Here is a 144,179-nt window from a genome sequence, read left to right on the forward strand (position 1 = left end):
TCTGACAAATCCCTCTTAGGTCTTAGAGGCGATTTTTAGGCCACACTGCTTCAGGACTGAGCGTAAGCCCACTACTATAGAATGGGAGATTCCCATACTGCCGCTGTCCAGGCCTGACCGGGCCTGAAATTGGTTGCTGTCCAGGCGCCGTCCAGGCCTGACTGCGACTAAGAACCAGTCAACAGTTCCAGTGGTGGAAACAAAACGAAACCAAAAGGAAAAGTGTAATCGCCATGCAAACAATCAAAAGGGCTTCTAACTCTGGAGAAATTTCAAGATTGTACGTATCTTGTAGAGCGTTTTGTCCCACAGTTCTGATTCTGCCCCGTGAATGAGGGATCTTCCTTGCGCTGGTGTGATGACAGTTCCCGGGTTTTGGCACCACTTATTGCGTCCAGCTCGACCAGCAAGAAAGATGCAACAAACCAGAATCTTCCTCAGCAAGAGCTTTATTGCTTGCTTCTCAGGAAGATCCCGATCCGGGAAAATGGCACTGCTTTTATAACCAGCAGTGTGACGTTTCAGCACCTGATATGGCATGACAGCTCCTGATTCATTGCTTGCCCATCACCCCACTATTACACCCCGAGAATGGGAGTGACTAGGAGTGAATTCACTCTCGCACCTGCGTACAAGGCTTGTTTACTAGTTAGGCACTGTGGAGGCCCGCACCATCTTATAATGGTGATTGCTCACGGCACACATGGCTCTTCTCAGAGATTACTGGCGGCACGCACGTAATTGCTTTCAGCACGTACCGGCTCTCCACAATTCACCACGATATCTGCAGTCCCTTCTATGAATAGTCTGTTGTAACCTGGAGAATTCTGGTCATCCACTCTGATACCACTACTGTTGTAGCAACTTGAACTTCTCTTAAACCAGTCAGTCCCTTTCTATAGAGATGATTCATCCCTGAAGCATCTACATGGGAGAGAGAATGTGGAGCATAGAAATCAGAGAGAGGCAGAAGTAATCTAGACTTCAAGTTGAGAAAAGAAAAAGTGGTCCTGGGGAAAATACAGTGATTTCTGGGTAGAGAATATGGAGCATCCCAGTAAAGGTAGTTCTGAACTGGCTTGTTTATCTTGAAGGCAGACTTGGGCATTGTATAAAGCTCTCTTGTAAGATCTCATACACAAAATTTTGCTCAATGTCTGACTCAGAAGTAATATTTCAGCAGTATCTAGGATTCATGCTGGAAAAAACTGGAGAAAAGAAATCAGGATTTTTGTGGGCCAAGGTCCATGACATAAGGCTTCAGATATCTAAATTGGCAAAGCTCATGCAGCCAAGAGAAACCTTTACACAGACACCTAGAGTCTTGTGGCAATGAGCCAGGATCAAATTCACCATAACTATCCATATTTTAGCATTCCTTGTGCTATGATAATAAAGGACACAGCCTGAGTTCATATAAATCATTAGGTCTGCTTTTATTGGGTTCTAACTTCCTGGGGCCGGGCTCTAAAGCAGGACAAATCTTTCCTCTGATCAGCAGAAGATATAACATGACCTAGTCATGTCGGGCATGCATGCAGAGCTTAGAGAATGAGAACCCTGAAGGGGCATAGAACCTCAAGAGATCAAGAAATAAATTGACTTCTGTTTGGCATTTGCCTGTCAGAGAGAGAAGCACTTAAGGCAGGGTCATCTCTGCCTTTCATTGTTTCAGGACTCAACACTCTGCAACTTTGTTTCAATACCTTCTTTCTGTTAACCATTAGCTTGCCTTTAGCCTCCTAGACTCAGTGTTGCTGAGTGTGAAACAGAGTATACTCCTGACAGCCTCAGGAGCATGTAGATGTGTAAGTCACAAACAAGTACCAATTCAAATGTGTTGTGTCTGGCCAGCGGCTCACATGTCTGGGTTCTAATCTGGAAAGGAATCTTGGAAACCTGGAAGAGAACAGGGAGCAAGGCAGAGAAGAGAAAGATGTAGCTAAGGCAAAATTCTGAACAAAGCTCAATTTTACTATTTCTGAAACTCATTTATGAAGCAGGGGTAGGGACCTGATTCCCGCCAAATCATCTTGGAGTAAAGTTACAGGTGAACACGTGATGGGTCCAGAAATGCTAGTTAGAAAGCAGCAGCAGTGGGAGTGGCAGGGTTATAGAGCTGCAAGCTCTGCTGAGATGCTCTCTAATACTGAAACCTGAGCAGATCAGCTGAAAATGAAAGGAAGCTTGTTCAGGTATAAGACTAAAAATAAGGGTTCTGGGCATGGAGGAACAACACTTGTGAAATATCAATCTGATATATAAGGAAAAACAGAAATAGACTAGCAACAACCAGTCCCAGAGAATAGAGGGAGATAGCTTACGAGGTTAGTCAAGCACCATTTGCTCTTTGGAATGCCTAACTGCTCATCCATCCAATTTTGCTTTTAACCATCTCCTTTCTAATCTACCAGCCAGATAATATGCAAAGCCTGAGGGACCTTCTAACATTCAGTCCTAAAAGGGAGGTCACCATCAAATCTCCACCTCAGTGTTCAGGAAACACTGTAATAAAAGACAGAAACAGTGTAGGATCATAAAAACTATCTTGATTGTAACTACTAGAATTTAGTCCTAGCTACACACTTTTATTAAAAAAACTGACATCAATGAAATTTATATTTTACAGTTGTTTCTACAACAGAACAAACGATCTACATTTGGGGTTGGTCTTCCTATTTCACATAATCAAATCAGGAAAAAAAATTCCTCACAGGTGCCCCAAATTCCCAGAGTTTTAGTGAATTCCTAATATTATCAGGGTTACAACCAAGACTAGCCTTCATAAGTATACCTCTTGTCAATAAGACATACAATCATATCTCCTTATATTATATTAATTTCCAAAGGAAAGCAATAGTTATGCCTAGCACAGTATCCTATATCCAATATACAACTGCAAATAAAGTATATGAATTTCCAGGGCAGAATCATGCTTAACATGAGATAAAATTCCATATACAACTACAATCATATTTAATCTTTTAGAACAGATTACAATTTCTTAATTGTAACACCATATAAAATCAAATTCAAAGCATTGTTTACTTTCAAAGTACACTGACATGATAATACATTCTCATTCAAAATAAGAGGAAAAGAAACATAAACAGAAAATATTGGGAAAATCAAGATCAAATCTAGCTAGACAAACCCCAAATCCTAAATTTATGTACATTGTGGCTTAAAAAGCTCTTCCTATCTAGTTTCATGACTACAATATATTTCTCTGTCTTGGGCTGGTTCCATTCTTTGTGTGTAGCTTTCTATGAGAGATATCGCACAGCTGTGGACCTTCTTACATCCTGATTGCTATATCACAATATAGGCTTCCTTTTCATACCTTCACAAAAAGCCTCTCTAGACATCTATTCAGGGACTTCGCTGCAACCTGGATGCCCTCAGTGGCTTTCCATAACCATGTAGGAAGACTCCATGGCTCTTTTCCTTCTGTATCCTTCATTAATCTGATGAAAGAACTACATGGTGGATGTTGCCAAGTTCTTTTGCCTGCTTTAGATAGAACCTGCCTGCTTCCTTGAATATTTTTTCATAAATTTGATATGTTGTTTTTCTGCTATAAACAGATCAATCCTTGGGACATTTCTTTGCACAAGTTGCAGGATTAGCTTGGTGGATACTCACCTCGAGGAAACAATTCCCTTTATTACATTACTCCTTATATATTTCAACACTAGCTATGGCTCCCACAAAAAAATTTTCTGGTGCTCTTTTTTTCTCCAAACTTAAATTCTAGCTCATCCCTTAAAGAATGAGTACAATCAGGAAAACAAAAGTCAAGAAGCATTAGCGATGTGGGAATAAAGTACAGCTGTTCTGCTGGTGGGTGCTTAAGTTGGTACATCCAGGATAAAATCAGTGTGGAATTTGCTAAAAATATCTAAAAATAGAACTAACTGGTGACTCACCTATATCACACTTGAGTGTAGAAAAGATAGCATGGTTATCTATTGATACTTGCTCAGTCATTTTTGTTGATTTTGTTTTCAAAAAAGGAGATGCAATCAGCTGTAACTAAATTTGCTAGAGAGTATATGGAATTTGAAAATACTATATAGTAAATGCGTTAAGTCAGGCCTATAAAGAGAAATGCTACGTGTCTGTAATCACATTTGGTCTAGCTTCAACTATTAGATTTTATGTTTAACTTGGAGTATCTGTGGAGATAAGGAACCCCAAAGTGGCACATGGCATGGAAGAAAGGATGAAGCCTTTAGGGAAGGAGGGAATGACAGAACACATGCAACATAGTAGGAGGAGGAAACATTAGAGATTACAAGTTTAGGTAAGCATGAGTATAGGATTATGTCTGTTATTCCCATACGGAATGCCACATTGTAGGAATTTTATTTAAAATATTACATTTAAGTGGCATTACTCTTGGTTACAGTCCAAAACTTGATACTACAACACTTTCTGAAGAAACCACATACTCGAGTAATAGAACATGAATAAATAAAGTTATAAACAATCTTGAAATTTAATTCTTAGGGCTTGCTGTTATATAGTGGCAGAATGTTCTGTTTATGCTACTAGCAGAAAAATTAATCAAGAATATTACACATCTGTGATCCCTGACAACAAGATTAGTGACTCATTTGAAATATACTGTGTACATATATATATCATCTAGGTTTAAAGTAATATATTCCTGTTGTCTATTTTTCTGTGTTTACTTCTAGATCATAGGAACTATTTTACCGTTACCTAGAACTGATTTTTAGAACGAGGACAGAATACTTTGTCTTAATAATTTCATGCCTACCTAAACATAAATACACAATATTGTTTAAAAAATAATAATTATGAATATTTTCTACCTGCATTGGGTAGTGCCATAATAAGTTCATATTTCAAACTACTGATTAATAATATGAAACAAAAAAATGTTAAATTTTAGGATAGATAGTTATAATACTTCAGAAAGTTGTCAACAAATTACACAGGGAAGGAGAAATAGAATACATCGATATCTCCACGTATGGTTATTGAGATTTTGGCCAGGTATAGTAGCCTGGGTTGGCATTTGAGTTCTCTTACTGTCTGTATAACATCTGTTCAGGCTCTTCTGGCTTACCTAGTCTCTGGTGAAAAGTCTGGTGTAATTCTGATAGGCCTGCCTTTATATGTTACTTGACCATTCTCCCTTACTGCTTATAATGTTCTATCTTTTTTTAGTGAATGTGTTTTTCTGATTATTATGTGTTGGGAGGAATTTCTTTTCTGGTCAAGTCTATTTGGAGTTCTGTAGGCTTTTTTTATGTTCATGGGCATCTCTTTCTTTAGGTTTGAAAAGTTTTCTTCTATAATTATTTTGAAGATATTTGCTGCCCCTTTAAGTTGAAAATCTTCATTCTCATCAACTCCTATTATCTGTAGGTTTGGTCTTCTCATTGTGTCCTGTATTTCCTGGATGTTTTGAGTTAGGATCCTTTTGCATTTTGCATTTTCTTTGATTGTTGTGCTGATGTTCTCTATGGAATCTTCTACACCTGACATTCTCTCTTCCATCACTTGTATTCTGTTACTGATGCTTGCATCTATGGTTCCAGATATCTTTCCTAGGGTTTCTATCTCCAGCGTTGCCTCACTTTGGGTTTTCTTTATTGTGTCTACTTCCATTTTTAGGTCTAGTATGGTTTTGTTCATTTCCATCACCTGTTTGGATGTGTTTTCCTGTTTTTCTTTAAGGAATTCTACCTGTTTGGTTGTGTTTTCCTGTTTTTCTTTAAGGACTTGTAACACTTTAGCAGTGTTCTCCTGTATTTCTTTAAGTGAATTATTAAAGTCCTTCTTGATGTCTTCTACCATCTTCATGAGATATGCTTTTAAATCCGGGTCTAGCTTTTCGGTTTTGTTGGGGTGCACATGACTAGGTGGAGTGGGAGTGCTGTGTTCTTGATTTCTGTAAGTACAATTCTTACATTTGCCTTTGGCCATCTGGTAATCTCTGGAGCTAGTTGTTATAGTTTTCTCTGGTTAGAGCTTGTTCCTCAGGTGATTGTGTTAGCCTCTATCAGCAGACCTGGTAGACTACATCTCTCCTCTGAGTTTCAGTTGTCAGAGCACTCTCTGCAGGCAAGCTCTCCTCTCACGGGAAAGGTGCACAGATATATGGCCTAAAGACCTCCCTCCTGGCCGATGCAGAAGGCCCAAAACAGGACCTGTCCTGAAGCTGAGTTGCTTTGGCCTGTCCCAGAAGGTGTTAGCTTCTGTATTCTACACTCTCACACGTCCAGAATACACTCTGTGGAGTCCTGGAACCAAGATGTCTGCAGCTGATGCTCAGGCAAAGCACTCCTGCACTGGGCAGACCCCTTTCCTCTGGCTGGGAAAGTGGCCAGATGTCTGAAGCCTGTGCAGAATACTCTCGGCTGGATCCCGGAACCAAGATATCTGCTGCCGATGCTCACTCAAAGCAGTCCCGCACTGGTCAGACCCCTTTCCTCTGGCCTGGACATTTGCCAGTTGTCTGGGCCCGAAAAGTGGGCTTTCTTAGAAGCTCTGTGGCTCCCACCTCTCCCAGAAGCTTTTGGCTTCTGTATTCCGTACTCTCACCTGTGCAGAATACACCCGGTGGGGTCCTAGAACCAAGATGTCTGTTGCTGATGCTCAGGCAAAGCACTTCTGCACCAGGCAGAACCCCTTTACTCTGGTTCGGAAAGTGGCCGGATGTCTGGGGCCTTTGCAGAATACACTTGGCAGGGACCTGGACCAGTCTTGTGCTTCTTCAGAAAATTGACATAGTACTACCAGAAGATCCAGCAACACTTCTCCTGGGCAAATACTCAGAAGATGTTCCGATGTGTAATAAGGATTCATTCTCTATGATGTTCATACCAGCCTTATTTATTTATTTTGTTAATATTTTTTATTATTACGTATTTTCCTCAATTACATTTAGAATGTACATTTAGAAAGTCCCCCATACCGTACCCCCCACTTCCCTAACCACGCATTTCCATTTTTTGTCTCTGGCATTCCCCTGTACTGTGGCATATAAAGTTTGCATATCCAACGGGCCTCTCTTTCCAGTGATGGCCTACTAGGCCATCTTTTGATACATATGCAGTCAAGAATTCCGGGGTACTGGTTAGTTCATAATGTTATTGGACCTACAACGTTGCAGATCTCTTTAGCTCCTTGGATACTTTCTCTAGCTCTTCCATTGAGAATCCTGTGCTCCATCCAATAGCTGACTTTGAGCATCTACTTAAGTATTTGCTATGCCCCAGCCTTGTCTCACAAGAGACAGCTATATCTGGGTCTTTTCAGCAAAATCTTGCTAGTTTATGCAACGGTTTCATCGTTTGGAGGCTAATTATGGGATGGATCTCTGGACATGGCAGTCTCTAGATGGTCCATCCTTTTGTCTCAGCTCCAAACTTTGTCTCTGTAACAGTCTGGCGGTTCCTCAGAAAATTGGACATGGTACTGCTAGAGGATCCCACAATACCTCTCCTGGGCATATATCCAGAAGATGTCCCAACCAGGAAGAAGGAAACCTGCTCCACTATGTTCATAACAGCCTTATTTATAATAGCCAGAGGCTGGAAAGAACTCAGATGCCCCTCAACATTGGAATGGATACAAAAAATGTGGTACATTTACACAGTGGAGTACTACTTAGCTATTAAAAAATGAATTTATGAAATTCCTAGGCAAATGGATGGATGTGGAGGGCATCATCCTGAGTGAGGTAACACAATCACAAAAGAACTCAAATGATATTTACACACTGATAAGTGGATATTAGCCCGGAAACTTAGCATACCCGAGATATAAGATACAATTTGCAAAACACATGAAACTGAAGAATGAAGACCAAATTGTGGACACTTTGCCCCTTCTTAGAATTGGAAGCAGTCACCAGCATTATTTATAATAGCCATTTGCTCGAAAGAACTCAGATGTTGCTCAACAGAAGAATATATGATACAGAATGGATACAGAAATTCTGGTACATTTAAACAATGGAGTACTATTCAGCAGTTAAAAACAATGAACTTATGAATTTCTTAGGCAAAAGCATGTATCTGGAGGATATCATCCTGAGTATGGTAATCCAATCACAAAAGAACACATATGATATGTACTAACTTATAAATCAATATTAGCCCCCAAACAGACTACTCAAGATACAATTTCCAAAACGCATGAAACTCGAGATGAAGGAAGACCAAAGTGTGGATACTTCATTGGTTCTTATAATGGGAACAAAATACCCATGGAAGGAGTTACAGAGACATTTTGGAGGTGAGAAAAAAGAAACGACCATCCAGAGACTGCTCCACCTGGTGATTCATCCCATAGACAACCACCAAACCCAGACAATATTGCATATGCCAGCAAAATTTTTTGACAGGACACTGGAATAGCTATCTCCTGTGAGGCTATGCCAGTTCCTGGCAAATACAGAATTGGATACTCACAGTCATCTATTGGATGGTACACAAGGCCCTTAATGTGGAATCTAGAGAAAGTACCCAAGGAGCTAAAGGGTCTGCAACCTTAAAGGAGGATCAACAATATGGACTAACCAGTAACCCCCTGAACTATGTATCTAGTTGCATATGTGGCAGAGGATGGCCTAGTCAGCCATCAAAGAGAGGAGAGTCACTTGGTCTTGTGAAGATTATATACCCAAGTACAGGGGAATGCCAGGGCCAGGAAGCAGGAGTGGGTGAGTTGGCAAGCAGGGTAGGGGAAGGTATAGGAAACGTTCAGGATAGCATTTGAAATGTAAATGAAGAAAAATATCTAATAAAAAATGAGTTAAAAATATTAGCAAAACCTTATATTAGCACGTTAACAGCACATCTTAAAGATCTCAAACACAAAGAAGAAATGACACCCAAAAGATGTGGTGGCAGGAAATAGTAAAACTCAGGGTGGAAAAAAAATAGAAAGAAAAATACAAATAAATTTTTGAAACAAATATTGGTTCTTTGACAAGATCACTAAGATAAACAAACTATTATTCAAGTTAACTAAAATAAAAAAGATAATATCCAAATTAGCAAAATCAGATATTAAATGGGGGGACAGAACAACAGACACCTGATAGGTCAGAATGTTTCGCAAAGTGCTTCTTCCTCCTAGAAGCACACTTGCTCAACCATATTAATTGCTGCTGTATTCATAATTATCTGCAACTGGAAACAACCTACATGTCCATAAACTGAAGAATGTATAACATATATGTTATATTTATACAATGGAACATTACTCAGCTGTTATGAAATGGATGGAAACAGAAAAAAATAAAAAAAAAAACAAAACTAAAAACAAAAACATAACCTGAATAACGTATCCCAGTCCCAGGAAGATAAATATGCTATGTATTGATTTATATGTTGATATTAACTGGGCTGGATAGTTTTTTGTCAACTTGTCACAAAGTAAAGTCCCCTGAGAGTAGGGAATCTCAATTGAGAAAATGTCTCCATAAGATTGGTCTGTGCAGGCAGGACTGCAGGGCAGTTTCTTTATTAATGATTGATGGGTAGGATTTCTGCCAATTGTTGATACTGCCATCCATGTGCTTGTGGTTCTGAGTTCTCTATGAGAAAGCATGAAACCATGGGGAACTAACCACTAAGCAGAATGCTGCAGACACTCTGGGCCCCTTTGTCTGCGTGGAACGGATCTCTAGTCACAGGTGGGCAAAGCGTTGGATGAAATGATAGACAGATACACAGAGGAGAGGTTGTGTAGAATCTGAATGTAATGTGTCAAATTGAGCATCAAACTTTTTATACAGAAGAGAATAGGAAAGTTGGGTGACACACAAGCAAGGTACAAAGAGGTTACTGGATTCTTACAGAAAACGGAGGAATACAAACTCAGAAGTTCTCACAGGAAACACCTGGGATAAAATTCACTGTTAACAACTGGGATCAAAAAGAGCTCCACCAAATATCCACATAATCTTAGAAGTCAGGGTCAAGGGCTTCGTGCCCTTGCTATAGTTCCTATTTTAGTCTATTGTATAGACCACCTTCCCCCTAGGCAATTGTAAATACGTGTGTATGGGTGGAACTCAGCTATCTATAGTTCTAAGTATGTACTCTGCTTCCTCCTTAGGTCTCAAACTTCCTTCTTCCTAGATGATGATAAATTCTTGTGTAGGGCAGTGACTTAGCTTTTATTCAAAGTGGTAGTATAATACCAGAGGCAATTCTGAATGCCACTGAATAGACAACATTCTTACTGAATTCTAAGCCCATGGTCAGCTCAAGGACTTTCTAGGATATTGGAACACTGGCAAAAGCTTAGCTATATCAGAATTCAATCTTAAAAAGAACTTATAATAAGATAACACTAAAAGAGAGCATGTGGATCCATACACCAGACTAACGCGGGAATAGGGGATGAGTATATGGGTTAATGAGAAGGCCAAAACTCCAGAAGGTGAGCTTCCGTGAAACTCTTTGCCTCATGAGTGCTTCCAGGCCTCTCGGCCTGTCAAGCTGACTCGACTGGTGTGCGTGGCAGCAGTACCCATCCATGGTCTCTGTATTAGCTCCTGCCTCTAGGTACCTGGCCCATTTCAGTTCCTGTTCTGTCTGTCTTCAGATGATGAATAGCAATGAAGAAGTGTAAACCAAATAAGTCCTACCCTCCCCAACTTGTGCTTGGGTTATAGTTTTTGGTGACAGCAATACAAAGATTAACACATTCTACATTACATATGTGATGGCCTGTCTACAATCTGTAGATCCAGTGAAGTTAGGTATAGAGGAAGGACTTGGGTGCATACATTGATGCCCATGGTATGGGGATATAGAATGGATTTTATTAGTGGACAAAGGTGGACAAGAAAGAGAAGATCAGGTGGCATAGGGGAGGGAGATGGGGTTGAATAAGGAAATGCAGGAAGAGATATTTGAAAGAGAAGTATTTGATGAATGATGACCGAAAGGTGTAGGAACTGGAGAGGATGGGAGGTAGTGAAAGAACCGTGGGGAGTAAAATTTGGGGGGACTGTAAGCAGGGTCTATTAAATGAGAAGTTAATATTATTTTTAATTTTACTAGAATATTAAGAATGGCAGAGGGGCTCCCAGGAATGTACATTTTACCTCCAAAATACTGGGCTTTCATGGATTCTTGGTAAGGTGAACCACTTAAAAGCTCTTACCACTCTTAAACACTTAAAAGCTGGTACCACTCTGTTACCACTCATGCTGTTGTAGAGTTTCTCTCTACTTGCTGCCCTCAAATCACATCCCTCATAATCTATGGATTGTATGAAAATTTAAGGTGGGTTCCAGCCCCTCACTGGGCAATATCATTGCCACCCACAGTGTTAGTTAGATCTAACTTTCTCAAGGATTGCAGCTGATGAAGATTAATACTTCAACCACGATCTTGGAAAGAATTACTACGAAAAGCATGCCTTTTTTTTTTTCAAAATTCAGGCTGGTGTTCAGATGATTATTATTTCTTTGTACCTATTTCCTCCATCTGATTCCTGATATGATATAAGAAAAACATGGTTAATGTACAGATGTGCACCCTGAGGATTCAAAGTAGAAAGGGATGATAGGTTTTTACATAAAAGTTTAGTTTTGTGATTCTTTTAAGATTTTTGAAGGATTAATTTTTGAGATAGATAAAAACTAATCCTTTATGTATAACAGCAAATTTCAGTCTACCAGTAAGAGAAACTGGCTGAAAAAAATACCTTACTTGCTTACAAGTTGTTAATCTATAACAAGTTTTTTAGTTAGAAATGTGTGTTGGTTCTTGGGGATAATATTGGATATTTATAAACATAATTTATAAATAGCTCATCATAAAAGTATAGTGAGAAGATGCTTTTCCTTATATATTCTCATAATTATTCACTAGAAGAAAATAGAAAGTAACCAGTATAAATTTTATACTAATTGAAAGATTGTGCAGAGATATATAAGCAGTGTGAGGAAAATAAAGTTGGTGCTTTGTTCTATCCACCAAATGTGAGTATATATGGAAAGTGGTTGAAGCTTTGCACAGTCCAACAAATGTGTGTGTGTGTGTGTGTGTGTGTGTGTGTGTGTGTGTGTGTGTGTGTGTGATTGTTTGTGCTTCTTAAAGCTTGCTTCTTCTACCATGTATGTAAATGTGTCTTGCCTGCTTTATATGCCATCTAACCAACATCCCCTCCTTGAATCATTGAACACTCTATCACAGCTACTCTTGGAAAGGCAAACAGACAGCAAACACACAGAACCCTACTGGGCCTAACTTGAACATGTATGAGACCACCCACCTCTTCCAGTGACACCCTTCCTCCAACAAGGAAACACCTAGTCCAACAAGGTTACTCATCCGAATACAGCCTATGGGCCGATGGGAACCAATTACATTAAAACTACCACACCTACCTAGCTACATGCATACATATATTCCTGCATAAGAGATAAACAGAGAAAGAGGGTGAGAGAAATAGAAAGAGAAAGAGTGATTGGTAGATGATAGAGAAATAGTTGCATACATATCTATATAAATACATTCAATCATTACTTCATACATACATACATACATACATACATACATACATACATACATACATACATACATACATACATATATAGATGATGGATAGACAGATAATGATATGTGATATTAATCTAAACACTAAAGACATGGTGCCCTTTAACTCACACACACACACCCTGAGCATTGTTTACAATCCTCAATTAAGACATAAAGGTTGGACATTCGAACTACAAAGACATATAAAAACAAATCCACAAAACTCACAATGTTCATTTGGTGTGCATAGATTTGATTAATATCTAGGATTTTCTTTTTTGTGTATATTATGAGAGATTACACCCTAAAATCTTTCTCAAACTTGTCCATTATTTTAGTTACTACCGTGTACAACCTGATACTTATAATCCACTAGATAGTAACGTTACAGAAGGTATTTATTGTGCTGAAGATATTCAGTCATACCCCTCAGCTCCAAAATATATCTTTTAAAGACACATAGTAAGGAACGATCTTCCAAATGACCTGAAATGAAACTGTCTCCTGGTGGAAAATAACACAGCACAGGAAGAAGTTTACACATAAAATTTATATTCATGTGAATATTGGTCAAAATGATTCCAATTGTAAAGTTGAATTACATAGTGGTATGTCTTTGAAACAATAGGAAAAAATGATGTGCATACATTGTGTTTTCCAAAAAGAGTAGGAAATGTAAAACATTTAAGCAGTGGCATGTTGGTTTCTAATGCCAGGAGATGACTAACATAGCAACAGACTAATAATGTATCCTCTTCAAAAGTTAAAAGAAAACAGCAACAACAAGAAGAGAACAACAATCACAAGGAACCATGTCATCCGTGGCATCTTTAGGAGGATGTGCAGCACTCTGAACATGGTTCCAAGGACTTTAGTAGATGTCTATTGCGTTGTCAGCCTGACAAGTTTGTGTTCAACCATCCATGTCTGTATACTAAGGTTGGGAACAATCCATCGGTGATGAGTGACCTAAAGATGATGAGTTCTACTCCCCACTCTCCTTGCTGCTCTGGAGACTTCAAACCTGAGGGGAGGAATGTTATATTGATGAGTATGAGAATGCTCAAATCCTTTTTGTCTACATTGTGTAAATGTGGCATCTCTTTAAGTGAAGTGTAAGACCTGCTTGGCCAGAAGGTACAACCAGAGGCCTGTTGAATAAAGATGCTACTATAGAGACCCCATGTAATGAGAAAGGTCTTTCTGAAGTACCCTTGGACAGAGGTGGAATTTAAGATCCAATTATTCAAAAATGGCATGTAGGCACTACTGTAGGCCTTATTGTCACACCGAGAACATCCCCAACACTAATCAGAGATGTATGGCTAGTGGTCAGAGGTGAGTGGGTAATGGACATTGGGAAGAAATGAGACCCTATGAGCCATGAAAAATAGATAGGACCCCAATGGTCAGAGGGGAAATACACGAGGGCATCTTTGTGAGAATTTGGAAATCTAAAACCCCTTTGTACAGGTAAACTAGTATGTTGGTTGGGTAGAGTTTAAATTTGCATGTTCTTTCCTTGACATGAGCTCAAAGACTCAGCCTACCTCATGCAGTGGAGCCCATTCCAGGTACTTCCTTACAGCTAGCAACTCCTCATCAGAGACTAGAGCATCTGTCCACTGTAGTAAATGTGGTGCCGGATCAGGAAGCAGTCTGAGCACTCACCAAAAACCTGGCTGACAATTCCACACTAGTTCTTCTTCTCAGGCATATGTTCTTCTCCTGGGTCTAGGTATGAATCGTGAGGAATACATCATTTTAGTTTCTGCATTGAGGAAATGAGGTTTTGTTCTGGGCTGTACTTCTTAATGTTCGGCTCAGGTAATTTAAGCTTGGGTGGTCTGGAGGTCCATTTGGGAGTTAAAATTAGAGGAGGGGGTGACTAAGTGTCTCCATCAGAGGAGAACATTGCAAGGTCATTATTGGTCAGAAAGGCATATTTGATGACCACTTGGGGAAAATGAGATCTGAGGCCCCTGGTAACTCAGAGTCAGTAGATTGAAATCTTTTTGGTCAAAGCAGAAGGATCTGAAGCCCAATTAAATAGACTTAGTAAGTTTACTCCCACAGGGGCATATTTAGAATGTCTGAGAACCCTTTGGATATTGGTGGACGGTAGCTCTCTATTAGAACAGGGAGGGCTGGTATATCTTTTGGTGAAAAGTGGAATATTTCAGGTATAGTCTAAAAGCAAATTCAGTAAAAAGACAGTAATTGGAATACTTTGGGCAAGGAGAGACATATGCAGTATCCCTATGTGCAGGAGAAGAATTGTTTCTGCCCGTCTCAGGATTGGTGATAGATCTAAGATTCTCTAAAATAGGAGGATGGTGATAGGAGCTTCATAGGATTGTATAGAATAATTTTGTCCTGTTATTCCTATGTCTGAAGCACTATTGATCAGAAATTGAACACTGATTGATACCTTGAGAATTCTAGGACATTCCAGGTACTTACTCCTTCATCAGCTCCAAACATGAAATCACAATCAAGAATACACATCATCTGAATGTCAGTGGTAGGCATGACAACAATCTTAGAAGTCTTTTAAGAGGGTGTAATGTAGTATTTTCTGGTTTAGTGTCTTCCTTAAATATATGTCCATCCACACATTCCTCTGCATGGAGGCCAGGATGTCTCTCTCTAAGGTAACAAAACAAAGATAGTAAACTGATTTACCCTTACCTTGATACTCTTCTGTTTGGGATTTCAGTCCAGAGTGTTCAGAAATCTCTTAGGTCAGAACAGTGTTTCCCAGACCACGGAAATTAGAAGTTATACGTAGGACATACACTGGGAAGATGGAGAATCTGGGGGATTTCCTCAAACACACTGTGCTCCACAGAGGTTGGAGCACTCTCTGTTGTGAATGTCTAAATATTCCTAAAGTAAGATAGGGGAGGAGCTTGGGCAGTTTTGCACAGAAGTAGGATGGTTGTGCCCTTCATCAAAGAGGTAATGTGGCAAACTTCATGAGAATAAGGAAGTTGAAGCATTCTGGTCATAAGCAGCATTTCTGTGACACTTTGCAAGTGTGAAATTCTAAACCTACTTGTAAGAAGTGTAAAATCTCTGGCTATTTTCAATAAATAAGAAATACCATTTCACATTGGTGAAAATGCAAATACCTTCTGGAGAAGAGGGAGTCCCAGTATTGCTTGATCTGCTTACAAATCTTTTTTGTAGAATTTAGGATATCCACATATTTTATGTAGTGTGTGGAAAGCAGGCAGCAATTGTTTCAGTATTCCAACAGGTTGGATGGTTATCTTTGGTCTATGAAACTTTTAGTCAGATGACATAAGAGCAAGGCCACTTTTCTTGAATGAAGGAATGTCTCCGAATATTTGTAACAGGAAGAAGTTTGGAAGTAATCTTAGACAGTTGTAATATAGCAGGCACACATAGTCAATAAGACAAGATCTATTTACACTTTACAAGAGAGGGTAGGTATGTGTCCACCACTGAAAAAAAAAGGAAATATTTCAGTCCAATATGGGCATTCGAGAAGGCTTTGTTGCCCAATAGACACAGGGAGAAGAGGAAATATTTATGACTAGATGTGGTGTGTCTGAGGCTCCCATAGGGAGAGGGAGAGGCACTGAAGCCCTGGTATGACTGGATGACATTTATAGACCTCTTCGACAGAGGATGTGAATTTGAGAACCACTGGAACAAAAAGAGTCATTCTGGTGCCCCTTTCAAATGAGGAGTTCGATGTGAGACACAGTTAAATGGAAATTTTTGCCCTCCATCAGATAGAGAATTGTTTGGAATTCTTTCTGATCAGAGAGGGTAATTATTGAAGACCTTTTGGACTGGAAGTGAAGTTTGGGGCCTGGGGCAGGTAGAGATGATCTCAGGCCTGTCAGGCTTACAAGACAGATATTGGACCCTCATGTATACAGAGGGTACATTTGATATATAATGGACACAAATTAGTGGTCTAAGTATTGATGTAGAAGATTAAAGCAGAATTAGAGTCTGCTTAATGTCCCCAACCTCTTTAGGGTTAAGGAAGTGACCTAGCCTACCTTAAGCAGGAGAGGTAGGACTGCTTCACAACTTAGAAGATTCCCATCTTCACATACACCTTGGTAAGCCTGGCAGCAATACAAGTATTATGCACCAGGCATGACTGTAAGTCTCTAAGCACTCTTGAAGCTTATATGGGTGTTTTCATGACGGATGGTACGAAGGATAGATGACCTAAGTTTCAGGCTCTGTTAATGCAGGGCAGAATTAAGTGAAGTATAATTTCCTAGAGACCATCCTTGGAGGGAAATGATCTAAAGCTCATGATTGGAGTGTTATATTTGAGGCTCATATGTATGTAAGGATGCTCTTAGGATACCTGGATTTTGGTACCCTTGGGAAAAATGAAAATTCTGAGATTCCAATAGTAAACTCCAGTCATAATTATAACTGACCTTGGGCAGAAATGGAAGGTTTTGGGTATTGTTGGTAACAGCAGTAGGTCATGAAGGCCACCTATCCCAAGTGAAATTCTGATGACCCTTCATCCAAAGGTGATGGTATGAGATACCTTGAAAACAGGTTGAGTAGCATGTGTTCATACCTACAACTTCTATGACCTTCCGGACCCATTTTGCTTAAAAAGAAAGAACCTGGGGCTGGAGAGATGATTCAGTGGTTAAGAACACTGACGGCTCTCCCAGGGCTCCTGAGTTCACAAACATCTGTAATGGTATCCAGTGCCGTCTTCTAATGTGCAGGCACACATGCATAGAGAACACTGTATATATAATAAATAACTAAATACTTAAAAAAGAAAGGAACAAATGAATGAAGGAAGGATGGAAGGAAGGAAGGAAAGAAGGAAAGAAGAGAAAGAAATTTAGGAGGGAAGAAAGAAGGAAGGAAGAAAGAAAGAATGAAAGAAAGAAAGAAAGAAAGAGAGAAAGAAAGAAAGAAAGAGAAAGAAAGGAGAGGAAGAGAATGAAGGAGGGAGAGAGAGAGAAAGAGAGAGAGATAGAAAGAAAGAGACAGAAAGCAAGAGAGAGAAAAAAAAAGATTGAAAGAAGGAAGGAAAGAGAAAGAAAGAAAGAAAGAAAGAAAGAAAGAAAGAAAGAAAGAAAGAAAGAAAGAAAGAAAGAAAGAAAGAAAGAAAGAAAGAAAGAAAGAAAGAAAGAAAGAAAGGAAGGAAGAAGGAAGGAAAGAGGGAGGGAAGAAAGTAAGAAAGAAAGAAAGTAAGAAAGAGAGAGAGAACGAAAGAAAAAGAAAGGAAGGAAGGAAGGGAGAAAGAGAGAGAGAGAGAGAGAGAGAGAGAGAGAGAGAGAGAGAGAGAGAGAGAGAGAGAGAGAGAGAGAGAGAGAGAGAGAGAGAGAGAGAGAAAGTAAGTTAGTTAGTTTCAGGCCATGATTAACCAAGTAGCAGGGTCAAGTCACCACATTGTGCAAAAGGGAAAAATCTAGTTTATCTTGGGTAGAGGGAGAACAGAATGGTAGTGCATAGTTTGCTTCCATCTAGTCTCCCCACCTTCCATTATCCATATATTGTATATACTGTTGGGAAGAATACAAGGAACAATCAGCACACTCTTCCAACAGGGAGAGTGGCTGTCTGACCTGAGGTTGTATTTGTCTGTACCTATCTATAAGTGAGAGACAGGAACACACCATTTCTGACATCTAACTCTAGGAAGATCACATGCATATTAGTTTTCTTTCTATGTTCTGCCCTCTGCCCTACACTCAGAAACATGTGAGAGCCCACTGTGAAGTTGCAATTGTGTTTGCCTTGCAATCATTCTAATAGAGAGTGGCACTGAGGTAATATGAGTTTAAGTCAAGTTTAAGGTGCCCTTGGAAAGAATACTCTTGGGCATCCCAAGAGGCTATATCTGAAACTCCTATGACTACAGGTATAATAAATGAAACCCTCTTGGCCATAGGATCCAAACCTGAGGTCTCTGTCATCATTGCTCCATGACACATACACCCTTGGCAAGCAATTAGATGTCTATGTTCCTTGAGGTTGAAGGAGGTAATTATAGCCCCCTTTTGTACTACAATGAACTGCATGTGAGTGGACATCATTCTACCTTTTTCAGTGGGAATGGCATAAAGCTTACTTAGTCTGGGGCATCTTTTTTTAATTAGATATTTTCTTTAATTACATTTCAAATATTATCTACTTTCCTAGATTGCCTTCTGAAAATCTCCTATGCCTTCTCCCTCCCCCCGCTCCCCAACCTACCTACTCCTGCTTCCTGGCCCTGGCATTTGCCTATAATGGGGAATAGAGCCTTCACAGGACCAAGGCCCTCTCTTCCCATTGATGACCTCCTAGGCCATCCTATGCTACACTTGTGGTTAGAGCCACAAGTTCCACCATGTGTTTTCTTTGATTGGTGGCATAGTTCCAAGGAGCTCTGGGGGAGGGGTACTAGTTAGTTCATATTGATGTTCCTTCTATGGGGCTTCAGTCCCTTTCATGTCCCTGGGTATTTCTCTGGCTCCTTCATTGAGGACCTTATGCTCTGTCCAATGGATGACTGTGAGCATCCACTTTTGTATTTGGCAGGCAGTGGTTTGGGACATCTTTTGTCACAAGAGATATGACTGAGTCCCACTTTCAACGAAACTGAAAGTTTGAGGGTATTTCTACTAAATGAGTACTTTAGACAATCTTGGGCAAACAGAGAAGGTCTGCAGAAGGCTTAGTCATAGGAGGAATGTCTGACATTCTCTTCAGTGAAAAACAAAACAAAACAAAGAACTGAGGTAACTTGGGAAGAGAGGAAGTACTGGGCACTTAGGAGTAAGAAAAATAATGAGACCTGGTTGGTACAATGGTATGCATTAGAAAAACCTTGGAGAGGGGGTAAGTGCCATGCAACATCCTGTTATGTATGAATGTCCCTTTTAACTTGATTAGTAAAGGAAGTCCCTCCACTGCTCTTCAGCTTCCAAATCTTCCTTAGTTGGTAAAAGTTTCACATCCTGTGTTTAGTCTGAGGGAGTTCAGAGAACATTCCAAGCCTTTTCAAGCAGCCTGGATGTCTGTCCCTGGCTAGGTTGCCGCCTTCAGTTTGTCTTAATATGTACATATATAGGCAACAACAATTCAATTGGATTGCAAAGCATAACATAGGATCCATTCAATAATTCTCTCTCTATATATATATGAATGACCTGGGACCACAAACCAGAGAAAAACAATATATTTCCCCTGTCATCCTTATAAAAGGGAAAGGCTTGAATCTTACTTAATTAGAGAATATACATTTGATATAGTTCAAAGTCATAAGTGAATGCTTGAGGATACAAGGCATCATGCACTACTATTCAAAAGAGCATATCTAATAGCATTTTAGGAATAAAGAATAGTGGGACCTTCCTTTGGTCAAACACAGTGGTTAATGCCCCCTTCCCTTGCAGAAATGGACAAGATCCAAGGCCATATTTTGGGGGAAGGAAAAGACTGAGCCTCACTCAGCCTCACCCAGGTTAGTTCTCTTGGCTACTTCAAAAAACAAGGAGTGTGAGAGGAATCCTGGGAACATAGGAGTTATGAGAACCTCTTCTCAGAATGGTAAGTTCCAAGACCACCTTCAACAGAGAAAAAATCGTGAATGTCTTAGTTCCTAAAGTAGAGGTCCCCAGTCATATTTTGCAGGTCAGAAATATCCAGTTCACCCATGGTCAACAGGGTAAGTTTCTAGGCTTCACTGGGTACTGGAGGAATGTTCAGACTCTGCCTCACTAGCTTCCAAGTATTTCCCCCATATGCATACCCTGTGTAACATCTTTGAGAGTCCAGTCAGTGGTCACAACAATCTCCCAGCATAAGTAGTTATGCAAGCATTGATGTTTCCTCGAGGCTGTGTTCAGCTGCACACATCTGTGAATAAGAGATAGGAATGGTGCATTTTGATGACCATTTTTGAAGCACAGGATACGAGAGCCAATTTCAGATTTCTATTTTCTGTCCTATGATCTAAAAGGATAGAAAATGTGAGGTGTCATTGGTCGTGTATGTATTGTATGGATATGTTAAAAGCAAACTTAGTTAATAGGGGTATTTGCGAGGCACAGCCAGAAGAGAATCTCTGGTGGTTCAATAATTGCACAGATGGACCTGAAGTGTCCTAGTACAGAGAGTAGATGTATGAAACACCCCTTTGACACAGGAGCTAGTTCTGAGAGCCCTTTCAATAGTCTTTGATTTCCCAGGACCCCCTTTGTAGAAACTGAAGTTCTAAAATCCACTTGGTGAATTGAAGTAGACAATAGGCCCAGATTCCTACTGGGAAGACAGGGAATGTTAGATTCTCTTTTATGTAGAATGAGTGGTATAAGTCTCTTATGGTCTGACATCCCTTTAAGGAAAAATGATTCAAAGCTACTTGGTAGGATTAGGAATATTCCTTATAAGGCATGATACATGTTTTAGGCGACATTTGACCAATAGGTTCTAAGGCAATGTTAGCCCTAGGAGAGTTCTGACATTCTATTCAGTGTAGTGAGAAAAAAATGAGTTACCATGGGGAAATGTGGGCCCCATGTAAAAGAGGAAATCTCGAAGGCCCTACTGAAAGAGGAGGGCAGACTCCTCTTGAGGCAGAATGTGAAACTGCCATATACACCTCTGTCAAAAGTAATGGTCTCTGGTACATTATAGAGTGGAGAATGTTTCCAGGCATGATCATAAGTTTCCAATTCTTATTCAGAGTTTGTATTTTCATAGTTTGTGTTCATTCAGAAGAGACATGGCAGCAACATATTTTTTTTTCTTCCAAAGGCTTTCAATGACTGTTGCTGGCTAGTATACTTCTTCGACTTTGTTCATCTATCCAGGTCTAGGCAGAATTAATGAAGTTATTACATTTCTATTGACTTGCCTAAAGGCAGATGGCACAGGTACTTTGCTCTGATTTGTAACTTGGACTATGGGACCTCAAACCAGAATGGTCTAGGGTACATTGTTTACAGAAGGAGTCACTTTTGGAAATATGGCTGACCAGCTAGGTATAAAACTACTTTGAAGTATACATTCACATATATACTTCATATATTTGAATGACATTTTTGAGAAAGAGAACGTGTTGGGTGGATAAGGAAGAGAAGGAAGGTCACAGAATCCCTCAGACAAAAGTTTACCTTGGGAATTGGAAGATGTCAAAAATAACTTATCAAGTGCAAATGTCCTCATAGTCCAGAATACCCATGTGTTCTGAGACTTTGAGTTTTGCTTGCCAACAATCAGAGCAGTTTTCTTTCAAATTGTTTGGTAAACTCTAGCTCTATGTTCTCCATAAGCTGTACAGCAGCATCCCAGGCATAGGCACCAAAATGGAATTGATCCATTTCAAGTGACAGGCTTAAAATTAAAAATTAGATTAGCATTCATATAATTACTGTCATGTCCCAGGACATCATTTCAGAGTGTTTGGCATCCCTTCTTTTATTTGAGCATGCCTGGCCATCCAGGTCTGAAGGGAAACTTTAGGACCTCCTAGAGGAATAGACCTCATGGTTCTATGGATAAAAGTGGATTTTCTGAGGTAAGCATAGTCAAGAGAAGTTGATTTAAAGTTTCCTTGAGGAAAAAAAATAAAAAAGAACATTGGCTTGAGTTTTTCATGTCAGTGGCTTTTCTGTAGGCTCCATAAGCAGCAGAATTTGTATTAATCCCCGGTCAAATTTAAGGGTGAGTCTATATTTCCCTAATTCAAAGATAAAATCAAAGATTCTTCCTTGACAGGGTATCTATGTCAAAGATTCTTCATTGAAACCTTTTTGAATCTAGAGTTTACCTTGAACTGAAGGAAAAGTCTCAGAAACATTAGGAAAAACATCTAAGGTTCAGTCCATAATATCAGCAAGCTCTGTGGGATTCCTCAACCTAAATGTATGTCCAAGCCTGCTTTGGACAAACTGGTATGATCTGAGGCTCCCTTTGCTTCAGTGGGAATATGTGATGCCTCCTTAAGTAAAGGTAGAAGGAATGAGTAGCCCTGGGGAGAAAGGAGTTGCTGATATCCTTGTAACAGGAGAGATGATCAGAGTATAAAATTCCCCATAATATTTTGAGCAAAAATTAAATTGCTTACCTTAGCTCATGAGGTCCTAGCATTGCCACAACTTCTGACAGTTCTTCACAGCCTGGGGTATCCATATCCTTAGCTGAATTAGCAAGGCACCAAATATAGATACCATGATTCATGAAAAGCTTCGGATTGTATCCTCAGCATGATTGCCTCCTAAGAATTATGTTCAACCAACCAGAACTGAGTTATAATGATGATTTCACACAATGTCATGTGACTATACTCAAGAAAGTGGCATAAGGTTCCAGAATTTGCCTCCTCCTCTTGATTTCTGTGAACTTTGAGCAGAGGGAGCAATTCTCCTTGGTCAGAGGTAAAATATCCCATGGGTTCCTGAACGGAAGGGATTTTTATGATTGCCCATTGCATCAAAGGTGTACATTTTATGACCTTGATCATCACAGGAAGGAAAATACTATAGGTTTGGAAAGTAGAAAGTCCCTCAACCCTGTTGGACAGTAGGGGAGTTGCCCTGTTCACCTTCTGTAGAGGAGTTTGTTCCAGGCACTCCAGGCCTCCACATCTTCAGAGAACTCTAAAAAATTCTTATCTCTTAGGACTCCATGAAGATTTGACAGCAATCTGAGGTTTCTTCTGACAAGTTGGCTCAAAGTCCCTGGATTTGTTGTCTATTAAACTTACAACAAAGCACACAGGTGTGGGTGTAGTGTACAGTTACCTTTCTGATGACCAGCTTAAAGAGAGCCTTGAATCCAGGCTGAGGTTTTTATACATTGGCCATGGGACTTGACTCTGGAGTTCTGTGAGGTTTGTTTTGTTTGTTTGTTTGTTTTTGGTGGTCAAAAGTGTATTCCCTAAACAATAAGTTCTGAGGGAGAAGCTCTTAGTTGAGTGGTAGACCTGATTCCACCATGAACAAAGACTGAAACTCTTGTGTATTCTTGGTACCAAAGATTCAGCCTGAAGCACACTAGAGCTGAGCCTGAATATTTGAGATAAACTTCTCACTCACAAGGTCAGTTCTATACCTTGCTTCATCAGAGAGGCATGTCTCAGACCCTTCCAGTGCAGAAGGAGGAAGAATAAAGAGTTTTACTCAAGGTCAGCTGACCCCTTTGGCACACACATAATGTCAGGGGATACTATGATTAGAGGAAGCAAGGTTTAGGTGCTCTTCAAAAGATAAACCAACTGGGTGTCAGCCCCCTTGAAGTTATGGGATACTTTACATCTGAGGGGGCCTGACGTGATGGAGTTGATATTTATGCTGGAGGTATAAATTATCCTGGGTCTAGAAGGGTACATCTGAGTCCCCATTGTAACTTCATCAATGCTATTGCATGCTGATAGTAAAAGAGCCAACTCTGTGGCTTTCTTAAAATGTTGTTGGGGTCTGTTGATAAGTCCTTTGCTTATCATGTCATATGTATCAGGGCATCTTCAGTTATTGAGGACCTATGTGACACCTTTGTTCTGAAGTGGTAATTCTGAGGGAAATTAACGAAATTCTGAGGTTTCTGGTTCTCATATGATAATGCTGCCTTCAATACTGGGGAGTTTCTAACATATTTGATTTCGGGGGTTACATCTGAATCCCCCTTGAGTTATTGGTGTAAGTTGTGAGTCACATAGGTTCTATTTCATGTATGTGGGTATACTGTCATTGTCTTCAGACACACCATAAGGTGGCATCAGGTCCCATGACAGATGGTTGTGGTACAACAAGTGATTGCTGAGAATTGAACTCAGGACCTGTGGAAGAGAAGTCAGTGCTTTTAACTGCTGAGCCATCTCTCCAGCCCCAGCACATTGGTTCTAGACAGGTAAGATGAAGGTCACTTAGGCTATTGGGGATGATCTGAGGATCCCTGGTTCAGAATGGGCATATCAGAAGTTCCCTTGGTCCATACAGTAGTTTAGAAGATCTGTGGTTCTTAAGCTGTAGGTCTGAACCTTACCAGAGAAGAATGCCTGGAGTGTTTTTGAATTCCTAATTTAGACAAAGTGTACCTGATGACTCCTTGAGCCACTGAGAGTGATTTAAGCTCCACTTCAAGCATGGGGGGACAGTGTGAGTCTTCTTGGTGCTGAAGGGATAATTCTGAGGTTTGTGTGTCAGAAACAGGACTTGGAGGACCCATTGACAGAGTGATAATGTTGATGTATCCACAAACAATCTATAAAGGATGCCATCCTTTAGAGGCAGAAAGGTTCACACCATGTTGGGGAAAGTAGAAATGCCAAAGACTATTGTATCTGTACAAGATCAAGGGTCGATGTGGAGAGGAGAGAAGGCCTGAATATTTCATGATTGAGACTTCCTGGGAAGCTAGAACACACAAATCATGCAGGCCATGCAACAGCTTAATCAATCTCCAGTGTGCTAGGAGACATTTCCCAGCTAGTTCTCCTGATAAATCTGCTGCCTACTTCTAAAAATGGCAAGGCTTTCTCATTTTTGCTGGTCAGCTTAATGTCTATGTCCTGGGTTCATTAACGTGCTGGCTACTCTTAAGCTCTGAGACTTCAGGAACCCGGGTCCTGATCCTTGGACAGGGGTAATTAGGTCAGAGGATCAGAATAAGAAGCACTTGGTGCACCTTAGATCAAGGGAGTGGATTTTTCATGGACTAGATCAGATCTAGTAGGTAGGTCTAGGTCCTCAATGTTCAGGAGAATCACATAATACTCTCCATGAGGTGAAAATTATATAGCACATTCTTCTGGATACAATTGTGAGCTAATCTTAATCAGAAAGGGGATTCTTGTCCTGCTTTTAGTCACAGGGGCATAGATGAGGCTTCAATGTGCATCTGAGGCAGCTAGGAGTGGAAATTGTAAGTTTGATATACAGTTGATGAAAAGAAAAAGTTCTAAATTCATGTTGTTCATAAGGGGCATAGAAAGGGAAAATATGAGGGCAGCTTCTGTATCAAAAAAGAACTGAAAATGCCAGAGTAAGAGAGAGTAGGGCCCAGGCCACCCTCTTGAAATGGACTGCCTTACAGGTTCCGTTTGGCAGGCTGGGGAGCTCTGGTGTGTCCCTGGGCAGAAGGAGGAAGTCAGAAGCAAGGAGTAAGTCGTAAGCCTCCTAGAGCATTTTCGATATCTCTTTTGTCATAAAAAGCACCGGTGAGGCCCAGTTTCTTAGATGGAGCATTTGAGGGGCCACCTATTTCAGCCTGAAGCATTCTGAGCCTTTCTGAAACAGGGATCACAAAGCCAGTGTCCCTTTGGTGAGAACTGGAAAGTCTGAGTCCACATTGGTCTGATTGAGAAGGTCCGACACCTCCTTTAGGGAAGAGGAAAGAACTACAACTCCCCTTTTGCAGTGCGATCCTGTTGAGATTGATTTTCAAATGATGTGTATATTTGTGGCCTCCTAGGTCACAAAGGGGGAACCCAAATTCATATTGTAATGATGGGTCTCTCCAAGAACAGGAGAGAGCAGGTACCACATCCTCTGCTTGAGATATTGTATGTTTGTCATATCTTCGCATAACAGGGAATGTTCCAAAAGGGAATGTGGTACTCCCTTTTGGAGGTATGAATGCCCATAGGATAGGCACAAAAGCTATGGGCTCCCGTTTGGCAATTCTGGAAGTTTTCTCTCCCTCTTGGACATTAGGAATATGTTTTGAGTCATCCTTAGTAGAAAAAGAAAGGCTGATATCCTCTTGGGGTGATGATGAGTGTTGCACACCTCTATGGGGACTGTCTCCATCTGGAGATGACTCAATGCATTCTTGATCTGTAGGGGAAGCTTGCAGGGCTCCTTGGGTAACATAGGCTTTCCTCTGTTTTCTCTTGGTAGAAGTAGCGTGTCTGGGAATCTCATGAGGAAGGTGGGATGCCTGAGGCTGTCTTCATGAGAAAGAGTGGTTCGCATGCACACTTCTGTAAGGATGGAGGATGGCTTATCAACCTCATGCTCTGAATTGGAAGCTTTGGTGTCCCATTGGTCAGAAGGGGCTTTTTCTGATGGGGTTTCAGTAGACTTAGATGGTCTGTGAATGCCTTGGCTTGGTAGGGGACTTCTGAGGCCCACCTCATGAGATGGTGAGCATCTGCAGGCTCCTTTAGCAGAATCAGAAGTGGTGAAGTTTATGTTAGTCATAGTTTTAAGCTTTACACCTCTTTCTTAAATTTGCAAACTCTTACCCAAATTTTGGAAGAATGGCAGTGTTTCCAGCCCGCAAGTTTTGAGCGCACATATTTCAGGCCCTCTTGATCTACAGAGGAAGGGCTTGGTCTTGTTTTCCTCAATTTAGAAGGTGTGGGGCAATCTCCTGGAAGAGGAGAATGACTGAGAACTTTTTTACAAAGAATACTAGATCTGAAACTCAATTGAGATGATTTTAAGGAGGAGATGCTGCTTTGAGGAGTAGAGGTAGGACTGGATTCCTTTTCTGCATACTTGGAAGATGTGAGGCTACTTACGGCAGAAGAGATACATTTTAAGGCAACAAGTTCTGAAAGGCAGTATCTGATATCCCTTTCAGGAATTGGGACATGTTTCAATATCCTTTGGTTAAATTTCAAACGTCTAGGGTTCTTTTTGAGATAAGAGAAATTTCTCCATCCATCTTCACGAGGAGGGGTAGGAATAATGTCCCCTTCTGCACAAAGGGACAGTCCCTGAAACTCTGTTGAAGAGGAAGTATCGACGGTTTCTTGGTGAGATGTCACAGGTTTTAGAGGCCCCTGGGCAGGTTGAGAAAGTTCTAGACTTTCCTGGGGAAATGCTGGTGTTCTCAGGATCCCTTGTTCAGATACTAAAGGGCCCAGAGCACCTTCATTGGGTTTCAAAAGACACAGAGACCCTAACACAGATGCCAAAGCTTCTGGAGTCCCTGGCACAGATTCTGAACTCTTAGAAATGGATTGTGTATATGTCAGAGGTTCTTCTGTCTCTGGGCTAAGTGGTGAAGGAGCTGGTAATTTGGGAGAATCTTGTGTGGTTGACAAAGATTCTATGACCTCTTGGGTGACAGATGGTATTTCTGTACTATTTTGCATACATGCCCATATTTCTAGTGTGTCCTGGGAAGAATCAGAAAGTCCAAGATCTTCAGGATTGGATGGTAAATATCCTAAAGCCTCCTTTTCCAACCAGTGTCCTGGAGGCTCTTGAGGTAACATGGAAGTTTCTGTAAGCCCTTGGGAAGATATTGATGTTTCTAGTACACCTTGGGCAGACATGGAAGGTCTCCAAGACATTAAGACAGAATGTTACTCTTTCAAATCCAATTGGACAGATGGAGAAGGTCCTAGACTCACTATGGTAGATGCTGAAATTTCCAAAGCTCGTGATGAAGCATTGGATATTCCTGGATTGCCATGTGTACAGGTACAAACTTCCAGGTTCCCCTATAAAGACAGCCAAGGGCCTCCAGCTTCTTGAACAGATGACAAATGTCCTGGATTCCCTTGAGCAGATAGGGACAATGTCAAAGGCTCTAGGGCAGATGATATAGATCCTAGTGTTCCTCAATCAGATAAAGAAATTACCATGGGTCCTTTGGAAGAATGCATAGATCCTGAAGGATCTGAAGCAGATGGATCTGTTTGTTGAACCCCTTGTAGAGAATTCAAAGACTCATTTGGTCCCTGGAATGAAGTTAAAGGTCCCTCTGTAGGTTTAGAGAGGTCAAAAGGCTCTTCTGTGGAAAGGGAAGATCCAAAAGGCTTAGGGAAGAAAGTGAGGAACTAAGTTGGGCAGAAAATGCAAGTTCCAGAGGTGAGTCATTGGATATCACATGTCCTGGGGTAGCTGTTGAAAATTTTTGTGTTCCTCATGCAAATGATGAATATCCTAGAGCCCCCATGGGGAGGCAGCAATGTTTCTACAGAGCCTGTGTATTTGCTGAAATCCTCAGAGATCCCTGGTCAGATCTCAAAATCCTTGCTGTATTTTGAGCAGGGTGGTTATATCCCTGACACACTGGTAAAGATGGTGAGTCTGCTACTGTGTAGTGTGTAGATGTGGAGTGAGTTCCTATACCTTGTGTATGTAAAGAAGGACTTGAAAACCTTATGGAAGATGTAGAATGTTGGGTAGACCTTTGTGGACATGTGGACAGATGTATGGTCCCCTTGTGCAGAGACTGGGACTCACACCTCCTTGAGCAGAATCAGAAGATCCTGGAGTCCTTTGTTCTGAGGATGAAAGACCCAGAGGATTATGAGAACATTCATAGCATTGTGATGTATTCATCATTGCCTGGGCTGAGATAGAAAGTTTCAGAGGCCCCGGGGCAGATTGCAAAGGTGCTAGATACCCTTGACCAAATGGGAAAGTCTTTGCACCTCCTTGGTCAGAACAGGAATGTCTACCAGGTGTTGGCGATGATGGTGGCAATGTTCCTAGATTTGCTGAAGTAGACTGGGAAGATGCTACAGCCTGCCTCACTTGTGAAAAAAGGCCTAAAGCACTGTGTGACTCTTCATATTGTGCAAATATCCCTGTGGCATCTGTTGAATTTTCTTGATTTCTTTGTTTGGGGAAAAATGAACTTTGCATGAGCAAAGTTCCCTCTTGTGCCCTGGAAAATTTCTTGTGCTTTTGAAAAGATGACAAAGCTTCTAGAACCTCTGGAGTAGATACAAGATGCTCCTGAACACCCAGTACTGATGGTGTAGGATAAAAGGTTTCTTGAGATTTCTGGCTAGGTAGGAAAGTTCGAGTGTCCCTTGGGAAACCTGGGGATCTTTGTGCAAAATGATGGGCAGTTGGAGAAAATCCTACTTCTGTCTGACAAGAAGTTGGAGGATGCAAAGTATCTTGAGCAAATGAAACACTTTGTGTATTCCCCTGTTTAAAATTGGGCTTTTAGATACCCTTGGGAAAAATAGAAATGTCCGAAAGCCTCTTGGAAAGATGAAGAACCTAGGGTTCCTTGTGAAGATAAACAAATTCCCAGAGACATCTGCTCAGATGACACAGATTCTGGTCGCACCTGAGTATTTTGGGTAGACCCCAGATGTCCTGGAGTGGGAAGCAAAGCTCCCACAGTCTCCTTTGCAGACAGGGACTTTCCTACTGTGGCTTGTGCAGATAAAAAAATCCCCTCAGTGCCCTGAGCAGATGTGGAAGACCCTAGAGTTGTTTCTTTAGATTTAGTCACTTCTAGATGGCATTCTTCAGTTGAACAAGGTCCTAGAGTTCCTTGCTCAGATCTCAAAGATGATGGTGACAACTGTAGTGATGTAGTAAGATCCAGGGGCAGTTCAGCACATCTGAAAGTGTCTGAAGTCCCTTGGGTAGATGGAGAACATTCATTTGTTTCTGAAACTGTTGGGGAAGGAGTTGAATGCAGTAGAGCCCCTTCAGCATATCCAGAATATGGGTCATTGCCTGGGCTGAGCTTGAAAGTGTCAGAGGCCCCTGGGCTGATTGCAAATGTGCTAGGGTCCCAGGACTAGATGGGAATGTTTCTGCACCTCCTTGAGTAAAAGATGAATGTGTACCAGGTTCTCAAGGTGATGGTAGCAAAGGTCCTAGAGTAGACAAAGCATATGTAGAAGATTCAGAATTCTCCCTCACTAGAGGCAAAGGGCCCGAGGTAGTCTCTGTGTGATTACATTGCCCCAAGCCCAATATTCCTGAGGAATCTGCCGAAGGTTCTAGATTCCTTCGGGTGGATGACAAAGAACTTAGCACAGGCAAAGTCCCCTCTGCAGCTGTGGAAAAGTCCTTACACTTTTGAGAGGTTAGCACATATCCTTGAGAGTCTTTACTAGATAGAGGATGCTCCTGAGAACCTAGTACAGATGATGAATGTGTTACATATGCTGGTGAATATGGAATGGATTTTTGAGATTTCTGGCTAGGTAGGAATGGCCCAAATTCCCTTGAGGAAAGTTGGGATCTTTGTCTAGAAGGTTCAGAAAGGGGAGAAAATCTCATACCTTTCTGGCAATAAGTTGGATGTTGCACAGTCTTTGGAGAAAATGGCACAGTTTTTACACTCCCTTGCTTAGTTGTGGACAGTTTTAGAGACCCTTGGTCAGAAAGGGAATTTCCAGAAGCCTCTATGGAAGATGAAGAGCTTAGAGTTCCTGGTAAAGAGGAAGAAATTCCCAGAGGCTTCTGATCAGATGGAAAAGACTCTGAGACCACCCGAGTGATTTGGGTGGACCCTAAAGGTCCTGGAGTGGGAGGCAAAGTTCCCACTGTCTACCTTGCAGACATGGACTTTCCTGTTTTGGCTTGTGCCAATAAGGAATGACCCCTAGTGCCCTGAGCAGATGCATAAAACCCTACAGTTGTTTCCTTAGATTTAGTCCCTTCAGGTATGCAAGGTCCCAGAGATCCTTGCTCAGATCTCAAAGATGATGGTGACACCTGTAATAATGTAGTATGATCCAGGTGCAGTTCAGCACATCTGGAAGTGTCTGAAGTCCCTCAGGTAGAAGGAGAATATTCATTTGTTTCTGAAACTGCTGGGGAAGGAGCTGAATGCAGTAGAGCCCCTTCAGCAGATCCAGAGATATGAGTCATTGCCTGGGCTGAGATGGAATGTGTCAGAGGCCCCTGGGATGATTGCAAATGTGCTAGGTTCCCGGGACTAGATGGGAATGTTTCTGCACCTCCTTGAGTAAAATATGAATGTGTACCAGGTTCTCGAGGTGATGGTGGCAAAGGTCCTAGGGTAGGCAAAGCATATTTAGAAGATTCAGTATTCTCCCTCACTAGAGGCAAAGGACCCGAGGTAGTCTCTGTGTGTTTACATTGTCCCATGAGCAATATCCCTGTGGAATCTACGGAAGGTTCTAGATTCCTTTGTGTGGATGACAAAGAACTTTGCACAGGCAAAATCCCCTCTGCAGCTGTGGAAAAGTCCTTACACTTTTCAGAGGATAGCACATATCCTTGAGAGTCTTTACTAGATAGAGGATGCTCCTGAGATCCTAGTACAGATGGTGAGTGATTCCCATCTGCTGGTGAATATGAAATGGATTTTTGAGATTTCTGGCTAGGTAGTAACGGCCCAATATCCCTTGAGGAAGCTGGGGATCTTTGTCCAGAAGGTTTAGAAAGCGGAGAAAACCTCATACATTTCTGGCAATAAGTTGGATGTTGCACAGTCTTTGGAGAAGACGGCACAGTTTGTACACTCCCTTGCCTAGTTGTGGACAGATTTAAAGACGCTTGGTCAGAAAGGCAATGTCCAGAAGGCTCTATGGAAGAAGAAGAGCCTAGAGTTCCTGGTGAAGAGGAAGAAATTCCCAGAGGCTTCTGATCAGATCCGAGTGATTTGGGTGGACCCTAAAGGTCCTGGAGTGGGAGGCAAAGTTCCCACAGACTGCTTTGCAGACATTGGCTTTCCTACTGTGGCTTGTGCAGATAAGGAATGCCCCCTAGTACCCTGAGCAGATGCAGAAAACCCTACAGTTGTTTCCTTAGATTTAGTTGCTTTAGATGAGAAAGGTCCCACAGTTCCTTGCTCAGATCTCAAAGATGATGGGGACACCTCTAGTGATGTAGTAATATTCAGGTGCAGTCCAGCATATCTGGGAGTGTCTGAAGTCCCTTGGGTAGATGGAGAAAAAAAATACAGCAACTCATTCATCATCTTTACTTTGTGCTTGCAGGCTGGTTGCAATTATCTTGTAAGCATTAAAAATCAGTCTAACATACTGCCTATGTTCCATAGGGTTTCATTGATGTGAGGAGACATCATGACTCAGGCAACTCTTATAAGGAAAATTTAAATGAGGTTGTCTTACAGTTTCAGAGGGTCAGTACATTATTATCTTGGTAGGAAGCATGGCAGCACCCCGGTAGAGGAGGTGCTGGGGAAGGAACTAAGTGGTCTATATCTTAGTCTGAAGGCTACCAGAAGGAAGCTTGTGGCCACAGGTAGCAAGGAAGAGGATTGATTTTTGTCTCTGAGCAGAGATTGAGCACTACACATAAGCAAGCCTACACAATGATACACTTCCTCTAACAAGCCAACACCTTGTAATAATGCCACATACCATGGGCAAAAGATATTCTAATCAACACACTGCGTCATAGGACATAAAGAAAGATACTGCATGATTGCATTCCTCTAGTCACAGGTGCGACATACCTACAAGCTTATATGAACACACACACACACCAATCGGATATGCACATGCATACATATATATTTGTCTATTTATTTACTTACTTACCTACTTACTTACTTACTTACTTACTTACTTACTTTGTTTTAAATTTGTTGGGTAAGAACTTTCTACATACACATAAATGAGTTTTAGCAAATTCATCCCTATCTTCTCCTCCTTGAATTGTTACCCATTTCTCCTGTATCACTTTTATCCTTAATTACATTTTCATTTTTATATAGACGGCTGTGTAGTGCCATGCCCTGAGAAATCGCGTGCATGCCGCAAGCAATCACTGAGAAGAGCCGTGCGTGCCACAAGCATTCGCCATTATAAGATGGTGATGGCCTCCCCTGTGCCTAACTAGTAAACAAGCCTTGTACGCAGGTGCAAGAGTGAACTCACTCCTAGTCACTGTCCATTCTCGGGGCATAATAGTGGGGTGATGGGCAAGCAACGAATCAGGAGCTGTCACGTCACATCAGGTGCTGAAACGTCATGCTGTTGGCTATATAAGCAGCGCCATTTTCCCGGATCATGGTCTTCCTGATAAGTAAGCAATAAATCTTTTGCCACAGAAGATTCCGGTTTGTTGCTTCTTTCTTGCCGGTCGAGTGGGATGCAATAAGTGGCACCGAGGAACCCGGGAACTTTATACCATCACACCAGTGCAAGGAAGATCCCTTGTTCGCGGGGCGGAATCAGAACTGCGGGATGAAAGGCTCTGTAAGGTACATACAGTTTTGAAATTTCTCCAGAGTTAGACACCCTTTTGATTGTTTGCACAGCGATTGCACTTTTCCTTTCAGTTTCGTTTTTCTTCCACTGCTTCCACTGCTGACTGGTTCTTAGTCACGGTCAGGCCTGGATAGCGCCTGGACAGCGACCAGTTTCAGTCACGGTCAGGACTGGACAGTGCCTGGACAGCGTCCATTTTCAGTCACAGTCAGGACTGTACAGCGGCAGTATGAGAATCTCGCATTCTATAATAGTGGCCTTACACTCGGTCCTGAAGCACTGTGGCCTAAAATGTGCCACTAATACCTTAGAGGGATTTGTCAGGGAGATAGACAATGTGGCACCATGGTATGCTTGCTTAGGGTCATTTAGGCCTTTTCATGGGCCTTGATCCCGAGGAAAAGATATAAAAAGAAAAGAATGCCTTGGGAGAGATTAGAAAAGGGATGGAAAGGGAGAGAAGAAGCGAGATCCAGCTGGAGAGGCACATAAGGAAAGGAGCCTCTACCTGCCACTAGATGAGTTTAAGCAGCTAGCTCTTAGTAGCTCAGAATCTGATGAAGGGCTTAGCTCCTCTGAAGAAACGGACTTGGAGGAGGAAGCAGTTCATTATAAGGGAGAAAGGTACCTGCAAGATAAAATGCAAGCTACTCAGTGCAGAAAAAGTCCAACAACGACTGGTGAAAGCCAGCTTGCTGCTCGGCCTCGGGATTGTTGGCTTCAGTGTCCTAGTGAACCTCTGCCTTATGTGCATAGGTAGTTGTCAATTTTTGCCTACACCTCATGTAGGGGTAAACCCTCGAGGCATCAGGCCATTAGAAGTCTGGCAAATGGATGACACTCATATTTCCTCCTTTGGGAGAAATCAGTACTTACATGTTTCCTTTGACACCTGCAATGGTGTAATGTTTGCCACACCTTTAACAGGGGAAAAAACCTCTCATGTTATACAGCACTGCCTAGAAGTGTGGAGTGCTGGGGCAAGGCCACAATTCTTAAAACGGATAATGGGGTAGCATATACTTCTACTAAATTTCAGCAATGTTGTCATCAAATGGATGTCACTCACTTGACTGGCCTTCCTTATAATCCTCAAGGACAAGGCATTGTGGAATGTGCCCACCACACACTCAAGTCTTATCTTATAAAACAAAAAGGGGGAGTTGATGAGACTCTGCCCTCAGTGCCAAGAGTAGCAGTATCTATGTCACTCTTTACACTTAATTTTTTGAATCTTGACGAGCAGGGACGTTCTGCAGCTGAGCGACATAGTTCAGACCCTGATAGACCAAAAGAAATGGTCAAACGGAAGGATGTTTTAACTGGTCTCTGGAAAGGCCCGGATCCTATTTTAATCAGATCCCGGGGAGCTGTTTGTGTTTTTCCACAGAGTGAAGACAACCCATTTTGGCTGCCGGATTGACTCACCCGCAGGATATTCATCAAGAATGGTGCAAAAATGCTGACCTCCTGAGGACTGTTCCTGATCCTGACAATGCTGAACTTGTCTCAGGTTCCTAGTATAATGGGTGAACAGATATGTGCTATACTCTCGACTTTCCCTAAACCAATGTCAGTTCACCATGATACTATAGTTTTCCAAATTTTCCAAATTTCCAAAATTCTTTACTAATAATAAAACAGTGGATTTGCCATATTTACCCTATGATCCAACTCGTTATTATCATTAGGAGAAAATCACTCCTTACTAGAACAGGGTTTTTTATGTTTTCAAATTAATGGACAAGGACATTGTATCAACCTCCCAGCCTGAGCTTTAGGGAGGTTTAATGAGCACCAAGGAGGTTGGGTGACCACAACCCAAGATAATTCTAATGTAGATATAACCTTTACAAATCGGACCTTTTGGCAGGAAGCAATTTGGGTTAATGGTACATTTGTACCACCTAACTTTTCAGACAAAGAATGTCCCCACCAACCAAAAATAGCCCCTCATTGTGTCTTGGAAGATGAAGGTCTGATCCTGCCTTGGTCTGATTGTCGATCCTCCATCACTTGTTGGGCAGATCAGAGTAAAACTTTTTCCTTTTCTTCCAACATGACAGATGACCCAAAGAATGAATTTTTTATGAAAAAGTGATTTTTCATCCAGGACTTTAGAATGCATTCCTTTCACAAGTGGGTGCTTTGGGGAGTCAATGGCAATTGTACAGATTTCAATCCTTTGATTTTTATCCAGGGAGGAGCAGTTGTAAAGGCTTCTTTTACTGGCATCTCAAGATTTGCTCAGCACTGGGGAATACATGATGCCTCCCAGGACTCTTATGGACATACTAATATCAGAGTAGAGATCACTGGGTTCAATAAAACTTTGGTAAACCAGATTATTTATACATCTCCCACAGTCTGTGTTTACCCCCCTTTCTTGTTTATATTCTTTCAAGTGATTCATTTGAAGTCTGTTCCAATGATTCTTGATGGATTTCTCAATGTTGGCATGTAACAATAAACACCCATGCCATGGTGCCACGGATCCCACTTTGGGTCCCTGTTCTGGTGGAAACACCCTCCACCTTGAAAGTAAATGGGAGAAATGCCCTAAAGATACATGAAGTACACACTAGATTAGTTGAAAAGTGGAAAATTAGCTGATAAGAGCAACTGTTGTTTGGGCAGTGTTGCTTTATGTCTTTAATCCTATCACTTGGTTGGCAGAGGCCAAGAATGTCTGAGTCTGAGACCAGCTTGGTATACAGAGTGTGTTCCAAGACAGCCAGGTCTACACAGAGAAACCCTCTCTCAAAAAATAAACAAACAAACAAACAAACAAACAAACAAAAAGCACCTGTTCTATGAAGAGGACCTGGCACAATGCACCCACATAGTGGCTTACAATTTATGCACAGCTACAGTTTTAGAGAATCACTGCTCTCTTTTAGCCTCTGTAGGCTATAGAGGCATAAGTGAGAGAGAGGGCATGAGCAGACTAGCACAGAAGTAAGAGAGGGCATAGCACATAGGTGAGAGAGAGTTCCTGAGCACTCTAGCACATAAGGGAGAAAAAGGGGCTGGGCATCCAAGCACATAAGTGAGGGAGAGAGGGCCTGCACATCCTAGCACACTCTTGTAATCAAGCTCAGTACTAGGAAGGTGGAGGTGGGAGTTTACCAGGGATTGTAGTGAATCTGGATGTTCTCTTCTGATCTATTAGGACAGCATGGACTGTTCTGTTGTGGGTATGTACATACAGAAAAAGTACACACATTTTAATTTTTATGCACATAAATAAATAACAAAAAATATTACAGTTGAAATTAGTAGTGCCATTTCCAGTACTTTCATGTTACACATTTGTTCATGTTTTTTCAAGTCTGCAAATGCTTATCAACCTAGAAACTGGAAATCATTTGTCTTAAAGATGGTAGCTCATTTCCACCTCCTGAGACCTCCCTTCTAATCAATGGTGCCTGGTACTCCATGACAGCATACACAGGGTATATTCAGCCAAAGGGTGAAATCCCTGGATGAGACCTGTTTTCTCCATCTGGCATCACAAAGGGTCCTCAGAGTACTACATGTGGGTCTCTCCTGATAACGTTTTATTTATTTGTTTGTTTGTTTGTTTGATTTTGTTTTGTTTTTTATTTTTGTTATTGTTTTGTTTTTTATTTGTTTTATTTTTGTTTTTTGTTTTTTTTTGGTTTTTGTTTTGCTTTGTTTTTGTTTTGCTTTTTTTTGTTTTTGTCTTTGTTTTGCTTTGTTTTGTTTGTTTGTTTGTTTGTTTGTTTGTTTTTCCCATTGAGCAGACAAGCAAGGAAAGGTGCGGTTGTGAAGGAGTTCACTTCTGAATGACCTGGAAGAGATAACCAGCTCTGATCAGGGTTATTGGACTGTTAAAGGATGTGTGACTGGAGAGAAATCTCAGTCCCAAGAGGCCACTATGTGAGGAAAAACCTCCCGATCTGCCTTTTCCTACGGCTTCTGAGGGTTAAATGAAGGAGGAAGATCATATTTTTTTTTCTCTTTTTTTTCCATTTTTTTTTTAACTAAGAAGACATTATAGTTTTTAAGAGAAGAATGGCTCTTAAGAAAATGATGGTGATTCCAAAGGAAGATTACTTATTACTTTTGGACTTTGATGATGAAGAAGATGACATAAATATTTCGGAGGAGTCTCTTTCTGAAGGTTACTGCATATTCAGTGTTGGGTATTAATTGTGTGTTGTGCAGTTCACTAGACTTTTACCTAGTCACCTGAAACGGAAGAAGTCTTTTCTCAGAGATTTTATATAGTTTATTTGAAATTTTACCTATCTATCTATCTCTATATATTCTTATACCCGAGTTTTAGCAACACATATAACTACTCTTGACATTGTATTCACAATATGTTGATAAAAAATAACTTGTTATGATTTTGCCACCGGAAAATACCTGAACATTGTTCCAATAATATGTTTGCAAAACCTGAATTTATTTCAAGAACATTACAAATAATTTATTTCATTCCTTTTTTATTATTTCTTTTCTTTTTTTTTTCTTTTTTTTTTTTACATTTCAAATGTTATTCCCTTTTCTATTTTCCCCTCCAAAAATCCCAGTCCTCTCCCCTCTATCCCTGCTTTCCAACACACCTACTCCCAATTCCTGGCCCAGGCATTCCCAAAACTTGGTCATAGGAACTTTACAAGAACAAGTGTCTCTCCTCCCATTGATGACATACTAGTCCATCCTCTGCTACATATGCAGCTGTAGGCATAAGTCACAACTTATGTTTACTTTGATTGGAGATTTAATCTCAGGGAACTCTGGGAGTACTTGTTAGTTGTTTTTCCTCATAGAATGTTCCTTGTGTACTTTCTCTAGCTCCATAATTAGGGACCCTGTGCTCAGTCCAATGGATTTCTTTGAGCATCCACTTCTGTATTTGTCAGGAAATGGCAGATCGTCTCAGGAGACAACTATATCAGTCTCCTGTCCCTAAGCTCTTGTTTGGCTCTTCAACAGAATCTGGGTTTGGTGGTTGTTTATGGTATGGATCACAGAATGAAGCAGTGTCTGGATTCCTTCAGTCTTAGTTCCAAACTTTTTCTCTGTAACTCTTTCCATGGATCTTTTGTTACCAATTCTAAGAAGGAACGACATATCCACACTTTGGTCTTCCTTCTTGTTGAGTTTCATGGGTTTTGCAAATTTTACCTTGTTTTTTTCTGAGCTTCAAGGATAACATCCACTTATCAGTGAGTATATATCATGTGCTTTCTTTTGTGATTGAGTTATCTCACTTAGGAACATATCATCCAGATCCATCCATTTGTCTAAGAATTTCATGAATTCATTGATTTTAATAGTAATGTAGTATTTCATTATGTAAATGTACTATATTTTCTGTATTCATTCCTCTGAAGACGGGCATCAGGTTTATTTTCAGCTTCTTGCTATTATAAATAAGGATGCTATGAACATAGTGATGCATGTATCCTTATTACAAGTTGGAATATCTTCTGGATATATGCCAAGGAGGACTATTGCTGGATCTTCAGTAGAACTATTACCACTTTTCTGAGGAAACCCCATCTGCTTTCCAGAGTGGTAGTACCAACTTGCAATTCCACAAGCAATGGAGGAGTGTTCCTACTTCACCACATACCCACCAGCAACTATTGTCATCTGAGTTTTAGATCTTAGCCATTCTGTCTCTGTGAGGTGGAATCTTAGGGTTATTTTGACTTTCTGTTCCCTGATGATTAAGGATTTTGAACATTTATGAGGTGCTTCTCAGCCATTCAGTGTTTCTTAATTTGGAATTCTTTGTTTAGAACCATCCCCATTTTTTAAAATAATGTTATCTGATTTTTCTGGAATCCAGCTTCTTGACTTCTTTGTATATATTGAATATTAGTCCCTTATCTGATTTAGCATTGATAAAGACTTTTTCCCCGTTTTGTTCTAATGATAGTGCCCCTTGCCTTACAGAAGTTTTGCAATTTTTGAGGTCCCATTTGTCTATTTTTAATCTTATAATAACAGCCATTGCTGTTTTGTTCAGGAATATTCCCCATTTAACCTTGTCTTCGAGGCTCTTCCACACTTTCTCCTCTATAAGTTTCAGTGTCTCTGGTTTTATGTGCAGTTCCTTGATCCAATTAGACTTGAGCATTGTACAATGAGATGAGAACAAATCAATTTGCTTTCTTCAATATGCTAACTGCCAGTTGAGCGAGCACCATTTTTTGAAAATGCCATTTTCTTTCCACTGGGTGGTTTTATCTCCTTTGTAAAAGATCAAGTGACCTCATGAGTTTGGGTTCATTTCTCTGTCTTCAGTTCTGTTCCATTTATCTACCTGTCTAACACTATTCCTGTACCATGAAGTTTTTATCATAATTGTTCTGTAGTACAGCTTGAGGTCAGGCATGGTGATTACAAAAGACATTCTTCTATTGTTGAGTATAGTTTTGGATATAGTAGGTTTTTTTTTTTCAAGATGAATTTGCAAATTGCCCTTTCTAACTCAGTGAAGAAATGAGTTGGAGTTTTGATGGTGATTGCAATGCATATCAGATTGCTTTTTGAAAGATAGCCATTTTTACTATATTAATCCTGCCAAATCATTAGCATGGGAGATTTTACCATCTTCAGAGATCTTCTTTGACTTCTTTCTTGAAGAAACTTGAAGTGTTTATCATACATATATTTCACTTTCTCAGAGTCACACCAAGGAATTTTATATTATTTGTGACTACTATGAAGCATGTTTTTCCCTAATTTCTTTCTCATACTATTTGTCTTTTCTGCAGAGAAATTCCACTGTTATGTTCAAATTAATTCTAAATTCAGCTCCTAAGCTGAAAATGTGTCTCAGGATTAGCTTTTCTCTGTTGTAATTTTTGGGCTCATAGATACATGCTATCATATCTTCTGGAAATAGAGAAATTTTGACTTCTTCCTTTCCAATTTGTGTTCATCTGTTTTCGATTTTTGTTTTTTTTTTTTTTTTTTTTAATGTGTGTAATTGCTCTGGCTAGTATTTCAAGTACTCTATTGAATAGGTAGGGAGAAAGTGGGCAGCCTTGTCCAGTCCCAGATTTTAGTGGGACTCCTTCTGGTTTCTGACCATTTAGATTAAAGTTAAATCCTGGGCTTTCTTTTCTTTTCTTTTCTTTTCTTTTCTTTTCTTTTCTTTTCTTTTCTTTTCTTTTCTTTTCTTTTCTTTTCTTTTCTTTTCTTTTCTTCTTCTTCTTCTTCTTCTTCTTCTTCTTCTTCTTCTTCTTCTTCTTCTTCTTCTTCTTCTTCTAATTTTTTTTTTTAGGTGTATGCCTTGAATTCCTGGTCTTTCCTGGACTTATTGTGAATGGGCATTGTATTTATCCAACTATTTGCTATGCATCTAATCGAATAATCATGTGGTTTTTGTAGTTGAGTTTTTTTTTGTTTTTGTTTTTGTTTTCTTTTTTTTTCTATAATGGATTTAATTGATGGTTTTCGATATTAAACTCTCCCTGAATCATAAGAAGGAGGCCAACTAGGTCATGATGGATTATCCTTTTGATGTATTCTCGGACTCGTTTTGAAAGGATTTTATTTAGTATTTTTGCATCGATATTCATAATGGAAATTGGAATAAAGTTTCCTTTCTTCATTAGGTTTTGTATAGTTGTAATCTTGCTTCATAGAACATATTAAATAGTGTTCCTTCTCTTTTAATTTTGCATAATAGTTTGAGGAGTATTGGTATTAGGTCTCCATGAATATCTGATAGAATTCTGAACTAAACCCATCAGACCCTGGGCTTATTTTTGGTTGGGAGACTATTAACGATTGCTTCTAATTCTTTAGGGGTGTTATGACCCACACTACAGTCTTGCCAGAAAGAATTCCCACAGGACACTCGGATCCTTCTGCAGTAAAGCTTTAATGCATCTCGAGAGATAGATGATCAGCTTCAGGACAGGAGACCCAGAGAGCAGAAAACCCCTCCCTTATATAGGCTGTGAAGTACAGTTAGAAGTATGGTTGGAGACGTGCACCACCGGAATTGTCTGCCCACCATCAGCCTGATGACGCCATTGGAGAGACAGGGCTCAGGTAATGGAAAGATACCCCGATGCCTGTGCACACTCACCACGAGCAATAGTGACAATGGTGTTGTGAGCACCATCTTGTAATGGTGGCCGTGAGGACGGCTCCTCACATCTCACCCTTTTCTTTTATGTTAGAAGCAATAGGCCACACAGTATGGTGAGTGGAGATAGAGGTCAAATTCCCACGGTGCAAGCATAGGGGCCTTACACAAAACCTCCTTCCAGGCTCGTCACCCAGAGGGGTCTTGGTCAGCTCCCCTGTCGTTTTTCCTGGAGGGAAGGACACTAGGACACTCAACCTTCTTGAAAGATGACATATCTCCCAGAAAGAAGCTCAAATTACACCACAACGCCATTCCAGTGCAGTGCTTAGCCACAAAACTCACCTGGGTTGTTAAAGCACACCCGCTCCAACCCATGCAGCAAGACTCGCCTCAGGGTTTTGTGGACCTGGATGTCCAGCAACCTTATTGCTTGAGCATCATCAATATTCATATATCGGGGGAAACACCCTGCTCCAAAGCAACAAGTGCCTGGGTTACTACCATCCTGTCCCTCCTTGTTTGGGATTTAAGTTTGCAGATCATCCATAGTAGGAGCAGTACTCCACTGTACACAGCCACTCCAAACAAACCACCCCCACCCATTGCTTGAAGTAGGAGAATGCTGCAGAAATTCAGGTAGAAAATCCTTCCATCAATGAAAGGTCAAGACATGTCGAATCAACTTATAAGATGGTGATCCTCAGCTCCCGGAGTGTCTGTTAAAATTCTATGGTCCAATTCTGTAACAAATAACAAGACAAAGCCTTTTACAGGTTAGCTGCTCTTGTAAAATTCTGAAATTGTAGTAAGGTGATACAGACGCTAGGCAGCTTATGTTTGCAACCCAGCTGAGGCATTTGCCAAAGAATATACACCTGCTCTTGGACCAGATCGATCCGTTGGTTTACCAACATGAGGCCTCTCTGTATCTGGGAGTTGGCCATTGCCTGGCTGTTCAGGGCCAATGTCACTCTTGCCTAAAGGTCATTTTATAGTTTGTGTTGTCTGAACCGTAGCAGACAAGGCCAGGGCCGAAACAGTGACAGAGGTAGCTACTGCTGCTGTTGCTACCAAGCCAACTATAATAGCAGAGATTCCAAAATCTCTCTTTTCTCTAAATAAGCTTAAATTCTAGAGGCTTCCACAGGAACTGGAAAAAATCTAGGCACATGAGTAACCAAAGCAAAGCAATACTTAGTAGCATCCCAACACAGGGTATAGAAACTTTCATTAAGCAAGCAATCTAATTCTAATTGATTATTATTTAAACTTTTATTACTTACAACCCACAGAAAGGGGGTCAAACACAAACCGGGGTGACAGTATAATTCACCCTTTTAAATGATTTATATTTAGTATTAGAGGAGGACCAATCGAAAGACCCCAAACCAGCACTCAAAGTGCCCTACCACTCAAAACCCATTTGGACCTTTTCACTATATCCACCTCCAATCGTTGCCATAGGTGAAAGATCGGTACAGCTCTCATTAACCCCACAAAGTAACCATTGATCAAAAGGGTTAGCATCTGCCCGATCAGAATCCATGAAGTTAAAATCATGTCCAGCAAGGATTTCATTAATCTCTACACTTACATGTGGGGAAAAGGAAAAAAAATCCTTCAACCACCCAAAAGGTTTTTCTGGCCTGGCACCCAGTCCAAGGAAGCATGGAGTCCTCTGAGGATCTTCCTTTACAAAAGGGTGCCGTTCTGGGTTGCTGGGGCAGTGCTTTCCTGGATTTATGACTAGGCCTCCAGCCTTGAATTATCAAGGCATTGGCTATTATTTCAGAGTGGGTTCTCCAAGCAGCTGCTTTCAACCAGGCCACTGATTGATTTTATAAGGATATACACTGGCGTTGGTCTTTCAAGTCAGAGATCATTACAAAGCACAGGCTTCCTTTGAGGTAGAAGTTCTATTTTCCATCAGAACCTGAATTTGTCCATCTAATGGTAAAAAGGCAAGTCCCAGGTCCCTATCAGTAGTAAAGAAATGTGGAAAAACTTGTGCACTGTGCATGACAGGCATGAACAGAATGTTAGACATAATACCCCAACACAATTCCCCTGATATACTAGGAACCATGATCTCCAGTAGAAGGGTCATTATCCATCGTTGTTTCCAGAATTCCCTCTTTTGTCCACATCTTCTGAAGGGGAGATCCTTCAGATGAGGCATTCTGGAACCCAAAGGGGATTGTCTTCTTCCTGTGGAAAGACACAAATAACTCCTTTGGATCTTATTAAAATAGGATGCAGGCCTCTACATTTTCCAGTTAAGACAACTTTCCATTTGATAATTTCTCTAGATCTGTTTGGTTCTGAACAGTGACGATCAGTTGCAGTGTGGCCTTGCTCATTAATATTCAAAAAAATTAAGAGTAAAGAGTACCATGGAGATGTCCACTCTCAGTGTTAAGGGTAAGAGCCTCATCGACTCACCCTTTCTTTTTGATAAGGTAAGTTTTAACAGTGTGGTGGGCACGTTCCACAATGCCTTGTCCCTGTATGGCAAACCAGTTAAATAAGTTACATTCCTCTGTAGACAGAATTGTTGAAAATTTTGAGAGGTGTAGGCCAGTCCATTATCGGTTCTAAGAAATTTGGTTTGTCCCCGAGCTTCAAGGCAATGTTGAATTACATGTGTGGCTTTTTCTTAGTAGAGGGATCAGTTTTACTGCCCTCTTTTCTCTCTCCCCTTCCTTCTGAATCCCTGGGAGGGCCCTTTTTCTTAGACATGTCTTTCTTTTTTCAAGCTCCCATTCTCTCATTCTGTTAGGTTTCTGACATACTGTCCTGAACCTCTTCTAGTATTCCCTGTCCCTCCACATTGGCTCTTTGGCAGGTTTCATCCTCTAGACAGTTTTATATTAGCTTGCAAATGCCTTGGTGCCCAGGCGTAAGTCTCCCTCTTTATGCTTAAGGTCAAGGTCACTTCCTAGCTTACTACATAAGGCTACAGTTAGAGACCCCGAACAAGAATACCAGGGAGAAATGCGATCCACTTCCTTAACAAAGTTCTGCAGCGTACTGGAGGCAACCTGCCTGTAATGCAGTGATCACTGACTTTGAGGAGGCCATGATAGAGTGAGTCCCTGCTCTTGATCTACACCCCATTTATAGTACTCCTTAAGCAAAGCGAAAGTAAACACAGTGCTCTGCTCCCTTATCTACGGAAGGCTTAGAAGATACCTCAGTGTTGCCACTTATCTACGTCGGACTGACAACACCTCATTTTTCAGCACCAGCCTCGATGGACAGAATAAGAAACAGAATGAGGGCCAGGGCAACCAAGACTAGAGCTTCTACTGCCCCTTCCTAGGGTGCATCTAGATTAAGACCGAAATCAATAGGGATAAGAGGGTCACGATGAGACATACCACTCCAAACTTACCTTTTCCCTGCAGTTTTGAATCCACCCCATCTCCAGGGGTTCTCCTCAATGCCAGCGATGTTGATCCTGGGTTTATGGCACCGGATGACCTGCGCTACCATCTCGCCAGCAAGAAAACATGCAGGACACTCAGATCTTTCTGCAGTAAAGCTTTAATACATCTCCAGAGATAGATGAACAGCTTCAAGACAGGAGACCCAGAGAGCAGAAAACCCCTCCCTTATATAGGTTGCAAAGTATGGTTAGAAATACGGTTGGAGACGTGAATCACCGGAATTGTCTGCCCACCATCAGCCTGATGACGCCATTGGAGAGGCAGGGCTCAGGTAATGGAAATATACCCTGACGCCTGAGCGTACTCACCATGAGCAATGGTGACAATGGTGTTGTCAGTGCCATCTTGTATTGGTGACCGTGAGGGCGGCTCCTCACAGTGGTAGAAGTAATTACAGGGTTTCTCTGATCCTGATTTGAATTTGGTACCTGATATCTGTCTAAATAAGTGTCCATTTTATCCAGATTTTCAAGTTTTGTTGAGTACAGCCTTGAATAGTAGGATCTGATGATATTTAAAATTTACTAAATTTCTGGTGTTATTTCTCCCTTTTCATTTCTGATTTTGCTAAATTGGATACTGTTCTTGTGTTCTGTATTTAGTCTGTCTAATGGTTTATCTATCTTGTTGATTTTCTCAAAGAACAAGCTCCCAGTTTGTTTGATTATTTTTGTATTGTTCCTTTGTTTCCACTTGGATGATTTTAGCACTGAGTTTGATTATTTCCTGACTTCAACTCCTTTTGGGTGAATTTGCTTCCTTTTGTTCTATAGTGTTAAGGTGTGATGTCAACCTACTCCTATATCCTCTCTCCGGTTTTTTTAGAGGCATTCAGAGAGAGCTATGAGTGTCCCTCTTAGGGCTATTTTCATTGTGTTCCATAACTTGCAGTATGTTGTAGCTACATTTTCATTAAACTCTGAAAAGTCTTTAATTTAGTTCTATATTTCTTCCTTGACTGTTTTGTCACTGACTAGATTGTTGTACACATTCCACGTGTATGTGGGTTTTCAATTATTTATATTATTGTTGAAGTTAGTCTGTGGTGATCTGATAGGAAGCAGGAAATTATTTCAATAATTTTATATCTGTTGAGGCATGTGGTGTGACTGAGTGTATGGTCAATTTTGGAGAAGGCATCGTGAAGTCTTGAGAAGAAGGGACATTCGTTTGTTTTAGGATAAAATGTTCTATAGATATCAACTAAACGTATTTGCTTCATAAATTCTACAAGTTTCACCGTGTATCTTTTTAGTTTTAGTTTCCAGGATCTGTCCATTAATGAGGGAGGGGTGTTGAAGTCTTCCAATATTATTGTGTGTGGTACAATGTGAGTTTTGAGCTTTACTAAAGTTTCTTTTATGAATGTGGATGTCATTGCATTTGGAGTATAAATGTTTAGATTTGGGAGTCCATCTTGGTAAATATTAACTTTAATGAATATGACGTTTCCCGCCTTGCCTATTTTAATAACTTTTGGTTGAAAGTCAATTTTATTTGATATTAGAATGGCTGCTCCACCTTATTTCTTCGGATCATTTGCTTGGAAAGTTCTTTTCCAGCCTTTTAGTCTGAGGTAATGTTTGACTTTGTCCTTGGTGTTTGTTTTTGGTATGCTGAATATTGCTTACACATCCATTTTTTTATTCTATGCCTTTTTACTGGTGAACTGAGTCCACTGATATTAAGAGATACTAAGAAAAGTCCTTGTTGCTTCCTGTTATTTTTGTTATTAGAGTTGGAATTTTGTTCATGTAGCTATCTTCTTTTAGGTTTCCTTCAACTTTAATTTCTTCTTTTTTCTTGAGTGTAATTTCCCTCTTTATATTGAAATTGTCCCTTTATTATCGTTTGATGTGCTGGATGCATTGGAAGATATTGTGTAAATATTGTTTTGTCACAGAATACCTTGTTTTCCCAAGCTATGTTAAAAGAGTTTTGCTTCATATAGTAGTCTTGGCTGGCATTTCTGCTCTCTTACATTCTGTATGACATCTGCCCTAGATTTTCTCCTTTCATAGTCTCAGGGGAGAAGTTATGTGTAATCCTGATAGATCTTGCTTTATATATTACTTGACAATTTTCCCTTACTGCTTTTAATATTCTTTCTTTGTTTTGTGCATTTGGTGTTTTGACTATTATATGATGGCAGAAATTATTTTTTTTCCGGTCCAAATAATTTGGCGTTCTGTAGTCTCCTTGTTTATTCATGAGCATATCTTTCTTTAAGTTAGGGAATTTTTTTTTCTATAATATTGGTAAAAATATTCAATAGGCCTATAATTTGGAAACCTTACTTCTCATCTATACCTATGCCGGATTTCATGTACGTAATTATGTCATTTCTAAAAGCTGTTTCAAAAATTCACCTGGGCAGTATTTCCTGAGAAATTCAAATCATTAATACTTTATCAACTTTTACTAATATAGCATATTATGTTTCCATTTTTTTGTCTATATAGTACAGAGCCCATCATTTGACAAAGATGAGAATATACCACCTCAGGTAGAAACAGATGAAGATACGGTGTAATATTTTCATTTTTTCCCATTTTGATAGAGTACTTCAACAGTAGTGTTTGTGAAACCTTAACTGGAGAAGTAGATTCAGGAAAAAGAGCAATTCAGGGTCAGATGCTCTTATATGTGTAGTTCAAGACCAGATTGTGGTCCTTTAGACCTTGTGATCACGACAATATAGCAACTAGTACAATACAACAACCTGCATGAGATGTTCCCAGATATACACACAAAGAAAAAGAGAACCATTATAAAAATAAGAGAAGGACCATTTACGAAGAAGAAGGATCTCAGCAATGGTAGTACAGTTATGAAGAAGTGCTGTGAGGTGTAAATGTATGAATTGTTTAAAGTAAATATTAGAAGTTTTTTTTTTGGAATTCTACCATGTATTGTATATGGATATGACATTTGATTCAAACCAAATATTATATATTTATTAAAAATAATTAAAATAATTTTCTGTGTAAAGTTTTGTGTGTGGTAGAAAAAATGTCCTATGGTGAGACTCCAACTTAAAGTGTATCTCGCAGGAAGGTAAATCCCCTAGACGTTCCCCAAGCTTGTTTTCCCTGATCTCTGAAAATACAGCTAAGAAGAAGCTCTTTGTTCTCTAGCCAGCAAAAAGGCTTTTTGTTTCTATACTTTTCAACCAGAGATGCCTGCCTTCCTGTGCCAAGGACAAGGTGATAAAAATTTAGAAAGGACTCACGCCCCACTCCTGCCTTGTAAATTTCAACAAGAACACTAGGAAGAGAGGAACTCCCCTACAAACATTTCCCAACTCCTCCCAACTCTCCTCCCAACTCCTCCCAATTCCTCAGCTAGCTGTTAAAAGCCCCTTACTGTCACAGCTCGGTGTCAAACTCCCCTGCCCTGCTAGGCAGAGTGACTTTGTCCTCAGCCAGCTAATAGTAAAAACTCTTGCAGTTTGCGTCAGTTGTGGTTTTCTCTTGGGTCATTGGGGTGCTGGCCAGCTCATTCCAGGACTTGAGAGGAGGCCCAGCTTCTGAGGTCTTACATTTGGGGGCTTCTCCACCATGATTTGTGGCCTACCCCAATTCTCAGAGACCCTGCTTGGAGGTAGGATTCTATCTTTGTCTGTATCTTTGTCTCTATCTTTTTCTATAACTTTCCTCTATCTTTGTCTCTATCTTTTTGTGCCAGCTCTGTTTGAATTCACTATTCTCCGTTTGCAGTTGTAAATGCTCGTGAGAGCAACGAACTCCCTTTTTCAGATGGAAAAGGGTTACTGACAGACATGTCAGGAGAAACCGGCTGCCACCCTTTGGGACATCCCAGGAGTTCTGAGGGAGTTCCAGGGATACCTGGAGATCTCCTATCAGTGTGCCAAGTGAGAGTGTGCTCACTCGGCTGTCTGTTTCTGTTACTGGGTGCCAAGTGAGTGTGTGATCTCTCGGCCATCTTATTGGGGCCTGGTCTTGGTTATTGTAATCTTTTTGTGTATATATTTTTTTCCCTGTATGTGACTCTGATGATGGGACCGACTATTAACATGCCCCTTGGACTGACCCTTGATCACTCGACTGAAATTAAGACTAACACTCACATTCTCTCTGTGTATGTCTGAAATAGATTTTAGAGAACTTTCTGATCTACAGAATGGCCATCTTTGATGATAGTTGGCCACTAGAGGGCACTCTTTGTTTGGTTCTGTTTTCAGCTCTTAAAGTTGTTTTACAGAGGGGACCAGGGTCTCAGCTAGATTACGTGCCCTACATTCTCATCTAGAAAAATTTAGCACAGGATCCCCCCTCTCCCATCCTGTTTAAAGCCTTGGGTTAAAAAGAATAATCCAGGCTCCCCAGTCCTGGCCCTCTGCCACCCAGAGGTGAAAAAAAAGTTAAAACTGGCACAGGTTGAACTGCAGCCCTCGGTTTCTCCCAAGATCTATCCAGAGTTAGAAGAACCTCAAAAATGGCATAGCACCCCACCCCCATATTCCCTACTAGTCCCCTCCAAGAACTCTCAACAGGGTGCCACTAGATATTTGGGGAGGGACCAGTTGCTAAAGCCCAAGGCCAGCGAGCTCGAAGCCCAGAGTGACCAGATTCAACCATTGCACTGCATTTATGTACTTATGACCCTCTTCCAGCAGGCCCCAGACAACTGCTGACCCTTCAGTAATGGCCCTTTTTCTCCTCTGAACGCTATAACTGGAAGGCAAATCACACCTCCCTTCTTTGAAAACTCCTCTAGCCTCCTAATCTAATGGAATCTCTCATATTCTCTCTTCAGCCTACTTGGGATGACTGTCAGCAGCTACAGATTCTTTCACCACAGAAGAGAAGGAGAGGATTCTGAGAGGAAAGAAAGAGCATGCTGGGGGCCAATTGACTACCCATAAAACTTCTAAATGAAATGGATGCAGCCTTCCCTCTGACATGTCCTGACAGGACTGACCATATGGAGCAATTTACAATTTTCTGCTGGGCTCTGATAATAGGACTGAAAGGAGCTGGCAGGGGCCCCACCAATTTGGCCAAGGTAAGAGAGATCCTACAAGAGAAAAAGGAGCCCCCAGCAGTGTTTTTAGAATACCTCTGAAAGGTATAGAGGTGTTACACTACCTTTGACCCTACTTCGGCGTGCCAGCAGGTGACAGGTGTCATGGCTTCAATTGGGCAGTATCCTTCTGACATTAGAAAAGGGTTACAGCGTCTAGAGAGTCCGAAAATATTATCTTTACAACATCTGTTTAAGGAGTCAGAGAAAGTGTACCATAAGAGAGAGAGAGACAAGCCAGCACCAGGGTATATTGTGCTCTGAGTCTGCAGACATGCTTAACGTCCCCAAAAACCCTCAATAGGATCATAATACCTCTGGTGAATGGAACACAACCTCTGCTCCAATCCAATCTCACAGGATCTGAGACTGCATTAATTAGGGAAGCAGAAAAATTGGCCTGACAATGGTCACAAGTCCCTCTGGTCTGTGCCAGCACCTGGGCAACTTGTTGGACGGAGTCTGAGGACATCCCCAAGGTCCTCACAGAAACATCCACGAGATCTTAAGACCTTTGTGAATGGAAAACCACTTCTGCTCCAATCCTATCATGCAGGACCTGAGACTGCATTCATTAGGGAAGCAGATAAACCGGCCTGACCAGGGTCACAAGTCCCTTCCAATCCATTACAGCACCGGGCACCTTGGGGGCAGAGTCTGTGGACACCCCAAAGGTCCCCACAGGACTCTCCATGGGATCTTAGTACCTCTAGTGAGTGGATTACAACATCTGCCAGGAGAAAGGTTCGAACACCAGATATCTGGGACCCTTCTCTGCAAGAGGAGATCTTGCCTGCAGAGAGTACTCTGAACACTGAAACTCAGGAGAAAACTAGTCTCCGAGGTCTGCTGATAGAGGCTAACATAATCACCTGACCATTGTTATGGCAACTATTAGAAAACAAAGCATTTAATTGGAGGCTTTGTTACATTTTCAGAAGATTGGTCAATCATCACGTGAGGTACCCCATCACTGGAGCAATAGAGAACTATTGATCCTTAGGCAAAAAGAGAGATTAAGCCATTGTATTGGCTTCTTGAAAACTCAAACTCATCCTTGTTGACACACCTATCCTCCAATGAAGCCACACCTTCTCGTATTCCTTCTAATCTTTAAACTCACTGCCACTTCCTGGTAATGAAATATTCATATATATGTGTCTATAGGGGATTTATTATTCAAACCACCACTTTTCCCATGGCTCGATCAGCTATTTTTTTTTAAATATAACCTAAAGGGCTCCCATTTATTAAGGACTACTTATGAGCTTAGCCACAGTGATGGGCCCTCCCACATCAATCATTAGACTAGAAAATAACCCATAGACTTACCTAATGACTAAGTGATTGGAGACAGATGTTCAATTGTTCTCTCTTCTCAGGTAACTGTAGATTGTCAAGATTGGGAAAAAAATAATGTTCCATCACAGTAATGTTTAACTTACTCCATAACCTACACAAACATTACTCAACACCATCTATTGCATTCTGCCCCTGCATAGACACTTTCCATGTATGGCATAAGTGAAGGGTGACTACCTCCATCAGCAAGGATACTCAATAATATGTGCCATGAACTGAATATTTCCTATAGCCTCACAACCCCCACATTCTACTGTGTGTTACACTTATTGGGGGACTTGCTAATCTGTCCAATATCCTGCCACCAAAGCTATGACAAAAAAAAATCCTCATCAGGAAATCCAATGAATTTTACCTGATTTCTTTCTCCTGAGGCAAATGAGAGTTATCCCTTAATGCTTATATTAGTGTCTGATTCATCTGTAATAAACCCACTACTATTAACAGCTACATCACAGGAGGTATGACAAATACCATCTCCCATGAGTTGGCCAAGCCTTTTCAGCAGCTTTTTTGAAGTATCCTTTCTATACTAAAAAATCCATTGATTCCTTTATTTTTAAGTGTGTAATTTAATGATTTTAACACATTTTCACCTCCGTTCCATTTTCCCATCATTTTCTGCTACTTCATATGATATTGCAATCTATTAAAATATAGTAGTGAATACAGTGAAAGGACCAGTGTATGAAGCAGCAAATTTCTTTATTTCTCAGACAACAGATACACTGCCAGAATCTTCCAGGTACAACTGCTTGGTAACTTTGTGTCTAATGTTAGCATGATTCTTCCAGAAAAAAGCTTAAAGAATTAAACCATGGTTACTCTGCACCAGACAAGTCAGTATCACTAGTGAAAAACATTCATGTAAATCATTTTCATTACTGTTACAATGTGCCTTAGCAGCAAGGAAAACAGGTCCATGGTCACAAGAGTATGAAAGAGGCATCAAGGAGCACAGTTGTCCAACTTATTAGCAGCCAGTAAGCATCAACACAGGAAGCGACCAAAGACAATAAATACCTTCCAAGACATGTTCCCAATGACCATGTTCCTTTACAAGTGCCTCACCCCTTCCATGCACACCCATCAATCAATTAACTCATTGATTAAAGCCCTCAGGGTCCAATCACTTTTCAGATTGTGTATATTGTTCTACCTTTGAACATTGTACTTCGGAACAAAATCTTCATCAAAGACCCACGACTGACATTGCAAACCCATTTCACCACAGAATTCTTTATGTTACAAAATGTGATGGAATGTATCTGTCTCTTTAAGGGTATCTCTGTCTAGAAGTTACAAAAGCAGAACGTCCAGGCCAACAGAATCATCAACTCCATGAGCTTTTTTTTTTTTTTAATATGAGATCAAGAAGAAGGAAAATGCAATGCAAGTTAAGGGTCTTGATCCCCTATCCATCCAGCTTAATGCCATAGGGTGGACCCAGAAGTTTAGGTCAAAAGTGTAAATTTCACCTATACTACAAACAACTGTGATGATTTCTAGCCATCTCCAGTTTCAGTGTGGTATTTAGTCCCACCATCTACATCAAGGCATATTGCCTAATGTGAAATAATGCCAGCCGTTTATTGCAAAAACCACTATGTGTTGACTTGGATGTAAAAGGAGACATCTATAATATAGACAGACTTGTACACACACACATACTCACAGAAAGAGGCAAGAAGTAGAGGAGCTGAGTCTTAGGATCATGTGAATCATGAAGGATTTGTTTTACATTACCAACAAGAAGGATCCAGCTCTCTATGCTTATCAGCTCCTGGATGACTACAAGGAAGGTAACCTCTACATGATTCCAGACACTCCTCCGGCTGAGGAGAGATCAGGAGATGACAGTGATGTGTTGATAGGTAACTGGATGCAGTACACCAGAAAAGATGGTTCCAAAAAGTTCGGAAAGGTTGTTTACCAATTTCTAGCCAATCCTTCCATGTACTTTATCAAGTTTCATGGTGACATCCATATCTATGTCTATACTATGGTGCCAAAGATTCTTGAAGTTGAAAAATCATAAAGTACAGAAACGTAAACATATAGGACTTGAAGAAAAAAAAGTTTTTTTTTTACTGTGTTAGCTACATAAGGGTCTTTGACAATCCCAGTATCTTTGCCAATAAAATGTGTTTTGTTCTAAAAATGTAAATGTGTGACATGACATGCTGTAAGTGAACAATTTGCTGGAAGAGATGGCCTACAGTGGAAGGAACATCAAATGAAGATGAAAGTTTCATTTCAGGCGGTGAACAGTACATACACCTAAAATCATACATGCTAAAAGGAACAGCTTCTCTGGTCTGCATGCAGAATAAGGAATTGGAGATGGAACTTGGAGGAGCAGGGATGGCAGAAAAAGATGGATGTTTAGGAAGTAGGGGAGAAGGACAGGACATAGTTAGAACCTCTGATGTGAAGACTGAAGGAGAAACAAAAATTTGGGTAAAGTGGGAGATTTAAAAGAAATGTGGCCTTGTTGCACAAGGTGAAACCCAGAAAACTGATTGAAATAGACTCAGAAATCAGAGAAAATCAGGTTTTCTTTGAATAATGACACTTAAAGAAACCTGTCTCACATTTTAAGATTTATTATCTTTACTTATGTGGGTGGGGATATGGCATGTGCTTTTGAGTACAGGTGAACACAGAGACATGCGTTGTCAGGTCCTCTGGAGCTGCCATTAAAGGTGATTATTTGCCATTGGATATGAAATCAAGAAACCAAATCCATTTTTCTTGTGGTGCAAAAGTGCTTGTTACCATTGATTCATCTCTCTAATCCCACAAAGATATCTTTTTTAAGAAATCCAAAATTCACATGCATAAAACAGACCAGATTCAAGATAAGAAAGTTCTATTTGATGGTGACCATTAAAAGTAATAAGGGACACACAAGGAGTAGAGGACACTGAGAGACAAATGAATTCTAAGTTGGAGTTCTCAAAAAGTTAAGCTGGAGACACAGGAAGAAGAGAAATTTTAAGGAAATAGTCAAACTTGGGCCATATCCACATTGGCTTCTTTGTTTTCTTAACAAATAGCCAGCCTGTCATTACAGATGGGTGTGTTTGTGTGTGTGTGTGTGGGGGGGGTGTGTGTTTGTGAGTGTGCGTGTGTGTCCATTTTTACACAGGCAAACTAGACTAGTGAATGTTTATATTTATGAGACTCCCTAAATCATCACAGAAACCTTCATTTTGTGTAATCAGTTCCAAAAGTAAAGTAAAACAGAAAATGAATATGCTGTGAGATAATTTTGGGTTGGAATGGATCCTGAGTTCCTTCCGTGAGCACTCTTTCCCTGTGATGAATCCTGTGATCTTTTGCAGGTCTCCAATGAGATCCTCAGATAACCATAAAAAGCCCCACAGTGGCCTGTTCCACCTAGCTCTCCTCTAAACACATGACCCCCTACATACCTATGTATAACTTCAGCCTGTCTATAGCCTGGAAATTCTAGTCTTTTACTTATATGTGACCTCATTCTCAGAAAACACTGAAGGTGTAACCAATGCATATATGCTGACCTCTTTTCTACGCCAGTTGTCATGGGTTTCAAATGTTATGAGTTTGCCCACTTTGTGGGTCAATTCCTGAGGAGCCCATGTACTTCATGGAGGTCTGCCTGGGTTCCATCTATACTCTGAGAGGTTTTTTTTTTTTTTTTTCTTTTTTGAGGCAGGAATGCCATGGACTCAGTCATTACAATTTTCCTCTCTAGAATAATTTTGTATGCTTCAACATTTGATAATAATCTCTATTGTTGATTAATTTTAATATCTGGGAGAGTTTCTGCAGTAACTGATTCTCTTAGGGATTAGTTGCTGTGAAAAGACACCATGTCAAAGGCCACTCATAAGAGACAACATTTCATTAGGGCTTTTCTACGTTTCATTACACGTTCAGAGATTTACTCCACAATCTCAAGGCAGAAAATATGGCTGTGTCTATGCAGACATGGTGGTGGAGAGGAAGTTTAGAATTATGCATCTTCATCCAAATGCTTCCAGGAAAAACTATGTATTCTGTATGCAGGGAGGGTCTCTTCCACACTGGTAGAGCTTTAAAGCCAAAAAATGATATGCTTCCTCCAGCAAGGCCAGACCTATTCCTACAAGGCCACACATCCTCATAGACATAATACATTTAGAATGCCACACTGGTTTCATAGCAATTGACAAGATCTAGCTTCTTCAAAGAGGAGGAGCCTCAGTTGAGAAGATGCCTCCACAAGATCCAGCTGTTAGGAAATTTCATAATTGGTGGGAGAGCACCCACTCCTTTGTGGGTGTTGACATCCTTGTATTAGTAGTCCTGGGTTCTTTAAGAAAGCAAGCTAAGCAAGACTAGAGGAGCAAGACAATAAGCATCACCACACCATAGCCTCTGAATAAGCTCCTGGCTCCAGGATCCTTTGTTGTTTCAGTTTCTGTCCCAACTTCTTTGATAATTAACAACAATGTGGAAGTATAAGCTGAATAAAACCTTTGCTATGGAATTTGCTCTTTGGACATGGTGGATCCTTACAACAATAAACATAGTAAGACTTTCATCGGAAAAATGTCTAACAGTGCCAATGCCACTTATCTTAAAACCACGAATAATAGTGTGTAGACATTTTATTTTTATTTAAAGGTAAGATATACTCGTGTACCTACCTGAAATGTAAATGTTCTAGTTTGCTTCTTTTTCACTATGTAGAATACTACAATCAAAAATAACTTGGAAATAGAAGGGTTATAGTCTATCACCGAGGAAGAATAAACAGGAAGTTGTATCAGTAACAGCAAAAAACTGCTTATTGGCTTGCCACTGTCTTAGTCACTCTTTTATTGATGTGAAGAGATACCATGGATAAGGCAACTATTAGAAAACAAAACATTTAACTAGAGGCTTGCTTACATATTCAGAAGTTTGGTCATTCACCAAGGGAGGGATCCCATCACTGGAGCAATAGAGAACTATTGATCCTTAAGCAAAGAGAGAGATTCTGCCATTGCTTTGTCTTCTTGAAAACTCAAACCCATCCTTGTTGACACACCCACATCCTCCAATGAAGCCTCACCTTCTCTTATTCCTTCTAATCTTTAAACTCACTGCCACTTCCCAGTGACTAAGTATTCATATATATGTGTCTATAGAGAACTTTCTTATTCAAACTACCAATTTTCTATGGCTTGATCAGCTTTTATTATTTTAGTACAGTCTAAAAGGCTCCCAATTAAAATGACTACTGTTGAGCTTAGCCACAGTGGTGGGCCCTCCCACATCAATCATTACCCAAGAAAATATCCTATAGACTTACCTAATAACCAAGTGAATAGAGACAGATCTTCAATTGCTCTCTCTTCTCAGGTATCCGTTGATTGTCAAGATTGGGAAAAAATAAAGTCCCATTACAGGAATATTTTACTGACTCCACAACCTACCCAAACATTACTGAACAGCATTTCCTCCTCTCTGCCCCTTCATAGACCCACTTCCATGCATGGCATAAGTGAAGGATAACTTCTTTCATCAGCATGGATACTCAATAATAGGTGAAATGATGTGAATATGTCCTATAGCCACACAACCCCCCACATTCTACTGTGTGTTACACTTACTGGGGTACAACCCAATCTGTCCAATTTCCTGCCAACTCAGCTATGAGAAAAAAAAATCTCCTCATCAATAGATCCAATGAATTTTACCTTATTTCTTTCTCCTGGGGCAACTCAGTGTTATCCCTTCATGCATATATTGATGTCTTATTCATCTGTAATAAAACCAATACTATTAATAAATACATCACAGGAGATATGACAAATACCAACTCCCATGAGCAGCTGCACAGTTGGCCATGCCTTTTCAGTGCTTTTTTGAAGTTTCCTTTGTATACTAAAAAGTCAATTGATTTCTTTAAGTGTATAATTTAATGATTCTAACACATTTTCACCTCCATTCCATTTTCCCCTCATTTTCTGCTTCTTCATATGATATTGCAATCTATTAAAATACAGTACTGAAGGCAGAGGGAGGATCAGTGTGGGAAGCTGCAAAGTTTTTTATTTCTAAAACAACAGATACACTGTCTAAATATTCCAGATACAACTTTTTGGTAACTTTGGGTCTACTGTTAGCATGAAATTTCTAGAAAAAAAAAAACTTAAAGAATTAAGCCATGGTTCCTCTGGACCAGAGAGTTCAGTATCACTAATGAGTCATATTCATGTCAATCATTTTCATCACTGTTACAAGATGCCTAGCAACAAGGAAAACAGGTCCATGGTCACAAGAGTATGAAAGGGGCATGAATGAGCACAATTGTCCAACTTATTGGCAGCCAGTAAACATCAACACAGGAAGCGACCAAATACAATAAACACCTTCCAAGACATGTTCCCAATGACCATGTTCCTTTACAAGTTTCTCACCCCTTCCATGCACACCCATCAATCAACGCATAGATTAAAGCCCTCAGTGTCCAATCACTTTTCAGATTGAGTATATTGTTCTACCTATGAACATTGTACTTCGGACCAAAACCTTCATCAAAGACCCAGGACAGACATTTCAAACCCATTTCACCACAGCATTCTTTATGCTACACAAAGTGATAGGATCTATCTGTCTCTTTAAGGGTATCTCTATCAAACAGTTCCAAAAGGAAAATGTTCAGTTAAACAGCATCAGCACCTCCAGGAGCTTTTATAAATGTGAGTTCAAGAAGAGCGAAATTGCAATGCAATTTAAGGGTCTTTGTCCCCCATCTCTGCATCTTAAAACCATAGGGTGAACACAGAAATGTAGGTCAAAAGTGTAAATTGCACCTATACTACAACTAATTGGGATGATTTCTAGCCATCTCTAGGTTCTGTCTGTTATGGAGTCCACCAGGTCTGCCTCAAGGCATATTGCCTAGTGTGAAATAGTGCCAGCAGTTGATTGCAAACAACACTATGTGTTGACTTACATGTAAAATGAGACATGTATAATATAGACATATTTGTACATACACACATACTCACAGAAAGAGGCAAGCAGTAGAGGAGCTTTGTCTTAGGAACTCTCACGGAAGAGATGGTAGAAATCTTGTAAGGCAGAGAGGTCACTGAGACACTGTATGTCTCTACTGCACAAAATCAGGCCAGTCTGCCTTGCATCCCTAAGTGGTATGGTATCACCATCCATCATCCCCATCTGAGAATATATGGACTATTGATGAAGGATAGAGAATCAGTTTTCATCAAAGGTAAGGCTTTTGTATGTGATAGGTTTGTCATGCTCTACTAGTAGCCCCATGTCCAAGAGTTTATGGGCAACACAATTGATTTGAATTGGGTTGTATCAAAGGGGAGAAAAGTAGACTTGAACTTGGGAGGAGGATTAAGGTGGGAATGGGTCTGGTTTTAGTCTGGGAGGAGTTATCAAGAGAATTGGAAAGTGAATTCCATCAAAAAAATTGTATGAAGTTCTCAAGGAATTAATTAATGTAGTTCTTAATATACAATGTCTGTACTGAACATATACAGACCACTTATATTTCAATCTCCTAAATAGCAACTCATTTTATAGCACTTACATTACATTAAGTGCAAAAGTAATCCAGAGATTATTTAAAATAAAGAAGGATCAGGGGATATGGCCCAGAGACAATGCCAGGAGTGTGTTCAAACATTCACCTACAACAACAGTGCTTAAGATTTTGGGAGGGGCAGAGACAGGAAGATGATTGTGGCTTCCTGAAAGCCAGGCTCACTACCAGCTCAGCAAGAAACCCAGTCACAAGGGGATAAGTTATGGAGGAAAAGAGTAGATCACACTATACCCTTCCCTAGCCTCTGAACTTACCTGTACAGTTCTCTATGCAGACTCACATAAATATGATTAAAATATGCAAGAGGTTATTTTGCATAGCTTATGTTCAAAAGCAGTGTTGTTTTAGACTAGAAACCTGAGGACTTTATATCATTATAGTTCCTGGAGCAAACTCCCAAGATATAGATGATGGGTATATCTTCTTACTGTGCAAAGGAAACCTCAGTTAAGTGTGTGTGTCAGTAACTCCAAACAGCTTTCCTCCTCTATGTTACTTTATATAGCATAGAATGATCTGTAAATAATGAAAATATGAAAACAAAGCTTTTTTTGAGATTTTAGGCTTGTGTTAAAATCATATGTATAACATTGTATTAAATGGAAGTGAAATCTTCAGCTCTCAGGAACAATACAGTCAATGCTGTAGGCTTCTGTTTTGTCCCATTGTGAACAAAATTAATTGCACATCAACAGGTCCCACACTTTTAACTAAATCAGGGAGAAGGGCTATGTTTCCGTACAAATAAGTAATGTCAATGTGATTATTCAAGTAGAAATCTGGCAGGGTTAGGATGCGTTTGGCTTATGTGATAGTGATGACTGATTAGTCTCTTGTTATTCAAATAACCCTTACCTCTGAGAAAAGACAAGTAATGATATAAGATATACTACGAAGTGACATGGACACTTACTAGATTTCATTTTCCTTTACATACTTTAGTTGTTTGAAAAATTGTGGCCCACAGAAACTCAAATATTCAAAGGTGTTAGTTTACCAGGTGGTGAGATGTTAAGAAAGATTTAGGATTTGTATTTTTATTAAAGGAGATTTGTCACTATTCTTTGAAATATCAAAAATCCATCAGGCTCTCTCTCTCTCATTCTTATTCTCTCCTCATTCTCTCTCTGTCTCTGTCTCTTTGTCTCTGTCTCTGTCTCTATCTCTGTCTCTCTCTCTCTCTCTCTTTCATTCTCTGTCTTTCTCTGTCTCTGTTTGTTGTCTGTAGTATTGCTTGTGAGCTCTCAGCTACTGCTCTACACATGTGTGCCTGAGTGTTGCCATGGTGTTTACCATGATGTCCTGGAGTCGCCTTCTGAAACTTTAAGACCACAATTAAATATTTCATCTTATAATTTGGTGTGGTCATGATGTCTCACATCATTAGAACAGTAACCAAGACTTCCATATTCCAGTTAATTTTTTCAATCGTTCTGTATTTATTTCATTAAAGTTACCTTTTGTCCATTGAAAAGTTTTAAGAATACTATTAAAGATACTGAACAAATAGTGCCAGTAGGAGTGGCACTGTTAGGAGGTGTGGCCTTGTTGAAGTATGTGTGACCCTGTTGGAGTAGATGTGGCCTTGTTGGAGGAAATGTAATACTGTGCTTGTGGACTTTGAGGTCGGCTATGCTTAAGCTGTCCCCAGTGTGACACACAGTCTCTATCTTCTACCTGTGTATCAAGATGTAAAACTCTCAGCTCCTTCTCTAGCATTGTGTCTGTCTGAATGCTTCCATATTTCCAGTCATGATAATAATGGAGTAAACCTCTGAAAACAAGTTACAAAGTGTTCAAGAGTTACTGTGATCCTGTAGACTCTTCATGGCAAAAAAAACCCAAACTAACACAAACACAAACATTCAAAAACACATTTGATATTTTGACTATTCTTGGCATAGGGAGTGGCACTACTGGGAGCTAATAACCTTGTTGAAGTAAGTTTGGCCTTGTTGAAAGAAATTTATCTTTGTGAACATGGACTTTAATGCCCTCTGCCTAGCTGCCTGAAAGCTAATCATTTCCTAGCACCCTTCAGATGAAGATGTAGAACTGTCAGCTCCAAATGCACATGCCTGCCAGGATCCTGCCATATTCCTACCTTGATGATAATGGACTGAATTTCTGAACCTGTAAGCCAGGGTAAATTGAAAAGTGTCTCTGCTGATAGTTGGTTGCTATTCCAGAAAGACCAAAAGTTATGACGTACCATCCAGAGTCTGAGAATACATTGGTTTAGCTTCTAGCATTTGACAGAAAACAGGATTAACAAGACAATGAGAATATAAAACTTCCTATTTCATAGAGACACATGGGTTATAGATCTGCGGAACTCAAGGTTTCATGGGTGGTATGGTAGGGTGATTAGTGTCTGTATATGAGTGCAGTGTCTGTTCCCAAGTCTGATGTCACACATACACATATGTTCAGTAATGAGTAGAATATCTTCAACACTTGCTCTCTTAGAGTGAAACCCTCTCACCATTTTGACTAGTTTGACTGGCCAATACACTATTGGGATATCTACCTGTCTCCACCCCACAATGTTGCAGATATAAATAGACATGCCTGGAATTTTACAGAGGTGCTGAGAATACATGAACTCCACTGAGCCATCTTCCCAGCCCCCAGCAGGGTATTGTTTATTGAAATCAATGATCATATCAGTAGAGAAATGAAAACCAACATGACCCTGATATTTTACCTTACCTCCACCTTACACCAACTAAATGAATTTTAAATATAAATTTAATTTATGTCCAAATGAATCCAGATTACATTCTAATGAAAGATAAATTTGGAGTGTATCCAGATGAAAGTTATGTTAGTATATTTTTGGCCTTTTATATTGAGAATAACCTATATTTTCGGTACACTAGGAGAGCAAATGCATGTAAATGAGTTCAACCAAAGAAAATCTTTGTTCCAGTGAATTTCTTTGTAAAATAAAGTTGAAAATCATGCATTTCAGTTATATATATTTAATTTTTTTGAGTATGTTATTATGGGTTCATGTGAGTTTTCTTGGATTCCGATTGCAGAATTAGAGTATAGGGGACCTGATTATGTGGCACTATTATTTTTTATTAATTAGTTCATTCATTGTCCACCTTCCTACTGTTCCACATCCCATATCTACTGCCCATCCCCTTTCTCCAAGGGAAAGTCCCCATCCTACCGGATCTCTAAACACCTTGATGTCTCTAGTTTGTTGAGAATTTGGTGCATCATTTCTGATTGAATAGAGATCAAGCAGATTTTTTTCTGTGTATGTTTTAGAGACCTTCTGATAGTTCATATATGCTGCCTGTTTGGTTGTCTAGCATTTGGGAGAATTCTAGGTCCATAGCATTTGAGACAACTGGTCCTGTCAGCCTCCTTCAGTCTTTCTCAAATTAAACCAATGGTTCTGCTGATTCTGTCCATTGTTTGTTTGCATACATATGCATCTGACTGTTTCACCTGCTCATTATTTCTTCATAAGTACAGTCATCCTAGCATTCATATTACAAGTATCTGAATTCAGAAACATACAGAGGCTGTGTACTGCAAGCAGGTCTTCTGCAAAAGCAATATATAATATAAGTACTAAAATTGATATCAGTGCTCTACAATATTCTATTCTATGTGATGAAATCTCTCTCTCTCTCTCTCTCTCTCTCTCTCTCAATATATATATTCCTCTAACACTTAGTATGAATAAAAATTCTCTTATATTCTCTCCTACAAAGGAGATGATATTGGCATGTCATCTGCAACATTCATTCACTTTCCTACACAGTTTGTGCTTTCTCTTAGCAATCAACTAATATCTAAATCACACATGCACTCAGATTACAAAGTAAGGTATCTGAGCTCATACAAACTGTTATTCTGAGTCAGAGTAGTTGGAGGACAATTCCAAACTGTAGTTACGTCCAAGAGCATGGACTTTAACAACTTGTGAATCAGGAGAAGAGACAATGTATAGATGCGTTTGTTTCTTTTGGTTTGGTTTGGTTTAGCTTATTGTGGTTACCCACAATCATTATAAGAAATACAGAGAAACACAAATTAATGCCTGTATCTTGAACTGAATGCAAACAGGGGCCTTAGAACCAACATTATATTTCTGTTACAATATACAATATATATTTTTAGAGATTTTTTTTATTTATTAGCTATTATACCCACTGCAACAAGTTTAAGAAATATTCCTAGTGACCCAAATAGCAGCTTTATGATTCAGATGCAGATATTTTCACCCAATCAATGGATTGAAGCATCTGACCCCTGTTGTTGAATTAATGAGGTCAAAGATATTAAAGAAGAGGGCATCCCTGTGGTAGGATCCCTGTCTCAATTAAAGTGTTCCCCCAAGATGTCTGAAATTGTGGCCCAACAAAGAGACAGAATGCACCTGCTGATATGAGGCCTCCAACACATATACAGGAGAGGATTGCTGGGAGGAGAACTCTACAATTCCACTCTCCCCACTGGAGGGCATTTCATCTAATGTGTTTTTTTTTTTTTTTAATTCCTTAGAGTCTCTCACATCCCAGGTCTCTGGTTTACTCTAGAGCGTTTTCTCATTTCCTCCTTCACAAAGTTGCCTGTTTCCATTCTTTTCGCTGGTCTTCATCAATTCAGTCCTGTTTCCCACAACCACAGTACCTGATAAAATTCCTCTATTCTCCTTCTTGTCCCATTTCCCACCCAGGTCTCTCCCTTCCCCTATCTGTATTGATTTTTTAACCTTCTTATCATTTCTAATTATGTTTATGACTAATAAAATAATTGAAGTTTATTTTTTTGATTCATTATCTTATTAGTTTCCAAAGGGATGATATACAAATACCAAAGGTACATTGGTTTAATTTTATTTCATTTCATTTGATTTTTGAGATAGGCAGTTAGTATGTTTTGTATTCTCCAGGAAGGTCTAGAGTGTTGAGGTTCAGCATTCCATGCTAGTACCATTACAGGTATGTAAAAACTTACCTGGCTTTAATTGCTTATAATAAAATAGTCCAAAAATATCTATAAACACTATAAAATAAACACCTTCCAGTCTGAGAGATGAAAATATTTCCTCTTCATTTACAAACCTCATTGATAGAAAGTATATTTGTTTCTTGAAACAAACTAAACTGCAAACTGAGTGCCATGATTAGCCCCCTCTCTGGTTTCCAGGCTCTGCCGCTTCTCTCTGTTCCCATTATTATTGATGCTCTCGAACAGGGGAATGCCAGGCCTACGACAGGAGAGTGAGTGGGTAAGGGGAAGGGTTGGGGGAACATACAGGGGAATTTTGGGATAGCATTTGAAATCTAAATGAAGAAAACATCTAATTGAAAAAAAAACTTAAGTGTATTCACATATGTACACAGGGACATGTGGCACATATGTACATAATTTAAAATTATCATTCCTTTTCAATACTCTGTTTTTCATTTATTTTATTATTATTAATATATATGGCAATTCTGAAACTTCCTTTGTAGACTAGAATGTCCTCAAACTGAGATTTGCCTACCTCTGCCTTCCAAAAACTGAGATAAAAGGTGTGTGCCACCACCACCTGGCTTCCGAAATATTTTTTACTTAGTGGGAGATGTCCATTATTTTTTTCCTGTTAGGATATATCAAAATCATCAAGATGTCATATTTCCTTAATCAATTTATGAGATTAAATCAATCCCTGTAAAAATATTTCAGGTACTTTTGGAGACAGGTAAGTTTACAAGAAACATCATTTAAAAAATATTTTATTTCTGGAGCCAAAACCTTGAGTAGACCTTGCATGCAAACTCTGTAGCTAGCCTTATAACACCCGGAGGCAACTCCACTGCCAGGCATCTAACATTCATAGGATCCGATGATCAGACAAGAGGAAGACACAACATCTTTCCCCAACACCTTGAGTAGAGGGTAACAGAAAGACACAGGCATGCAGGAACTCCACCAGACCAGTGGTATGGATTGCATCCATTCTGTCTGGGACAGGGCCCTGAGCAGTCCTTGGATGCAAACTCAGCAGCCAGCCCCATAACACCCAGAGGAAGCTCCACTACCTGAAGATCTAACATGGCCAGGGTCAGAGGATCCCAGGAACCTAGGAGCTTAGTCACACCAGGATCTCAAGGTTCCAAGTCAGCTTGACTCCCAGGATGTCAGACCCACCCAGCATCTCATAATCACAGTATACTGTAATAACAGGATCATAGAGACAGCTAGACTTTGAAGAGTTATGACACAACCAATATCACAGGAAGGACAGTCTGATGTAGCCAGGGCATGTAGCACTTGAGATATCCAGATGGTGAGAGGCAACGATAAGTTAATAAGCAGGAGAAACCAAAGTTATTTGGAATAATCAGAACCCAACACTTGCACCATATCAAGTGGATAACCCAACACACCCTAAAAGTAAGACATGGATCTAAAGTCACTTCTCATAGTGATGATGAAGGACTTTATGAAGGACATTAGTAACTCTCTTAACAAAATGCAGGAGAACACAGATAAACATGTAGAAGTCCTTAAAGAGGAAACACAAAAATCTGTTAAATAGATTCAGGAAAACACAATCAAACAGGTGAAGGAGCAGAACAAAACCATCCATGATCTAAAAATGGAAATAGAAACAATTGACAATTCTCACTTAGGCCATGAAGCTATGGAACATTCCCATTTACTGAGATCCAGAGGAGTAGCCATTTGGAAGATTGTGTCCCTAAATGTGAAGGTTGTGCTGAAACTCTTATGAAAATTGAGAACAATTTTAAATATGAAAGAAAAAAAACACACAGTAAAAATTCATGTAGGCAAAATTGACAGCCTTCTATGTGTCACAAAACACACAAGCAGAGATTACAATTACAATAATTATTTTTATATCAAGGGGTCAAAACTCCTGATACAATCAATGTCCAAGAAGAGATATTTAGAGCACACACTCACCGGGGACAAACTGTCATGACTGGGACAGCATGGCAGGAAACAAAATGTTGATCTGTTTCATTGAGGGCCAGCATGGGGCCTTCTTACACTTTTGTGGAATAAGCAGCCAAGAGTTAGGTCAGAAATAGCCAGCTCCCTCAATTATGCCAAAGTAACCTATTTCTGCTAGGGAACAGTCCCAAATGTTCCACAAACTTGCTAGACTGTTCCACTAGTTTGAGACACCTGAGACTGTGGGAAAATTTCACACCCAATCTTAATGAAACTGAACCAGGCATGTGTAAAATACTTTTTGAAAATAGTTTCATTTCAATTCAGGAAAAAGGACAGAGAGCCCTGCTTTGTAATGGATGGAGTTAGTCTATAGCTTCCATTGTGCACCCTAAATGAAACATAGTGTAAAAGAAGCAGTTTTCTATGTAGCAAGTAAGGAGTGAAAACAACACACTAATGGAGATAAAATGCAAAGAACCGGGATATATAGTAACAATTCCAATTATAAGTGTGAAAAAACAAATATACATATATGTGAGTTGTGCTTGTTATTTCCCTAATGGTTTGATTGTACAGGATAAAAAACAATAGTCTGTCCCTATTGGCCACAGTTTCATTCATCATTGTGTTAGTGGATCCAATCTAGGAATTAATCATCAGGGTTTGACAGCAAAATCCATCGGCTCAATACACCAGACATTAGCTGGAAAGTGAGGTACAAGTAGGTAATGTCCTTTGGTTTCTTCTCTCTGAGTCTGTTATATGGGCGTCCTGTCATTGTTTGTTATTGTTGTTGGTTGTTGTTTTAAAATTTGAAATATTGAATGCAAAAGCAAGTGGCAGGAGCCCAACAGGTCTTTGCATTCTTACTTTCTCCTTTCCATCACTCTCCAATTCTTCCAATCCCCAGCTTTCATTCAAGAAACAATCATCAGAAACAATTGAAAATAAGACTCCTTCATCATCTTTACTTTGTGCTTGCATGTTGGCTGTAATCATCTTGAAAACATTAAAAATCAGGCTAAGATTCTGCCTATGTTTGATAGGGTTTCATTGCTGTGAAGAGACACCATGACTCAGGCAACTCTTATAAAGGAAAATTTAATAGAGGTTGTCTTACAGTTTTAGAGGGTCAGGTCAGTACATTATTATCATGGTGGGAAGCATGGCAACATCCAGGTAGAAGGGGCGATGTAGAAGGAAAGAAGTTTTCTATATCTTAATCTGAAAGGAAACAGGAGGAAGCTTGTGGCCAAAGCAGCAAGGAAAAGCATCTCTCTTCATCACTGGGCAGAGTTTGAGCACTAGATAAAAGCCAGCCTACACAATGATCAAGGCCACATCTGCTAATAGTGCCACTTCCCATGGGCCAAGGATATTCTAATCATCAAACTGCTACATACCTGCAAACACTCCTGTATGCATGTATGCACACACACACAAAGACACACACACACACACACACACACACACACACACTTTCATGCCTATTGCACGTGAGATTGCATAAAAATATATTTGTCTATTTACACATATATTTATTTTTTACTTACTTGCTTGCTTGCTTATTGCTTACTTATTTACTTATTTACTTACTTACTTAGTTTTAAATGTTTTGCTGAAGAACTTTGTACATAAACATAATGAGTTTGAGTAAATCCATCACCATCTCCTCCTTGAATTGCTCTCCATTTCTCCTGTATCACTTTTAGCCTTAATTCCATGCACATTTTAATAAAGACCACTGAGTGAATTTAGTGCTGACTACATATGTGGGGTTAGGGAAACACATCCACTGGAACATGGGCAGCCTCTGAGGAGCCAAATCTATGAAGAAAACTGGCCCTCACACCTGCAGCCACTAATTGCCAATTTTTTGGGGTGAAATTTTCTCTGCTCCCCCATCTATTCTTCAAGAACTGTGAGACAGAAAATTTAAAAAAAAGGTGTTGAGATCTGCTTAGAAAGGACTTTAATCTCAGGATATGGGAATCAAAACCAGGTAGAGATGAATTCTCTGCTGATCTGCACAGGAAAGCACAGAAATCTAGGACTATACAGAAATATCCAGTTCCAGAGAAGAAAAACAAAAGAAACAGGGGAAATTGGGAAGTACAAATAAGAATTTGAATGTACAGATTGTAAATCCTGTCTCTGGGAATAATAATCAAGATACTTTGAAAGGAACAATCAAGCCATGTTTAAAAGACTGGACACACCATTTGGCATATGTTATATAAATCAGTAAAAATAATTAAAAATGTCTCATTAAAATTCACAACAGTCCCCTTAAGTTTTTTCTTCTGGTTTTCTTCTTTAAATATCTTATTGAATCTGAAGTGATGGCTCAGCATTTCTGAACACTGGCAGCTCATGCACAGCATACACTTGGACTTGCCACATTTCCATAGGCTGTTTACAACTTCTTCTATTTTAGTAACCACAGGGAATCCACACTCCCCCTTCCCATGAGACAATGTATCCATACCTATACAGAGAATTCAAAACAAACAAAATCTCTTCAATCTGTCTCACCAATCATACATTAGGTCCAATGCTTGGGTGCTTTCTGTTTCAGGCTCACAATGATCAATGGTATATACTTTCTAGGTTGTATAACTGCACTTCATTTCTCTACCAGGAACCTTTCCTCAGATTCTGTCCTCATCAAGAATCCCATCTAATACCATCAGACACTTCTATGCATCAGAGGGAACAAGGTCTAGCTGTGTGCCTTGCAGGTTGGGTAGAGCACTGTCAATATCCCTTCTCCTCCAGCAAACCCTCTCAAGGCTCACAACGGTTGTCTTCCAGGATAAAATCTGATTGCCTAAGAGAAGGAGCAAATCATCTCTGCTTGCTCTAATGTCTAAATGACATTGCAGATTAAGAAAAAACCTAGAGCTTCCCCAAGATTCTCAGTCCCGGAGCATTTGGACAATCCATTACTTTCATAGGGTCCAAAATTGTTTGAATTCTACAGACCAATGAATTGTCCCATTAGAAGCCAACTTTCCAGCAGGTAGCAGCAGCTCCAACTGCTGTCTCCAAAGGCAGTTAAACAAAAGCAACCTGAAGAGGCAGGTGAACTGCTCCTGGTCCCACCAAGGTGACTTTGGTTTCTGGTGGGAGGGGGCAATTACATGCTGTGAGAACTCTGTTCTGTTGATGTGCTCACCCACCAAAACACTCCTCTTGGAAAGACCAGGAATGAGTTCCTCTTCCAAAATCCCTCCTCTTGCATGTGGTGTTCATTCCATGGGTGTGGGGAGTAGGCTCTATTCCTTGGGTACTCTGTTTCTAAATGAGGTGACACACAGTGATCACTCTCTCCTACCTTTCACAGATGATTGAGACTCCTAATCTAGACATTATTTTTTTATTTATTTTTTCAATCTGCGAAGGCAGATATGGTTGTTTGTGAACATTACAGTTTGCATGGACACTTCTTATATGTAATACATCAGAGGACAGAAGAGGATACAGCAGCATATGCTGCTGGAATTACAGGGAGGATGAGAAAGAAAGGGGGGGCAGGGAGTGAGAGGGAAAGAGAGAAACACAGACTGAGACTGAGATACAGAGAGATAGCAATACAGAGAGTGGGGAAGTTAGAAGGAAAGAGAGAGAGGCAGAGAGACAGAGAGACAGAGAGACAGAGAGACAGATAGAGAGACAGATAGAGAGACAGAGAAACAGTCACAATGTAATTGCTGGAAATTGAAGCCACGACCTGTGTGATAGCAGCAAGTCTGTCAACACATACATTGTCTCTTGAGATTTTGGCTCCAATTTTGAATTGGCCAAGAAAGACCTGATGCTATGTATTCTGGAGTTGACCTTGTGTATACCATCGTATTCCTGGAAACAGTTTCACATCTAGGGAACATGACCTTTAATCAGTCTTGATGCATCTCACATATCCTATGCCCAGACACCAAAGGAGACATATGGAAGGTTTCCTGTTGTGGTCTGGTAAAAGGACGCCATTCCTGACAAGAATCTCCAGAAGAATAAAGCCAATACAGTCGAAACAACCTTAGCCCTGGTCAGAGTGAGATACCTGCCTTCTTAAGGCTTCTCAGTACAGCTTTATATTGTGTATTAGCTTACTCTTGGTTAGAATTCACCACAGATCACAAACATCCTATTCAGATTTCTCTCTCTTTATCTATTTTTTTCTTGTTGTAGTGGTGGTGATTTTTTAAGAAAGACTTATAAGAATTAATTTACTCTTAGATGAATTTGGACCTTTTGAGAAAGATTGTGTTCCTACACCATTTTTCGCTCATGAGAAAATGGGGAGGTGGTACATGGCTTAGAGTATAAGATCATTGGCCCCTGTGCACAGGTTACAGGATTCAATTACCAGGGCCCATCTTGTTTGTCACAGCCACAGGTAAGTGCTGTTTCAGTGGATCTGATACTATCTAACTTCTGATCTCTACACGGTCCAGTTTAGTGCACAGGCAGCAGACACACCCCTTCAGGTAAAACATTCATAAAATAGAAATAATGAAAATTCTACAGTTTACCAATTGCCATATAAAACTTGATTTCCAAATGATCACACATACTATTAGGAGAGGACCTCAAAATGTGGATGTAGGTCAAAAATTTTGATATATTTGATACTTATTTTTTCATTCTTTTCTGTTTTACACCACCTAGGACCCCACATCCCAATGACCTGGAGGAGAATAAGCCAGAGTTCTTCCATAGTCTTTGCTTCAGTTCCTGTCTCCACTTACCAGCTCTGATTAAGGTGTTGTCCAGACTTCTATAAATAACACAGTTTAAAACCTGAAAGTTGAAAACAGATAGAATCCATTACATCATTTGGTAGTTTTGGGTCCCAATTTTTATCTCATTGAAATCAAGACAGGACTGTATGCTTGCAATAATGTTATCTGCCTGTGCTTAAACTTCTGACTAAAAAACTCTTTGTTCAAAACAGTGGAGTGACCGATGAGCATCAGACATTTACATAGCAATTGTTGCCCTATGAATTTGGATACATCTCTGATTATATTGAAGATTGAAAATCAATTAAATGGTTTTAGTAGTAGGTAGACAGGCACCTAGTGTTGATGTAAAACAAATTCCACAGTAGATCAGTTCTAAAACTACATTATTCTGCATGATATCTCAGCACTAATGAATAGGCAGCTGCACAAGCAAAAGAAGAGGAAAAGGAAGAAACACAGGCAGACACAGATGCAGAGGTTGAGAAACAGGCTGAGATAGAGAATGAAGAAGGAGAAAAGGAAGGACAGGCAGAGTCACAGGGACAGTCAAAGGGAGATTCAGAATCAGAGACAGAGTCAGAATGTGTGGTGTGCATGTACCTAGTGTGTGTCTTTCTAATTTTTAGACCTTTTAGGAAGTTACATTTACTCAAGTGTCCTCAGAGATGGGGTGATTGGTTGCAACAAATTTCTCAGATTACAACCAGTATACCAAGACATGGTTTCTGTCTAATTGACCACCCAGACCCAAGGAATACTTATAATAGGAGAGATCCCAGGCTAATGGTTTTCTTTCTTATAATAAGTCTGTCTCTCCCAGTCACAGAATAAAAGGAAATTATGATTCATTGGAAAATAACACATAAATGGCTCCAGAAACTCAGCCAAGTCTATTAATATATATATATATATATATATATATATATATATATTATCACAAAGCTCTCACACAACTTTTTAAAAATCCTAATCCTGTACTGGATTCATCTTCTAAGTATACACTGTATGTTATATATAGTATATCATAAAATACTAAATAGGAATATCTAGCTATGTACACTGAATGTATACTGTGAGGAGCTGCCCTTTCAATCTCCATTACAAGATGGCGCTGACATCCGTTGTTCTAACTGGTAAAGAAATAGTCTGTGTATGTGCTGGGGTATTTTTCCATTCTTTGTGCCCTTCCTGTTCTGTGGCGTCATATGGGCTGATAGTGAGCAGCCCTTAGGGTGAAATATGTCTCTAACACTTCTTGTGGTCTATTTAAGGACCTAGTTTCCTGTGTTCTAAGCCTTCTCGCCCAAAAGCTAATCATCTTTCTCTTGAGATGGATTAAAGCTATGCTGCAGAAGGATCTGAGTGTGTCCTGTGTGTGTGTGTTCTCGCCGGTGAGACTCTTTATCATCACAGACACAGTATACTGCATGCACAGACCATTAGTACTGTAACTCCATGGATAAATCATGTTCATGAAGCAACACTAACAGAGATTTACACACAATATTTGCATTTCATTTGTGTTCCCAAGATGAAAATTATTTTCATCAACACACATGGCACTGCATAGAACAGGTATGACTAATATTAAAATAGTAAACAGCTGACTGCAAGAAGTATAGAAATCAGAGATAGTAAGTCTTTGGTGGAATACTATATTTACATACTCACAACATCCATTAGTGAAGAACTCCTGCTGCATTAACTTTGCACAAGATTTATTGTCAAAACTTGTACTTTTAGTCTGGTGGTTGGTGGTTGGTTACACAAGTTGGTTGTGGTTTGTTAGTAGCCATAATTAAAGGAGAAGAACAAGGAAAGAAATTAAATTCAGAGATTTTCTAATTCCTCTCTCTAATATACCCTTATTTTTGTCCTATCTAGCGTTAGGGGTTATAAAAAGAAGATCCTAGAAAATATCAAACACCAACTATAAAAATGAATCCTTAATTACTGTCCACCAGAAACCACCAATTGTGAAGAAATACACTTTATCTTCTTTATCATAAGTTTTAAAGGACTCTCTTCAATAGCTTCCTGACTGGACTGTTCTTTTTTCTTCTGTGTTCTTTTTCCTTGTGTGTGTGTGTGTGTGTGTGCATGAGGGTGAGTGTGTGTGACTTCCTTTGCATAATACCTTCCTGTGTTGTTAACCATTCATATTTGCTGTGGATTTACTCACAACAAACAGATAAACTGAATTGTGAGTATCTTCTTTTTTTGGTGTCTGTTTTGTTTTTCTTTTCTGGTGGTGGGTTTAACATGTATGCAAATCAAACACTACCATCGAGTCACATCTCTAGCTTAGACAGGGATTTGAATTCTTTAACACTAGTTATTTCTCTCCATATTACTGTAACTTTATAATGTTTTTATTGTACTCCTGATCTGTTACTGAAATTTTATTTCCATTTATTCCAAATTTATGTAGGTGCTAAGCAACGTCAACCCATTGCTGATATTTTTTGTTAATAAGGCAACTTGATCAATAAATGACTTCTTTTTCTGACTAGTGCCATATTGTGTTTTCTTGAAGACTTGTATCTTAAGCCGGAGCAGAAACTTGTAATGTACACTTGAGGAGGGTTTTTTTTGGGATTTGGTGGTTATTTCAATGTATTAAATGAATGTCAGGTGCCTGATGTTCTATCAGAGTAATGGTGCTCCTTAAGCTACATGTTCATCTTTATGTTCTCATACACTTTTCAGAACAATATTTTTCAGTACCACAGAGCAAATGTTACAGGTTCTTAGCTTTTAAACTCTCAGTAAACACCAAAGTCTCAATTTTGGACTTCAGTGCAGCCTCTTCTCTAAAAGCTAGTCAGAGGATGCTTAGTCCTGTGAGCCCAATCCTTTCTTTTTATTCCAAGCATGGAGGGAAAATGGCATGCCCTGTAAGGGTTTTGCAATTAGAGATTCTGAAGTCAGCAAATCATACTTGTCACCCTATTGAGTTTGCTCATCTGTAATAGCAAGTGAAAGAGTGGTAATCAGTACCATGATGGCTCAAAAGAAGTCTAGAACACCACTGCATTCTGCCCCCTTGTGGGTGCCATCCCTGTCACAATTTGAAGAGAAACAGTGCTCCTTCCAGGAAGCTGCAGGGAATTGAACTGCACTCCTCTGCATGCTGTCAGACCCAGCCTCTAGGTCTGGACTGACTCTCCTTAAGGATAGTCACTTACCCTCATGGCCCCAGTCCCTAATTCTCTCTCAGTTCTCCACAAAACAGGAGACTCTCTTTATTTTTTGTGCCAAATGATGTCAGCTTCATTTCAAATATCCTGATAAACTAAACTGGTTGGGTCTTAAAATAATTTCTTTCTCTCAACCACCTATTTACCAGGAAAACTGTCGGTGAGAATGGCTGAGACATCTAGTCTGGGCGAGTTTCCCATGATTAAGGGCAGGGAATATGAAGATAAGGCCAACTTATTAATATACTTCCAAAGTCTAGTTTTAATTGGCATCTCTAATGCTGTGCAGAAGAAATGTGAGATTGTGAGGTGACTTCACAGATTAATATAAGAGGTGAGTCTAGAAAATCAGGAGCTGTCTATTGAGAACAGCACTGGACCATGGCCCTCCTTTGAGGATTTACACTTTAAAGCTGAGATAAACTGTAAAAAAATTATGTCTTTCTGAAGTTTATGCCATGGAACGTCCACATAATATCTTAGTTCATTGGTGTGATGTTTTTATACATGGCTGTAAATGCTTTTATGTTAACCTGTGTGTGCTAGTGTTTGCCTTCTTGACATGAAGCTAAAGTCACCTGGGAAGAGGGAACCTCAAATTGGATCTGTCTACATTAGATGAGGCTATAGCCATGTTTATTTGTTTTCTTAGAAAATTTTCTTTAAATTTTCCATCTTATGTGACCTGAAAGTATCCATCTCCCTGTTTATCCTCCTACCATCGAACTCAGAGACACAGTGAAACTAACAGAAGTTATGGGCCAAATGAATTTAACAGATACTTATAGAACATCACCCAAAAACAAGAACACACATAATATGCACTCATTCTTAAGTGTATATTAGGCAAAAAAAAAAAAAAACATGGAATACCCATGATACAATTCATTGATACTATCCATTATCTCTACCTATGGTCAGGATTATTTTTCTGACTTTTCTTTGCATAGATTCCTGATTCTTGAAGGAGAGAGCTCGATAAAGGCATCCTCTTTAATCTTTAATTCTCTGAGTCTCTCACTCTCTGTGCATTGTCCAGTTGTGTCCTTCTGTGATTATTACCAGTTTTGTAGGAAACTCACCTCTGATGAAGGCTGAGGCATATATACTAACATATGGGTGGAGCCATTAGGATTCATGAGAAGTCATTTTACTGCTGTGGTTATTTAACAAAATTTATGATGGCAGATTTTCACTTAGTGTTTTATGACCTTTCTAGTCTCAGATGCTTGGCCTGATATTTCCCTCCACATTTAACCCTCCTATTTTAGTGTCTTCTTCATTCCTTTATACCACTATATTCTACTTCCCCTTCCTTGGAAGAACTCCTCCTTCTTTATGGTTCCTTACTAGATAGCTCATCTCTGTTACCCTAAATGAAAAACAAACATATATAAACCTTACAAGCTAACTCCATACATAGGTGAAAACATGCAATTTGTGTCGTTCTGGGTCTGATTTTACTGTTGGATATTTCCCCCCCCCCCTTTTTTTTTTAGATACTTCAGTCCTTCTTTTTTAAAAAATATTTTTATTACGTGTTTTCCTCAATTACATTTCCAATGCTACACCAAAGGTTCCCCATACCCTCCTCCCCACTTCCCTACCCACCAATTCCCATATATTTTTTGGCTCTAGCATTGCCCTGTACTGGGGCATATAAAGTTTGGTTGTCCAATGGGCCTCTCTTTCCAGTGATGGCTGACTAGGTCATCTTTTGATACAAATGTAGCTAGAGTCCAGAGCTCCGGGGTACTGATAAGTTAATAATGTGGTTCCATCTGTAGGGTTGCAGATTCCTTTAGCTTCTTGTGTACTTTCTCTATCCCCTCCATTGGGAACCCTGTGATCCATATAATAGCTGACTGTGAGTATCCATGTCTGTGTTTGCTAGGCCCTGGCATAGTCTCACATGAGACAGCTGATTAACAGTTGATGGGAGAGGATCCAGTACTCATTGAGAGGTGCTATCTCTGCAAAGATGGTGATAAAATATATAAGAAAGCAACCTGAGGGTAGTGTTTGAAAAATGGCTCAGTGTTTAAGAGAACTGGCTGCTCTCTTAGAAGGTCAGGATTTGAATCACAGAACTCAGGTGGCAGCTCACAGCCACATTAAGCTCCAATATCAAGGGACCAAGCTCGCTCTTATGGACTCTGTGAACCCTGGACAAAAAAGGCCCACAGACATTCACGCAAACAAAACATTTTTATATATACATATATGTTATTAAAATAAAATTTAAAAGGCATTTTTAAATTTTGTAAGTAGAAAAGCTGAGAAAACTGTGTTGAGAAACAAGACAATAAGCAACCTTGCTCCATGTACCCTACCTATAATCCTACATGGGTTCCTGCCCTGATTTCACTGAGTGATGGAGTGTGATGTGGAAGAATAACACAAACTAATCTTTTTCAAAAAAGAAGGGAGGAGAGGGGGATTGGAATGGGGATTTGTTGATGGGAAACTGTGAAGGAAGTTATCATTTAAATTGTAAATAGATAACTAAATTAATGATGAAAAAAATAAGTCCTGTCAAGAACTCCAATGTGACAGTGTGAAACTGCTAATCTACAACCTGCTAAACTCACATGTGTGGGGTGTGGGCATGCAAGTGTTCTGTCTGAGCCTACAGGCCACTTAAATCCTCAAAAACCCTGTGGAGTTCAACCCTGACTTCCTGGCACAGATGATCCCCAAAGTGTATTGGGAAGTGCTTGTGCAGGTAGCAGACACCTCAATCTTGGCCCAGGTACACAAAATAGCCAACTAGCTGCTATGAACAGGACAAGATACTTTTGAGGAAGATGTACCCACGTGTGGCTTGAGATTGATGTACTGGATGGTACTCTGCAATGGTCAGAATCCAGTGTTCTTTTCCCCATCATCCACAGGATCACCAATATGCTGTAGAATGATGAGGAGACAGAGAGGTAACCTTGCTAGCCACCACAATGCGATGTGGGAATGGGTATCCAGATGGAGGAAGACCCTCATTAAAGCAGTGGGGAGGGGATGGGATAGAGGGTTTCTGGAAGGGTGGGAAACTGAAAACGGACATCATTTGAAATGTATATAAAGAAAATATACAATTAAAAAAAGACCAACCAAAGAGCACATAGGGCGGGGCCCATGGCTGCGGCTTCATATGTAGCAGAGAATGGCCTATTTGGACACCAGTGAGAGGTGAAGCTCCTGTTCAGGAGAAGGCTCTATACCCCAGTGTAAGGGAATGTCAGGACTAGGAAGTAGGAGTGGGTATTTTGTTGATTACTGAGAGGAGGGATGGCATAGTGGGTTTTCAGAGGGGAAACCAGGGAAGGGGATAAGATTTGAAATGAAAATAAAGAAAATGCCTCATAAAATAAAATAAAATAAAACAAAATAGATTGAAAACAACCACCTAGACACAATAAGTTAATAGCAGAATGATAAATAAAAGAAGACAGTGTAGTGGTGCATACCTTTTATCCCTGCTCTTGGTAGGCAGAGGCAGGGGCAGGCAAATTTATGAGTTCAAGGCCAGCCTGAACTCCAGATTGAATTCCATGACAACCAGGGCTAAACAGAGAATCCCTGCCTCGAAAAAACAAAAAACAATAAACAAATAAAGAGAAAATGAATGACACACAGGCATACAGAAGAGGACTGGTCCCAAAGACAGCTCTGTCCTAAATATACTAGAGCACATTGCTTCACAAAATGAATTCTGAACATGCTCTCACATAGGGCATTTGAATATACTTTCTAGGTTAACCCCATATGATCACAAGAAACAAAAGGTAACAAGAAGATCAGAGTCAGAAGTATATCTCAGACTCATGTCAAAGACAGTCTGGGAGGCACACCATGCTTCAGTTTTCAAAGTTCCAGAGAGTGGTTCTCCACCTTTTTAATACTGTGGTTCCTTCATATATATACTTCCTTATGCTGTGTGGTGCCCCAACCGTAAAAATATTTTTTGCTGCTTCATAACTGAAATGTCCTACTGATATGAATTATAACATACATTTCTGACATACAGATAGTCTAGGACAACTCCTGTGAAATTTGTCACAAGGACTAGCAACCTACAGGTTGCCAACCACAGTGCCAGCAACTAGGAAAACTAGCCAGCCCCTTGATTTTTACAATGTTGCCTTCCGTAACTGTGGTAGAATAGATGTGCTCTATTTTAGTGGTCTAAGCATGTTAGGATCTGTAACACTACCTGGAAACACACATACCAAATTGGATGAGGGAGTCTATTTTTTCTGTCCTGGACCTTGCAGGTTTGAGTCAGCTCTAACCAAATAGAAGAGAAAGGATACTGGATGAATTCCTACTCAAAGTCTTTGGAGACAACAGGGATTTTATTGGGTTCTCATGGAGAATGGGAGAGTGTTTGTGCTCCATTAAAAAGGTACTCACATTCACTATTTTGATGCCTTTCTTTCTATTTGAGTGTGCTTTGTACTTTTGTCTGCTATGTGTTGTGTTCTGTGTTCTTTGTTACTAACTCTAGGGTTCTTCCCATACTTGGAAAATGAAAGTCAGTTTGAAAACCTTTCATATTTGTTCTCTGTATAGAAACTCTCTCCCTCTCTCTCTCTCTCTTTCTCTCTCTCTCTCTCTCTCCCTCTCTCTCTCTCTCTCTCTCTCTCTCTCTCTCTCTCTCTCTCTCTCTCTCTCTCTCTCTCTCTCTCTCTCTCTCTCTTTGAGTTTTCAAGACAGTGTTTCTCTGTGTAGCCATGGTTGTTCTGGAAATCACCCTGTAGACCAGGTTGGCCTCGAACTTAGAAATTCACCTGTCTCTGCTTTTTGAGTGCTGGGATTAAAGGTGTTTGCCACCACCACTTGGAAATATGATTCTTTTAAAAAATTAGATTATGAGTCCTTTGTACCAAAAATAAGATCAAAATTTCAAGGAAGGTACTTTTAATTGAAAATGCATCTTTCTGATAAAAAAAAAAATGGGGTATTCCATGGAGATACAGAAGTTTGAAAATGACCCAAAAGGTATTGTTCTTCAACTAATTCCTTATCAGCTTGTAATTTTCTGAGGATATTGGCCACTGAGGCTTGAAGTATCAAAAACCCATCAGGCTATCTCTCTCTCATTCTTTCTCTCTCTTTCTCATTCTTTCATCTCATTTTTCTCTCTCCTCATTCTCTCTCTTTCTCTCTCTCTCTTTCTCTCTCTTTCTCTCTCTATCACCCTCTCTCTCTCTCTCACTCTCTCTCTCTCTCTCACCCTCTCTCTCTCTCCCTCTCTGTCTCGCTCTCGTTTTAAGCCATTCATCCAGTGGTTGACATCTAATGTTAATCCATTTCTTGTCTATTTCACACAGTGAGGCAATCAATATTGATGATATGACTGTGAAATGGTCCTTCTTACTTTTTTTTCTTTTTCTTTTTTGAGAGAGTCATGCCATAGACTCATTCATAACAGTTTTTCTCTCTAGAATAAGTTTGCATGCTTTAGCACTTGATAATAATCTCGATTGTTGATTTATTTTAATATCTGTGAGTTTCTGCAGTAACTGATTCTATTAGTTAGAGATTAGTTGCTGTGAAAAGACACCATGACCAAGGCCACTCATAAGAGACTCATTTCATTAGGGCTTTTCTACATTTCATTACACGTTCAGAGGTTCACTCCATGATCATCAAGGCAGAAAATATGGCACTGTCTAGGCAGACATGGTGGTGGAGAGGAAGTTTAGAATTATGCACCTTCATCCAAATGCTTCGAGGAAAAACTATGTATTTTGCATACAGGTAGGGTCTCTTCCACACTGGTAGAGCTTTAAAGCCCCAGAGTGATATGCTTCCTCCAGCAAGGCCAGACCTATTCCTACAAGGACACACCTCCTCATAGGCCAACTATATTTAGAATGCCACACTGGTTTCATAGCAACTTGACAAGATCTAGAGTCTTCAAAGAGAAGGAGCCTCAGTTGAGAAGATGCCTCCATAAGATCCAGCTGTTAGGAATTTTCTTAATTGATGGGAGAGCACCCACTCCATTGTGGGTGTTGACATCCTTGTGGTGGTAGTCCTGGGTTCTTTAAGAAAGCAAGCTAAGCAAGATTAGAGGAGCAAGACAATAAGCATCACCACTCCATAGCCTATGAATGAGCCTCTGATTCCAGGATCCTGTGTTGTTTCAGTTTCTGTCCCAACTTCTTTGGTGATAAACAGCAATGTGGAAGTATAAGCTGAAAAAAACCTTTGCTATGGAATTTGCTCTTTGACATGGTGAATCCTTACAACAATAAAAAACAGTAAGGTATTCTTAGGGAAAAAAATGTCTAACAGTGCCAATGTCAATGTGTAGACATTTTATTTTTACTTAGAGATAAGCTATACTCATGTACGTACCTGAGATGTAATTGTTCTAGTTTTCTTCTTTCTCACCATGTAGAATACTACAATAAAAAATAACTTGGAAATAAAAAGAATACAGATTGTCACTGAGGAAGACAAAACAGGAAGTTGAGTCAGTAACAGCAAACACTGCTTATTGGCTTGCCACTGTCTTAGCCACTGTTCTATCGCTATGAAGAGACACATATGGTGACGGCAACTATTAGAAAACAAGGCATTCTTTGTGTAGAGAAAGGCCATTGACTTGTTTGAGTTAATTTTATATCCAGCTACTTCACCAAAGCTGTTTATCAGGTTTTGGTGTTCTCTGGAGGAATTTTTAGGGTCACTTATATATACTATCATATCATCTGCAAAAAGTGATATTTTTACTTCCTCTTTTCCAATTTATATCCACTTGATCTCCTTTTGTTGTCGAATTGCTCTGGCTCATTCTTCAAGTACTATGTAATAAACAGGATGAGAAAGAAATTAGGGAAACAACACCCTTCTCAATAGTCACAAATATTAATAAATATCTCGGCGTGACTCTAACTAAAGAAGTGAAAGATCTGTGTGATAAAAACTTCAAGTCTCTGTGGAAAGAAATTAAAGAAGATCTCAGAAGATGGAAAGATCTCCCATGCTCATGGATTGGCATGATCAACATTGTAAAAATGGCTATCTTGCCAAAATCAATCTACAGATTCAATGTAATCCCCATCAAAATTCCAACTCAATTCTTCAACGAATTAGAAGGAGCAATTTGGAAATTCATCTGGAATAACAAAAAACCTAGGATAACAAAAACTCTTCTCAAGGATAAAAGAACCTCTGGTGGAATCACCATGCCTGATCTAAAGCTACAGAGCATTTGTGATAAAAACTGCATGATACTGGTATAGAGACAGACAAGTAGACCAATGGAACAGAATTGAAGACCCAGAAATGAACCCACACACCTATGGTCACTTGATCTTCGACAAGAGAGCTAAAACCATCCAGTGGAAGAAAGACAGCATTTTCAACAATTGGTGCTGGCACAACTGGTTGTTATCATGTAGAAGAATGCGAATCGATCCATACATATCTCCTTGTAGTAAGGTCAAATCTAAGTGGATCAAGGAACTTCACATAAAACCAGAGACACTGAAACTTATAGAGGAGAAAGTGGGGAAAAGCCTTGAAGATATGGGCACAGGGGATAAATTCCTGAACGTAAGAGCAATGGCTTGTGCTGTAAGATCGAAAATTGACAAACGGGACCTAGTGAAACTCCAAAGTTTCTGCAAGGCAAAAGGCACCGTCAATAAGACAAAAAGACCACCAACAGATTGGGAAAGGATCTTTACCTATCCTAAATCAGATAGGTACTAATATCCAACATATATAAAGAACTCAAGAAGGTGGACTTCAGAAAATCAAATAACCCCATTAAAAAATGGGGCTCAGAACTGAACAAAGAATTCTCACCTGAGGAATACCGAATGGCAAAGAAGCACCTGAAAAAATGTTCAACATCCTTAATCATCAGGGAAATGCAAATCAAAACAACCCTGAGATTCCACCTCACACCAGTCAGAATGTCTAAGATCAAAAATTCAGGTGACAGCAGATGCTGGCATGGATGTGGAGAAAGAGGAACACTCCTCCATTGTTGGTGGGATTGCAGGCTTGTACAACCACTCTGGAAATCAGTCTGGTGGTTCCTCAGAAAATTGGTCATAGTACTACCGGAGGATCCAGCAATACCTCTCCTGGGCATATATCCAGAAGATGTCCCAACTGCTAAGAAGGACTCATGCTCCACTATGTTCATCGCCGCCTTATTTATAATAGTCAGAAGCTGGAAAGAATTCAGATACCCCTCAACAGAGGAATGGATACAGAAAATGTGGTACATCTACACAATGGAGTATTACTCAGCTATTAAAAAGAACGAATTTATGAAATTCCTAGCCAAATGGATGGACCTGGAGGGCATCATCCTGAGTGAGGTAACACATTCACAAAGGAACTCACACAATATGTACTCACTGATAAGTGGATATTAACCCAAAACCTAGGATACCCAAGATATAAGATACAATTTCCTAAACACATGAAACTCAAGAAAAATGAAGACTGAAGTGTGGACACTATGCCTCTCCTTAGAAGTGGGAAAAAAACACCCATGGAAGGAGTTGCAGAGACAAAGTTTGGAGCTGAGATGAAAGGATGGACCATGTAGAGACTGCCATATTCAGGGATCCACCCCATAATCAGCATCCAAAAGCTGACACCATTGCATACACTAGCAAGATTTTATCGAAAGGACCCAGATGTAGCTGTCTCTTGTGAGACTATGTGGAGCCTAGCAAACACAGAAGTGGATGCTCACAGTCAGCTAATGGATGGATCACAGAGCTCCCAATGGAGGAGCTAGATAAAGTACCCAGGGAGCTAAAGGGATCTGAAACCCTATAGGTGAAACAACATTATGAACTAACCAGTACACCAGAGCTCTTGATTCTAGCTGCATATGTATCAAAAGATGGCCTAGTCGGCCATCACTGGAAAGAGAGGCCCATTGGACAAGCAAACTTTATATGCCCCAGTACAGGGGAATGCCAGGGCCAAAAAGGGGGAGTGGGCGGGTAGGGGAGTGGGGGTGGGTGGGAATGGGAGACTTTTGGTATAGCATTGGAAATGTAAATGAGCTAAATACCTAATAAAAAAATGGGGAAAAAAAGAAAAAGAAGAAAACAGGGCATTTAACTGGAGGCTTGCTTAGATTTTCAGATGATTGGACAATCATCACGAGAGGGACCCCATCACTGGAGCAATAGAAAACTATTGATCCTTAGGCAAAGAGATAGATTCTGCCATTGCATTGGCTTCTTGAAAACTCATACCCATCCTTGTTGATACGCCCACTTTCTCCAATGAAGCCACACCTTCTCTTATTCCTTCTAAATTTTAACTCACTGCCACTTTCTGGTGACTAAATATTCATATATATGTGTCTATAGGTGACTTTATTATTCAAACCACCACTTTTCCCATGGCTCGTTCAGCTATTTTTTTAAAATACAGCCTAAAAGGCTCCCATTTATTAAGGACTACTGATGAGCTTAGCCACAGTGATGGGCCTTCCCACATCAATCATTAGCCAAGAGAATATCCCATAGACTTACCTAATGAACAAGTGAATAGAGACTGATCTTCAATTGTTCTCTCTTCTCAGGTAACTGTGGATTGTCAAAATTGGACAAAAAATAATATCCCATCACAGTAATGTTTAACTTACACCATAACCTACAAAAACTTTACTCAACACCATCTATTGCATTCTGCCCCTGCATAGACACACTTCCATGTATGGAATAAGTGAAGGGTGATTACCTCCATCAGCAAGGATACTCAATAATAGGTGACATGAGCTGAATATTTCCTATAGCCTCACAACCCCGAAATTCTACTGTGTGTTACACTTACTGGGAGACTTGCTTTCTGTCCAATTTTATGCCACCAAAGCTATGACAAAAAAAACTCCTCATAAAGAAATCTAATGAATTTTACTTGATTTCTTTCTCCTGAGGCAACTGAGTATTATCCCTTCATGCTTATATTGGTGTCTGATTCATCTGTAATAAACCCACTACTATTTACAGCTATATCACAGGAGGTATGACAAATACCATCTCCCATGAGTTGGTCAAACCTTTTCAGCAGCTTTTTTTGTAGTATCGTTTCTATAATAAAAAATACATTGATTTCTTTATTTTTAAGTGTGTAATTTAATGATTCTAACACATTTTTATCTCCCTTCCATTTTCCCCTCATTTTCTGCTACTTCATATGATATTGCAATCTATTAAAATACAGTAGTGAATACAGCGGAAAAAACAGTGTGGGAAGAATCAAAGTTCTTTATTACTAAAACAACAGATACACTGGCAGAATCTTCCAGGTACAACTACTTAGTAACTTTCGGTGTAATGTTAGCATGATTCTTCTAGAAAAAAGCTTAAAGAATTAAGGCATGGTTACAATGGACCAGAAAAGTCAGTATCACTAGTGAGACACATTCATGTAAATAATTTTCATCACTGTTCCGATATGCCTAGCAACAAGGAAAACAGGTCCATAGTCACAAGAGTATGAAAGGGGCATGAAGGAGAACAGTTGTCCAACTTATTATTACCCAGTAAGCATCAACACAGGAAGCGACCAAAGACAATAAATAACTTCCAAGACATGTCCCAAATGACCAAGTTCCTTTACAAGTTTCTCACCCCTTCAATGCACACCCATCAATCAATTAACTCATTGATTAAAGCCCTCAGGGTCCAATCACTTTTCAGATTGTGTATAGTGTTCTATCTTTGAACATTGTACTTGGGGCCAAAACCTTCATCAAAACCCACGACTGACATTGCAAACCCATTTCACCACACAATTCTTTATGTTACAAAAAGTGATAGGATCTATCTGTCTCTTTAAGGATATCTCTGTATAGCAGTTACAAAAGCAAAACGTCCAGGCCAACAGAATCATCACCCTCATGAGGTATTTTAAAATATGAGTTCAAGAAGAAGGAAAATGCAATGCAAGTTAATGTTCTTGATCCCACATCCCTCCATCTTAAAGCCATAGGGTGGACCCAGAAGTTTAGGTCAAAAGTGTAAATTTCACCTATACTACAACCAACTGTGATGATTTCTAGCCATCTCCAGTTTCAGTGTGGTATTTAGTCCCACCATCTGCATCACAGCATATTGCCTAGTGTGAAATAGTGCCAGCAGTTGATTGCAAACCCCACTATGCGTTGACTTGGATGTAAAATGAGACATCTATGATATAGACACACTTGTACACACACACATACTCACAGAAAGAGGCAAGAAGTAGAGGAGCTGAGTCTTAGGATCCCTCAATGAAGAGATAGTGGAAATCTTGTAAGGCAGAGAGGTCATTGAGAAACTGTATGTCTCTATCTGCACAAAATCAGGCCAGTCTGCCTTCCATCAATGAGTGGTATGTTCTCACTATCCATCATCCCCATCTGAGAAGGTATGGACAGTTAATGAAAGATGGAGAGTCAGTTTACATCAAAGGTATGCCCTTTGAAGGTTATAGGTTGGCCAGGCACTACTGGTAGCTCCATGTCCAAGAGTTTATGGGCAACACAATTGATTTGAATGGGTTGTATCAAAGGGGAGAAAAGGAGACATGAAGTTGGAAGGAGGATTAAGGTGGGAATGGATCTGGTTTTGGTCCGGGAGTAGTTATTAAGAGAACTGAAAAATAAATTCCATCAAAATACATTGTATGAATTTCTCAAGGAATTAATGAATGTAGTTCTTAATATATAATGTCTGTACTGAACATATACAGACGACTTATATTTCCATTTCCTAAATAACAAACCCTTGTGTAGCAGTTTTATTACATTAAGGGCAAAAATAATCCAGAGATTATTTAAAATAAAGAAGGATCAGAGGTGATGGCAAAGGGGCAAATTCATGCCTGTGTTTATTTACTTACAACACCAGTGCTTAGGATTTTGGGAGGGGAAGAGACAGGAAGATGACTGTGGCTTCCTGAAAGCCAGCCTCAATATTAGCTCAGCAAGAAACCCTGTAGAAAGGGGATAAATTAGGGAGTGAAGGAGCAAATCACACTATACCCTTCGCTACCTTTGAACTTACCTGTACAGATCTGTGTGCAGACACACATGAATATAAATAAAATATACAAGAGCTTATCTTTCATAGCTTATAAGCAGTGTTCTGTTATCTTAGCCTAGAGTCCTGAGGACTTTATATCATTAGAGTTCCTGAAGCAAACTCCCCAGATATAGCGGATGGGTATATCTTGTTACTATGCAAAGAGACCTCAGTTAAGTGTGTGTGTCAGTGATTCCAAAACAGCTTTCCTTCTCTACCTTCCTTTATATGGCACAGAACGACCTGTAAATAATTAAAATATGAAAACAAAGCTTTTTCACGAATTTAGGCTTGTGTTAAAATAATATTTATAACATTTTACTAAATGGAAGGGAAATCTTCAGCTCCCAGGAACAATCCTGTAGGCTTCTGTTTTGTCCCATTATGAACAAAATTAATTGCACATCAACAGTTCCCACGCTTTTAACTAAATCAGGATGAAGGGATATGTTTCCATACAAATAAGTAATGCCAATGTGATTAATCAAGTAGAAATGTGGCAGGGTTAGGATGCCTTTGGCTGATGTGACAATGATGACTGATTAGTCTCTTGTTATGCAAATAACCCTAACCTCTAAGAAAAGAAAAGTAATGATATAAAATATTCCAAGAAGTGGCATGGACAATTATTACTTGATTTCAATTTCTTTTACATACTTTATTAGTTTGAATAATTGTGGCTCACAGAAGATCAAATATTCAAAGGAGTTATTTTTCCAGGTGGTGGGATGTTTAGAAAGAATTAGGATTTGTGTTTTCATTAAAAGTGATTTGGCACTGGGCTTGAAATATCAAACACCCTATGACATATCAAAAACTCTCTCTCATTCTTTCTTTCTTTCTTTCTTTCTCTCTCTCTCTCTATCTCTCTCTCTCTCTCTCTCTCTCTCTCTCTCTCTCTCTCTCTCCTCTTTCTCTCTCTCTGTCACTCTCTCTCTCTCTCTCTCATGTTTTAAGCCATCCATCCAGTGGTTGACATCTAGTATTAATCTATCGCATGTTTATTGCACACAGTAAGGCAATCAACGTTTATGATATGGATGTGAAATGGTCCTTCTTGCATTTTTTTTTTTTTTAGTTATCTCAACCTGGGAATATAGAACCGCAGATAAAGAACTGCCTCCATCACATTGGTCAGTTGCCACACCTGTAAGGAATGATCTTTTTTGGATGGCTGATGTTGAAGGGTCTAGCCCACTATGGGTAGTGTCAACATCTATGAAAAAAATATACAAAGTGTGATGGTTACCGTGTAAGGGCCTGAAATTAATTTTTCTGGAAGAACTTACGATCTATATGGCATGAAAAATTAAAGTGCCTGATAATTTGTAAGTAAATTCCATACTTACCAGCATTCAATATTTTGTTTACCCATATTTCAAAAGTAAAATTATCAAATCTATTTCACCCTGTTTTACTGCATTTAATCTACTAAATTACTTGTAACCAGAAATACTAATAAATTTTAAAGGCCTTTAAAACATGACTGGTTGATATTGGGTTTAACTTCATCACAACTTTGTAAGCAGGAACAAGAGCTAGATTGCCTTCTCATTTTGCAAAGAATCAATGATTCACGGTTGCAAATAACTTCAATACAAGGTACTTAACCCTGTAAAATTCCTGCTTTGTTTGAATAAAATATTTATTGCTCTAACTTTGGGTTTTCATAAACAGAATTTTGATGTGCTATCCAATGTGCTGCCTCAAAGAGTCTGGCACAATTTCTGACACTAAGAACAGTTTAAAGATAACCAGGGAAAGGTTGGAACAGGGAAAATAACCACCAAGGATGTTGGTGAGTCAGAAACTGAAGGCTTTCACAGGAGGAAAATAAAAACAAAAACAAAACAAACAATCAACAAATGAATAAACAGAAACCCAACCACCAAAATGATAAAAACAATACAGGTGTGAATTACTTGGGCAGAATGTGACTCAAGTCATCAGGACATTTCAGTAGGGATTATATTTTGTATTTCGAGAATGCCATATGAAAACGTAAAGCCTAGATGGTTAATGTCTCTGGTGTAATTAGGGAAGGAACCAGCATGAGTGGGGTTCTATGATGCAAGCTGAACTAGGTGATGTCACAGAGCACTGGCCATAGATTGCACATCTATTCAACTTGGAGGCACTAGAATCCCTAGAAGGTGTGTCCACTATTTTCCCAGTGGTGTATGAAAGGCAGGCCAGCTCCTGAAGCCCAACGTTGTTCCTCAAGTTTTTTTTTTGCCTGGTCTGTATCAAAAGACAGAATCTTGATGACTAAGACATTTTCTTTGGGTAAGTACATTTATGAAGTGAATGGGACCCTCATAGCTATAGAAAGCTGAAAGTTTTCCCTCCCACACTGAGTAACTGTACATTCTAAATTCTCCCATGTTTGGGGCCAGGGGCATGGTTGATACAGTTTAGTTGATCTCCTGAATTTATTATCCTTGCTAACAATATCTCCTTCACAATTCCATTAAAATGTCAAAGCACTTCTTTGTCCGTATGTATTTTAGAAAATGTTAGTTCTAAATGGCTGATATTGCCTGGATTTGTTGAGGCCAGAGTTGCAGTGGCAAATAATCACCAAATAATCCTGAGGCTGGGTCAGGTGACATATTACAGAAGGCCAGTGGTGTGCTGTGTCCCTGGGATATTTGTGAATATTGCCACCTAATTCAGAGCTTGCAGGTACAAGAGAGGGTAGGTAACAACTCTGGCTCATTTTCTTTATTCTGTTCTCTCCTTGATCATTTTGGGTAAAAGGCATACCAACTTCCACATTGACATAGACATGCAAGGAGATGTTCCTCAGAAGAGGCAAATTAGCTCAGGGCTGAAGACATATTCATCTGAGTATGTTATTCTGAGGTGTGGAGAATTACTTGTTAATTTCCCTTCGATAATTTCCTTGTTTCCCTTATTTATTTGTTTTTTTGTTGTTGTTGTTGTTGTTTTGTTTGTTCGTTTTTTCTTTGGATGGGTGTTTAATTTTACTTTGAGTGTGTTTGTGTGTAGCGTTGGCTGTTAGGAGAATCACTCTGTAGAATAGACTAGCCTTTATCTCACTAAGGTTTGCCTCCCTCTGCCTCTTGAGTACTAGGATTTAAGACTTGGGTCACTAACACCTCCTATTAACTTCTGATTTGATTGTTTGTTTTGTTTTTTGTTTGTTTTTCATTTTTGTTTTTTTGTTTTGTTTGTTTGTTTGTTTTGTTTTGTTTTTGTTGTTTTTTTTTTGTTTTAGTTGTTAATATTGTTGCTGATTTGGAGACATGGTTCCTTTGTCTACCACTGGCTGCCCTGGAACTCACTTTGTAGACCAGGCTGGTCTCTAAGTCAGAAATCTGCCTTATCCTGCCTTCTGAATGCTGAGTTTAAATGCTTGCGCCACCATAGCTGGATTATGAACTTCTTATTTTGATCAAATAAAGTTTAGAAGCCCAAACATGTTTAGCATAGCCTTCTTGACCTACTCAAAAATTCCATTAGAGAAGAGCATTTCTCCCGCATTCTGTCCCATCCTACACTCATTGCCTTTCAGTAACTCATATATATGACAGTAGCAACAGCATTGTGTCTGGTGTAAACAGGCAATATCTTCAATCCAAGGCAATGGGCAAGTATGATATTTGAACACAGAATGTTACCCACAAGACATCTGCCCAGGGTTGGTGTGGTCTACCACACCAGGGCTACAGCCATGTAGAAGACAATACCTCTGAAGAGTCTTAGCATGACATCCCTCATGAAGAAGAGGAGGAGGATGTCTTCTTCCAACGTCTTGAGGAATATTGTTGGCTGCAGAATTTCTCAAGGTTGGAAGGAAGGTAATGAGCCTGTCACTCAATGGAAGACCATAGTGCTAGGTCAACTCCCAACAAACCCTTCTCTTTATTTGGTGAAGTATGATGGAAATGACAGCGTCTATGGACAGGAGCTCTACAATAATGACAGGATTTTAAACCTTAAGGTTTTGCCTCCCAAAGTAAGATTTCCTCAGGTAAGGGATGCCCACCTCGCCAGAGCCCTGGTTGGCAGAGCGGTACAACAAAAATTTAAGGGTAAAGATGGCTCTGAGGACAACTGAAGGGGGGTTGTGCTAGCCCAGGTTCCAATCATGAAGGATTTGTTTTACATTACATACAAGAAGGATCCAGCTCTCTACTTCTATCAGCTCCTGGATGACTACAAGAAAGGGAACCTCCACATCATTCCAGACACTCCTCTGGCTGAGGAGAGATCAGGAGATGACAGTGATGTGTTGATAGGTAACTGGGTGCAGTACACCAAAAAAGGTGGTTCCAAATAGTTCAGAAAGGTTGTTTACCAAATTCTAGCCAATCCTTCTGTGTACTTTATCAAGTTTCATGGTGACATCCATATCTATGTCTATACTCTGGTGCCAAAGATTCTTGAAGTTGTAAAATCATAAAGTACAGAAACGTAAACGTATAGGACTGGAAGAAAAAAAAAGTTTTTTTGTTTTTTTTGTTTTTCCTGTGTTGGCTACATAAGGGTCTTTGACAATCCCAGTATCTTTGCCAATAAAATGTGTTTTGCTCTAAAAATTTAAAAGTGTGACATGATATTCTGTGAGTTAACAATTTGCTGGAAGAGATGGCCTACAGTGGAAGGAATATCAAATGAAGATGAAAGTTTCATTTCAGGTGGTGAACAGTACATACACCTAAAATCATACATGCTAAAAGGAACAGCTTCTCTGGTCTGCATGTAGAATAAGGAATTGGAGATGGAACTTGGAGGAGCAGAGATAGCAGCAAAAGATGGATGTTTAGGAAGTAGGGGAGAAGGAGAGAGCATAGGTAGAAACTCTGATGTGAACACTGAAGGAGAAACAAAAAGTTGGGGAAAGAGGGACATTTAAAAGAAATGTGGCCTTGTTACACAAGGTGAAACGCAGAAAACTGATTGAAATAGACTCAGAAATCAGAGAAAATCAGGTTTCATTTGAATAATGAAACTTAGTGAAATCTGTCTCACATTTTAAGATTTATTATCTTTACTTATGTGGGTGGGGATATGGCATGTCCTTTTGAGTACAGGTGAGCACAGAGACATGAGTTGTCAGGTCCCCTGGAGCTGCCATTAAAGGTGATTACTGGCCAGTGGATATGAAATCAAGAAACCAGATCTATTCTTGTGGTGCAAAAGTGCTTGTTACCATTGATTCATCTCTCTAATCCCATAAAGATATCTTTTTAAAGAAATCCAAAATTCACATGCAGAAAACAGACCAGGATGAAGATAAGAAAGTTCTAATTGATGGTGACCATTAAAAGCAATAAGGAACACAAAGAGTAGAGTGCACTGAGAGACAAATGAATTCTAAGTTGGAGTTCTCGAAAAGTTAGGCAGGAGTCACAGGAAGAAGAGAAAGTTTCTGGGAATATTCAAACTTGGGCCCTATCCACATTGGCCTCTTTGTTTTCTTAACAAATATCCAGTCAATCATTACAGATTCGTGTGTTTGTGTTTGTCTCTCTCTGTGTGTGTGTGTGTGTGTGTGTGTGTGTGTGTGTGTGTGCGTGTTTGTGTGTGTGTGTGTTTGTATGTGTGTGTGTGGTACTTAGAGTCCATTTTTATCCAGACAATCCAGAAGTGAATGTTTAAATATATGAGACTCCCTAAATCATCACAGAAACCTTGATTTTGTGTAATCAGTTTCAAAAGTAAAGTGAAAGAGAAAATGAATATGCTGTGAGATAATGTCGGGTTGGAATGGATCCTGAGTTCCTTCTGTGAGCACTCTTTGCTTCTGATGAATCCTGCGATCTTTTGGAGGTCTCTAATGAGAGGCCCAGATGACCATAAAAAGCTCCCACACTGGCCTGTTCCACCTAACTCTCCTCTAAACATATGACTCCCTACATACCTTCAGCCTGTCTATAGCCTGGATATTCTAATCTTTTCCTTATGTGTGACCTCATTCTTAGAAAACACTGAAGGTGTAACCAATGCATATATGCTGACCTTTTTTCTATGCCAGTTGTCATGGGTTTCAAATGTTATGAGGTTGCCCACAGTGTTGGTCACTTCCTGAGGAGCCCGTGTACTTCATGGAGGTCTGCCTGGGTTCCATCTATACGCAGAGACTTTTTTTTTTTTGAGGCTGAAATGCCATGGATTCATTCATTACAATTTTTCTCTCTAGAATAAGTTTGTATGCTGCAGCACTTGAAAATACTTTCTATTGTTGATTAATTTTAATATCTGGGAGAGTTTCTGCAGTAACTGATTCTCTTAGTTAGGGATTTGTTTCTGTGAAAAGACACCATGACCAAGGCCACTCATAAGAGACAACATTTCATTAGGGCTTTTCTACATTTAATTACACGTTCAGAGGTTCACTTCACGATCATCAAGGCAGAAAATATGGCAGAGTCTAGGCAGACATAATGGTGGAGAGGAAGTTTAGAATTATGCAACTCCATCCAAATGCTTCCAAGAAAAAATATGTATTTTGCATGCAGGTATGTTCTGATTCACATTGGGCAGAGCTTTAAAGACCCAGAGTGATATGTTTCCTCCAGCAAGGCCAGACCTATTCCTACAAGGCCACACCTCCTCATAGGCCAACTATATTTAGAATGCCACACTGGTTTAATAGCAACTCAACAAGATCTAGAGTCTTCAAAGAGGAGGAGCTTCAGTTGAGAAGATGCCTCCATAAGATCCAGCTGTTCAGAATTTTTTTAATTGGTGAGAGAGCACCAACTCCATTGTGGGTGTTGAAATTCTTGTGGTGGTACTCCTGGGTTTTTTTAGAATGCAAGCTAAGCAAGACTAGAGGAGCAAGACAATAAGCATCACTACAACATAGCCTATGAATGAGCCTCTAATTCCAAGATCCTGTGTTGTTTCAGTTTCTGTCCCAACTTTTTTGATGATTAACAACAATGTGGAAGTATAAGCTGAAAAAAACCTTTGCTATGGAATTTGCTCTTTGGACATGGTGGAACCTTTCAACAATAAAAATAGTAAGACATTCTTAAGGAAAAATGTCTAATAATGCCAATGTCACTTATCTTAAAACCACAAATAATAATGTGCAGATATTTTATTTTTATTTAAACATAAGATATACTCATGTACCTACCTGAGATGTAATTTTTCTAGTTTGCTTCTTTCTCACAATGTAGAATATTACAATCAAAAATAACTTGGAAATAGAAGGGTTACAGACTATCACCAAGGAAGACAAAACAGGAAGTTGAATCAGTAACAGCAAACACTGCTTATTGGCTTGCCACTGACTTAGTCACTGTTCTATTGCTGTGAAGAGACACCATGGTTAAGGCTACTATTAGAAAACAAAGCATTTAACTGGAGGCTTGCTTACATTTTTAGAAGTTTGGACAATCATCAAGTGAGGGACCCCATCATTGGAGCAATAGAGAACTATTGATCCTTAGGCAAAGAGAGAGATTCTGCCATTGCAATGCCTTCTTTAAAACTCAAACCCATCCTTTTTGACACACCCACTTCCTCCAATGAAGCCACACCTTATCTTATTCCATCTAATCTTTAAACTCACTGTCACTTCCCAGTGACTAAATATTCATATATATGAGTCAATAGAGAACGTTCTTATTCTACCACCAATTTTCTATGGCTTGATCAGCCATTTTTTTAAATACAATCTAGAATGCTCCCATCTATAAATGACTATTGATGAGCTTAGCCACAGGGATGGGCCCTCCCACATCACTCATTAGCCAAGAAAATATACTATAGACTTACCAAATAACCAAGTGAATAGAGACAGATCTTCAATTGTTCTCTCTTCTTAGGTAACTGTAGATTGTCAAGATTGAGAAAAAATAAAGTCCCATCACAGGAATGTTTCACAGACTCAACAACCTACCCAAACATTACTCAACAGCATTTCCTCCCCTTTGCCCCTGCATAGACCCAATTCCATGCATTGCATAAGTGAAGGATAACTACGTTTATCAGCAATGATACTCAATAAGAGGTGACATGAACAAATATTTCCTATAGCCACACAACCCCCACATTCTAATATGTCTTACACTTACTGTCAGACTTGCCAACCTGTCCAATTTCCTGCCAACTCATTTAGACAAAAAAAAGAAAAAAAAATTCCTCATAACGAAATCCAATGAATTTTACCTGATTTGTTTCTCCTGAGGCAACTCGGTGTTATCTCTTCATGCTCATATTCGTGTCTGATTCATCTGTAATAAACCCACTACTATTATCAGCTACATCACATGAGGTATGATGAATACCAACTCCCATGAACAGCATCACAGTAGGCTAAGCCTTTTCTGCAATTTTGAAGTTTCCTTTGTATACAAAAAATCAATTGATTTCATTAAGTGTGTAATTTAATGATTCTAACACATTTTCACCTCCCTTCCATTTTTCCCTCATTTTCTGATACTTCATATGATATTGCAATCTATTAAAATACAGTAGTGAATGCAGAGGAAGGACCAGTGTGGGAAGCAGCAAAGTTCTTTATTTCTCAGACAACGGATACACTGCCAGAATCTTCCAGGTACAACTGCTTGGTAACTTTGGGTTTAATGTTAGCATGAAATTTCTAGAAAAACGCTTAAAGAATTAAACCATGGTTAACCTGGACCAGACAAGTCAGTATCTCTAGTGAGAAACATTCATGTAAATCATTTTCATCACTGTTACAAGATGCCTAGCAACAAGGAAAACAGGTCCATGGTCACAAGAATATGAAAGGGGCATGAAGGAACACAGTTGTCCAACTTATTAGCAGCCAGTAAGCATCAACACAGGAAGCGACCAAAGATAATAAATAACTTCCAAGACATGTCCCAAATGACCAAGTTCCTTTACAAGTTTCTCACCCCTTCCATGCACACCCATCAATCAATTAACTCATAGATTAAAGCCCTCAGGGTCCAATCACATTTCAGATTGTGTATATTGTTCTACCTTTGAGCATTGTACTTCAAACCAAAACCTTCATCAAAGTCCCAGGACAGACATTTCAAACCCATTTCACCACAGCATTTTTTGTGTTACACAAAGTGATAGGAACTATCTGTCTCTTTAATGGTATCTCTGTCTAGCAGTTCCAAAAGGAAAATGTCCAGGTTAACAGCATCAGCACCTCCAGGAGCTTTTATAAATGTGAGTTCAAGAAGAAGGAAATTGCAATGCAAGTTAAGGGTCTTGATCCCCCATCCCTGCATCTTAAAACCATAGGGTGGACCCAGAAATGTAGGTCAAAAGTGTAAATTTCACCTATACTACAACCAAATGTGATGATTTCTAGCTATCCCCAGTTTCTGTCTGTTACGTAGTCCCAACAAGTCTGCATCAAGGAATATTGCCTAGTGTGAAATAGTGCCAGCAGTTGATTGCAAACCCCACTATGTGTTGACTTGGATGTAAAATGAAACATCTATAATATAGACACACTAATACATATACGCATACTAACAGAAAGAGGCAAGCAGTAGAGGTGCTTTGTCTTAGGAACCCTCAAGGAAGAGAAAGTGGAAATCTCATAAGGCAGAGAGGTCATTGAGACACTGTATGTCTCTACTGCATAAAATCAGACCAGTCTGCCTTCCATCCCTGAGTGGTACGGTATCACTATCCATCATCCCCATCTAAAAATGTATGGACTGTTGATGAAGGATGGAGAGACAGTATTCATCAAAGGTAAGGCCTTTGAAGGTGATATAGGTTTGCCATGCTCTACTGGTAGCCCCATGTCCAAGAGTTTATGGGCAACACAATTGATTTGAATGGGTTGTATCAAAGGGGAGAAAAGGAGACTTGAACTTGGGAGGAGGATTAAGGTGGGAATGGGTCTGGTTTTGGTCTGGAGGTATCAAGAGAATTAGAAAGTGAATTCCATCAAAATATATTGCATGAAGTTCTCAAGGAATTAATTAATGTAGTTCTTAATACTGTACTGAACATATACAGACCACTTATATTTCAATTTCCTAAATAACATCTCCTTTTATAGCACTTACATTACATTAAGGGCAAAAGTAATCCAGAGATTATTTGAAATAAAGAAGGATCAGGGGATATGGCCCAGAGGCAATGCCATGTGTGTTTTCAAACATTCACCTACAACACCAGTGCTTAGGATTTTGGGAGGGGCAGAGACAGGAAGATGACTGTGGCTTCCTGAAAGCCAGCCTCACTACCAGCTCAGCAACAAACCCTGTACAAGGGGATAAATTAGGGAGTAAAGTAGCAGAACACACTACACCCTTCCCTAGCCTTTGAACTTACCTGTACAGTTCTCTATGCAGACACACATAAATATGATTAGAATATACAAGAGGTTACTTTGCATAGCTTATATGCAAATGCAATGTTGTTTTAGTCTTGAAACCTGAGACTTTATATCATTAGGGTTCCAGAAGCAAACACCCCAAATATAGAGAATAGATAAATCTTCTTACTCTGCAAAGGAGACCTCAGTTAAGTGTGTGTGTCAGTGACACCAAAAGGTTTCCTCCTCTATGTTCATTTATATAGCATAGAATGATCTGTAAATAATGAAAATATGAAAACAAAGCTTTTTCACAATTTTAGGCTTGTGTTAAAATCATATTTATAACATTTTATTAAATGGAAGTGAAATCTTCAGCTCTCAGGAACAATACAGTCAATCCTATAGGCTTCTGTTTTGTCCCATTATCAACAAAATTAATTGCACATCAACTGGTCCCACACTTTTAACTAAGTCAGGGAGAAGGGCTATGTTTCCGTACAAATAAATAATGCCAATGTGATTATTCAAGCAGAAATCTGGCAGGGTTAGGATGCCTTTGGGTTATGTGATAGTGATGACTGATTAGTCTCTTTTTGTGCAAATAACCCTAACCTCTGAGAAAAGAAAAGTAATGATATAAAATATACTACGAAGTGACATGGACACTTATTACTAGATTTCATTTTCTTTTACATGCTTTCGTTCTTTGAAAAATTGTGGCCCACTGAAGCTCAAACATTCAAAGGTGTTAGTTTTCCAGGTGGTGAGATGTTAAGAAAGATTTAGGATTTGTATTTTTATTAAAGGATATTTGTCACTATTTTTTGAACTATCAAAAAAAAAACCAAAAAAAAAAACAAAAAACAAACAAACAAAAAAAACAACAGGCTCTCTCTCTCTCAATCTTTCTCTCTCCTCATTCTCTCTCTCTCTCTGTCTCTGCCTCTGTCTGTCTCTGTCACTCTGTCTCTGTCTCTGTCTCTGTCTCTGTCTCTCTCTCTCTCTCTCTCTCTCTCATTCTCTGTCTCTCTCTATTTGTGTTTGTTGTCTGGAGTATTGTTTGTGAGCTCTCAGCTACTGCTCTATACATGTGTGCATGCCTGTCGCCATGGTGTTTACCATGATGTCCTGGAGTCGCCCTCTGAAACTGTAAGACCACAATTAAATATTTCATCTCACATCAATAGAACAGTAATCAAGACATCCATATTCCAGTTTATTTTTTCAATCGTTCTGTACTTATTTCATTAAAGTTACCTTTTGTCCATTGAACAGTTTTAAGAATACTTTTAAAGGTCCTGAACAAATAGTGCCAGTAGGAGTGGCACTGTTAGGAGGTGTGGCCTTGTTGAAGTATGTGTGACCCTGTTGGAGTAGATGTGGCCTTGTTGGAGGAAATGTAATACTGTGCTTGTGGACTTTGAGATCGGCTATGCTTAAGCTGTCCCCAGTGTGACACACAGTCTCCATCATCTACCTGTGTATCAAGATGTAAAACTCTCAGCTCCTTCTCTAGCATTGTGTCTGTCTGAATGCTTCCATATTTCCAGTCATGATAATAATGGATTAAACCTCTGAAAATAAGTTACAAAGTGTTCAAGAGTTACTGTGATCCTGGAGACTCTTCACTCTTTCTCTGTCTCTGTCTCTGTCTCTGTCTCTGTCTCTGTCTCTGTCTCAGTCTCTGTTTCTGTCTCTGTCACTGTCTCTGTCTCTGTCTCTGTTTATGTCTCTGTCTCTGTATCTCTCTCTCTCTCTCACTTATTCTCTGTCTCTCTTTGTTTGTGTTTGTTGTCTGGTGTGGTCATGATGGCAATAAAACCCAAAGTAACACAAACACAAACATTCAAAAACACATTTGATATTTTGACTATTCTTGGCCCAGGGAGTGGCACTACTTGGAGCTAATAACCTTGTTGCAGTAAGTTTGGCCTTGTTGAAAGAAATTTATCATTGTGAACATGGACTTTAATGCCCTCTGCCCAGCTGCCTGAAAGCTACACATTTCCTAGCACCCTTCAGATGAAGATGTAGAACTCTCAGCTGCAAATGCACATGCCTACCAGGATCCTGCCATATTCCCACCTTGATGAAAATGGACTGAATTTCTGAACCTGTACGCCAGGGTAAATTGAAAAGTGTCTCTGCTGATAGTTGGTTGCTATTCCAGAAAGTCCAAAAGTTATGACGTATCATCCTGAGTCTGAGAATACACTGGTTTAGCTTCTAGCATTTGACAGAAAACAGGATTATCAAGACAATGAGAGTATAAATCTTCATATTTCATAGAGACACATAGGTTATAGATCTGTGGAACTCAAGGTTTCATGGGTGGTATGGTAGGGTGATTAGTGTCTGTATATGAGTGCAGTTTCTGTTCCCAAGTCTGATGTCACACATACACATATGTTAAGTAATGTGTAGAATGTCTTCAACACTTGCTCTCTTAGAGTGAAACCCTCTCACCATTTTGACTAGTTTGACTGGCCAATACACTATTGGGATATCTACCTGTCTCCACCCCACAATGTTGCAGATATGAATAGACATGCCTGGAATTTTACGGAGTTGCCGAGAATACATGAACTCCACTGAGCCATCTTTCTAGCCCCCAGCAGGGTATTGTTTATTGAAATCAATGATCATATCAGTAGAGAAATGAAAACCAACATGACCCTGATATTCTACCTTACCTCCACCTAACACCAATAAGTGAATGTTAAATATAAATTTAATTCGTGTCCAAATAAATCCAGATTACAATCTAATGAATGATAAAATTGGAGTGGATCCAGATGAAAGCTACGTTAGTAGATTTTTGGCCTTTTATATGAAGAATAACCAATATTTTGGGTACACTAGGAGAGCAAATGTGTGTAAATGATTCGAATGAAAGAAAATCTGTGTTCCAGTGAATTTTATTTTAAAATAAATTTCAAAATCATGAAATTTCAAATATATATATATATATATATTTGTGTATGTTATTATGGGTTCATGTGAGTTTTCTTGGATTCCGATTGCAGAATTAGAGTATAGGGGACCTGGTTACGTGGCATTATTATTTTTTATTAATTAATTCATTCATTGTCCACCTTCCTACTGTTCCACATCCCATATCTACTGCCCATTCCCTGTCTCCAAGGGCAAGTCTCCACCCTACCGGATCTCTAAACACCTTGGTGTCTCTAGTTTGTTGAGAATTTGGTGCATCATTTCTGATTGAATAGAGATCAAGCAGATTTTTTTCTGTGTATGTTTTAGAGACCTTCTGATAGTTCGCATATGCTGCCTGTTTGGTTGTCTAGCATTTGGGAGAACTCTGGGTCCATAGTAGTTGAGACAGCTGGTCCTCCTCAGCCTCCTTCAGTCTTTCTCAAATTAAACCAATGGTTCAGCAGATTCTGTCCATTTTTTGTTTCCATACATTTGCATCTGATTGTTTCACCTGCTCATTATTTCTTCATAAGTACAGTCATTCTAGCATTCATACTACAAGTATCTGAATTCAGAAACCTACAGAGGCTATTTATTGCAAGCAGGTCTTCTGCAAAAGCAATATACAATATAAGTACTAAAATTTCTATCAGTGCTCAACAATATTCTATTCTTTGTGATGAAATCCCTCTCTCTCTCTCTCTCTCAATATATATACTTCTCTAACACTTAGTATGAATAAAGATTCTCTTAAATTCTCTCCTACAAAGGGGATGATATTGGCATGTCATCTGCAACATTCATTCACTTTCCTACACAGTTTGTGCTTTTTCTTAGCAATCAACTAATATCTAAATCACACATGCACTCAGATTACAAAATAAGGTATCTGAGCTAATGCAATCTGTTATTCTGAGTCAGAGTAGGGGCAGGACAATTCCAAACTGTAGTTACATCCAAGAGCATGGACTTTAACAAATTGTGAATCAGTAGAAGACAAGACAATGTATAGACGCGGTTGTTTCTTTTGGTTTGGTTTGGTTTAGCTTTGCTTATTTCAGTTACCCACAATCATTATAAGAAACACAGAGAAACACTGATTAATGCCTGTATCTTGAACTGAATGCAAATCGGGGCCCTAGAACCAACATTATATTTCTGTTACAATATACAGTATATATTTTTAGAGATTTTCTTTTCATTAGCTATCATACACACACACATACAACAAGTTTAAGAAATGTTCCTAAATAAATGACCCAAATAGCAGCTTAATGATTCAGATGCAGATATTTTCACCCAATCAATAGACTGAAGCATCTGACCCTTGTTGTTGAATTAATGAGGTTGAAAGATATTAAAGAAAAAGGCATTCCTGTAGTAGGATCCCTGTCTCAATTAAACTGTTCCCCCAAGATGTCTGAAACTCTGGCCCAACAAAGAGACAGAATGCACCTGCTGATATGAGGCCTCCAACACACATACCCATCCTTATAAAAGGTGAAAAGCTTGAATCTTTCTTATTTAGAGATTATACATTTGATATACTTCAAAGTCATAAGAGAATGCTTGAGGATTCAACAGAGCATATCTAATTTCACTTTTAGTATAAAGAAAATTGTCACCTTCCTTTGGTCAAATACAGTAGTTAATGTTCTCCCTTGTAGATATCACCAAGATCTAAGGCCATATTTGGGGAAAGGAAAAGACTGAAGCTCACTGAGCCTCACACAGGATAATTTTCTTGGCCACTTCAAAAAGCAAGGAGTGCGAGAGGCATCTTGGGAATAGAAGACTTCTGAGAACCTCTTCTCAGAATGAGACATTCTAAGACCACAGTCAACAGAGGGGAAATCGTGAAAATCTTGGATCCTAAAGTAGAGGTCCCAAGTCTTATTTTCCAGGTTAGAAATGTCCAGTTCAGCTATGGTCATCATGGGAATTTCCTAGGCTCCACTGAGAACTGTAAGACGATTCAGACTCTTCCTCACTAGCTTCCAAGAATTTTCCCCATATACATACCCTGTGTAACAACTTTGAGTGTCCAGGCAATGGTCACAACAATCTCCCAACATGATAAATAGTTATGCATGAATTGATGTTTCCGCAAGGCTGTTTTCAGCTGCACACATCTGTGAATAAAAGATACGAATGGGGCATTGTGATGACCAATTTTGAGGCACAGGATATGGGAGACAATTTCAGTTTTCTATTTTCTGCCCTATCATCTAAAAGGGGAGAAATGTGAGGTGACATTGTTCACATATGTGTTGTGTGGATATCTTGGACAAATGGGATATGTTTAAAGAAAACTTAGTTGATCGGGGTATTTGTGAGGCAAATCCAGTAGAGAATCTATGCTGGTTCTTTAATTGCAGAGGTGGATCTGAAGTGTCCTAGTACAGAGGGTGGAGGTCTGAAACTCCCCTTCTACACAGAAGCTACTTCTGAGAGTCCTTTCAATAGATTTTGATTTCCAAAGGCCCCTTTTGCTGAAACTGAATGTTTAAAATCCACTTGGTAAATGGAAGTAGACAATAGACCCATACTCCTACTGGGAAGACAGGGATTGTTAGATGCCCTTTTATGTAGAATAAGTGGTATAAGTCTCCCATGGTCTAAAAGCCTTTTAAGGAAATAAAGGCTCAAAACTACATGGTTGGAATAGGAATATTCAATGTAAGGTATAATAATACATGTTTTGGGCCACACTTTGCTAATAGGTTCTAGGGCCTTGTTAGTCCTAGGAGAGTTGTGACATTATATTCAGTTTAGTGAGAAAAAGTAAGTTAACATTGGAAAATATGAGCCCCATGTAGGAAAGGAAATCTCTGAATCCCTACTGCAAGAGGAGGACAGAAACTTCTTGAGGCAGACTGTGACGTTGCCATATAAACTTCTGTCCAAGGTAAAGGTCTCTGGTACCTTATACAGTGGAGTATGTTTCCAGCAATGATTATCAATTTTCAATTCTTATTCAGAGTTTTTTTATTTTTTTTTATTTTCATAGTTTGTGTTCATTGAGGAGATACACGGAAGCAACATATTCCTTCTTCCAAAGGCTTTTGAGGACTGTTGCTGGCTAGGATACTTCTTTGACTTTATTCATTATCCAGGTCTAAGCAGAATTAATGAAGTTATTTCATTTCTATTGACTTGTGTGGAAACAGATGGCACAGGTACTTTGATCCAGTTTGAAATATCACTATGGGACTTCACACCAGAGTGAACTAGGGTACCTGTTTACAGAAGGAGTCACTTTTGGAAATTTTCCTGATAAGTTAGGGATAAGACTACTTTGACCATATATAGGAATAACATTTTTGAGAAAGAGAATATGTTGGGAGGATAAATAAGATAAGAAAGATCACAGAATCCCTCAGGCAAATGTTTATCTTTGGAATTTGAAGAAGATGTCGAAAACAGCTTATCAAGTGCAAATGAACTCACAATTCAGAATACACATGTGTTCTGAGAAATTAAGGTGTGTTTGCCAACAATCAGAGCATTTTTCTTACGAATTGTTTGGTAACCTCTTGCTCTATGTTCTCTGTAAAGCAGCATGCCAGGCATAGCCAACAAAGAGGGCACTGCTCTATTTCAAGTGACAGGCTTAAAAATAGAAGTTAGGTTAGGGCTTATATATTTACTGTCATGTCTCAGGACATCATTTCAGAGTTGCTTGACATCCCTTCTTTATTTGAGCATGCCTGGCCACCCAGGAAACATTGGAAATTTTAGGAACTCCTAGACTAATAGTCCTGAGGATTCTATTAAGACAAGTAAATTTTCTGAGATATGCATGGTCAAGAGATGTTGATTTAAATTTTCCACAAGCGAAAATAAACATCAACTTTAGTTTTCATGTTAGTGGCTTTTCAGTAGGCTCCCTAAGCAACAAAATTTGTATTAAGACCTTTTCAAACTGAAGGGTGTGTCTATATTTCCCCAATTCAAAGATAAAATGTAAATTTGTTCCTTGTCAGAGTATTTACGTCAAAGATTCTTCATTGAAAAGTTTTTGAACCTAGAGTTTACCTTGAACTGAAGGGAAAATCTGGGAAACATTAGTGTATATATTTAAGGTTCAGTTCATAATATCAGTAAGTTGTGTGGGATTCCTCGACCTAAAAGTATGTCCAAAACTCCTTTGGACAAACTGGTATAATCAGAGACTCGCTTTGCTTCAGGGTAAGATCTGATGACTCCTTAATCTAAGACAGATGGAGTAAGTATTACTTGGGGAGAAAGGAGGTGGTGTTGTCCTTGTAACAAGAGAGATGATCAGAGTATGAAAATCTCCATAATAGTTTGTACAAAAAATTGCTTACCTTAACTCATAAGGTCCTCCTTTGCCACACCTAATGGTTCTTCACATTCTGGAGTATCCATATCTTTAGCAGAATTAGCAAGACACCAAATATTGATACCATGATTCATGAAAAGCTTGAGCTACTGTCTTCAGCATGATTGCATCCTAAGAATTATGTTCAACCACCAGAACTGTGTTAGAATGATGATTTCACACCATGTCATGTGACTGAAGTCAAGGAAGTGGCATAAGGTCCCAGGATTGGCCTCCTCGACTTGATTTATCTGAAATGTGACCAGAGGGAGAAAAATGCTCCTTGTCAGAGGTAAAATATCCCATGGGTTCCCGAACAGAAATTATTTTTTATGAGAGCCCATTGACTCAAAGGGGTGATTTTTAAGACCTCAATCATCACAGGAAGGGAAACACCATAACTGTGGAATCAAGTAAGCCCCTTGATCCTGTTGGACAGTAGGGGAGTATAACTGTTTACCTTCTGTAGAGGAGGTTGGACCAGGCACTCCTTAAATCCACATTTTCAGAGAACTCTAGAAAATTCTTATCCCTGAGGACTCTACTGCACAGTTGACAGCACTCTGAGGTTTGTTCTGACAAGACTGCTCAAAGTTCCTGGATCTGTTCCCTATTTATACTTACAATAGGCCACAGAAGTATGGGTGTTGACGACAATTACCTTTATGATGAGCAACTTAAAGAGAGATGACCTTGGATCTAGGCTGAAGTTTTTATTCATTGGCCATGGGACTTGAAACCAGACTTCTCTGAGTTTATTGGTATTGAAAGGTGTATCCCCTAAACAATAATTTCTGAGAGAGAATCTCTGGTCTATATTAGTTGAATGGTAGACCTGAGTAAGCCATGAACAAAGAGTGAAACTCCTGTGAATTCTTGGTACCAACGGTTTAGTTTTAAGCACACCAGATCTGTACTTGAATGTATGAGACACACTCCTTACTCTCAAATGTCAGTTCTATACTTTCTTCATCAGAGGGGCATGCCTCAGACCCCTCCAGTGCAGACAGAGAAAGAACAAAGTGTTTTTATTCAAGGTCAGCAGACCCCTTTGTCATATCCTTAATGTGAGGGACTACTATGTTTAGAGGAAGTAAGGCTAAGGCCTTCTTCAAAAGATAATCCAACTGGGGGTCAGCCCCCTTGAAATCATGGGATACTTTACTTCTAAGGTTGTGTGACTTGACGGAGTTGCTATTTATGCTTGAAATATAAAGTATCCCGGTTCTGGTGGGGTACATCTGAAGCCCCATTGTGAATTCATCAATGCTATTGCATGGTGATATTAAAGAGCCATATTTGTGGCCAAATTAAGATGTTGTTGAAGTCTGAAGTCTTGCTTCTCATGTCATATGTCTCCGGATATCTTCATTCATTGAGGACCTATATGACACCTTTGTTCTGAAGTGATAATTCTGAGGGCAATTAAAGAATGTCTGAAAATTTTGGTTCTCATGAGTCAATGCAGCCTTCAACACTGGTGAGTTTCTAACATATTTGATGTAGAATGGGTATGTCTGAACCACTGTTAGGTTATTGAAGGAAGTTGTGAGGCACATATATTCAATTTCATGTATATGTTTGTACTGTCACTGCCTTCAAACACACCATAAGGTGGCATCAGGTCCCATTTTAGATTGTTGTGAGCCACCATGTGTTTTCTGGGTTTTCAACTCAGGACCTATGGAAAAGCATTCTGTGCTCTTAACTGCTGAGCCATTTTTGCAGCTCCAGCACATTGGTTCTAGACAGCTTAGTTTAAGGTCACTTAGGGAATTGGGTAAAATCTGAGAATACCTATTTCAGCATGGGCAGATCAGAAGACCCTTTGGTATACAGTATTTTGGATGATCTGTGGTTCTTAAGCTGTAAGTCTAAAAATTAATAGAGAAAAATATCTGTATTTGGATTACTGGTTTAGAGCAATTGCACCTCACATATCCTTGAGTCATGGAGAGTGCATTACACCCCACTTCAAGCATAGGGGAATACATCTTAGGGTTCTCTCAAAGAAACACAATTTGGAGGACCCTTTGAAAGGAGGAAAATGTTGATTTATCCACAAATAACCTATTAAAAATAGCATCCATTAGAGGTAGAAAGTCTCATACCACATTTGGGAAAGCAGAAATATCAAACACTCTTGTATCTTTTCAAGATAAAAGGTCAATTTTGGGAGGAATATTTGGAATATTTCATTATCGAGGCTTCCTGGGAACCCAGAATATGAATATCATGCAGGCCATGCAACAGCATAATCAATCGTCAGTATGCTAGGAGGAACTTCCCAGCTATTTCTCCTGGTAAATCAGCTGCCTACTTCTGAACATGGCAAGGCTTACTTGTTTCTACTGGACAACATAGAAGTATATGTCCTGGGTTTATGAAATTGCTGGCTACTCTTAGACTCCAGCCATTGAAGCAAATGGGTCCAGATCCTTGGACTGAGGTAATGAGGTCAGAGGATCAGAAAAAGGAGCACTCAATGCACCGTATATCAAGGAAATCGATTTGTCATGGATTACATCAGATCTAGTTAGTCTAGGTCCTCAATGATCAGAAGAAGCACATACTATTCTACATACTATTCTACATGAGCTGGAAATTATATAGCTTATGGCTACAAATTGTTAGATACTCTTAATCAGAAGGGAGGTTTGTTTGTACTTTTAGTCCAAGGGACATATGTGATGTTTCAATGTGCATCTGAAGCAGCTAGGAGTAGAAATTGTAAGATGTAGAGATGGTTGATGAGAAGTTAAAGTTCTAAACTCATGTTGCTCATAAGGGGCAAAGAAAGGGAAAAACAGGGCACCCTGTGGGTCAAAAAAAGAACTGAAAATGCCAGGGTAAAAGAGAGAAGGGCACTGGCCACCCTCTTGAGAAGGACTGCCTTACAGGATCCATTTGGCAAGCTGTAAGTTCTGGTGTGTCCTTGGGTCAAAGGAGTAATTCGGGAGTGAGGATTAAGTCATAAGCTTCCTAGAGCATTTATGATATCTCTTTTTTCATAGAAAGCATCTGTGAAGCACATTTTTTTTAGATTGGGCATTTGAGAGCCTGCCTCTTTCAGGCTAAAGCATTCTGAGCCTTACTGAAAGAGGACACATAGCCAATGTCCCTTTGGTGAGAACTGAAAAGTCTGAGTTCACAATGCTCAGACTGATATGGTCTGACTTTCCCTTTTAGGGGAGAAGAAAGAACTACAGCTCCCCTTTTGCTCCGTGATCCTTTTGAAATTGATTTTGATATGATGTATATATTTGTGGCCTCCTAGGACAGAAGGGTCACAAAGGGACACCCAAATTCACATTGTAATGATTGTTTTCTCCCTGGGCAAGAGAGAGCAAGTATCATGTCCTGTGTTTGAGATGTTACGTGTAATTACTTTGCATAACAGGGAATGAAGTGGCACCTCCATTTGGAATTCATGGATGTATGAATCCCACTAGGAAAATAGCCAATGCTGTGGGCTCCCATTTTTGTATTAATGGAAGTTATGTGTTTCTCTCTCTTTGGCAGTAGATACATGTTTTGAGCACTACTTAGTAAAAACAGGGTGGTTGATATCCTCTTGGGGTGATGACAAGAATTTGACACCTCTATGGGGACTTTCTCCATCTGGAGATAACTCAATGCCTTCTTGTTCTGCAGGAGAAGTTTACAGGGCTATTTGGGTATTAGAGGCACTACTCTCTCTCCTCCTATTAAAAGTAGCATTTCAGAGAATCTCATGAGGAGACATGAAATGTCTGAGGCTCTCTTCATGAGGAATAGGGTGGTTTATGTGCACTTTTCTCTAGGCATGGATCATGGTTTGCCACTCTCATGTTCTGAATGGGAAGCTTGACTGTCCCATTGTTCAGAACGGTCCTTTTCTGATAAGATAAAATAGATTTGGATGGTCTGTATTCACCTTGGTATGGTGGAGGACTTCTGAGGCCCTCCTCATGAGATGGTGAGCATCCAAAGGCTCCTTTAGCAGTATCAGAAGTAGTGAGGGTTATGGTAGTCACAGTTTTAAGATTTGCAACTTTTTTTCTTAGAAGTGCAAGATCTTACCAGCATTTTGGAATAGTGGCAGTGTTTCCACCTAGCATCTTTTTAGAGGACAGGTTTCAGGCCTGCTTGATCTACAGAGGAAAACATTAGTCTTATTTTTTGCAGTATAGAATTTTTGGGACAACCCCTTGGATGAGGAGAATAACTGAGATCTTTCTTGTAAGGAATGCTAGATGTGAAACTCAATTGTGAAGATTAAAAGGGGGAGATGCTTCTTGGAGGAGTAGAGGTAGGACTGGATTCCTTTCAGCATACTTGGAAGATGTGAGGCTACCTTTGGCAGAAGAGATGCATTTTAAAACATCAAGTTCTGAGAGGCAGTATCTGATATCTCCTTCTGAAAATGAGACATGTTTCAATGTCCTTTGGTTAGAATTGGAAGTACTCGGGCTCTTCCTCTGATAAGAGTAACTATCTGGCCATCTTCATGAGAAGGGGTTGGAATTAAGTCCCTGTCTGTACAAAGTGACAGTCTGGGAAATTCTGTTGAAAAGGAAGTACCCACAGTGTCTTTTCTAGATGGCATAGGTTCTAGAATCCCCTTAGCTAGTTGAGAAAGTTCTAGATATTCCTGGGCTAATGTTGGTGTTCCAAGGATCCCTTGATCAGATACTAAAGGGCTCAGCCCATCTACATTGTGTTTCATAAGACACAGAGACCCTGGAACAGATAGCAAAGATTCTAGAGACCCTGCCACAGATTCTGAACTCTTAGAAACAGATTGGTTACATGGCAGAGATTCTTCCAACTCTGGACTAAGTGTTGAAGAAACTGGTAATCTGGGAGAATTTTATGTGGCTGACAAAGATTCTATGATCTCTTGGGTGACAGAAGGTATTTCCTCACGGTTTTGCATACTTGGCATTGTTTCTAGTTTTTCCTTCGCAGAATTAGAAAGTCCAAGATCTTAGGATCAGATGGTGAATATCCTAAAGCCGCATTTTTCTAACAAGGTCCTGGAGACTCTTGGGATAACAAGGAAGTTTCTGAAGGCCGTTGGGCAGATGTTGATGTTCCTACTACACCATGACAAGACAGGGAAGGTCTCTGACTCAATACGAAAGGTTGTGACACTCTCAAATATAATTGGACAGATAAAGGTGATCCTAGATGCACTATGGTAGATGCTGAAAATTCCAAAGCTCCTGGTGTAATATTTGCTATTCCTGGCTTGTGTTTTGTACAGGTGCAACCTTTCATATTCTCCTCTAAAGGACAGGCAAGGGCCTCCAGCTTTTTGAACAGATAACAAAGGTCCTGGATTCACGTGAACAGATAGGGACATTGTCAAAAGCTCTAGGGTAGATCATAGAGATCCTAGGGTTCCCTGTCCAGATAAAGAAATTGCCATGGATCCTTTGGAAGAACCTGACATATCTGAAGCAGTTGGATCTGTTTTTTGTACCCTTTGTGGAGTATTCAAATACTCATTTGGTCCCTGGTATGAAGTCAAAGGCCCCTCTGTAGGTTTAGAGAGATCTAAAGGTTCTTCTGTGTAAGGAAAGGAATCAAAAGGATTAGGGAAGAAAGTAATGAAATAAGTTGGGCAAAAATTGCAAGTGCCAGAAGTGAGTCATTGTATATCACATATCCTGAGATAGCTGTTGAATTTTTTTTGTGCACCTGATGCAAATGAGGAATATTCTAGAGTCCCCTAGGAAGATGGCAAAGGTTCTACAGTGCCTTGTGCAGTTGCCAAAATACTCAGAGATTCTTGGTCAGATCTCAAAATCCTTGCAATATTTTGAGTAGGGTGGGTATATCACTGACACACTGAGGAATTTGGTGAGTCTGCTACTGTGTAGTGTGTAGATGTGGACTGAATTCCTATACATTGTTTATGTAAAGAAGGATTTGAGAGCTTTTGGGAAGTTGTAGATTGTTGTATATACCTTTGTGGACATGTGGACAGATATAAGGTCCTCTTTGCAGAGAGAAAGGGACTCAAACTTTCATGAGAATAATCAGAAGATGCTGGAGTCACTTGTTAAGTGGAAAAAAGACCCAGAGGATTATGAGAACATTCAGAACATTGTGATGTATTCATCATTGCCTATGCTGAGATAGAAAGTTTCAGAGGTCCCTGGGCAGATTACAAAGGTACTGGATTCCCTTGGCCAAATGGGAAGGTCTCTGCATCTCCTTGGTACAATGTTATTGTCTACCAAGTTTTGGAGGTCATGGTGGCAAAGTTCCTAGAGCTGATGAAGTAGTCTGAGAAGATGTTACATCTTCTCTCACTCTTTGAAAATGTCCTAAAATACTCTGTGATTCTTTATATTGTGACAATATCCCTGTGAAACCTGTTGAATTTTCTAGATTTCTTTGGTTGAAGAAAAAATAACTTTATATGCATAAAGTTCCCTCTTTTGCCCTGGAAATTTTTGGGGGCTTTTGAAAAGATGGAAAAGCTTCTAGAACCACTGTAGGAGGTACAAGATGCTCCTGAGAACCCAGTAGAGGTGGGCAATGTCCTACATCTGATGGTTAAGGACAAAAGTATTCTTGAGATTTCTTGAAAGGTAGGAAATGTCCAGTTTCCCTTGGGAAAGCTGGGGATTTTTGTGCAAAATTTTGGACAGTTGGCGAAAATTCATAACTGTCTGCAAAGAAGTTGGAGCATTCAAACTATCTTGAGCTTATGAAACATTTTGTGCAGTCCACTGTTTAGATGTGGGCAGTTTAGGAGACCCTTAGGCAGAACAGAAATGTCCAAAAACCTCTGGGGAAGATGAAGAACCTACAGTTCCTTGTGAAGATGAAGAAATTTCCAGAGGCCTTTGATCAATTGACATAGATTCTGGTAGCACTTGAGTATTTTGCATAGACCCCAATCGTCTTGGGGTGGGAGGCAAAGTTCCCACAGTCTGCTTTACAGATATGTACTTTCCTACTGTGGCTTGTGCAGATAAACAATGCCACCTCAGTGCCCTGAGAATACAAGGAAGACCCTAGAATCATGTCTTTAGTTTTAGTCACTTTCAGACTTCTTTCTTGCGATAGACAAGAATCCCACAGTTCCTTGCTCAGATCTCAAAGATGATGGTGGCACATGTAGTGATATAGTAAGATTCAGATGCAGTCCAGCACATCTGGAGCTGTCTGAAGTCCCTCAGAAAGATGGAGAATATTCATTTGCTTCTGATTCTGCTGGAGAAAAAGCTGAATGCAGTAGAGCCCCTTCAGCAGGTCCTGAGTGATGTGTCATTGCCTGGGCTAAGATGGAATGTGTCAGGCCCCCTGGATTGATTGCGAATATACTTGATTCCCTGGAACAGATGGGAATATTTCTACACCTCCTTGAGTAAAAAAATGAATGTCTGCCAGGTTCTTGAGGTGATGATGGCAAACTTCCTAGAGTAAGCAAAACAGATTTAGAAGATCTGACATCCTCTTTCACTCTAGGCAAAGGGCCCATGGTAGTCTCTTTGTGTTTACATTGTCCCAATCCCAATATACCTGTTGAATCAGTCGAAGGTTCTGGATACCTTTGGATGGATGACACAGAACTTTGCACATGCAAATTTCCAATTGCAACTGTGCAATTTTTCTTTTACCCTTAAGAAGTTAGCAAATGTTCTACATTTACAGTGATAGATAGTGGATATCCCTGACCACCTGGTGCAGATAGGTAGTGTTCTGGATAACTTGGGAAATTCAAAAACTTCTCCTGATTTTCCTGGCTAGAGAGAACATATTCATTAGTCTGTGGCTAACATGATGAGCATTGTAAGTTGAACAGATGGAGAAAATGTGAGAGCCCTCTAGTAATTAGATGGATGTTTGAACGAATTTGGTAGAGAAGACAGAGTACCTAAAGGTTCTTGTTTGGGTGTGTACAGAGACCCTTAGGCAGATAGAGAAGTTCCCAGAACCCTTTGTGCAGATGAAAAAGATCCTAACCTTCCTTCTGCAGGTCAAAAATTCCCAGAAGTACTTGAACAGACTGGAAATGTCCTTGTTCCTGCTTATCACTTTCTTTGTAACCTAGAGTCTCCGGGCTACATGGGAAAATTTCTTCAATCCCTGGGCAGCTATGGGATGTCCCTACATGGATTCTGAATTCAGGTAAGATTGTCCAGACACCTGAGTAGATGATGAGTGTAATGAAGAAATTTGTGCAGATACATTCAGCTCAAGAGTTGCTTATGGATATAGGGAAGTTGTGACAAGTGTCCGCAAAGATATGGAGGGGCTCGACTAGCTTGTGTTGGTGAGAAATGGCCATGGGGCTTTGGGACATGTTGCAATGTTTCTGTTGCCCTTAGCATACATGAAGACATTCCCCAAGAACCTGAGAATGAAGACAAATGTTTATGAGTACACTGGGCAGAATCTGATATTCCCAGAATCTCTTGGGACGATGATGACTGATCAAAAGACTGTTGAGTATATGGTGAAAGGCCTATAGAAGCCTCAACATATATGCTAAGTTTGGTAGATAGCAAATGTGCTAGATCCTTGGGACTACAAAATAAGACTCCTGAGATCATTGGTCATATTGTGAATGTCCTGTATGACTTGAAGGATGTGGCAAAAGGCCTGTAGTCCCTTGAACAGATGGTGAGTTTTCCTGAGATTCTACCATGTGTGTTGAGTTCCCTAGCTTCTTTTGGAAAGATGCCGAATGTTCTAAAAAACCCTGGGAAAGATGGCAAAGCACCCATAGTTTCTTGGACAGGTATCAAGTGTTCTAGAGTTGTTTTCTTACATCTCACAGTTATTGAATTGCCTGATATAGTTTGCTAGTTTGTGGAAGTTTCTGAGAACATCATAGAGAAGTTGAGGATTTCACTTTCACTTGGGAATATGACAATGTTGTTGAGATTTTTTGGTTTTTGGGGTGTGTGTGTGTGTGTGTGTGTGTGTGTGTGTGTGTGTGTGTGTGTGTGTGTGTGTGTGTTTGTTTGTTTGTTTTTATGTCCTGGTGGATGAAGAAGATCTTTTTTCAGATGGAAATTTTTCTGACTTCCTATTTTCAAATTTGGGAGTTAGCATAACCCCTGTAGGAGGCAAAGGATCTGTAGTTCTTTGGAAACATGGCAAGGTATACAGATATTCTACTATGTATGATGAGTGCCCTAGCTTCTTCTGGAAAGATGCTGAACGCTCTAATTTCCCTGTGGTATAACTAAAAAACCCTAAGTCCCCTGGACAGTACAGATTGTTCTAGAGGTCTTTGTTTACAACTGACAATTGTTAGATTTCCTGTTGTAGTGTGAGGAGATGATGGTGGTGCAGATGATGAAGGTTTCACATTCCCTTTGGAAGATAACAATGTTTCCTTAGTTCCCTGGGTAGAGGGAGAAGATATCATAGCCTCTGTTTCAGATGGTGGATGTCATCGGGTATCTTGCATAGATAGAGAAAATGTATAAGGCTTCTGAAAAGAACTGAAATTTTTCACAGGTCCTGGTTCAGATGGTGAAATTTTAGAGTCCTAGTTTCAGATTTGGGTAGTCCCATAGTCCTTCTAAGAGATAAAGAATGTTTCTCAGCCCCTTTATTAGATGGAAATATTTGAGCCATCCTATGAGCACCTTGAGTAGATCCTAAAGGCCCTGTTTTACGTCTTGATGGTTCTACAGTCCCCTGTGGTATATAGACTGTCTCAGAATGTCTTTTTCTTATTTGTATTTTGTCCCTTCCTTTTGGGATGATATAAAAGACTCTAGGGTCCCTTGTGCCAGTGATGACATTTGAAGAGTTCTTTGCAAATGGAAATACCTAGTGTAGATGGTGAAGAATGCAGAGTCTGTTTAGAAGGTGTGTAAGTGGGCAGTGGTCCTTGGATATTTACCAAAGTTTCTAAGGCCTGGGAAGAAAATGAGTAAATTTTCTGAGCATTTGGTGCAGTAAGTGAGTCTTTTCCACCATCCTAGGTAGATAGCAAAGAACCTTGATGCCCTTGGCATGATGATGATGATGATGATGATGATGATACCAAAGCCTCAGTAGCAATAGCAGGTAAGGAAATTGCTACAGGATCCTAGCCAGAGAGCATGTTTTTTGGAAAAACAGAGACATTTTTCAAATGTCCTGGAGATTTCTGAGGATATAAATATGTCCACATATCCACATCCACAGATGGCAAATGTCCTTTATAAACCTTAGAAGATGAGGAAGTTGCCATATCACCTGGTCAAGAAAGAGAATGAGAGTTCCCTGTTTAGATGTGGTGAGTTCTGGAGTCTGTTGTGCAGTTAAGGATATTCCCACACTCCCTTGAACAGAAGACAAAAGTGCTACACTTCATTCTGAGGATGAGGGTGTTCCCTGTTGCCATTGGGTGAGTGACATTACATTTAGGGGAGAATCTGAGTCATACTGAGATAAATCTAGAACTCCATGAATGTGGGGAAAATTTGATGGCATATCATGATATAATGGTGAAAGGCTCACAGGCTCTGAAGCCACCTGTTTGGGTCCAGGAGCTACAATGGCTGAAGGGGAAATTGGCAGGGATCCTGGTCTAAGTGGCAAAGTTCTTACCATCTCTTGGGCAGGTTGGCAGGTTCTGAGTTTACTTTGGAGAGATAACAATGGTAATAAATTCTCTTGAGTACTTGGTGAAGTAGCAGCTGTACTCTGGGTAGTTGTGGAACAATCCACAGGCCTTTGCAAGGACATCAAAATTCCTGAAAACTCATGAGTTGAGATTCCATGTCCTGAAACTCATTGTGCTGATGAGGAAAGATCCAGATCTCCTGGAAGGTGGAGTGAATGTCTTGAATAACTTTTTGAAGATGGAATATTTTTCTAAACACCTTGGCCAGATGACAAAGTTCTGTAGTTCCATGGGCACCCAGATATACTGGGAAAAATCCTGAAAAACCAAAACACCTTTGCATAGGTGACAAAGTTTCTAGATGCCCATGGTTAAATAATGATGGTCTCACATATCCTAGAGCAGATGGTAAATATCCTACAACAATAATGTTTTAGTCAGAAGCGTTTTTAGATACTTTAGAAGATATGAAAATTTTCTGGTGTGTTTGGGCTAAAGACAAGTTCTAGATGATTTTTTTAGATGTGGACTTTCCCTCAGGCCCTTGATTTCACAAAGGAGATTGTGTAGTCCTGAAGTCTGATTTGCAAAAGGACAAATTACCTTAAGCATGGTCAAAATGTTCTGCATCATTTGAGAAAGATGAAGAAATTTCCTGGGCCAGATAGTAAACACATAAGAGCCTTTTGGTTAGATAATCTTGAGCCTTTTTGGGGAAATATGGATTGTCCAACATGCCCTTTGGTAGACTGAAGATGTGAGACTCATCTGAGGAGAAATTGTAGCTTTTGATGTTTCTTTGGCATCAGGGGATGTTTCAAGTCTCCCCCCCCCCCTTTTTTTTTTTTTTTTAGAAAATGTTCTGTAGTCTCCTTTGTTAGAAAGATCAAATCTTAACCTGTTTTTTTTTCTTCTTCTATAAACTGGATGACTGTATTATTTTGGTAGAGGGAAAATGTCTACTACTTCCTACCAGAGAAGGCATGGAAAAGAAACACTCTTGGGTAGATGGAGATAATTGTAAAGCACCTTGTTCAAATATCACAAATCCTATGACCTTCTGCACAGATGGGGAAGGTCTTAATATGTCTTTTGTAAGTGTGCAAGTCTTAACCTTGGCTTTAAAATGAGGGGAAGGCCCTAGAGATACCTGTGTAGATATGGTTTCTTCTAGAGCATCATGGACAAGTGTAAAAGATCTAAGAGCCTCATAGGCAGGTAGTGAAATTTCACTACCTCCCTGTCTACTAATGAAAGTGGCATCTCCTTAGAGCATCATGGATAGGTGTATAAGGTATAAAATCCCCATGGGCAGGTAGTCGAATTTCTTGTCCTCCTTGTGTACTAGTGGAAGTTCCAAGAAACTTTTTTTCCAGATGGAAAAGTGGATAACAACTTCTGTATAGAATTTTCAGTTGTCATAGACAGCTTGGTGGGCAAAACAGCTTCCATGGGGCCTTTTGAATATGAATTAGAACCCAGAGGATTTTTGGCATTTGAAAATTTCTAGAGACTTATGCTGGCATGAAGAAGGACCAACAGGCTTTTGTGTAGGGGGGTAAGAATCTATAGTATCTTGTTTAGTTGGGGAAGAAGGCTGATCCTCCTGAGGTGATAGGGAAGATCTAATAGTCTCCTATAAAGTTTGGGGCAGCTCAAATTTTCTGAATTTGGAGGGATGCTGAGGACCCTCTTCTTTAGAGTTCAGAGTGTTAACTGGTATGGTGTCCACTCTAAGTCGCCCTTTGAAAGATTGAGAAGGTCTCAGACTGCCTGTGGAAGATGCTGATGGTTCTAGTTCACTTCCTGTATGTGCAGAAGCGAAAGGCCTTTTGTAAGACTCAGGAATTTCTACCACGTCTTGAGTATGTATGGAACTCACAAGATCCTATTCTTGGAATGGCAAATATCCTTGAGCTCCTGGTGTAGGTGTGGACATTTTTCTCTTTCCTTGAGCATTTATTAGAGGTGTGAGGCTCACTTGGGACATTGTGATTGCATGTATTTCCCTTTGGACTGAAATAGATGATGTGAGCACATTTCTTATTGGTAGAGGACTTTGAAAGGCCTCTTGGTTTCATGGAGAATGACTGAAATTCCCTTGGTCAGGAGGGTCAGGTCTCAAAATAACTCTAGTAGGAACAGATTGCATAGGACACTTTGGGGGGAAAGAGAAACATCTTTGGATGTCTTTTTGAGAAGACTTTGCTCTCTGCCCTGTTTTGGCAGCTGGCAAACATTTTCAACTCTGCTAGGGAAAGGATGTGGGACATGATACTTTTGGGACAAATCACTGACATTACCCTAGGGGGAAAAGGTTTAGAGCCCCCTTTATGTGACTTACACTCCTGTTGTAGGTCCTCTTGACCAGAGGGTTCTTCTCCAAAATGCTTTGGAAGAAAATTGGAAAGAAGAGAGTCATGTAGTGTAATGGATAACCTTTTGGAAAGCCTTCTGGAAGAGCAGGCATTATGATTTTACTGTCAGCACAAGTGAGTAGTCTTTGAGATGCCTGTGCAGATGTTCAATGTCCCATAGAGTATTGGAAAAATTTGGATAGTTCCATTACCTCTTGGCTGGATAAGGAAAGACCCTGAGCATTTTGGGGAGAATTAGGAGATCCCAGATATCCTTGGCTAGATCGGGAAGGGTGTAAGGAACCTTGAATGTTTGGAGAAATTTCCTGTCCATGTTGGCCAGTAGAAGAGTAGGCAGAAGATGCCCCAGGCACTGTGTGATCTTCTTTGAACTTTTTAATGGCATCTCCAGTACCGTGTTTGGAAGATATTACAGGCATTCAGGCATCCAACTGGTGAAAATCCATAGGTTCTTCACCCAGTGGACATAGGCTGGCTTCTTTTCACCTGTCTATGCATGGGCACAGCAGATGAGGCCACTCATTTTCTAGTGGAAGGCTGTAAAACAGATTGTCTGGTATCCCTGGTTAGAGGATTACTCGTGAACTCAGGAAACCTCAGAGGAAGTGTAACTGTCCATTTTATGTTCTCTTTTAGATCCTTCAGAGGGTCCAGGGTCCTGTTATTGGATGAATGCTTTATAAGAGCTTTGGGTTTCTGTAACTTTTCTGTAACATGAGATCAGGTTTTTTTTTTTTTTTTGAATCTCTCGTCTTCATAGGGTTTTGGGCACCTGAACTTGTGCCGATTCTGTATATGGAGCCCTGGAGTCACAAAATCCCTCGAGTCTCTGCTGGCCAACTGCTTCCCCTGTTAGTTTAAGGTGTAAAATCCAGTTGGGGGACAGTGAAGGGAGTCCAAGGCTATGGAGGCTGTGAAATAAGTTGCGGTAGGGTATCACTATTCTTTGGACTACACTTAAGGGTGTTCCAGGCACTGGAGGATGTGAAACCTGTGGTATGTGGTCATAGTGTCAAGTCTGGGCTGAGGCTCACTGCTATTTCTCCACATGTCTTGCTATTTGATCATTAAGGAAATTGTTCAAGAAACATTAAATAGATGACTGCCCCTTAAAGGGACGGTGAATGTACTTGGCAAAAGTGACTTGTAACAAGAAACGCTTATGCAGCATCCCTCCTGAGAATTGTGGACATATAAGAAGGCACATCACAAAGAATATAAGTTACAGTGGCCTCAGAAATCAAGTAAAGTTTGAGAAAGGCTGTCCTCAAGCCTTCTCAGGCCATTCCCGAGCCTAGATGATTGCTGTTCTCTTGCCTGCACAGGCCAATCTGGAGCGTGCAGTTTGGCTGTCCTCCTGTTTGCACTGGCCAGTCCTGAGCTACCTCATATTAGCAGGGCAATCATCCAAAATTTCTGAATAAGGAGGGACCCAGAGGACCCTCATCTTTAGGGTTCAGAGTGCTACCTGGTTTGGTGCCCACTCTAAGGGTTCATGACAAGGAATTGTTGAAGGCAAAGCATGGTTGGAAATTAAGGACATGGTGTTCTTAGGAAACTATGCTCTGAAGTCCATCTTAATCCAGGATAGATCCCTCTAACCTAAGGTCATCAGTGAGTGTTGCAGTGATGTTTGTTTCTGTCTCATAACTGAATGGGAAAGGCTTATCCATACCCTTGCTCCTCACAGGCTATGGGGCTAAACAAACACTGGCATATTTGCTAGGGAAAGAACAGGTGTTAATATTTGAATAGAACATAGAATGCATGGAATAGATATCACAGATATTATTTCGAATTTTAAATCTACCTCTCCTAGATAAATCTGTGATAACTGGATGCTGAAAGACATCTCTAAATTACTAAATAATACTTACTGCAATATCATTATTGTGCAATTAATATGCTATTGTTCAGAGAATAAGGGCAGAACTTTAGTAATCTCTTTATAGTACAAATGAAAGTTTTATTTCAAATACTTATATCTGTGTTTGACTAGATTCAGAACACAGACAAAGATGGAATCCTGAAAATAGCACTTGTGGCCTTAAACAATTGCTTTGTCTGTCACAGTTAGTGAGTTAGGTTCCTATTACTTTTTCATATTTGGATTGCTTGTTGAAGGTCATATAATTCTCCTGAAGGACAACAGGCAAATGGCTCACATCAGTGGCAACACATGGACCATTCAGTTTGAGTCCAATGATGCAGCCGGTATATAGTTGCACAGAATGATTTATTAAACCCTTAGTTAAACTGATTCTTTGAGAGGTCATGTTTTATAGAAATTGATACACTAAAAAAGTGTAAAATTGAGGCTATAAGTGAAGATCCTTCTTTACTGACACAGAAACTTTGTTTGCCTGTTGCATACCTTGCCAGTTTTCTAAGAGCAGTTTTTGATCTTGCTGGATGAAAGGTGTTTATTTGGCTCCTCTCTTTGATTTTTCTGAAGGATTTCGGTTTCCCTTTGGCTACACAGCAATAAAGTCTTGCATCATTCAGAAACACAGGGGCACTTTCTAATATCTAATTATTTCCTTGTGTCATTGCCTCAATGCTATGCCATAAGTTCTTTCTTCTTGGAATTCCTGAATGCTTTAGCACCCCTTTTCTTTGTTTAACTCTAATTTATCTCAGTAGTTTATATTTAAAAGCCATTTACTGTCAGAATATCCACTCATTTCCTACAATAGGGGGTAACTTGTATTCTGGATAATTCTGTATTCACTGTGCTTTTCTGAATTTCCAGTTGGTCTTTTTACATCTTTGAAAACATTAAATTTAAGTACCAGAATAATCCTGCTAGGCATGAAGAACTTGCTGCATGGTAAAATGGGTAGGAAATTATAAGTATCAATTCAGATAATATATACCTTTTGAGAATTAGCTTCACATTTCTAATGTCCGAACAAAATAGCTTTCTTAATTTAAGTTACAGTTGCTATGTTTCACTCAGATAATCTATAAAGGCAAAATGAGTAGTGGTTTATAAATGAAGAAATGTCTGCATTAAGCATGATAATATTGAAAAGAAATTACAATTTTTCACTTTGAAATTAAATCTCTGAAGATGATAACTTAACTTGTGTTTGGAAAAGATTTCTGTGAATTTTTAAAAATATCATTATTAATATCAGCAGTATAAAGTTGTTCAAACAAAATGACTTTTATTCATTGTAAATTTAATAACGAAAATAACTGAATAGTAGGTTTGTAGCATTTGACACAGTAATTAATATTCTTTAATAAAGCTTTTAAATTCTGTTCATTTTCTTTGTCAGAGTACAAAGCAATAAGATTCCTTAGAGCATTTTCACAAATATGCTTTTATTGGTTTAACTTATTGCAATGTGTAATAGAAAAATCCACTGTTGTCTTGGTGATTTCCAAATTTATTCTGTCTGTCTCTGTCTCCATCTCTGTCTCCGTCTCCATGTCCCTCTCTCTCTCTCTCTCTCTCTCTCTCTCTCTCTCTCTCTCTCTCTCTCTCTCTCTCTCTCTCTCCCTCTGTGTGTGTATGTGTGTGTGTGAGTGTTTGTGTGTGTGTAGAATGGCTGAGACAGAATGGGGGTGGATCTCAATGGCATGTATGTATAATGTTTTTTCATGTATGAAGCTGTACATATATATCATATGTACACACACACAAACACACACACATATATATGTGTGTATATGTATGTGTGTATATGTGTATAATGTATATATATGTATATGTATTGATGTATATGTGTATGTATATACATATACACAAACACATACACATACACATAAACACACACACACACACACACACACACATCATATATATATATGATGTAATTTTAGTAAAAGGAAAAGTAGCTTGCCACAGACAAACCTCACTTAGGTCCTCGATCCATTGGCATAACTTGGGTTCTGGGTACCAGTAGGCAAGGATTAGCCAAGAAGAGGGGCTGAGAAACTGACACGACCAAACAGAGGGTTGATCTGAATGTAATTTGTCTCAAAGCGAGCACTAGTCTTATAAGTGACTTTTACACAAAATAGAGGAATGCCTACAAAGGACTGGGAGGGACCAATTGGGATAGAATTCAATGTTAACAACTGTGATTACAAGCAGCCCCCCTCCAAGGTTTGCTTAATCTTAGAAGCAATAGGCAAGAGTCTCATGCCCTTACAATGGTTCCTCTTCTAGTCTATCATATAGTACCCCTCCACCCTAGGCCATTGTAAATTCCTGTGCATGGTTGAAACTCAACTATCTATAGTACTAAGTATCTATTCTGCTTGATCCTTATAACATAGCATTCCTTATTTCGAGGTAATGGTAAATTCTTGCATATGGTAGTTTGTCCTGAGATTTCTAACTCTATGTAGCAGTTAGTAATGCCTGATTTCTTTCACTGTCTCTCTTACAATACTAGAGGTTAATCTGAATGTACCCAAATAGGCAGCATCCTTACTGAATTCAAAGACCATGGTTTGCTCAAGGACTGCCTAGGAGAGGAATTTATATGTGTGGAATCTAACTTAGCAATATGTCAAAACCAATCCTTAGAGGCACTTACAATAAATCAATATTAAGAGAAAGCACACAGATCCATTTACCGACTAAAGCAAGGGCACTGGAGCATTCATTATACATGTTGCCATGAATACAGGAGACTAAATTTCCATGAATTTTTCGCCTCAGGACCATGTCTAGGCTTTTTGGCCTGTCAGGTGGGTCACTACTCGTGTGTTTGTAGCAGTTGCTGAAATCAAGGCATGGAGGAAAATGGATGGAAGGAGAGTGTTTTGTTAGGTGAGTTAACATAGATTTGGAATGAGGGTATTAACATAGGTTTGCTCTCATACGGGTTTGAGATCATTTTTATATATTTTCATGCATGTGTGTGGTTGAGTGATATTATTATCTAGGAGAAAGATAGAAAACAAAGTAGAATACATATCATAAAAAATATAAAATGGTGTATAGCAATTGCTGTATTATTGCCGTGATAAACCATTATTACCAAGACAACTAGTAGAAGGAAAGCTTTTTTTGTCTTATCATTCCAGAGAGATAAGATTTCGTCATGATGCCACAACTCAGCCCTGAGGCAGAGCTGGGGCTCCAGAACTCCTCCCACATACAAAGATACCTTGACTACCAGATCTGTCATAGCCAAGCTCACAGATGAGATACCCCTTGCAGCAATACCTGGACTACCTGGGACCTCCAGGGTCCCTGTGCAGGCAAAACCTATTTGTCTTGCCCTGCTACAGACACATCTTCTTTTTGGCCCACTTCTTGGCCTGTGCCAGAGCCACTTTTCCAGATACCATCCCACAACCCTAGACAGCCTGATTCCTGGTAGCTGAATCCCAACCAGTACACAAGCTCATACAAGGAACAGGATCCAGTCAGAAACAATAAGCCAAGTTAAAATCTGAGATAAACAGATATCAAGAGGCAAGTGAAAAATTGGAAAAGACCCAAAAAAAAAACACTGAAAGCTTTAAAAAATCAACAAAACCCTAAAAAAAGAAAACTATATACATTTAAATTCTAAAACTAAGAACATAAAACACTAACAAAATATCCCAAAATTAAAAAACAAAAGACAAACAAACACATTTCTAGAACTCTAAAAAGAGCCCCTCCCAAAAAAAACTAAAACCTTTAACAAACCCATAAGCCAAAAAGAAACAAACAACAGCAACAAAACAAAACAGATAGAAGGTTTAAAAAAAATCCTAAAATTCTTTAAAAGCCCTAAAAAATCCTAATAACCCAAAATACCTTAAAATCCATATGAATTCAAGAAACATCCAACCCCCCAAAAAATAAACCCCAAAAAACCCTAAAACCCCCCAAAATCCAAAATTATTTTAAAAATCATAAAAAACTAAAACCCTACATAAAGTCCCTAAGTCATTCAATCCCCCCTAAAATTGTAAAAACTCTAAAATACTTATAACACCATAAAGATACCTAAAACCTTAAAAATAGGAAACCCTCAAAAACCTTAGCATCTTTAAACAAACCCTAAAAAAGCCCTAAAAAGCTTTCTAAAATAACCTAAAGTGCTTTATATTTAGTATATTTTATCTATCTACCTATCTACCTCTCTACCTCTCAGCCTATCTTATCTATCTCATCTATCTCTTCTATCTCATCTATCTATCCATCTATCTATCTATCTATCTATCTATCTATCTATCTATCTATCATCTATCCATCCATCCATCCATCCATCCATCCATCCACCCATCCATCCATCTATCCATCCATCCATCCATCCATCCACCCATCTATCTGAGAGTATCTTGCATGGATGACAAAGATGCTATGATCTCTTTGGTGACAGGTGTTATATCTGAATGGTTTTGCATACATGGCCATGTTTATAATTTGTCCTCGGCAAAAAGTCCAAGATCTTTAGGATCAGATGGTGAATAACCTAAAGCCTCTTTTTCCAAACAGGGTTTTTGGGTCTCTTGTGATAAAAAGGAAGTGTCTGAAGGTCATTGTGCAGGTGTTGATAGTCCTACTATACCATGGGCATACAGAGAAAGTCTCTGAGGAAAAAAATCCAGGTTGTATCACTCAAATCCAATTGGACAGATAAAGGAAACCCTAGACTCACTATGGTAGATAGTGAAATTTCCAAAGCTCCTGGTGAAACATTCGCTATTCCTGGCTTGCTTTTTGTACATGACAAGCTTCCAGATTTTCCTGTAGAAGACAGGCATGGGCCTACAACTTCTAGAATAGATAAAGAAGGTTCTGATTCACTTGAGCAGATGAGGGCATTGTCAAAGATTCTAGGGCAGATGATACAGGTCATAGTGTTCCCTGTCCAGATAAAGAAATTACCATGACTCCTTTGGAAAAATGAGTAGATCCTGAAGCATCTGAAGCATATGGATCTGTTTGTTGGACCATTTGTGGAGTAATCAAATAATAATTTGGTCTGTAGCATGAAGTTTAAGACACCTCTGTAGGTTTAGAGTGATTATGTGTAAATGAATGGATTCAAAATGCTTAAGGAAAAAAGTGAGGAACTAAGATGGACAGAAATTGCAAGTTACACTGGTGAGTCACTGCATATAACATGTCCTGGGGTAGCTGTTGAAAATGATTGTCCACCTGATGCAAATGATGAATATCCTAGAGTCCCCTGGGGAGATGGCAAAGGTTCTATAGAGCCTTATGCAGTTCCTGAAATACTCAGAGGTCCGTGGATAGATCTAAAAGTCCTTGCTTTATTTGGAGCAGGGTCAGTATATCCCTGACACAGCTGGGAAGTTGGTGAGTCTTCTACTGTATAGTATGTAGATGTGGACTGAGTTCCTATACCTTGTTTATGTAAAGAAGAATTTAAAAGCCTTTGGAACATGTAGAATCTTGGGTAGACCTTTGTGGACATGTGGAGAGACATAAGGTCTCCTGTGCAGAGAGGCAGGGACTCACACCTCCAAGAGGAGAATCTGAAGATGCTGGAGTCCCTTGTTCTGAGGAGGAAAGACCTAGAGAATTAGAAGAACATTCATATCATTGGTATGTATTCATCACTGCCTATGATGAGATAGAAAGTTTCAGAGGCCCCTGGGTAAATTTCAGAGGTGCTAGATACCCTTAGCCAAATGGGAAAGTCTCTGCACATCCTTGGGTAGAATATGAATGTCTAAAAGTTTTTGGAGGTGATGGTGGCAAAGTTCATAGAGTCACTGAAGTTGAATGAGAAGGTTCTATATCCTCTATCACTCCAGGCAAATGCCCTAAACTACTCTGTGAGTCTTTTTTTTGTGTGTGTGTGTGTGTCAATATCCATGTGAAACCTGTTGAATTTTCCAGATTTATATGGTTGAAGAAAAAATAACTTTGTATGTGCAAAGTTCCCTCTTCTGTCCTGAAAATTTTCTTGGGCTTTTGAAAAGATGGAAAAGCTTCTAAAACCACATAGGTACAATATGCTCCTGAACACCTAGTAGAGGTGTGAAATCTCCTCCTTATGATGGTGAAGGACAAATGGATACTTGACATTTCTGACTAGGTGGGGAAATTCCAGTGTTTTTTGGGAAAGCTGGGAATCTTTATGCAAAATGTTAGTAAGTTGGAAAAAATCCCATATCTGTTTGCAAAGAAGTTGGAGCATTCAAACTATTTTGAGCAGATAAAACATTTTGTGCAGTCCCTTGTTTAGATGTGGACAGTTTTAGAGACATTTGGGTAGAACAGAAATGTCCAAAGGCCTCTTGGGAAGATGAAGAACTTAGAGTTCCCTGTGAAGCTAAAGAAACTCACAGAGGCCTCTGATCAGATGACACAGATTCTGGTAGCACCTGAGTATATTTGGTAGACCCCAAAGGTCCTGGAGTGGGAGGCAAAGTTCTCACAGTCTGCACAGTGTGCCCAGACAAAGAACTTTGCACAGGCAAATTTCCAATTGCAACTGTTCAGATATGTACTTCCCTATTATGGCTTGTGCAGATAAAGAATGCCCCTCTGTGGCCTGAGCAGATGTGGAATACCCTATAGTACTTTCTTTAGATTTAGTCACTTTCAGACACCTTTCTTCTGATAGACAAGAATCCCACAGTTCCTTACTCAGATCTCAAAGATGATGGTGTCATCTGTAGCTATGTAGTAAGATTCAGATGCAGTCCAGCACATCTGTAAGTGTCTGAAGTCTCTCGGAAAGATGGAGCATATTCATTTGTTTCTGATCTAGCTGGGCAAGGAGCTGAATGCAGTAGAGCCCTGTCAGTAGGCCTTGAGTGATGTGTCATTGCCTGGGCTGAGATGGAAAGTGCCAGAGGCCCCAGGGCTGATTGCAAATGTCCTAGAATTTCTGGACCAGATGGAAATATTTCTGCACCACCTTTAGGAAAAGATGAATGTCTACCAGGTTCTTGAGGTGATGGTGGCAAAGTTCATAGAATTGGCAAAGCAGATGGAGAAGTTTCTATATCCTTCATTACTTGAGGCAATGGGCCCACAGTAGTCTCTGTGTCTTTACATTGTCCCATTCCCAATATCCTTGTGGATTCTGCCAAAGGTTCTACATACCTTTGGATGGATGACAAAGAAATTTGCATAGTCAAAGTTCTCTTTGCAGCTGTGGGACATTCCTTAGACTTTAGAGAGGTCAGAAAATATCCTTGAAACTCTGGACTAGAAAGAGGGTGATCCTGAGTACCTAGTACAGATGATGAGTATGTTACATCTCGTGATGAATGATGAAATGGATTTTTGAGATTTCTGGCGAGGTAGGAACAGACCAATGAACCTTGAAAAAGCTGGGGATTTTTGTCCAAAATGTTAGAAAGAGGAGAAAATCTCATAGCTTCCTGGCAATATGTTGGATGATGCAGTCTTTGGAGAAGATGTCACAGTTTCTACAGACCCTAATTTTGATGTGGACTGTTTTAGAGACCCTTGCTCAGAAAGGGATATTCCAAAAGCCTCTATGGAAGACGAAGAGCCTAGAGTTCCCGTTGAAGTTAAATAAATTCCCAGAGGCCTCTGATCAGATGACAATGACTCTGAGACTACAAGAGTCACTTGTGTAGACCCCAAAGGTCCTGTAGTGGTAGCCAAAGTTTCCAAGTCTGCTTTGCAGACATGGACTTTCATACTGTGGCTTGTGCAGATAAAGAATGCCCCATAGTATCCTGAGCATAAGCATACAACCCTATAGATGTTTCTTTAAATTTAGTCCCTTGTTCAGATAAGCAAGTTTCCACAATTCCTTGTTCAAATCTTGAAGATGATTGTGTTACCGGTAGTGATGTAGTAAGATCCAGATGCAATCCAGATCTTTTGGAACTTTCTGAAGTCCCTTGGGTAAATGGAGAATATTCATTTCTTTCTGAAACTGCTGGGGAAGAAGCTGAATGCAGTACAACCCCATTGGCAGATCCTGAGTTATGTGTCATTGTCTGGGCTGAGATATAAAGTGTCAAAGGCCCCTGGATTGATTGCAAAGGTACTAGATTCCCTAGACCAGTTGAGAGCATTTCTATACCTCCTTTAGGAAAAGATGAATGTCTCACAGGTTCTCGAGGTGATGGTGACTAATTTCCTACAGTAGGGAAAGCAGATTTAGAAGATCTGGCATCCTTCTTCACTTGAGGCAAAGGGTCCAAAAAAGTCTCTGTGTGTTTACATTGTCTTAATTCCAATATACCTATGGAATCTGACAAAGGTAATGGATTCCTTTGAATGGATGACAAAGAACTTTGAAAATGCAAAGTTTCCATTGCAATTGTTAAGTTTTTCTTGTGCCCTTGAGAAGTAAGCAAAAGTATTACAGCTACTCGAGTAGGTATTATATGACCCTGACCATCTGGTGCAGATAGGTAGTGTTCTGGATAACCTGGCAAATATAAAAATTTCTTCTGATTTTTCTGGCTAGAAAGGAGAGGTTCATTAGTGTGGGGAACATGATGAACATTGTATGTTGAGTACATGGAAAAAATTTGAGAGCCCTCTAGTGTGTAGATTGATATTTGAAAGACTTTGTTAGAGATGCAGAGTACCTACAGGTTCTTGTTTGGGTGTGAACAGAGACTCTTGGACAGATAGGGAAGTTCCCAGAACCCTTTGTACAGATGGTCATGATCCTACCATTCCCTCTGCAGGTAAGGAAATTCCCAGAAGTACTTGGTAAGATGGAAAAATTCCTATTTCCTGCTTGTCACTTTCTTTATAACCTGGGCTGGACAACAAAAGTTGTTGAACTCCCTGGGCAGCTATGGGCTGTCCCAAAGTAGATTCTTGATTGAGGTAAGCTTGTCCATTCACCTGAGTAGATGGTGAGAACAATGGAGAGATTTATGCTACAAGAGTTGCTTGTGAATACAAGTTGTCACAGTTTCTTTTCATAGATGGTGGAGGGGATTGACATGCTTGTATTGGTGAGGAATGTCCAATAGGCTTTGGGACTTGTAGCAATGTTCCTGTCATCCATAGGACACATGAATACATTCCCAAAGAACCTGAGACGAAAGAAAAATGTTAATGAATACACTTGGCACACTCTGATGTTCCCAGAATCTTTTGGGAAGATGATGACTGCTGGATAGACTGTTGAGCATATAGTGAAAGGCCTAGACATGCCTCAACAGATATGAAAATTTGGTAGACTTCAAAGGTGCTAGATCCCTTGGGACTTCTAAAGAATTCTCCTGAGATCATTGGTCAGGTTGTGAATATCCTGTATGACTTGAGGGATGTGGCAAAGGGACTGTAGTACTTTGGAATATTGGTGAGGTATCCTGAGATTCTACCATGTTGACTAGTTCCCTCGCTTCTGTTGGAAAGATGCTGAATGTTCTAGAAACCCTGGGAATCGTCAGCAAAAAATCCAAAGTTTCCTGGACAGGTATAGAATATTCTGGAACTGCTTGTTTACATCTCACAGTTGTTGGAGTACCTGATGTAATTAGTGGAAATTTCTGAGCACATGGTACAGAAGACAAAGGTTTCACAGTCACTTGGGAAGATAACAATGTTTTTTTTTGTTGTTTGTTTGTTTTGTTTTGTTTTTGTTTTTTGTTTGTTTTTCTTTCTTTTTTTTTTTTTTTTAGTTTTCCTGGTGGATGAAGAATTTTTTTCAGATGGAGATGTTTCTGACTTCCTAGGTTCAGATTTGGGAGGTCACATAACCTCTGTAGAAGGCAGAGGATTTGTAGTCCCATGGAAAGATGGCAAGGTATCTAGAGATTCTACCATGTGTGACAAGTACCATAGCTTCTTTTGGAAAGGTGCTGAATGCTCTTAGAATTCCTGAGATAGAAGTAAAAATCCCTCCTTCACCTGGACAGGAACAGAATCTTCTAGAAGCCCTTGGTTACATCTGACATTTGTTAAAGTTCCCGTCATTGTGCATGGAGGTTTCTGAGCATGTGTTGCAGTTGATGAAGGTTTCACATTCCCTTTGGAAGATAACAATGTTTTCTTAGTCCCCTGGTTAGATGGAGAAGATGTAAGAACCTCTGTATCAAATGGTAGATGTCACAGGGTATCTTACAAAAATAGAGAACGTGTAGAAGACTTCCCAAAAAAAAAAAAAAAACTGAAAATTTTCTCAGGTCCTGGTTCAGATGGTGAATTTTTTAGGGCCTAGTTTCAGATTTGGGTAGTCCCATAGCCCCTCTAAGAGACAAAGAATGTTTCTCAGTTCCTTGAGTAGATGGAAATATTTGAGCCTTCCCATGAGCATGTTGAGTAGATCCTAAAGCCCTTGTATTACTTTGTGATAGTTCTACAGTCCCCCGTGGTGATATAGACTGTCACAGAATGTCTTATTCTGATTTGTATTTTGTACCTTTCCTTGTGGGATGATATAAAGACTCTAGTGTTCCTTGTGCCAGTGATGACATTTCAACATTTCTTTGCAAATGGAAATACCCTAGTGTAGATATTGAAGAATGCAGAGTCTGTTTATAAGGTATGTAAGTGGGCAACATGCTCTTGGGTAGACAAGAAAGTTTCCACAGTCCCTTGGTCATTTGTTGAACATTTCAAGGTATTTTAGATAGAGATGTTTTGGGACTCACCTGAGGAATAGTTGTAGCTTTTGATGTTTTTTTTTTGTTTGTTTGTTTTTTCAGCAGGACATGATGCAAGTATTACCTTTTAACAGAATTTCTGAAGTGTCCTATTTCAGAAGGATCAACAATTAACCTGGTTTTTTTGTTTTTTTGTTTGATTGTTTGTTTTTTTTTTTGTTTTTGTTTTTTTGTTTTTTGTTTTTTTTTTTTTTAATTCCTAGAAACTGGATGCCTGTGGATCACTTTGGTAGAGGGCAAATGTCTACTTCTTTCAACCAGACAAGACAAGAAAAATAAACACTCTAGGGTAGATGGAAATAATTGTAAAGCACCCTGTTCAGATATGATAGACATATGACCTTTTGCACAGATGGTGAAGGTCTAAATTTCCTTGTGTATATGTACAAGTCTTGACAATAGCTTCAGAATTAGGAGAAGGCCCTAGAGATACCTGCGTAGATGTGGCCTCTCTTAGAGCTTCATGGACATGTGTAAAAGGTCTAAGAGCCTCATGGGCATTTAGTGAAATTTTTAGACCTCCTTGTGTAACAGTGGAAGTTCCAAGAAAATTTTCTTCAGCTAGAGAATTGGATAACAACTTCTGTGTAGATATTTCAGGTGTCATAGACTACTTGATGGGCAAACAGGTTCCAAGGGCCCTTTGGAAGATGAAGTAAAATCCAGAGCTTTTTCAGGCATTTGGAATATATTATGGAGACTTATGCAGGCATGGAGAAGGACCAACAGCCCTTGTGCAGGTGGATAAGAATGTGTATTTGGAGAAGAGGGCTGATCCTCTTGAGAGATAGAGAAGTTCTCATAGTCTCCTGTGAAGTTTGGGGAGATAATATGAATTCTTGTGCACAGGTAGAATACATGGAATTCCCTTCTTAGGCTGTACAGGATGCTACAGACTCTTGTGCGTGCAAATCACATCCGATAGCACCATGTTCACATAGGATTGGATCCAGACCCTTCTTAACAGATGGAATCTGTCCTAGAACATCTTTTGAAGATGTATCATATCCATGAGCCATTTCTAAAGATGGGACTGTGGCTAGAACTCTCTTCTGTAGATTTATCCTGTCCTACAGTCCCTTTATGTGATAGAGTAGTATGCAGAGACTCCTGTACAGGTTTTGGAAATCCTAGAAACTTGGACATATATGGGGAATTCTTCACAGCCTCTAGTGTGCCCAGTGGCAGCTGAGAGGGTGATATCCTCTTAGTTGTGTATTCTACGACAAATATTGAAATTGTTTAGCTCACTGGAAGTGTTTTGGAATAATCTCTCAGGTGTTTGGGGCCTGCTGACAAATCAAGAGGGCTCTTTTGGCTGATAAGAGATATCTGAATAATTCTTGATCAGATCAGGACTTTCTGAAGACCCATTGTTTGGACAGAGCATCTTTCAGTCTTCTACTAGAATGACAATGTTTGTGTCACATTTCATAGCAGGAGAATGATATAATCTTCCTTTCTGTGGTAGAGAAAACTTAAGAACTGTCTTTGAATCTGTTCCATAGAGGGGGATAATCTTCTTGGTCCCCTGACAGAATGAGAATTTATCATAACCCCTGGGGAAGTTGCCTATGGTTCTAGTTCACTTTGTGCAGAAGTAAAGTAGAGTCCCTTTGGAGGACTTAAGTGATTCTACCACATCTTGAGTATGTGTGGAACACTCAAGTGCAATTCCATGAATGGCAAAGTACTTGAGCTCCTTGTGGAATTTTTTTCTCTCTGCTTGGGCAGGTATGAGCTGTGTGAGGCTCACTTAGGAAGTTGTGCATTTAATTCCCTTTTACTGTAAGAGATGACATGAGCCCATTTTATAATGATAAATGACTTTGAAATCCCTCTTGGTTTAATGGGGAAGTTTTGAAACCCCCTTGTTCAGCAGGGTCCGCTCTCAAACTCATTTTACTAAAAGCAGATTGCATATGGCACTTTGGGGGAGAAAGGGAACATCTTTGGCTGTCATTTTGAGAGGACTTAGCTCTCTTCCCCGCCTTGGCATCTGTCAAACATGTTGAATTCTCCTGGGAAGAGGAGGTGGGACTTGATGCATTAGGGACTAATAAGACATCACTGACATTACCGTTAGGCGAAGAAGGTTTGGAGCCCTCTTTGTCTGATGGGGCCTGTTGCTTGACAAGAGAGTTCTTCTCCAAAATGCTTTGGAGGAGAATTGGAAAGAATACAGTTATGTAGGGTAGGGAACAAACTTTTGAACTCCTTCTGGAAGAGGAGGCATTTATGAATTTCTTTTAAGCACACGTGGGAAGTCTATGGGATGCCTGGGCAGATGTGCAATGTCCCATAGAGTCTTGGAAACTTTGCGTTAGTTCTCAAAACTTTTTGGTACATAAGGACCTGCCCTGAGAATTTGAAGATCCCAGATCTCCTTGGTTAGATTGGGAAGGGTGTAGGGAACCTTGAATGTGTGGGTAAATTACCTGTCCATGTTGTCCAGCAGACGATGGCCCAGGCACTGTGTTATCTTCTTTGAATTTGTGACTGGTATCTCCAGCCCTGTGTTTGGAAGATGCTGCAGGCACTCTGGCACCCGACTGGTCAAAATCCCTAGGTTCTTCAAACCCAGTGGACATAGGCTGGCTTCTTTTCACCTATCTATGCATGGACACAGCAGATGAGGCCACTCATTTTCTGGTGGAAGGTGGTAAAACAGATTGTCTGGTACCCTACTCAGTGGGTTACTCATGAACTCAGGAAACATCAGAGAAAGTGTAACTGATCATTTTTTTTTGTTCTCTTTTAGCTCCTTCAGAGGGCCCAGGGTCGTGTAAATGGCTAAACGCTTTATAAGAGCTTTGGGTTTCTGTAGCTCGTCTGCAACATGAGCATCAGATTTTTTTGAATGTGTGGTCTTCATAGGGCTTTAGGCACCTGAACTTGTGCCGTTTCTGTATAAGGAGCCCTGGAGGCACAAAGTCCTTCGGGTCTCTGCTGGTCAAATGCTTCCCCTGTTGGCTTAAGGTGTTAAATACAGCTGGGGGTCAGTGAAGTGGGCCCCAGGCTATTCCCCGATTGGGGTAGGGTATCACCTTTCTTTGGGCGACACTGAAGGCAGTACCAGGCTCTAGAAGCAGGGAAACCTGTGGTCTGTGGTCATAGGGTCAAGTCTGTGCTGAGGCTCGCTGCCATCTCTCCACATGTCTTGCCATTTAATCATTAAGAAAATTGTTCAAGAAACATGAAATGGGCGACTGACCCTTAAAGGGGCAAGGAATGGACTTGCCAATGGTGACTTGCAGAAAGAAACAATGAAGCAGCATCCTTTAAGAGTGATGCTCTCTCCTGAAAATTTTGGACATATCGTAAGGCAAATCGCACAGAATATAAGTAACAGTGGCCTCAGGAATCAAGCAAATTTTGAGAACGGCTGTCCTCATGCCTTCTCGGGCCTGTCCCGAGCCTAGATAATGGCTACCCTCTTGCCTGCACAGGCCAATCTGGAACCTGTAGATTGGTTGTCCTTGTTCTTGCACTGGCCAATCCTAGGCTGCCTCACTTTGCAGTTCTGCTTCAGGTAGCACGGCAATCGTCCAAAGTTTCTGAATGAGGAAGGACCCCGAGGACTCTCTTCTTTAGGGTTCAGAGTGCTACCTGGTCTGGTGCCCACTCTAAGGGGTCATGACAAGGAATTGTTGAAGTCAGAGCATGATATGAAATAATGGACATGTTCTTAGGAGGCTGTGATCTCAAGTCCATTTTAAACCAGGATAGATCCCTATAACCTGTGGTAGTCAGTGAGATTTTCAGTGACGTCAGTTTCCATCTCATAAATGAATGGGTAAGTTTTATCCATACAATTCCTCCTCAGAGGCTATGGGGATAGACAAACACTGGCATACTTGCTAGGGAAAGAACTGGTGATAGTATTTGAATAGAGCAAAGAATGCATGGAATTGATATCACAGATATTATTCTGTATTTTAAAAACGAACTCTCCTAGATAAATTTGTGACAACTGTGAGTCTAACTGGATGCTGAAAGACATCTCTGAATGACTAATACTTACTGAAATATTACTGTGCAATTAACATGTTATTGTTCAGAGAATAAGGGCAAAACAGTAATCTATTTATAGTACAGATGCAAGTTTTATTTCCAATATTTTAACTGTTTTTGACTAGATTCAGAACACAGACAAAGTTGGACTCCTGAATGTAGCACTAGTGGCCTTAAAGAATTGTTTTGTCTGGCACAGTTAGCAAGTTGGGTTCTTATTCATTTTCATATTTGGATTGCTTGTTGAAGGTCATATAAATCTCCTGAAGCACAACAGGATAATGGCTCACATCAGTGGCAACACATGGAAAATTCAGTTTATGTCCAATGATGCAGCTGGAATATAGTTGCACAGGATTGTTTATTAAACACTTAGTCAAGCTGATTCTTTGAAAGGTCATGTTTTATAGAAATTGGTACACTGAGAAAGTGTAAAATTGAGGCTATAAGTGAAGATCCTACTTTACTGACACAGAAACTTGTTTTGCCTGTTTTGTACACTTTGCCAGTTTTCTAAGAGCAGTTTTTGATCTTGCTGGATGAAAGGTGTTTATTGGCTCCTCTCTTTGATTTTTGTGAAGGATTTCTGTTTCCCTTTGGCTATGCAGCAATAAAGGCTTGCATCATTCAGAAACTCAGGGACACTTTCTATCAACCAGTTATTTCCTTGTGCCATTGCCTCAGTGCTATGCCATAAGTTCTTTCTTCTTGGAATTCTTGAATGCTTTACCACCCCCTCTCTTTTTTTTTTAACTCCAACTTATCTCAGGAGTTTATATTTAAAAGCTATTTGCTGTCAGAATATCCACTCTTCTCCTACAATCTGGGGTAACTTGTATTCCTGGCTAATTCTGTATTAACTATTCTTATCTGAATTTCTAGTTGGTCTTTTGCTATCTCTGAAAACATTGAATTTAAGTAACAGAACAATCCTGGTAGGCATGAAGAACTTGCTGCATGGTAAAATGGGTAGGAAATTATATGTACCGATTCAGATAATATACACCTTTTGAGAATTAGCTGTGCAATCTTAATGTCAGAACAAAATAGCTTTCTGGATTTAAGTTACTGTTACTATGTTTCTTTCAGATAATCTATAAAGGCAAAATGAGTAGTGGTTTATAAATGGAGAAATGCTTGATTTAAGCATGGTGATATTGAAAAGAAAGTTCAATTTTTCACTTTGAAATTAAATCTATGAAGGTGATTACTTGACTTATGTTTTGAAAAGTTTTCTGTGAATTTTTCTAAATATTGGATATGTTTTTAAACATATCATTATTAATAACAGCATTATAATGTTGTTCAAATAAAATGACTTTTATTCATTGTAAATGTAATAATGAAAATAACTGAATAGGTTTGTAGCATTTAACACAGTAATTAATATTCTTTAATAAAGCTTTTAAAATCTATTCCTTTTCTTAAGTTTATTCTCTTACATGAACAAACAACTGAATGACCAGGAAAGACATAAGACCAAGTCTTTTTGTAAACTAAATTAATATCTTTTGACATTTGGCATGTTAAAAGCTTGACACTGGAAGTCAGTCAAACAAAATGTTGGTTTGGATATTTAATAGGGCCTTGGTGTACTTTCTTTTTCATGACTGGAGCTGTATTGATGACACCATTGTGCTTTTATGCTATTTCTCCTAGCAGAGTTTTGTGGGAACAGTAAGACACTCTTGTTTGTCCTGTCTTAATGTTTTCTTACAATTTATCTTCTTATGACTCCTCCTCATCCCTTCTCTCTTTCTCTCAGTCTCTGTCTTTCTGTTTTTCTGTGTCTCTGTCTATCTTTCTCTGTCTCTCTGTCTCTGTCTCTGTCTCTCTCTCTCTCTCTCTCTCTCTCTCTCTCTCTCTCTGTGTGTGTGTGTGTGTGTGTGTGTGTGTGTGTGTGAGTGTTTGTGTGTGTGTAGAGTGGATGAGGGAGAATGGAGGTGGATCTTAATGGCATGTATATATAATGTTTTTTCATGTATGAAGCTGTACATATATGTAAGTGTATATGTTCATGTGTGTGCATGTGCATGTACAGACCACATGTTAAAGCTGTGTAATTTGATGACTTTCACTCTGTTTACTGAGCAGGGTTTGGGTTGTCTAGCAAGGCAGCTTGACCCAGGATTTCCAGTCTTCCTCTGCTCAGAGTATAGGTGAGCAGACACACTCACTCACCACTGGGTACTGGGTTATCTGAACTCTTTTCCTCACATTTGTGTGGCAAGCACAATATCCCCTTAACTATTTCCCAGCTCCTATTATTTTTAAAAAAAAATGTTATTAGGAATTGGCTTTTACTTCCTTTATTTCTTTCTCAGCAAGTTCATTGATGGCATATATAAATATGTTGATTTTTTTAATGTGACTTTGTATCACTCCAATTTGCTGAAACTGTTTGTATATAAGTTTTCTGTTGAAACTATTAAGGACAGGATTGCATTTTCTACAAATGGGGATCAATTGACTACTTCCTCTCCCATATGTATCCATGGTGGTATGTAAACATGGGCAGCACTGTGTAAATTAGTACACTGGTTTTCAAAACTAGACTTATGAGATAGTCTAGCTGTCACACACCAAGACAAATACTTAAAGATCCCACGTCCTACATCTGATATATGTTCAATGCATGTTTATTGCAATATTCACAATAGCTAGGAAATGGAACCGTTTCTTTTCCATTATGAACTTAATAGATGAAATGTGGTATATAGGGCCGGTGAGATGGCTCAGTGGTTGAGCGCTCTGACTGCTTTTCTGAAGGTCCAGATTTCAAATCCCAGTAACTACTAGGTGGCTCACAACCATCCATAATGAGATCTAATGCCTTCTCCTGGGGTACCTGAATAGAGCTGGAGTGTATATATATATATATGATATAATTTTAGTCAACTGAAAGGTAGCTTGCCACAGACAAACCTCACTTGGGTCCTTGCTCCATGGGCATATCTTGGATTCTGAGTAAAGGTGGGCAAGGATTTAACAAGAAGAGAGGCTGAGAAACAGACAAGACACAAAGGAGTGTGGATCTGAATGTAATTTGTCTCAAAGGGAGCAATAGTCTTATAAGTGACTTTTACACAAAATAGAGGAATGCCTACAAAGGACTGGCAGGGACCAATTGGGATAAAATTCAATGTTAAAAACTGGGATCAAAAGTAGCCTTCCCTAAGGTTTGCTTAATCTTAGAAGTCATAGGCAATGGTTTTGCGCCCTTGCAATAGTTCCTCTTCTAGTCTATCATATAATACCTCGGGCCCCTAGGTCATTGCAAATTCCTGTGTATGTTTGAAGCTCAAATATCTATAGTTCTAATTATCTATTCTGGTTTCTTCTTATAACACAACCTTTCTTATTCCTAGATAATAGTAAATTCTTGCATATGGTAGTAGTTTGCCCTGAGAATTCTAACTCTGTGGAACAGATAGTAATGCCTGATTTCTTTCATTATCTCTCTTACAGTACTAGAGGTAAATCTGAATGTCACTGAATAGGCAGCATCCTTGGTGAATTCAAAGACCATAGTTTGCTCAAGGAATGCCTAGGACAGGAATTCCTAGGTGAGGTATCTAACTTAGCAATATGTCAAAATCAATCCTTAGAGGCACTTACAAAAACCAATATTAAGGGAAAGCACACAGATCCATTTACCGACTAAAACAAGGACATTGGAACATTCATTATACAGGTTACCATGAATACAGGAGACTAAGTTTCCGTGAAGTTTTCGCCTCGGGACCATGTCTAGGCTTTTCGGCCTGTCAGGTGGGTCACTACTGGTGTGTTTGTAGCAGTAGCTGAAATCAAGGCATTTGGAGGAAAATGGATGGAAGGAGAGTGTTTTGTTAGGTGAGTTAACACAGATTTGGAATAAGGTAATTAACATAGTTTTGCTCTCATACGGGTTTGAGGCCATTTTTATATAATTTCGTGCATGTGTGAGGTTGAGTGATAGTATTCTCTTGCAGAAAGATAGAAAACCTAATATATTACTTATCATAATGAACATAAAGGGGAGTTAGCAATTGCTGTATTATTGCTGTGATCAACCACTATTACCAAGGCAACTAGTAGAAGGAAAGCTTTTTTTGTCTTATCATTCCAGAGGGATAAGACTTTATCATGATGCCACAACTCTTCCCTGCAGCAGAGCTGGTGCTCCAGAACTCCTCCCACATACAGAGATATCTTGACTACTAGGAGGTCTGTCATAGCCAAGCTCACAGATGAGATACCGCTTGCCACAATACTGTGCCTACCTGGGACCTCAAGGGGCCCAGTGAAAGCAAACCATATCTGTCTTGCCCTGGTAGAGATACATTTTCCTTCTGGCCGAAAACTCGGCCTGGGCCAGAGCCACTGCTCCAGATCCAGTCCCACAACCATCGACAACTTTGATTCCCGGAAGCTCCACCACAACCAGTTCACAATCAGCTCGTTGGAGGAACAGGATCCAGTCAGAAACAATAAGGCCAGTAAAAATGTGAGATAAACAAATGGTGAGAGGCAAATATAAAAATTGCAAAAGACCCAAAAAACACTGAAAGTTTAAAAAAATCAGGAAAACCAAAAAAAGAAAAAAAAAAAATATATATATATATATATATACATATATATATATATATGTATATATATATATATATATATATATGACCCTAAAGCCCTAACAAAATATACCAAATTTCTAAAAAATAAAATAAAATAAACAATGACAAACAAACAAACAAAACAAAAGCCTTAAAAAAATAGAAATTAAAAAAAATCCTAAAATCCTTTAAAAGCCCTAAAAGACCCTAATACCCTAAAATACTTTAAAATTCAAAAGAAATCAAGAAACATCCATCCCTCTCCAAATATAGACCTCAAGAAAACCCTAAAATCCCAAAAAATCCAGAAATATTTTTAAATCATAAAAAACTAAAACCCTACATAAAATCCCTGTCATTCAAGCCCCCCATCCTAAAAACTCTAAAATACTTAAAACTCCCTAAAAGACTCCTAAAATCTTAAAAAAGAAAACCCTAAAACACTTTAGAATCTTTAACCAAACACTAAAAGAGACCTAAAAAGCTTTTAAAATAACCTAAAATACTTTATATTTATCTATCTACCTATCTACCTTTCTACCTATCATCTACCTACCTACCTACTTAACTACCTACCTACCTATCTTATCTATGTATCTTATCTATCTATATCTATCTATCTGTCTATCTATCTATCTATCTATCTATCTATCTATCTATCTATCTATCTATCTATCTATCTATCTATCTACCTATCTACCTACCTACCTATCTATCTATCTATATACTTTTTACGGTTTTTCAAGACAGTGTTTCTCTGTGTAATTCTGCCTGTCCTGGAAATCACTTTTTAGACAAGGCTGGCCTTGAAATCAGAAATCTGCCTGCCTCTGCCTGCCATATGCTGGGATTAAAGCCATTGGACATCACAGAAAGGAGACCCGAAAATACTTAAACAAACAAACAAAACAAAAAATAAAACAAAAATACAAAACAAAACAAAACAAAACAAACAAACAAACAAAAAAACAGGAACTCTAAAAAGACCATTAAAAATTCTAAAAACACTTTAAAAATGCCCTAAAATTCCCCAAAATCTCAAGAACCCTAAAAAGACCTTAAAAATTGTAAAAGCAAAAAAAAAAAAAAAAAAAAAAAACAAAACAGAAGAACAAAACAAACAATAACAACAACAACAACAACAACAACAACAACAACATGTCTTTAAAAAGTTGCCTGAAACACTGAGGAAACCCTAAAATTATTTTTTATATGAAAGAACTTAAAAAAAAAATCCTAAAAGACATAATTAAAACTTTACAAACCCTAAAGAAAAATCTAAAATTCTAAAGAGAACTCAAGAAGTCTTACTAAAAAAACAAATGAAACAAAGAAACAAAATATAAAACAAACTAATGAAAAAAAAAAAAACCTAAAACTCTAAAATAACCTTAAAAAAATAGAACCCCAAAAAAGACACTAAAAACCGCAATGCCCAAAAACCCTGTGTACTGTGGCATGAGAATAGGCACACACGAATATATTAAATGAACAAATGAATTTGAATAAATAAATACAAATATTTTGACTTTAGGCCATGTTTCTGCTATAAGCATTAAAGTTGGCAAAATCAGAGCTGGCAAGAAGGCTCAGCAAGTCAAATTTCTTTTTTTGCTCCCTGGCATCTGGATTTCAAGGACTGAATCCATATGGGAGAAAGGTAGAATTTCACTGAGTTATTCTTATACACAATAAACAAGCAAAAATAATCAATCTGTAATAATTAAGGCCAAATGTTGGCTATTGCATTAACTGTGGTGGAATTAGAACTGGTTATGCTATACATGTTGCTGAATTCCAAATTGGTTGATGAATGAGTTTTACTGGGATTCCTTACAGGAATAAGTGTGAGGGGTTACTTACAGGAGCAGAAATGACTCAGGGACAGCTGCACCACCAAACCCACCCCACTGTGGTCCACAAAAACGGGAACCTGGAGAATAGAGCAGACAGCTCAACAGGTTGGAGAGAATCCTTTCAATGTAGCTCAGTGGATCTAAACCTCTTCCAGGCAAGGTAGCTCCAGCTCCCTCTTGTTTCTGCTTCTTTCAGACAACTAGTCTCAACTTCACCAAGACTCTGTAAGACCCCCAAAGCTGGGCCTCCACTCAAGTCCCAGGATGAGCTGCCCAGCACCCCAAAGACTCAAGAGAAAACCACACCTAATGCAAACTGCAAGAGGTTTTATTATCAGGTAGCTGAGGAGGAACTCCTTCTGCCATGCAGGGCAGGGGAGTTTGACCCTGAGCAGTAACATTACAGGACTTTAACAGCTAGCTGAGGAATTGGAAGAAGTTGGAAGGAGAGTTGGCTATAGGTGGGGGTATAGTGGGGGAGTAGTCTGCACCTCCTCTCTATATCCATATCTTTGTAGGTCTTCCTACAATTATCGCATCTCTGGCTGTAAGGCACAGAAACAAAACGCCTTTTGCTGGCAATAGAATACAAAGAGCTTCTTTCTGATGTTTATTTAGAGATCAAGGGAAAAAAAAAAGGTTGGGAAATGTCCAGGGGCTCTTCCTTCCAGGGATAAATGCTATAAGACAGGGTCTCACATACCCTACTCCTTCTAGTAAATAGTTCTAATATTAGAACTAGGAAAATTAAACCTCTGGCCCAGCTGTCAAATAAAGCCAACATGAGGTCACATCTTCAGAATTTGTTACATTGAGAGCCCCAGAAGCGCTTTAATGAGACTAAAGAGTTTCTCACCAGAGGTGGGATGGAGGGAGGAGGTTCAGTTCCTGAGCCAAGGCCAGTTAGTGCAAGCAGGGCTGGGTCAGTGGGCCTCGGTGGGGCCAATAGGAGGAGCCAGACACAGGCTGGAGGAGCAGCAGCAGAGCTTGTCACAAGCACCAGTTAGGGTCCTTTTCGTCTGGGTTTATGGTTGTTAGAAAGGTGGTGTCAGGCAAGGATAGGATGCTCTATTTGAAATTGATGTGGTCCCATTGTGGTTCCTGGTACCTATGTATTGTTTGTTTGTTTGTTTGTGTGTGTGTGTCTGTGTGTGTGTCTGTGTGTCTGTGTGTCTTTGTTTGATTTTTTTTCAGCAATTCCCAGGAATCATTTTTGATCAGTTATAGGGCCTTCAAGTGAGCTGGCAGGGGTTGGGAAAAAGGAACACCAGGTCAAACATTCTCCCTGCTTCATTAGGTCTCCCATGGAGGAGTTCAAAGGGTGTAAGTATAAATTTCCCTGGGAACAAGGCGAAGGAGTGTTGTCCAAACTTTTCTGCTGGTCTCTAAAGCCAATCTAGTTAAGGTTTACTTTAATGTTCTCTTTATCTGCTCTACCTGTCCTGAAATCTGGGGTCTATAAGCAATTGTCTTATCTGAGCAACGAAGGAGGGGATGTTGTCTGATGAAATTACCTTAGGGATGTCAAATATTGGGAAAATTTCCTCTAATATCTTCTTTACCATGACATTGGTGGTCTCCTTCTTAGTGTGGAAGGCTTCCATTCACCCTGAAAAAGTGTCTAAAAAAACTAATAAATATTTATTACTGTACTTGGCTGGATTAACGTCAGTAAAATTTATTGCCCAGTATGCCCCTAGTGTGTCACCTCTTAGCTGCTTTCCCGGGGCGAAGCCTGAATTTTAACTGTTAGCAACAGAGTATTCCCGGAAGACTGACAGGGGAATAAAACACCCAGTTCTAAGAGCCTTTTGAGGTGAGGTCTGATGCCCTTGAAGGCCTCTTTGTTCATGGGGTATTATCATACCCCAATAGGAGTCGCACCAGCTTTGAGCATCACAACTATGGGGGCACCCTTTTTGTCATTTTTATACCTGCAGTCTCTGGCCAGGCTTGAGGATATCTCTCTAACCAGTTCCCTTCTAGAACTTTTCTCTAACAGGTTTGAGGCTCACTTTATCTATATTAGTTTTCTGATTTTCAAGCTAAAATTATAGAGATGGTGGAATCCAAGAGACTGAAGTTCCTTCTGAAAAGAAACTTATGTGGGCTTTTATTTTGATAGTAAGTCTCTCCCCAACAATGGGGTGGAGCATTCAGGAATGATGAGAAAGTAATGAGTTACTTGGCTTCTTCTTAAATCAACTTTATTATCAGTGGTCCAAGAGTATGGATTCTGACAAGTAGCCACTATTACTACAGTTATCTTGTTCTTCAATTTCCCCAGTGGCTCTTTCAGGACTAAAAATTCTGCTCTGGTATCAACAAGGAAATATGTTGTGGTCGCCTCCACAGTTAGGATTACCCTAGGCTCGGGGAGGGGGGCCTGAGGCCCATCTGCCCTAGGCATTGTCATCTGGGTTAAGGACCTTGGGAGGACTGATATCTATTTTTTTTGGGGGGGGCAGTCTTTTGCCCAGTGTCCATTTTTTTTTTATTGGTCCTTATCTAGAGGTGGTTGCGAAGGTCCTCTGGAGTTTTGACATCTTCTTGGTGCTGTGTTACCCAGGTACACTGTCTGCCTACATCCTCCTCCCTTTCTATAATATTCCTTATCACCTGGAATTATGTCTAAAACCCTAGTTAAATTTCTTACAGCCTTCTATCTCGTATAATTTATTTTTTTTCAGACTCTCTCTTTACTCTTTCTCTTTTTTCTTCTCCAGTCTCTCTCTTATAGTACACTTTCTCTGTCTCCTTAACCAGATCTTTCAAAGATAATATTTGCAGACTCTATAGACACTGTAACCTTTTAATGTCAGAAGCAGACTGGCCAATGAAAGCCATGGCCATCGCTGCCTGCTGGCCCTCTGATGTAGGGTCAAAGTGAGTGTAAGGCCTGTATGGTTCTAAGAGGTGCTCAAAAAAAACACTGCTGGGTGCTACTTTTCCTCTTGTAGGATCCCTCTTACCTTGGCCAAATTAGTGGGGCACCTACCAGCTCCTTTCAGCCCTGTTACTAGAGCCCAGAGGAAAACTGTCAACTGCCCCCTACTGTGAGGATTTTCAGGGTCCCAGTCAGGACTTGTCAGAGGCAAGCCTGCATCTATTTCATTCAGAAGATGTGACAGCCATTCATTGACCCCTAGCATGTTCTTTCTGGCCTCCAGCAGTATCTTTTTTTTCTCCTCTGTGGTGAAAAGAATGCTCAAATTCTGTTGACAGTTATCCCTAGTGGGCTGATGAGAGAACATGAGAGATTACATTAGATGAGTATGGCTAGAGGGATTTCCAGAAAAGGGGGCATGATATGCCTTCAAATTATAGGATCAGTAGAGGAAAATGGCCAGTACTAAAGGGACTGCAGTTGTCTGGGTTCTGATGGAGGAGGGCCGTAAGTATATAAAGGCAGCACTGTGCAGTCTGTTTCCTCTAGGTTCCGAGCTCAACAGCCTCAGGTTCCAGCTGCTGGTCCCACCCCCACATCTCCAGCGGCACCTCAGACATGTTGAGAGGTCTGGGAGGGGACGAGTTGGGGATATGGTGGTAGGGTGTTATGCCATTGTGGAGGTTCTTCTAACTCTGGATATATCTTTGTGGGAGCCAGGGTTGCAGTTCAGACTCCACTATTTTTATCTCAGTTTTTTTTTTTTCTCTGAGTGGCAGAGAGTTAGGTCTCAGGAGTCTGGCTTTTTCCACTGAACTCAAGGTTTCAACAAGGATGGGGGGGATCCTTGGCTAAATTTTTTTAGATGAGATTCTATGGCACTTGATTTGGTTGAGACCCTGGTCCCCTCTGCCTAAACAACATTTTTAAGGGCAGAAATCACAATCAAATCAAGAGTGTCCTCTGGTGTTAAACCAACACCAAAAGCGTGCCATTCCCTAGAGCAGAAAGTTCTTCAAAATCTCTTTCTGACATCTACAGACGGGTTGTGAATCCTAGTCTTAATTTCAGTCCAAATCACAAGACTCATACGAGGGGAGTGCTAAGAGTCTGTCTCATTGTCAGAGTCACATTCAGGGAGACAAACAAGATATACACACAATAAATTACGATAACTGCAACCAGTACCCAATCAGACAGCCGAGTAAGCACACTCTTAACTTTGCACCCAGTAACAGAAACAGATGACTGAGTGAGCACACTCTCACTTGGCACCCAGTAACAGAAATGGATTGCTGAGTGAGCACCTTTCAATTGGCACACAGTAACAGAAACCGATGGTTGAGTGAGCACCACTCAATTAGCACCTAGTAACAGAAACAGACGGGTGAGTGAGCACAGTCTCAATTGGCTCCCCGATGGGAAATACCCAGGCATCCCTGGAGCTCCCTCAGACCTTCTGGGATGTCTCCCAGGTTGGCAGGCAGTTACTCCTGACACGTCTGTCAGTAACACTCCCCTCCATCCCAGACAGGGAATTTGTTGCTCTCATGTGCACAGGCTACTGTAAACTAAGAATACAAAATTCAAAAAAAGCCTGCAGACAAAGACATAGACAAAGACATAGACAAAGGCAGGATCTTACCTCTCAGCAGGGATTTCTGAGAACTGGGGTAGGCCACAAATCTCAGCAAATGAGCACCCACATGTAAGACCACCAAAAGCTGGGCCTCCACTCAAGTCCTAGGATGAGCTGGCCAGCACTCCAAAGACTCAAGAGAAAACCCCCCCTGATGCCAAATTCAAGAGTTTTTACTAAATCTAGCTGAGGACAAACTCCTTCTGCCTTGCAGGGCAGGGGAGTTTGACCCTGAG

Source organism: Mus musculus, chromosome Y, assembly GCF_000001635.26.
Source record: "Mus musculus strain C57BL/6J chromosome Y, GRCm38.p6 C57BL/6J".
Taxonomy (NCBI): domain Eukaryota; kingdom Metazoa; phylum Chordata; class Mammalia; order Rodentia; family Muridae; genus Mus; species Mus musculus.